Below are 129904 nucleotides of genomic sequence, written 5' to 3'. Positions count from 1 at the left end.
ATTCATGAATTAATTTTATCAAAAAATAAAAACATGTACGGTCAAATACCTATACCTTTTTTGGTTGAATAGTACCTATTCTTTTATGTTAGTTATAATATATAATTAAGAACTTATGACTTCATTATCCATTTGAATGAGTCCTCAAAATTAAATATGGTTAACTTTGATGTTTTGTTAAAAATTTAAACTGAGATTTTTATTCTTTTAAATTTTTTAAAAAATATCAAAAGAATTAAAATAGTAACAAATTCAAAAAAAGACTTAGAAATATGAAAAATTATTCGTAATAGATAAGCTACCTATAATTTGAAGACTTAAAAAAGTACTTCAATATTTATGTATTAAAATATAAAGTTCTCTATATATATTGATTCTTTGGAAGGAAATGAGTGATACATGATTTTAGTTCGATAAAATAATTTTTAGTGATATAGAATTAACATAAAAATAATATATTATTTTTAAAATGCATAATAAAATAAGTAATAAATGAACAATTATAGATGAATGATAAAAGGTTTTATGCTAAGATTAAAAAAAAACTTATATATCTACTAAAAACTTATAATTAGACTCTTGAATTTTTTCTAAATAAAGTAAACATAAAAAAACTTTTCACAAATAATATGAATATTTATAATTATTAACGATAAATAATATTTTCTTATAATTAAAGTGTAGGAGAAAAAGTTGAGTAAATTTTTAGAATCATTATAATGGAGGATGAATGGTTAATAATAAGTATATTTGAAATGATTATCTGTATTAATTTTTTCCTTGAGAAATTTTCTTCTATAATTAATTTTTTTTAAAAAAAAATTATTTCAACTCTATTGTTTAGTCTCCCTTTTTGTTTATTCTTTGCTTATTTAATTCTGTGAAGAAAACACAAACAATTAGCATCGTAATTAAAAGACTGAAGTTTGCTCGTCTTTAGTATTTTTACTAATTTATATATATTTTTTAAGACAGTAACAATTAGCATCAAATCTTAACATAATCAAGTTAGCTTGTCTTAAGCTTTTTATTAATTTAAGCAAAATGTTTAAATGAATTCTCTTAATTAATTTTTATTATACTTTTCATGATTCATATTTTATTTAAAATTTAAAAATAACTTCATAATAATTTTGATTATTTCCCACCGCTAAGCGTATCTACAAATACATTTTAATGTTTTCAATAATTGTTTTTGTCTTACTTCTCGTAATGATCTTGCTCTTATAATTTCATGCAAAAAAAAACAAATCAATTATTCTCTTTTATATATCTTATTTTGTATCATTCTTATTAGAAGTAAAAACAATTATATAAAGAAGTCTTTGTCGATAGATTTTGCATTACAAGATTAAAGTAGAGGACAATTAAGCTAAACATAAATATATTTGGTTAGAAATATTTTTTTGATGTGCTTTTAAGATATCACAAATTTAAATATTAAGTAATTTGGGATTAAGTATAGAGGTTTTGAAAGATGAAGAGGTGTGAGTTTATAATAAAAATTTAATCAAAAATAAATATATAAAAATAAGAAAAAAAAGGTAAAAAAAAAATGTGACATATTTTTTTAATAAACAAAAATATGTTTAAGTAAAATCCTCCATCATTTTTATGATTTATTTTATTATATGACTTTTTTTCTTTTTACCTCATTTTACAAATTTCAAATTATTAAAAGTCTCCAAAGATGCTTCTAATAATATACATTAATTTTAGTAATTACTATTATTTTGAACAATATATACTTTTTTCTCTCATTTTATATTATAGGAGAGATATCCATTAAGAGAAAAATTAATTAAAAATAAATTTAAAAAGGGACATAGAATTAAAAAGTTAATCAAAAGGAATTAGAATTTTTTTTGAAATTATCAAAAAAAACTAATCGTACGAATGTTTTAAAATAAAATTAAAAAATATTTAATTTTTTGTTGATTAAATTCTCAAAATTGTGAAATATTTGGCCTATAAATAATTTCTATATATAAATAATATAAAAAATAATGCAACATTAAAATTATTATTTTTACCATATCATTGTTATGTATTGTGAGATACGAAATTATAAGAGGAATCGATTTATTTGATTCTTAGTTATATAATATTTGTATTTAATATTTAGTATTTTATTTACTTTATATTGAGATGTGATATATTACTTTTTTTATTACTTATATTTATTATATATTTGTATAACATTTTTATAGCTAGTGAGGAGGAAGTTGTTGTTAGACGAAATTAGAAATAAGATATATTGGCGTTTTTTCAACTAACTAACTAATTTGATAAGGAACCAATCAACTCTTATTGCATCAGAGGTTTAACCGGAGAATTATAAAATCCTTACAATAATACCAACAAACATACCTAAAATAATTAACTAATCAAGCAAAAATATTTAAAATATTTAGTTATATATGTTTTGAAGGGGAAAGAAGGATCACGTTCTCAACATAACATAATTATAATCCTTACAATAATAACAACAAAAAGACATAAAATTATAGTTAACTAATCAAGCAAAAATATTTAAATATTTAAGTTATATATGATTTGAAGAGGAAAGAAGGATCATGTTCTCAACATAACATAATTCGATTCTTCAAATTTACAAAGTGAATAAAGATAATCAGTGTCGGTAGAAACTACAAGAATAAGAAAAAAAATCAAAAAACTACAAACAAAAGCAAAAAAAAATAAATTATTTTTTCTATAAAAGAATCATGATTTGTATCATCAACAATCCAACCTAATAATATCAAATCTATATATAATTACAATAGAACAAAAGTGATAATGATAATTAGAAACGTCAAATCATTTTACCTCACAAAATCAAAATATGAAAATATATAACATTTTTCATTATACATCCCTCTCCTGCAAAAATTAGATCAAAAAAGACAAAAAAAATAACAAATCAAAGGAATAAAAAATGAAGAATAAGGAAAATAAAAATAAAATCACCATCATGCAATGTATCAAAGTGGGGTTTTATAGGTGTAATATTTAGGAGTTATAATTTTTATATTAAATATTTTGAAGGTTATGAATATGAAAGGTTAGGAGTTATATTATTAAATTAAAAATTAGATGTTATATATATTATTAAAAGGTTATGAGGTGTAATGCTCTTTAAGTTACTTATTAATAGCATTATATATATACACATAATATTATTGTGTAAAAAGAAATAATCTAAAAAGCCCTATTTTTAAAATATATATATATATATATATATTTTTTTTTTTTTTCTCAACATTGAGGCATGCCACATAGGCGGTTTGAAGATCCTCATTTATACATATATATTGATTATGTTTGCTATGAATGCGACAGTTTGTATATTTTGCTTACGAATATACAAATATGGTAAGTATATACAAATTCTATATCTACACATTTAAGAATTTTTCAAAGCTCCATTTGTTTATTTCGCTTGTCAATATACAACATATGGTAGTTTATTGTAGTGTTTTCATAAAACGTATACAAATAGCTAGAGTAAGCATATACAAAATTATGATTCTACAATCAGGAACCAAATTATTACAAATTTTGGATTTACACAAATCAGGCGAATAACAAGAATTGAAAAAAACTCTAGCCGTGAATACAAATTTTAATAGGCTATAGAGTATTTTGCATAATTTTCCAACCATAAAGAAAACTCATTTAGTTTTATGTTACAAGTGATATTCAGGTCACTCTCTGTTTTAGCCACAATATTTGAGCATTCAAATTTATGATACAGAAGATAGATAGTCTTGATTGCTTTATAATTTCGAGTTTAACATTAATATTCGCTATTTATCCAAAATTAGACGTTACAATCATAACGACGAGTGATAAAACAAATTAATGTTAATTTAGAGATATCAAATATGGTAGCTATAAGTCAAATATTTTTTTTGTATGAGATTTATCAACAATGGATATACATGTCTTTTTCATATGAGGAAACAACGCAAATTCATCAGTTTAGGCTGTAATTATGTCCAAACACATTAGTTTATCCAATTATCATTCATACAACTGTTTATTCACAGATATAGAAACTTTTGATGAATCTGGAACATGTATCAGATACATGTTGGTCAAATTTAGTGTAATTTATTTCAAATACATTGTATATAACTATAATTTACATTGTATACTCAATCCTGTCTCGCTCTCCTCTCTCCTCTCTTGTTTGCCTGTCTCGCTCTACTCTCCTCTCTTTTGCTCACATATTTTCCTTTGTGATTCTACATTTCAAAATGTATCTTAGTTTCATAAATTTTATGCATGTGTATCCGAAACAAATTTTATTTAGTGTATTTGATTTCATCATATGTATCGATATCAATCTCATTAATGTATTTATGCATAGATACATAAATCGGGTATCAAAGTACATATATCTAACGTCAAAAAAATTGCTAGAGGTCCAAGGTCCAAAATTAGTGTAGTGTATTTGTGCGTATATCCTTCTTATTTAGAAGTGAGACTTTGATGAGGACTAACGCAACAACAACAAACTGTACAAAAAACATTCTAAATGGTACTATATAATTGATACCATTTAGAATTAACACAGGGGTTCTCTACCTTCTTATCATTCACCATTTCAAGAGGCGTATTTATTACTATCGAGCAATAATAGTAAGTAATATGTCGTTATGTTGGAGAATTGCTTTTGAACAATTTTTATTTCGTTTCACATTATTTTGATTTTCAATATACATATAGTTAAAATCAAAATATTGTGGCAAATAGAGTACTTTCACTTTGATGGTGCCTTTTTGTTTTAGATATTCTGTATATCAAACATTAAATGTTCAAGAATAAAGGGCACCTGTAATTCATCCAATTGATGATGATTGATGAATATCTTATTAGTGAAAATGAGTAATGTCTCACTCTTTCAAGCCTATAAATTTAAAGACATAAGCATAAAAACATGCAAATAAATAACAAATAGTTTGCGGAAGGAATAGCTTCCTCCTCCCCACTTTCAGTTCAGTAGTATTATTAAGTAGTCCTGTGTTGTCTTATTTTTAATGTATATTACTATTAGTTACTTGCTTGCTTTATCTCTTTCTCATTTGCTGCCATATTTTTTCAAGAGCTCTTCTTTTGAGTCAAGGGTCTAAAGCAAACCACATCTAAACCATCATAAAGATAGGGATAATGTTAGCATACATCCACTTGCGGAATTACAATAACTATGTTGTTATATTTATCACATTTCTTCATGTGTAGACTGCCATCGAATAATGCAACAATAAATCGCCTTTTGACCCATCATATAGCAGACTCCAAAACTCTAACATGGCTTTCTTTCAAAGTGTCATAAAGTAAGGGAAAACAAGAAAAGACAACAGAGAATGGGAGGAAGATAAGTCAATTATCCTTGCAAAAATTTCAAACAAAAAGCAGGATACTCCCCATAATTGGAAAACATGAAGCAGGACAAAGAAGAAAATAAGAAATATATGCATAAGTCGACAATTGGAAAACTGTTACCAAATCATCACATCTACTCAAGGTTTGGAATAGAGAATCAAGCTAAATTACTAGGGAATCATCATATTTTGGCTTGTATATTCAGTATTAGATTGCATGCTAACTTATGTTCTTTAACTATGCAATATTTTTTGTTGTTTTTAACTTCTATCAAATAAGCATTCATATAGCGGGAGACATTTTATAAATATTTCTTTTCACGTGATCCATGTAAAATCCTTAAGATTTTCTTAAACCTCTTTGTTGCATCTAACATTTGTTTGTATTAATTTGTAATGAAGATAACTAGAAAAACTAAACATTTTTTTTTATTAATATCATTCTAATTTTTGTTTTGGAACAAATTTTATTTATATAATGTATATTATCATTTTTCGGTTACAAGCTATTGCTAAAAGAAAACTAAGAAGTTCATATAGATAACATAAAAAGGGGTGCTAAGTATGCATTTTTGTTTGAATTTTAAAACTGTATACTCATTTTCCCTAACTATTTGAATGATCTATTAAATTTCGTTAATTGCAGAAGCTTTCATTATTTGCAGAAGCTAGAAAAGTGTACTCCTTGACACTCCACTCGACAAATGACCTCATCGATTTTAGGTAATATTATGCTCTCCTCTTTTTGATCATGCAATATAATAATTTCTTTCATTTAATAATGTCGTACTTATATTTCTGATCTTGAGTGTCACAATGCCTATATATCTGATCTTGAGTATCACAAGTAAAAACTTATGTTAATATAGTTTTTGGTCCTGGAGGGATAATATCAACCACTTGATGCCCATCCGACGCATCCGTTATGGTTATCCCATATCCCCTTTGTCTTTTTGTATGATAACATAAGTTTTGTCCAACTATTGATGATCGTGACTAATTGATAACTTCCTAAAAACTAAAGTTGAAGCGAATAAGAATAATTTGATCTATGATTAGGCACTGATTGCTCAAAAGGTTCTCAAAAATGAAAGAGTGAAGTTCTTCATGGAGTGTACATCCATAAATATTTTTATTGCAGTGCAGTGGAATCAATACTTCAATCTATTAATCAAGCATGTCCTTCGCAAATAGAAGATACTTTTGATTGTCAGGATAAAAGATGAGTGAATATTTCAATGTTGGTTAAACATATAGAAGAGTTTCATTACGGTAAGAGAACATATGTCTTACTATTTTTGGGTAGATTTGCAAATATATTCATATCTTGCTTATGGTGAAACTTTTTAGGAAAATAAGAAATTTATTCATCCTTATTTCATGTGTCCATCTTCTTAAGATGGACAACCACCTTTAATATAATAGGGATTCAACTACTCAAATACTTTGTATTTTGGAGAATTCAAGTGTTTTTTTTTACTTTTTATGTTTTTCTGGTAGTGCAAAGATGGATTGATGAGTTCCATTTGAAATGATTTCTTTCTTATCGTTTATTAATAAATTTCAGTTAAACAAATGTATGCTCTAAATAAAATCATCCTACTCTTCTGCACTTCCACTTCCTTGTCTGAGGTCACTTATTCTCTCCAAGAGCACTGAAAACACATTCCTAATTTAGGATGAATGAGTAATATCCATTATGGTGTGTGTTCAAGGGGAATAATTAAATCTTACACGCTTTCTCTTAATCATAGTTGAGTCATTAGATCTTCAAGATCTCTCCTTCGTAGCTTAGTTGATTCATAATTCTCCTTTACAAATTCTGAAACTTATCTCTCCTATGAAAGCTTTTAGCATACTGTGATGTAACGACCCGTTTGATCGTTTTGAGCAGTAGAGTTTATTCTGGTAATAACTGTCTGGATCGACGGATCCCACGATGGACCGTCATGGGCACGACGGACCGTCGAGGGGGTCTCGTTCCAAAACACTTAGATTCTGGAAATTTGGGTACTGAGGACAACTCTCTGAACTTCGCGACGACATGGCAGGATGGACCGTCGTAGGCACGACGGACCGTCACAGAGTCTTAAATAAAATCAACTCTCTGAACTTTGTGACGGAAGCAGCAGGACGGACCGTCGCAGGCACGACGGGCCGTCACAGGCTGCGTAACCCTGACTGGGTCAGATTTCCGTTAAATGTTTTAAGGGGCATTTTGGACTATTCCTGCTTATAATTATAAAGTTAGTGGTTGAATGTTAATAATTCAATTACTTGGGGGTTAAAGGAGATAACCTTGAATTAATTAGTGAGTTACTTTGGTAACCTTTTATACTTAATTATATGGTAATTAGGGTAAAAGAAAAAGAGTTTGAAAAAGGAAAATCAGAAAAAGAGAAAGAGAGGGAGAACGATCGAGAGAAGAGAGAAACGAAGAAGAAAGCAAAGGTTTTGGGGGATAGCTTGCTTGATCGCGAATTCTTCGGTGGAGGTAGGTTATGGTTTTTATGCTATTTCATAGTAAACTCCTAATAGCGAATGATATGTATTGGGTAGTATTGTAAAGTCTTCTATATGCTTAATTGTATGCTTGCATGATGTGATTATGTAATTGTAATGGGTCGGAAAGATAAGGCTGTGAAGCTTAAAACTAAAACTCTCTCTGTTATTGATGATGCCTTGGTATAAAAGAAGGCTTGATGAACTAAAGGAATGAGGTTAGGGGATCGGGTGTCACGAACCGACACGTAGTATTAATGGATCGGGTGTCACGAACCGACACGTAGTATTAATGGATCGGGTGTCACGAACCGACACGTAGTATTAGGGGATCGGGTGTCACGAACTGACACGTAGTATTAATGGATCGGGTGTCACGAACCGACACGTAGTATTAGGGGATCGGAGTGTCACGTTCCGACACCAGGATAGTAAAAAGAATGAATCTTGAATTATGTTAATGTACTCAATTTAATGAACTTGTTTCCCAAATGAGTATGGTGTGGAGGCTTGAGTCCTCATAGATGTGCTTGGTTTGTGCCCAATGGTCATGGTACTTGTTGTTGTCACCTTTTAAGTGTTATAGTTGATTTTATGTTATTATTCGATATATATTGTTTTCTATTTTGAGTTGGCCGATGATATCTACTCAGTACTCGTGTTTTGTACTGACCCCTACTTGTATGTTTTCTTTTTGTTAATTGTGGAGTGCAGCAAACGTACCGTCGTCTTCAACTCAACCGCAACTCTAGCCAGTCTTCGTCACGTCAGATTTCAGGGTGAGCTATTGTTTCTAGCTTGGACTGGATCTTCTTCTTCACGTCTTGATGCCTTGAAGTTCTGGCATGGACTATCTGTTTAGTTATTTTAGCTTCTTAGATACTCTTAGACTTAGTAATTTGAGGATAGATGTTCTTGTGATGATGACTTCCAGATTTTGGGGATAATGATAAGTTTTGAGTTTTAGAAATTAATTATTGATTTCGTTAATGAGTTTTAAGTCTTCCGCATTATTTTCTGTTTATTATGTTTAAAATGTTGGGGTTTAGATTGGTTGGTTCGCTCACATAGTATGATAAGTGTGGGTGCCACTCGCGGCTCATTTTGGGTTTTGACATGTGATCATTCTATTTGTTTACTTTCTTCCCAAAGGTAACATAAAGCTCCTACTCGTTGTTTCTAGAATGAAAAAACTGATTGCGTACTATCCATTGCATTACATCTAAAACTCATAGAGAAATATGTATTTAGAGCATCTATATTGCGTGCTTAAAGATATTAAACAATTAATACATATTTTGGGTGCTATATCTATAATGGTTGACTGTAATAATTTGTAGATACAATATTCTTTTATCTAACAAATAATATATGCAAAATTGGCTGATGTGCAAAAAATAAAGTCAATGTATTTTCATTTTGGTAACATGTTGGTACTGTGCCTTTTGGTTATTTCCAACATTTAACAATTCACGATTTCTGATATCTCCACTTCACTGATGTGAAAGATGTTACGTTGACTACATTAAGTTAGTTGACTTATTGTTGAAAGTTGTAATTTGAGATGAATAATACGTATTGTTTTGCAAGAGTAGGTGGTGATTTACCGACTAGCTAGATGTACTATAGTTTGAGACTTGTATTAGTTTTAGAAGGTGTATGTAATTGTTGAACTATTATAAATTTGTGTAATTATTACTAAAGTTGAAGTACTTCAAACACCTATTTATGGATGTTCGAAAAATGGTTTTTCCCTTCTTATTCTTACTTCTCTGTTTTTTTCTTTGTCATGTTCACACATTTTGTAGTCACAATCTATTGGGTACTTTATTTCCAGCTCTTTTATTGTGCATTTTTTTTTGTATTTTTGAGTAGTTTATTGTAGAATTTTACACTTTATGCTCTTAATTTCTTCTTAGTATACTTTTTATACATATCCCTATCTGCTTATTTGTGAGACCAATTATATGCCGGGTAGAGTTTTCTAGCAATTAACTTTATTGAATATGAATGTCTTCATTACAAGTATTTGTCAACAAATTTCTACGTCATTCAACTAAAATTTTTTATTGTTTGTTTATCGCCGGGCATTCACTACTTTAAAATATAAAATGTTGGGCCCGTACGAAGCACGAGCTATATCCCTCTAGTATATTAACAAAGGACTTGTAGTTTGGCACAATCTTGCATACAAACGAGACTTTTCTAAGCTTCATTGTTTTTTTAAAAAAATATGACTAAAATTGAATTCCTAGATTTGATGCACTAAATTGCTTTATTCTGGCTGCAATATTGTATTTGATTTTAGTTACTTGCAGGAGGCTACTTATGTGATGACGAGTCATGGAAAGGGAAAATTGAGCATTTATGGGAGAAAGAGAGATTCTTAGTGTTGAAGTAAAGAGAAATATGGCAGTTGTAGAGGCACATTCTGATTGTTGTGATTCCACTTATGATTCTAAAATTGAGAGCTATAAGTATTCTCAATTCAATCCAAAGATTAGCTCTAGCATAGAGTAAAAACGAAGTGTGACATGAACTTGGTTCTTGATTTATTTGTATACTAGGAAGAGATGGCCCGTGCAAGCGTTTGAAAGATTTTTGCGAGCTAAATAGACATATAGACACCGTTTTGGGCTAATGCACAACACACAAAGGCAATTGTTTGTGGCCTCCTTGTTTACATTGGATATTATATATCCTGTACTATTTACTTAGTGCTGCATTTTTCTGCTTTCAGTAGTAAGCACCTATCAAGAAGTATCAGAAGAGGGAAAAGAATTTAGGTACAAAGTGGAATATTTTTAGTCATACATATATGTATTTGTCTAACTATGTATGCATTTTATGTTATGATTTAATAGTTCTAACAACTAAAAAACTATGGGAGAAGTTTATCATTAAAATGATAATCGATACAATAAAAGTTCATATTTATCATTTCTTTTTTCAATTTTACCACAATTCGACAAAAGTCGCATTTGTATAAAATAATAAGATTGTATAGTTAAGGTGGTAAACATGCGGTTCGATTTAAATAGTTAAAGGGACTAAGCAACTCAAGACATGCTAAGTCTTGACATTTATTCCTCATTGTTTATGGAGTGCAGTGGGCTATACCTACATGCTTAAGTAGAGTTCGCAGAGATGGGAGGGATAAAGTCCTAGTTCATTCTAGACAAAACAAGATACCTTTTTGTGTACTATTCAGATGTCCATTGAAAAATGTACATCTATACAAAAGATAAGCCCATTTAGCAGTACATGTCTACCGTCTAAATAAAAATTTTAAAGTCATCAGCTATACTAAAGAGGAAGCATACGAAGTTAATATTGAATTGGAGCATGCAAGATACAAGTATATTGTAAACATTTTAGGTCATACCTGATGCTGCAGCGAATATGAGCCAACGATTTTTCATAAGTAGGGAACAAAAGTGTACCCCATCAACATGCCAACCATATTCCAAAAACATAGTATAAATTAGCCAAAATAAAGAGAAACAATTGTCAAGTGAAATCCAAAAGAATTTACAAATGGCAATATGGTATAGATACTTATCTACACTCATGATACTGCTCATGTTAGAGAATGTTTAGGAGACGAATGGACCTGTTTTTATCTGCAGAACTCATTTAGTATTGTTTGATATAAAATCAAAGCTTCCCTGTTTAAGAGGATATAACATAGTTGAGGAAGTAGATATCTTTTCATTCACAAGATTCCTTTTAGCATCAGTAGTAAAACATTATATAACAACACCAATTGTTGTCAAATGACATGCAAGGCGAGGGATAAGAAAGTAGTAAACTGGCGACATCAAATAAAATAACTATCACAAAAGTCTAGTTTAGTGCACATGTTTATGCATAATGGTAGAAATACAAGGTGGGTGCTTTGCCAAATTGTCAAACAATAGACAACAGTTTATCAAATTTTATGTATACCGACGAATAGGGATTGATTAAATATGTACCACTGTAGTTTGCATACATAGTAGTTTATAGAAGAGACTGATCATGTCCTACTATATGTCAAAGCACCTACACAACAATACATATGAAGGCCTCCAATCTACAAAGAAAGGTTGGGACAAACATTTTGTAAAAGTTGCATGTCCAAGCACAATTTCAAAACACCATTAAATGAGGAAATATCGTCACAACATTCATAGACCAGATTCAGCTATAGTTTCTTCCACAGAGAAAGATTGATTATCAACCCCAACATGGAACTAATGAGAATGTATAGTTGTTTGAAGAAATTGTTATCACTGAATTCATGCATGAATTATTTTGATTTTCAATCCTACCTTCTATCTCTTCAGTCTTTCATTCTCCTCTTCAAGAAATGAAACCTTGTTCAACTAGTTCATGGGTGTAAGCTTGTCAGTCAGAAGAGTAAAATTTCACTAGCGCATAGATGAAAAACTACATCACAAAAGATGCAAAATAAGCAAAAGGACCTACTTTCTTGCTCGTGACCGAGCTACGGATTCCTTATTTTTAATCATTCTCTTCTGCCTCCTCTGTACACTATTTTCAGCGGCATCACGTGGAGCAACTTGCTTTCTTCCAGATGTTTGTGTGTCTGATAGTGTTCCAATTACATGTGCTGGACATTGTCACTTGAGTTTCAGGATAAGTTGCATCCATAATTGGGTTAGCAACAACAGGTAAAGGTTGTTGTATTGGATGGGCTGGCATAATATGTACACATATTATTTATAGAGTGTTGACAAATATGAACGTAGTTTAACTTGGATTGAAGATAACAATAAGTGTTCTCAATTCAAAAGAACTTAGCAGAAAGAACTCAAAGAGAGATGAGCAATGGATGAGTCAATATCTTCGATTCACACAAGTTATGCTTTTAATAATTAGAGCAAAACCCTAAGAACAAAATAGCTTATTTTAAACAATGAAATCTCAAATAACCAGCAAACTTAGAAATGAAATGAGAAATATAGTATCCTTGATCACACAAGTTATGCTCTTGAAATGTAGAAGAAATTACGTCAACCTAAGTGCAGGAGCAGGTGTTCTTAATGACAAAATAATTAACAACTTAGTATGGAGTGAAGTATTTATTTGTTAAATTAATACAGCTTGAAGAGCTGATATGTTAGATCGTTTGGTAGGAGGTATAAGGTTGGACATCTCATATTTGGTTAATGATATACATTTATATCGAGATTAATTTATACCATCAACCCAATAAGGTATAACAACTTAGCCGTCATAGCATATATCAAGTAAAAATAAATTTTGTATGTTGTTGAAGAAAAAAAGTTGAAAATAGCATAAACTCGAGTAGAGAACCCATGGAATATTGAAAGTAAAAGACCTGTACAGAATACCTTTCAATCCTACTTTGTCACAATCTGTTTGAGCTTGTGTTTGATGCTGTCTGGAGTAGCTGGTACCGTACTCTACCATTTCTCCTCTACATTCGAGCTCAAACAAGTTATCACCTTTTTCATCAAAACCAATAAACCTCTCTCACTACTCCTACTTTCTTGGGTAACTTATACCTTGTTCAATGCACTTAATTCACCTACACTAATATATTCCATAATCAATTATTAATTGAGAATTCATGTCCCAAAAGACCAATATAAAGACCCATAATATAGAACTTGTTTTGATTCAATTAAAAGTTCATCAAATCCACTTTTAAGTCATTTTTTACTTTTGGGAGAGATTTTCAACTTTGTTGACCAGCAAGAAGTTGGTATATGAACTAACTGTTTGAGATGTTAACCTTCCTGAAGGTAGTTCTTTAATTGATGCAATTTTTGTGTTGCTCAAATGACAATTACCAACCATGATAAAAGCATACAATTGCTTGCTCGAGTGCAAAAACATTTGACTTTCTAATAAAAGAAAGTTGATTTTCTTTATTACATTAAAAGCACTACCAATCATCAATATAGCAGCAAAAGTTAGCATTCTAATACTACACACAAGCCCCAAGTAAAGGGAGTGTTAGGTTTTATTTGTCCTAAATTTCTTACCATAAATAGGTTTTCCTTTTAGGAAAAGGTTTTGGATTGACTGATCCTTTTTCTTATAGGAAAAAGTTTAGGACTATAAATAGAGGCATGTTCCTTCTAACTTAATTAGCATTCACAATGTAGTCTTAAAGGGCTTTGAGAGTTTTGGTTAGGGGGAGAATTTTAGGTCACAAGCTTGATACGTTATCACTTGTGTGAACCTCCCATGTATAATTTGGTTGAGGTTGTTTCCCTCTGTATTTTGTACTCTCATATTTATAGTGGATTGCTCATCTCCTTTGTGGACGTAGGTCGATTGACCGAACCATGTTAAATCTTTGTCTTTTGGTATATTTCTCGTGGTCTTTTGAGGTTTGTTTTGCTAGCTTTCGCATTTACACCTGCTTATTTTCGGTCCTAACAAGTGGTATCAGAGCCAGATTCAATGACGGAGTCAGGTTCAGTGGTTCGATAATCGATGAATGAACCAGGTTAGAAAGATGTGTTCATCTTGGCGGTGTAGTTCTAGCAGTAACCTTTTTGACAGTAATGAAGATTTTGTTGGAGAAATTGTTTCAGAGAGGTTCTCTGTGTTGAGACACAAATTTTGCAAAGGAGATTATGGGGAGGAGAAGCAAGTTGTTAAAGATTAAGTAAAGAAGGTGGACAAATTTATTTTGTCAGAAATTCAAGCCAAGGGGAGATTTGTTAGGTTTTATTTGCCCTAAATTTCTTACCATAAATAGGTTTTCCTTTTAGGAAAAGGTTTTGGATTGACTGATCCTTTTTCTTATAGGAAAAAGTTTAGGACTCTATAAATAGAGGAATGTTCCTTCTAACTTAATTAGCATTCACAATGTAGTCTTAAAGGGCTTTGAGAGTTTTGGTTAGGGGAGAATTTGTAGGTCACAAGCTTGATACGTTATCACTTGTGTGAACCTCCCATGTATTCCGAGTGAGTTGGTTAAGGTTGTTTCCTTCTGTATTTTGTACTCTCATATTTATAGTGGATTGCTCATCTCCTTTGTGGATGTAGGTTGATAGACCGAACCACGTTAAATCTTTGTGTCTTTTGGTATATTTCTCGTTGTCTTCTTACTCGTGGTCTTTTGAGGTTTGCTTTGCTAGCTTCGCGTTTACACCTGCTGATTTTCGGTTCTAACAGGGAGAACATCATATCTTTTTTTTCCCCACAAGTGAGAACAATACAGTTTTGAGTTTTCCTCGCATCAAACACCAAATTGCCAAGAACCAATTTTTTTTCCAATTATCACAAAGTGAATAGCAAGTAGAAGTAAAAAATTATAACCCAAACATAAGCATTTTAGCCATCAAGATATTTTTAGCTTTCCTCCCAGGCTTGTATGGGTTTACAAAGATCTTTTACGTGGGAGAATTGTACATGTGTATGTACAAAAACTTAGGTTTCAATCGAATTTAGTTTGATGTCATCTTTCTGTTCAGTATTTACATAAATACAACAACACTATTTACTCAAACAATAGCGATAATTTAAATTCTAAAGGTTAGAAGACTACTCCTAGATCTATTGATAGACCAGTAGGTCAATCCGAGTATAAGTAAATAAAAATCCTTAAACTCCAAGTTAAACCCACAAGAGCCTAGAAAATTGATTCCAGTGAGAAACTCATACATGAACAGAGGAAATTCAAAAGAATTCCGATAAAGAAACCCACAAAGTTAATTTCGATGGGAAAAAGTGTTTGGATCGAATTCACGCACACACACTAGATGAATGAAGAACACAAGAACTTTCAAGAGAAAGAGATGAGAGATCTAGAGAGAGAAAGAGAAAACCCAATATTCGTGGTAACACCCCGTGAGTAAACTTCCACGGCGGAGAGGTATATTTATATTAATAAATCAGAGTATTTTTGGTTACAGAGAATAAATAGGAAAACCTAAAATAAAGAGTAAATAAGAAAACCTAAAATAGAGAATAAATAGGAAAACCTAAAATTAATCAGGCTCCACTACCTAACAATTCTCCCACTTGGAGATTGACTCAGTCATCCAAAAAATACATTCTCAAAAAAAAATCACTTCATCATCAACATCTTTACCGCACCGCAACATCTGTAGCAACAACTATAGAAGACAAATCGAGGTTTTACATAACCTCAGTTTTCCAACATCAACACATTTAGTCAACATGTCTGCCGAGTTCTTTGCACCCTCTATCTTCTCCAAGCACATATCACCATCCTCCACTGCCCTGCGAGTGAAATGGTATCGCCTTCTGATGTGCGTTGTCTTCGAATGATAGACTGAATTTTTCACCAACTGTGTAGCACTCTGGCTATATGAGTAAAGAATCTTCTCGCTCTGTTTCTTGCCCAATTCCTCAAGATAATCTGCCTGCCATATCATCTCTTTCCCAGCTTCAGCTATTGCCACATACTCAGCTTCAGTAGATGAAAGAGAAACACACTTCTGAAGCCTGGACATCCAACTCACTGCTGTTCCACCTATGGTGTAAATGTACCCGGATGTACTCTTGCTTGAGTCAACATCCCCACCAAGATCAGCATCCACAAAACCCTGTGGAGTCACCTTGCCTTTACCAAAACAAAGTGAAGTACTGGATGTACCTCTCAGATATCTCAGAAGCCACTTCACAGCTTCCCAATGCTCTTTCCCAGGGTTCGCCATGTACCTGCTAACAACTCCCACTGCATGTTCTATATCAGGTCTAGTGCAGACCATAGCATACATCAAACTACCAACTGTTGAAGCATATGTAACAAGTGTCATGTGATCACGCTCCTCGACAGTCTTGGGTGACTGCTCCTTTGACAATTTAAAGTGATTTGCCAATGGAGTAGTCCTGGGTTTAACATCATTAACCCTGAATCTGCTCAACACCTTCTCAATGTACAACTCCTGAGATGGATTTAAAGTGCCAGCAGATCTATCCCGAGAAATCTTCATCCCCAAAATCTGTTTTGCTGGACCCAAATCTTTCATCTCAAATGTTGCAGTCAACCATGTCTTCAGATTGTTAATCTCCCTCATACTAGATCCTGCAATCAACATATCATCCACATATAAGAGTAGAAAGACATATGAATCAGTGTATTTCTTGAAGTAACAAAAAAGGTCCTTTTCAGCTTTGCAGAATCCACTCTTGGTTATCAAGGAGTCAAACTTCTTGTACCACTGCCTTGGTGCTTGCTTTAGTCCATAAAAGCTCCTGGTGAGCTTGCACACCATGTGTTCCTTGCTTGGAACCACAAATCCTTCCGGTTGCTGCATATAGATCTCTTTGTCCAGATCTCCATGTAAAAACACTATTTTTACATCCATTTGCTCTAGATGCAAATTCTCCGATGCAACAACACTCAACAGAATTCGAATAGAGGTTAACTTCACAACATGAGAGAATATTTCAGCATAATCTATACCTTTCCTTTGTGAATATCCTTTAACCACTAAACGAGCCTTGAACCTTTTTTTGCCATCTGGTTCAGTCTTGATTCTGAACACCCACTTATTCAGCAAAGCTATCTTCCCGGCAGGTAGCTCAGTCAACACCATGTTTCGTTCTTCTCAAGTGACCTCATCTCATAATCCATGACTTGCTCCCACTTGATCGAATCCTCCACCTGTAGGGCCTCATCAAAAGACTCTGGTTCCCCCTCATCAGTCAACAATAGATAGTGTAATGAAGGTGAATACCTATCTGGTTCCCTGACGGATCTGGATGATCTCCTTAACACCTGCTCAGGTGTAACTTGCTCCACTTCAGATTCTTCAGTAGGAGTTAGTTGAGTATCTGCTTCGACATCTCTGGGGTTACTTTTCTCCAACTTAACCTCAACTCCCACTTGTTTTGTAATCTCTAGAACCTTCTGCTCTCTGTCCTTGTAGAGGACAGACTCATCAAATGTCACGTCACAATATCTCAGGATCTTTCTGTTCTTGTCATCCCAAAACTTGTAACCAAACAAATCAGAACCATATCCTATGAAGTAACACTTCACAGCCTTGGCATCAAGCTTGTCTCTCTTTTCTGGATCAACATGAACATTAGCAGTGAAACCAAAAGTCCTCAAGTGTGAGTACTTGAGTTATTTTCCTGTCCACACCTCCTCTAGAATCTTGAACCCTAAAGGAACTGATGGTCCCCTGTTGATCAAGTATGCAGCTGTGCTCACAGCATCCGCCAAAGTGTTTTGGGCAGCCCACAGTGTATCCTCATACTTCTTGCACGCTCATTCAATATTCTGTTCATCCTTTCAGCAATTCCATTCTGCCTTGCCTTACCAGGAACTATTCTCATCAATCTGATTCCCTCAACTGCACAGAATGCCTTGAACTCTGATTTGTCATACTCTCCTCCATTGTCAGACCTTAGGCATTTGACTTTCAAATCGGTCTGATTCTCAACTTCAGCTTTCCATTTCTTGAAAGTTTCAAACACATCTGACTTATGCTTCAAGGAGTAAACCCATACCTTCCTGCTGAAATCATCAATGAAGGTAACATAGAATCTTGATCCTCCAAGTGATGATACTGGAGATGGTCCCCAAACATCTGTATGGACCATTTCCAACCGCACTTTCTTTGGCTCTCTAGGAGTCTTTGTGAAGCTTACTCTTTTCTGTTTGTCCATAACACAGCTCTCGCAAAGACCCATATCAACAGACTTCAGACCCTCTAATGCTCCCTTTGCAACCAGTATCTTCATTCCCTTAGTACTCATGTGTCCAAGTCTGTTGTGCCATAGACATGAATCGGAAGCACCTTCAGCAACAACGGTCATGTTTATACACCCTGCAGTGGTGTACAAGGTTCTAGATTTGGTGCCATGAGCTACTACCATAGCACCTTTCACGATCTTCCACGAACCTTTCCCAAACTCTGCTGCATATCCCGCGCTATCCAACTGACCAACAGAGATTGGATTTTTCTTGATCCCAGGAATATATCTGACATCCTCCAATGTCCACTGGTTTCCCGAGGTGGTCTTTATGCAAACATCCCCCTTTCCTTCAATCTCTAAAGCTTTATTGTCAGCAAGATATACTTTTCCAAAATTTCCAGATTTGAAGTTTTAGAACAACTCTTTGCTTGGAGACGAATGGAAAGATGCACCAGAATCCAAAATCCATGATTCAACCGGGCTGTTCACACTAAGGATTAGAGCATCCTTAATGTCCTCTGCTGAATTTACAGAATCATTGTCATCTTCAAAATTCTGATTCTTTTTCTTCTTTGGCTTTGTACAGTTCGTCCAAAAGTGCCCTTTTTCTCCACAGTTCCAACAAGTCACGTTTGATCTGTTCAGTGATTTTCCTCGATTCTTTGATTTTTATCGACCATGTTGATTTTGGCCTTTTGTCTTACTTCTCCCCCTTCGATCAACGCTGAGAGCACTGCCCGATGAATCTCCCATTTCTCGTTTGCGAATACTTTTGCTAAGAACAGCATCACGAATTTCATCAAACTTCAGTTTCTCAGATCCACGGGAACTGCTAATCGCAGCAACAACAATATCCCAAGACTCGGGCAGAGATGACATCAAAATCAACGCCTTAATTTCATTTTCGAAATTAATATCCACATAATTGAGTTGACTCACAATCATATTGAACTCGTTTATATGATCAGAAACGGATCCATTCTCAGACATCTGTAAATTGAACAATCTACGCATCAAATATACATTGTTCATAGCCGATGGTTTTTTATACATGTTTGACAGTGCCTTCAACAGACCGGACGTAGTCTTCTTCTTCACGATATTGAACGTCACGTTTCTTGATAAAGTCAACCAGATCAACCCTAGAGCCTGACGATCCTTGAGTTTCCACTTCTCCTCCGTCATGGAATTTCGACTTCACCCCGGTCAACGGTTCGTGAAGATCTTTTTGGTACAGATAATCTTCAATCTGCATCTTCCAGAAATTGAAATCGGATCCATCAAACTTCTCTATTCCAAGCTTCGAACTATCCATCTTCTGTGATCGTGTTGAATCTCCTTAGCTCTGATACCAGTTGTTAGGATCGAATTCATGCACACACACTAGATGAATGAAGAACACAAGAACTTTCAAGAGAAAGAGATGAGAGATCTAGAGAGAGAAAGAGAAAACCCAATATTTCGTGGTAACACCCCGTGAGTAAACTTCCACGGCGGTGAGGTATATCTATATTAATAAATCAGCGTATTTTTGGTTACAGAGAATAAATAGGAAAACCTAAAATAGAGAGTAAATAGGAAAACCTAAAATAGAGAATAAATAGGAAAACCTAAAATTTATCAGGCTCCACTACCTAACAAAAAGACCAAATTAATTACTGCATGTAAGAAAATATAACAAAAATCTGAATCTGAACAATTTTCTGACAATCCAAAGTATAACAGGAAATTGAAAACACAACTGTTGAATTATTGGTACTTCCAAATACAAGGATAATTCAACATCAATAACAAACCCAAATGAAAAAATAAGAAAACATTCACACACCCAGATCAATTTGGAACTTCGACTTTAACGAGAAGGAAAATGGCACAAAAAAACTCAATTGAAATATGAAAGAATCTTACCTGGAGAATGCTGAAGAGAAAGAACTGAACTTGTGCACAGACGGTGGAACATGAATGAAGGTTACAAACAACATAATGTATATATTGATAATATAGGAGAAAGCTAGTAGAGAATTGAAAAGACAAATTGATAGCATGGGAAGAAGACACATAGTCACAGTAGAGAATGAGAAAGACAAAAATACCCTTGAGAGCAATGAAACAAGCATATTAAAACAAACCTTTTCTAATTTAAGAGTAATACATGACAATGAGCTATGTCCAACAAAAATTAGGCTTATTGAAGTATTCAAAGATATTACCATATGTTATTCATTAGAGAGATAAATGTACATACTCTATAACTAACTAAGCTATTTTAACCGATCCATGCAGTTGAAATTGGCTAATAAATAGCTGTCTTAACTTTTGAGTTTAGATTTTGTTTTTTTTTTTGGGTTTTGGGTGGAAGGTGAGCTTGTTGGTTTAAAATTAGAAGATATATTGGGATTTGGAGGAAGGTGAGCTTGCTGGCTTAAAATTTAAAAAGAAAACAATGAGCTCTCAAAAATTGCTCTATTAGCTTTTGAGAAAATTTCTTAAAGGAGAGAGGAAATTACAAATCACCGATAATTTAGCCGTTAAAATGAAACTATGGGAGATCAAGATTCAAATCTATTTATTTTTAAAAAACTAGGCAATCTCTTTTCATGTGTCTAAGCTTTGTTGAGTAGTGTAAACCAATTTAAGAGCCTATTTAGTTTTCTTAACTTATGACTTATGACTTAGTTGTGTTATTTTGGGTTAAAAACAATGGTATAATCTTAAACCAAACTAGCTCCAAGTTTCAAATATTTTATACATCACATTGACATAGTTTTAAGCCAAATTATATTTAAATAGTCTAATCTATGGTAGTATCATTAGTGAACAATAGATATGATGGTGACCATATTTCCTATTCTTCCATGGCCAATTTCAAATCCACTTTTCGTTCCACCATCGTCTACGGGTCTATTGACGGTCTCTATTCCAATGAGAAAAAGGAGAAAAATATGGGTCCCTTTGATTTATCCCCTTTGAATTGACGGTCTCTCTCCCATGAACTATTAAGTCCGTGACACATTACTCCACAACTAAATCTACCCTTTACTCCGTCAATTACACTTGCCAAAAGTTTTGAACTCCGACTTCTTAGTATCGGTGAGAGGTTTAGAGCAAGTTTTAATCAATGTGAAGGTTTGACATTAGTCTTGAAGTTTTAATCTAAGTGGTTAATATATATTCAGGTGGCTTATATTTATCTAGGTGGTAAAATATTTATCTAGGCGTCATGCACGTGTAGACACGGTTGTAGTGATCGGACAAAAAGGATGTACGCGTTGAATGACGTAATTAAAACGAAATAAAATTTAGATGTACACTGAATAAAAAAATTTCAAGTTCGGAGAGTAATAGATACTTTTACCTATAAAGTGGAATATTATAAGTTGTTGCTCTCCAATTCACCATTTTCCAAACAACCAAACATGAAATATCATGTTTTGTCGGACTTTTTTTTTAAACAAGAAATAATTAAGTTTTTTCTCCGCTGAAGTATAGTGAAATAATGAAGAGGGGAGCGATCTTCTATGACCAGTCACAAATTGTACATAAGAAAACAACCTTATAACTATCTCATATGATTAATTTGTTAATCTAGTGTGTTGTATTTTATCAATCCTCATAAAAAAAATTATATAATTAAAAAAAATATATTTATAAGATGTCATATAACAATCACTTCGAGAATCACAAACAAGAGATGTACTCCCTATGTCCCAAAGTAAGTTTCGCTTTAGCAAAAATAAATTTCCCAAAGTAAATGTTCAGGAAATAATGCAAAGAAATTCCTCACGTCTTGAAAAATAAATAACTTTGTTAGTGTTAAAGACAATATATTAACAAAGGCTGTTTACTCACCTTTTTCCTAGGGTATTTGAATGTGGGTCTTAACTTAATTGGCTGGATTTTTTAATTAGTCAGGTAGCTCCTATAATTATGTATAAAAATCAAATAAAATTTTGTAAAACATAATCAGCAAGTCAAAGATTTATTTCTTTGAAGTGATGTTCAAATATTTTTGATATTATTGACTTTGAATATCATTCAAATAAATTGGAGTACACATGAATTAATTTGAGTTAAAATTATTCTATTTTGTTAAAATTATTTAATTAGTTTTAATTCATCTTATTCAATATTTAGCCGGATTCAACATTCATTAATAACTTAATTTGGATTTATTGCTCAAGTTAAATACTCCCTCAAATCCCACGCTACTACTCCTTTCTTGTTCTAGTACTGGTCCAAGCTTGTTTCATTATTTTGGTTGATTATTTTCTCTCTTAAGTTTTCTCCGTGATTCCAACAACTGTTCGTAGCGTATTGATCGAATTAGGATGATTCGAATTTGATCTCTTTATAAAATTTTTATTAATTTATGGAATATTCGAAATGTCTCCTCAAGGGTGTATAAAAAAATTTATTAATTTATGGAATACCCTAGTTATAGGCAAGAGTTAAGGTTTAGGGTAAAGTAGTCTCTAAGAACCCTAACTAAAACAGAACTCCTCCAATAGAGTTTTATAAAATTTTGATGTCCATATGATGTTTGTAATTCCTTAAATTACATAGGTTTGTCATTTTTTGTCGAGCAAAATTGAGTTATATCCTAAAAAGGTTTAGGTCATATTTTCTTTAATTTTTTATCAATCAGGATTCTCACGATAAATAATTATGTCATATTACTTATTTTACGTAATGTGGTGTCAGTACTCGACAAACGAAGAAATAGAATATCATGTTCCTTGGGCAAATCGACTTAGTATTCTTAATGTTAGTTTACCATTTTGTTCCCGTATAACAAATCAAAATCTAGTTAAATAGTAATATTTCAATTACATTCAGGTGAATTAGAAGTTCAATAGTCATACTTTAATGTTTTACACAAAATTGGTGAAAGGCATGGTAGACCACATCGACTTATTTCAGAATCTAAATACATTTCCGATGAAATCTCATCTTTGTACATTTTTGAGCAATTAATAATTCAAACAAATGCTTTTGAAACATGTATATTGTTAAAGATTTTTTTTTAAAAAAAATTAAATAGTGGAGATTGTAGCTTCTTTTATTCATTTCAAATAAATTTTAGGAAAAATTGTATATAATAGCAAACTAATAACCTAAATTTAATGAGAAAATATTTGGCCCAGGAATGACCAACTCCAATATAAAAAATCCTAGAAGATAGGGTTTTCCAAATTTGTTTATTCATCTCTCTTCTCCTTTGTTTCTCCTTATAAATGATCTCCTCTAAATAATAAATGTTATATGTGATAACCATCTATTTCCCCATGTTTGATAGTAATAGTATATTTAAGAGAGTAACTAAATTTTCATGTATGATAATGTATTTATCATTGAAATGATTGGAACTAATATTTCTGTATTTTTTTTGTTTTGTTTTTTGTGATTGGTAAAATACATATTATAATATTTCAGACATGTAATAATTTTTTGAGTTAATTAATTGATCCCAATCCTATATATGATATGGTAAGCATCTTTGATCTAGAATTATATTTATTTTTTTTCTCCTTTTTTGACTTTTTATTGTATTTTTCTAAATTATTTATTATTATTAAATTATTTTGAAAAGTCATCTATATAACTTACATATGTTCATTTTCCTAACTTCTACACTTAATTAGTATTAATACCCCCATAACTATCGAGACTGTTTGTAACAACTCTCACCCTACCCAAAAAAAAAAAATCTAGCGCAATAAATCAACACATTAATAATGAGTGTTAAAATTTTTATAGACATTAATTAAGTGTTATTAGATTCAATGTCGCTAAAATCTTTACAGACATACAAGAGTGCTAATTGTCGCTAAAAATATATATCTAGCTGGAATTGCTAATTAATTGCCGCTAAAACTCATTTTTTTAAATTTTTTTTTTATGTAGTGTCAATTGTTTAATGTGCAATTTTATGACTCCTAATTGAATCATACCAAAATAACTTTGCATTTCTTTCCTTTAAAGCATCTCTAAGATTGTCCAACATGTACTCATTTGTTTTTTATTTTATCTCCCCTTTTTATTACTTGTATATATGAGTGCTTCATTTTTATTTGAATTTCCATCAATAAATATATGCTAAATAATGAAAAAGAAATATATACTGATATATTTGGTTGTCAGTATAAATAATTTAATTATTTATTTCGTTTTGTGACAAATGACGAAGATGGATGGATTTTTAACAACAATGTGTTAGGTAAGCAGAGGTGTGATATGAAACTTGTATTTCCATCATAGCTTTAATAGTACATTCAAATGAGGAAGTGATAGATAAGATTTTTCAAGCTGAAATAGATTCTTACTTACCAAAACCCTTCAAATATGATTTACATTTGAAAGTTAATAGATTTAATTATATAGAAAATAAGAAGGTTTGAACAAGAAACTTGGAAGATGAACCCTAAACTTGGTGTTTCTTGAGCGTAGGAATTTAGAAGTGAATGAGAGGATTTAATCATGAAAATTTGATTTTCTACACTATTACGGTTATTTAGATAACTTCTCAAAAGGCTTTTTAGGACAAAGTTACCCTATTTTTATTTAATTCAATAGGTCCGTGTTCTCTCTGAATCGTGAAGCGATCGCGACATCTGCTAGGTTAAAGTGACTCTAGTAAATCAATCATAACTTTTTACTATGAGGTTGGTTGATGCAAACTTGGCGACATTGGAAAGAGAACTCATAAAACTTTAAGTTGATAAGTTATAGGTCAACCTAACTATTCATATTCAAGAGAGATGGTCGTTTGAAGTCGACCTTACATGGACTCATGTGAAAACTTAGCCGATAAAAATGTTTAGAACTTGGCTTGGTATTAGAGATTTTTTATGACCCTAAACCACATCTGATACACAGTCCTATTGCCCTAAACAATTTATAATGGAATAAATGTTAAAGTGACAATAGCGACCAAAGAAGATGATTTGGACAATACGTTGAAGAAACAAAAAGTTTATCCACATTCAAAGAATCCTTCCCATAACTCCTAATTCCCTTAAATGCTTATTTACTAAGCACCAGAAATTTTGATTGAAAGATATCTGTACTATATATAATTATAAAAATCAAAATTATATTACATTAAGTAGTATTATAACCATAGTAAAGTGAAAAACTTTTGAAAAAATAATTTCTTAACTTTGGTAAGAAAAATATTCCAACAAATCTTAGAATCCATTGATTTCATTTTACATTTCTATATTCAAGTATCAATATCGTACATTATTTGATCACTTCCTGTGCTAGCAAATTTAATCTTGAAATATTATGTTGAAGAAAAAAAAAGAATTAGCATTGATGATAGAAAGCATCTCATAAAAATGGGAAGTACAAAATGCGTTAGAATTACAAATGTGAGTATCCAAAATCAAAATTTTCTTTTTTAAGAAAATAAAAGAAAAAGACAAAATATTTTGTGAGACTACTGTTAGGCTAAACAAATTAAATGTTGTTAAGTTCATGTTCAATCAATTTTAGGGAAAATTACGTAGGACAACAATTATCCCTAAGTAAATAGTTAATAAGTGGGTATAGTTTAATTTATTTACTATCAGTAAATATAGTTTTAATATTTTTGTAATAATTAATGAAACTCACTATCTATTTGTATACGGAATAAAAATAGTCAGATTTTGTATATAATTTTATATAAAATTAAATTTATCTCTCCTATTCTCATTTCATATCTTTCTCCTCAAATGATTCTTTCCTTCTAATTTGAATTTTGAATTGGGAAAATTTTGACCTTCTCCATCCAATTGTACTTTCACTTTTCACACGTAAGTATCAAATTTGTGGTTTTCAATATTTTTTTCTCTTGGTTCCTTCTTCAACAATTGTATATGTAGTAAACTTGTTAGTTTTTCATATATTTTTTTATTACTTATCAGATACAAGTCTTTCAAAATCGTAATGGGTCCTCTCCATCTATGAGAATTACGAGAGGTGTGTCATTGCATGTCAATATTGTTGATAATCCATCTTTGTTTCAATTGGGTTAACTCAAAATTGTTGGGTCAATGTAAAGTCTATGACAAAACATAAACAAGTTCAAGTTGAACAATCTATTGAAGAACTAAGATCCAAGAAAAAAAGATGACCCAATGGCAATTCAAAAAGTCATCAACAATGCAAAATCTAGCGGCATTAAGATTGTTGAAGGTGAAAGTAAGAGAAAATCCATAAACATTACTTCAGAGGAGATTGAATTTGTTTCATCAAAACTAGACAAATTTGAAGAACATCGGGTAGTGTAATTTATATACAAATTACTAAAGTTATGTATATAATGAGTTGTATATTAAGGTAATATATACAAAATATTTTGAGACAATTGTTATTTATATATTCTATTAGTTGTATACCAATTACTCAAGTTATGTATATAGTGAATTTTATATTAAGGTAACTTATACAAAGTCTTATGAGACAATAGGTATTTATATACAAATCTTTAGTTTTGTATAAAAGAACTTTCTTAAAATATCTCTCTCTCTCTCTCTCTCTCTCTCTCTCTATATATATATATATATATATATATATATATATATATATATATATATATTGTATTATAGAAATTCGTCGATACATACAAAAAAAAACATGAACATAAAATATTGTATCGATAAACATTACATACTCAAGTATACAAACAAATTTCAGGCTTACCATATATATAATTGACAAATGAATATTATATAATTAGTGTAATCATTATTTTTTTTTAACTACGAAATTACAGATGCACATATACAAATATAATACGTATATTAAAATTACTGTGCATTATACAAATTCCTAGATATATATTAAAAATAAGAAAATAATAGAATATTGTATACAAACGGAATACACAAAAAAAAAAAAAAAAACAAATACATATTATGATGGTCACATATACAGTTACTAACACATAATCAATTACATTGTATAAAAAATTATATACAATTCTCAAATATATACAATATAATATATATCTAAAAAAAATATTAACGCCTAAGTGTTTCATAGATTTATCTAAAAAAAAAATTGGAAAAATATTTAAATGCTTCAATTGTGTGCTTTAGAATTGATATTGTTTTTCAATTGCTTTAGAATTCTCTTTTAGGAAAATATTTAATTTTGAACGTTTTGCTTAAATCATGAGATTATGTGAATTTATTGTTGCCATCTTTTGTGTTACCGTTACCATTTACTGAAAAAGTAAATTTTTGTATAAATTTAAATAAAAAAATGTTTTATACAAATTTAAAGTCACCTAAATAAACTAAACTATACATGTGGAATGTAATTATGTAAACTATACCAATGAAATGTTATTTCATAAAATTTGTTTGTTATATATGAAATTTTAATATTTATATATATATATATATATATATATATATATATATATATAACGTAAAATTAATGATATAAATATATGGATACCAAAAATTGACAAGAATTAATTATTTTTACTAAATTTAGAGAGAATTTTTTTTCAAAACTTATTCACTTAACTATGGTTATTTAGTAGTTAATGCAATATAATTCTGACCTTTAATAATTAAATAGTACACATATCTCTTATTTAGATTTGTACATGATAAAATGGAGGGAAAGAGTAATAGAGGAGAGCCAAACCAGAATACGAAGAGATAAAAAGGGAAAATTAGCTATTTTGTTTGATTTTTTTTTTATTTAGTTTCAAATTTAGGAAAATTTTAAAAAATATTATTTTTTATATATATTATCGTTGTTAATTATCATCATTATCTCTTTTAGTAAAATTCTATATAATAACAAACTATTAATTCAATTTAAATGTTATAACTATAGTTTAATTTAATTATAGTCCATAGCAAATTTTTGTTATTCCGCTTCTCTCCGGTTAAATCTCCCTCACCACTCTCTCTTTGTACAAACGCAAATGTATACAACTCGTTTTTGTTTGTATAAAATGATTTTTTTAGTTATATACATATATTTTCGTTTCCTTTTTTCCCTCTCCCAGATCTCGCTCTCCACTTTCCCAGATCTCGCTCGCTCATTCGTCTCTCTCACTTTATACAAAAATGCAAATGTATAAAATATATTTGTGTTTGTATAAAACGAGAGAAAATCGCATATATACATATACTTTCTTTCTCTTTTCTCCCCTCTCCTAGATCTCGCTCGCCACTCTCCCAGATCTCGCTCGCTCACTCGCCTCTCTCATTTTATACAAACACAAATGTATACATTGTGTTTGTGTTTGTATAAAGCGAGGGAAAAATGTATATACAAATATAAATGCATATATTTCGTTATATACACTTATGATTATACAAATACGATTTTTTCCTACCCAATTTTTTTTTATCTTCCCCTCTTTCTCGCTTTATACAAACATATATTATACAATTGATCATTTGTATATGTATACTAAAACAGATTATACAACTGATTTCTTTCGTATGTATATAGCGAAATTATATAACTTTTATATATATATATATATATATAGCAGAATGATACAAGGGAAAATTACATGGGATGACAAACTATAATAAATAATTAATTAATAAGGGTATAGTTTAATTTATTTACTCTTAATAATAATAGTTTCATTTTTTTGTCATAATTAATGGTACCCACCACCTATTGTATACCAACTGTAAAAAACTTATTTATGATTTTTATATAATTTTATATAAAATCAATTTTATCTCTCTTATCCCCATTATATCTCTTTCTCATAAAATCACTCATCTACTCTATTTTAAATTTCAAATTTCATAAGATTTCATGTACTTCCCTTCTGTCTTGCTCTCATTTTTCGCATGTAACCCATGAATCTATTTTTAATTTATTTTTCCTTCATCAACAATTGTATATGTATCATGGTTCTTAGTTTTTCATATTTTTTTAAAATCTTTCTTTCTCATCATATTACAAGTTGTTCAAAATCAGAATGAAAGATTCATCTCAATCTGTAAGAATTACCTATTTGAATGTTATGTATATAGTTGTTTGTACAATGAATTATTATATACAAAACTGATCAAGGTATTTTGTATTGTTATATTTGCATTTTAAGTTTTTTGTATATTGAACTAGTTATATATGTATATTAGTAATTTGCTTTTAAAAAATAATACAATTATTTGTATAATAATTTATTTTAATCACAATTTTTTTTTTATGTTTTATGTGATTATAGACAAAACTGCTTGAGGGATTTGTGTATATACAAGTACTATATTCATATACAATTTTTTGTATATTTCTATGTTCATTTTATTTACATCCGTATATAAACTTTGTTTATACATATACAATTTTTTTTTATTCAACTAGATGTATATCCATATAAGTAATTACTTTAAAAAATCTGGTACACTTATTCGTATAATAATTTATTTTAAATCACAATTTTTTTGTATTTTACATTATTATATACAAAACTACTTGAGGAATTTGTATGTATATGTATATAATAATTATTTTACAATTTAGTGCAAATTAAACAATTTACATTCAATTTATTTACATTCAATTTATTTACATTCGTATATAAACTTTATATACATTAAAAAATTTAGTTTCCTAGAAACAAGTTTGTATGAATTTGTAGTCGCAATGATTTTGAATGTTTAGCTTAAATTATTGAATTATGTAAATGTTTGTTACCATATTTAGGGTTATTATTACTATTTAATGGAAAAGTAAAACATAGTACAAATTTTAAAAAAAGAGATTTTACACAAAATAAAAAGCTAACTAACAAATCATATTATACTCATAAAATGTAATTATGTAAACTATACCCATATAATGTTATTTCATAAATTCAGTTTGCCATATATATATAACGAAATATACATATTTATGTTTGTTCTGAAGCGTAACTATAAAAACTATAATTATAACATATAAATATTAACTGGGTATTCCCCTCTTGAGCCCAAATTTACCCGCACTCTGAAGCGTAATTATAAAAACTATAATTATAACATATAAATATGATTTTATGTTTATTATATCCCAAAGTTACTCTTTTATAAAAAAAAATAAAAAAATCAAAACTAAATCAAATTTTGAAAATTATAAAATAAACTAAAAATCAATTTATTTAATCAATTTTGTTACATTTTTCAATCTAAATAGTTTTTATTTAAACCGTGAACCCCTCCCTTTTCCTGTTTCAAAATTTCAAATCTAATATTTTGAAAATATCTCTAAAATCCTCTTTGCAGGACAACTCATTTTTTTTACACGAATAATTTATAAAACTTGAATTATTATTTTTTTCTCAAATGATTTTTTATTTTAAAAAAAACAAATAGAAAGTTGGAAACATATTCTGCAAATAGAAAATGTCGTCTTCTTCTTAGTGAGGGAGAAAAATGAACAGATTACAAGCTCTGAACTGAAAATCTCTCATTAAGCAAATTGAACTGCCGCTAAATACTGTAATATATAACCGCTCCGTCAACCGTTTTTCCCTTCACAAACCCCAAAAATACTCTCTATAAGAAGAACCCATTGAGCTTCCAAGAATTCATCAATGGCGTCCACTGTTAATCTTTTCATCTTCCTCATTTCCATTTTCATCTGTACTGCAAACCCAATGTTCTGTTCAACATCAGAATCTCGTCGTCACCTCCTGCAAACTCCATCTCTATCACCACTTCCGTTGGCCGTCATTCTCTCAAATCTTGGATTCAATGACCTTGCTGATGCTTCTCTCAATTCCTCCATCTCCACCGTTAATTTCCCACTTACCATTTTTGCCCCTACTGATTCCTCCCTCCTCACTTGCCCTTCTTGCTCCATTCCCCTTCTTCTTCAAGAACACTCTGTTCTTGGTCTCTACTCGTTTCACTTCCTCCGGAGTTTAGCATTTGGTACAAAGATTGAAACTTTAGCCCCAACTCGATGTCTCACGATTACCCCATCTCGATTCGGAAATTCTTCAAAGGAAGTGTTCGTTAATGGGGTGGAAATTACTAAACCGGATATGTACAACAATGGGTTCTTCATTGTTCACGGTATACAGGGGTATGTCTCTCATCTTTCTTCAATTTCTTGCAGAATTGAGAGTATGACTACTTTATCCTTCCCGTTTCTTCCGCCGCCTACGGCAGCATTTGCTGCCACGCGCGTGATGTTAAAAGATGTAATGGGTCGTTTGCGTACTGGTGGTTATACTTTGGTGGCACTTGCTATGAGGGTTAAGTACCCTGAACTATCAGATTTGAAATCAATGACTGTTTTTGCAATGGATGATTTGTCTATATTTGGTATTGGAATTGGGCATGAGTATGTTGCAAATCTTGGGTTTCATATTGTGCCTAATAGGCTGTTAATGTCGTCGGAGTTGGCTGAATTGGCTCCTAATACAGAGCTGATGACAATGGACAAAGAGGGGAAATTGGTGGTGACTACTGCAGGTGGCAATGGTCCTTTGGTTCCAATGAGGATCAATTATGTTAAAGTCAAGGATTATGATCTTGTTTACAATAAAAGGATTGTGGTTCATGGACTCTCAACGCCATTTCCGCGTATTCATCATCATGATCCTTCTGCTGATGTATCCATAAGAATTTCAGATGGATCCTTAGGTCAATGAAGAAAGAAATGATGGGGGCATCAATGTAAAGGAGAAATGATCATCCTTACTATTGTTTGAAGCATTTTCTTGTTACTTCTACAGAGGAGGAAACATTATTATATAGATTTTTACAGAAATATAATGCCCAATTTGTCTTCTTGTTGATTGTTCATCCTGATTTCTACTTCTTTTCATTGAAACATGCTGCTTTTATCGTTAGGGAGTGACCAAGCCAAATAATTAGCTTAAGCTTTCGTTAAAGCTTGAAATTTTAAAAAAATGAGCTTTAAAATTGTAAATTTTCCAACTTAACATGTCATAACCTATCCAAAAATGATGGTTCAAGAATTGAGCATACTCGTGTTTATATGGCCTTATAGACACGAGTTGCCTTAGTGGTTAGTTCTAAAGTGGGTTAAAAAATAAGGTTATTGGTATAAATGCCCCTACTTTAAAGTCCTAATAATTTTTCACTCTCATATTTTAAGGTTAAATTTTTTGCAAAATCACATAGTATACTTAATTACTATTATGTACTTGAAGTAATTTGTCCAAATAAAATAGGTCCAAATAATGATTATTATTTCTAAATTGATAAATTGTATTTCAAAATTGGAAGTTATGTTTTCAGGATTATTTTTCAATTTTTGTGAGTGTTTTTAGAGTGAAAAAAGTGAACAATTTTTTCATGCTTTTTTCCAAATTCTAGTCTCTAGAATTCAAACTTCAATTTATTATTTTTTTTTTATCAATGATGATTTTCAAAATTGAGAAAAGACATAAACACACCATCAAAGTTGTCCCATATTTGCATAAAGACACCTAAACTTTCAAAGTATCCTATCACCCCACTAAACAACTATATATCGTTGTAAATGAGTCATTTTTACCCATTCCCTCGTCTAGGTTGTTTACACGCACGTTAGGCGCGTCATGGACCAATTTTCACTTTCATTAACCAGCTTAAAAGTGCCACATGTCATTTCCTTTCTTTATTATTAATTATTTAATCAATTTATGTCATCTTCCCCAATTTAAACCCAAAATAGATGTGATAGCCCTAATATTTTGATTTTCATAGAAAGAACTATGTTGCTTCGGATTTCAAAGATGTGATGCCTGAGTTGTTTGACACTCTTTATGCTATTTTAATTTTTGTTATTCCGAGTGCAAATGATGATTGGAGCCATAATGAGACGGAGATAGTGGAAGTAGTTGCTGGCTGTGGCGCTATTCCTATACGATGGTACAATTAATGAGGGAGAAACTAGAAGAGAGGAAAGGTTTGCTGCAACAGGCTAGGAGAATGCCGCGAAGGCAAGCCAGGGAAGAAATTCATTTCGAAAGGTAATGAACAATGGAATGAGACGACCAATGAATTCGATTTTGAGTTTGCTTTCCATACTTCAAGATGAGAACACAAGCTCTAACCAGAAGATTATTATCGACACAATGGTGAGAACGAGCACCATTATGTTCGATTTAATAGATGAGGCAATAGATATACCTGACAAAGACGAAGGGAGATTCCCAGATTCCCAGTAGAAATGATGCCGTTTCAGTTGCATTCACTTATTAGAGAGGCTTCTTGTCTTATTAAGTGCCTATGTGTTTATAAGAGCTTTGGCTTTTCCATGGATGTTCCCATTTCTTTACCTAATCTGGTGATGGGTGATGAGAAGAGAACATAGACGAATTTTCTTCAAAAGATAAGGGTCGGGTCGGGTATATTCTATCCTAGGGAGTGAACAACACGCGCACGACGTAGACGAGGGAATGAGTAAAATTGACCCATTTACAATGATATATAGTTGTTTAGTGGGGTTATAGGACACTTTTAAAGTTTATGTGTCTTTATGAAAATATGGAACAACTTCGATAGTGTATTTATGTCTTTTCTCTTTCAAAATTAAACTCCAAAAAAAGTAAAATACTATAGGTCAAATGGCCACTAAGTTCTTGCATTATGCTTTTCACTACTATAAAATGTTCAAACTACAATCATTGGTGAAGGGAAGATTTTTCATTGAGGGATTCAAAAAAATTAATTACGTAAATAATATTTAAAATTAAACGGGTCAAATAATATATAAACGAATCGGTTAAAATGATCGAATCAAGAAGAAAAGATTTTTTAATATTTGGCTTTATAATTAGAAATTAAACTAATAAATCCTAAATTCTCAATCAACATTTTAATCCGGATTCAAATACGCGATTTCGCGGGCATCAGAGCGAATTCCTGAACCCCCAACGCCACTAAGCTACACCTTTGTTGTATGTTCAGGGGGTTCAATATTGTATATATACACATAAATTAAAAAATAATTATATATATAAAATTTAATTTTTCGACGAAAACAACCCCTTCGTTTAACATAAACTCGCCCCTGACTACAATAGAAATTGTATCAAAATGATATAGTGAGATCCGTGTTTTTTTTTCTCCAAAAAGCTTAATAGTAATTAATCCTCATATTCAGATATGTATTGGTAAATAAAATTTAAAAATTAATGAATATACATCTTTACCTTATTTCATCACTTCAAGTAGTTAGTTTGATAGATTAATTTATTTTATAAAATATAGGATGCAAATAAGTATTTGAAAGATTTTATAATGACAAAAAAGTAATGGAAGCGCCATAACATGTAAAATTTGGGGGCAAACCCAAATAGTAAAATACACGATTTTGTCGGGAGTTGGATAAAGCTGAGGAAACAAAAAGATGATAGCAACTCAGAGTCTCTCCTCCTCCGTTCTACTGCCGTTGCTTTGCCTTACACCGCCGGTCCACCGCCGCGTCGCTCGTTCTCAACTTTCCGATATTGAGTTCTCGTCGAAACTTCCGTCAATTACTTCCCTTTCTTCTCACAAATTTTGCAAACGTACAAGGACTAGTACAGTTCGTGGAATCAATTCCAATGACCCAAAAGAGTCGGCCTTCTTCAACGAAAACGGAGTGGTTGAAGATATGGATAGCTATCTCAATTATCTTTCCCTAGAGTATGATTCTGTATGGGACACCAAGCCCTCCTGGTAATTCCTTTTTTCCACTTTTTTATGTTTTGCATTTGCCTTTGGTTGTCGATTCACTCATTGTTTGGTATGTTTGTACTACTTGTACTACTGCATTTTGTTGCTATTCATCCATGCTAGTAACCATATTATTGCTTCTGTAGTTGCTTTGTTCTTCAATTTTTATTACTATATGATGTGTTGCATAGTAGCAAGAATTGTACTCGTTGACAGTCGCGCAAATTATTTGTGATATGAATTGTGTGTGTTACTACTAGTGGTGCCAGCTTGGGTCTAGTCCATCATGTGAAATGTTGGATATTGATTTGGGTCATGTATCAGTCATGTGAACTGATCTGATGCGGGCCGTTTGAAAGAGATAATACCAAAGGAGGTTAGGAGAAAGTTACTCAATTTCCTAATGAAAACTACCGCACAAAGATAAAAAAGTGAGTATGTGATGAGTTTTTCTATTGGTAGTTTTTCTAAGACCTCTTTAATATAATATATCTTCTCCAACAGAAGAGCAAAAGAGGTGAATAAGAAAATATTCCTGTTTTGCTAAACACAAACACATTGACAACTAGTTTGCGGAATCAAAGTTTTGTTCACTGAGTTGTACTACAACCATCCACATTGAGTTTTATCCAATAATATCTTCAATGAAACTACTTTCCTATCTTTAAAGGTTTGAGCTTCGTTGGATATTTAATCTGATGGACTCCCAAATTTCAGAGTTAAGAAGAAGAAGAACAAATTCATCATTGATGTCCAGTTACTACTGTGAGCCTTTTTTGGTGATTAGCAATTGGTATATAGTATCCAGCTTACTTAGACGAGTCTCATACCATCGGTAGCTATGATACTCACCAGAATACTCTTTTTTGGTGTACTCAAATGTCTTTAAAGGTTAATTTTATCAATCTTCACAATGTTATTGAGGCTAAGGTTTATGTCCTCCTCCGTGTAATTAAAATTTTGGTAAATATACAGGTTAGGAGTCTCGCCTCATCAGTTAGATGGACCTTTGGAGAAAAAAAAATTATACAAAAAAAATTGCTGTCAAAATGTACATTTCTGAATGTCTAACAATGAATGTGCAACCAATTTTACTTGAGAAAAGCAATTGAAAGCAGTGTCTACGTCATTAGAGTATGCTACCTGATTCAAAAAAAAATAAAATCTACGTCATACACCAATTAAAAGCAATGTCCGTTTTACATGAATAATATATTAATTCAAAGACCTAAGCTAAAAGATTATGAAAATATAAGTTTCATGCTAAAATTTCATACGAATAATTCCCATATGTTAAATACTTAAATTACAGTTGCACTTTTTCAAAAAAATTGACCAAAAAAATTTTAGTCAACTTCAAAAATTCATAGAGGCAACCAAAATGTGAGCAATCAATGCAGAGGCTACAGTAATCTGATTTCTGGAAATAACTCGTTTGGAATTTTTGGCATGAAACTTATTTTTTCATATTCTCCTTGTTTAGGGCTTTCCATGATATATTGTTCATGTAAAATGGATTTAAAATGAGTGAGAATGCTTCAAAAGATACACAAATGAAGTTAAGAATCAATTAGATAGAAGTATTTAAGAACTGATAAAGTTCTTGAATATTTGTCAAAATAGTTTGAAGAATTGTGTACTGAAAAGGGCATTATTATTAGGCAATTAACTATTTCTCATACACCTCAACAAATCGATGTTGTTGAAAGAAGGCACAAGACACTATTGGACATGACAAGGTCCATGATACCATTATCAGATAAATAAGGAGCAAGAACAATGAATTGTGTACCTTAAAATCAGAGTGGAAATAGTTGATCTTGCTACCAAAAGAATCACCCCGATTTTTCTTTGAATCTCTTGCAAACAAAGTTTTGATTCTACAAACTAGATGTTCTAATGTTATTGTGTGTTTCTGTTTAGTAAAGGAGGATTTTTTCTTCTTCACGCTCTTTAGCTCTTTTGATTGAGTAAGATATATATAAGAGAGGACTTAGGGTGTTGGGTCAACTTATTTTTTAGTGGCTTTTGGCTTTCAAGTTATTTTTGGTTTGGGAAGTGTTTGAAGAACACAAAAAAGTGTTTTTAAGCACTTTTTAAAGTTGAAAAGTACAACGACAAGCCAAAAGTCAAAAGTTGGGTGTTCCCAACTTTTGACTTTTAACTTATAAGCCACTTAAAAGATAGCCAATCCAAACACCTCCTTAGAAAAACTATCAATCGAAAAACTTTTAAGTTTCCACTTTTTAATCTCTGTGTTGTAATTATATTTAGGAAATTGAATAACTTCCTGCATAACCTCATTTGGTATTCTCTCTTTCAAATGGGTCGGATCGGATCAATTTACATGGGTGGCCCATGATCCAAATCAATATACAACATGATGTTTCTTGTACTTCCATTATCGTATTATTTTGTTGTAGTTACTGTTCGATATACTTTGTGATGCTTTCACTTCTGTTTATTCTCTCTCTGTACTGTTCTCTTGAGTCGAGGGTCAGAAACAATCTCTCTACCTCTGAGTTAGGGGTAAGATCTGCATAAACTCTAGCCTCCCCAGTCCCTACTTTGTGGAACTACACTGGGTATGTCGTTGTTACTGTTGCTGCTTCCTCTATTGTTGTTGGTGGTGAATTAACTGAGAATCATTTGTACCAACTTAAGTCTCTGCTGGGAACCCCATTTATATAAACTGGTTTTGCCAGCCAAATTGATCCTCAGCTGAACGTGAGTGAGCTGTGATGATAACATTCTACAAGTTTTGCCATTGAAGGAGGCAGATTATAATTTTTACTCAGTGGGAATGCACATCCATCAACTGCATTCCCTCCTCCTCGTGGCTATAGGTCAAATGGAAGGCAGTGAGTAAATAAAGATGAACTGCCATCGTTTACATCAGCTACTACAACAGGATTATCAAAGGTGAAAAGCTACTGCTAAGAAGCACTGAGATAGGTTGCGACTCCAAGCACAAAAAGGCTAAGAAAGTATGTGCTTTGATAAAGGAAGGCGTAAATAAAGAAAAAATAAATTTTTTACATAATATTTACTGAACATATATACATTATGTGTGTATCAGATGTACACATCTTAGGGCCTAAGCACCTGAACTGAACGCTGCCTAAGCAAGACATGGCACTCAACCTTTTGACATCTAGTCTCTGGGTTTTATCGAGCCTTTGACAACAATGCAATTGAACATGGAACCTTTTGTTGTTTGTTACTTCCACTAGGACTAGTTATTATATTTTCTCCCCTTCATCTGCACTTTAACATGTTTAATCCCAATGAATTTGGTGAATGATCATAGTTCTCTGCAGCTACAATGCTTTCTGCAAATTCTAAGTACTCTTTTCATAGTAGGTGTCAACCTTGGACAATAACTCTTACTGGAACAGTGATAATTAGCTTGAGCTGGCTGATTCTGCACTCGGCTGTAGCCACTGCAGTAGTGACGACTACAATTGCAGCATGGTGGTACATATTTCTTTATTCTTACCCTAAGGTAAACCATTTTTAGTTTGTATTATCTAATACCAGATTTGATGCATTTTCTCTAATCATGGTATGACTACATGGTACACAAACTAAATTTGCTAAATGCGCCAAACTAATTGATGTCTTTTCTTTAATCATTGACCTATGCTTGGAGATACTGTGAACGAGAGTTAGTGTTAATTGTCATCTCTGTCGCGCAATTACAGTAGTAACTTAATCCATTAATAATAAAATGAGTCCAACTTCTTTTGGTCTGACTAAGATTCAGTGGACAGTTACCTGGTAAGGTAGAATGCATCACTAGCCAAGATGTACAAGCTGACCTGGAACCATTGTTCTAAAGAAAAAAAGATATTGCTTCTCTTCCTGTGGACTAAAATATGATTCAATATCTGATCCTTCCACATTTCTATACACCTATTTGAAGGATTTTACATTTGTTCGTGATATAATTGGTATTGGATATATGCTGCAAAGGCTGTGCAGCAGCTAATCTTGAATTGCTACCAAAAAGGAAAAGAGATCTGAATATCTAAATGCACCCACTATGAGGTAGCAAGTAAATGGATTTTCATGTTTGTTCAATAGCATACTTCAGCATCCTCTGATGTCTTTCTCAATATCTTTTCCTAGGGGTGAGGGTCAATAAATTTTGAGATGTGCTTGGGCAACAATATACTGTTAAGAGTGGCGTGGGGATTGTTGTTTGCAGCAATGCATGCATATCTTATATCCAATGTTGTTTTGATCTATATGTTTATAATTCAGTTACAGCATGTGATGACAAATTAAGTTTCTTTGAACAAAGTTGCAGTGGATCAATCTTACACTATCCGTGATACTTCTAAGTGGTTACTTTTGAATTTTGGCTTTGTAAGATCACTTATCTGCTTAAGTGGAGAAAGCAGAGATGTCATTTGGTTTTCAATTGCAATAGACGCCTTTGTTATAGCCCTAACCAAGATGTCTATGAAGCCAGCCTGCAGCAGTACAGATTAACTAGTTACTTTGAGCTTCTAAGGAGATGTTTCTACTTAAATGACCAATAGTTTTTAACCTCCAGGAGATTTTTTTCCCCTTGAAAAACTTTACTGGTAACGCTCCTTTATCATGTAAAAATGAAAGCAGTTGCACTGGGTTGATTGTTACTGCTCTGCAGGCATATTCAGACATGATTGCAGAGAGAAGAAAGAGTGTGATAAGCGGTATATTCTATACACCAGTAATGTTACGCCTCTTGGGCAACAATACTCTGTTAGGTGGAGGGTGAGGATGGTTGTTTGTCTTATATCCATGTTGCTTTGATGAGTTTGATGTAAATGTTTATAGTTCAGCCGTGTTTAGCATGTGATTACGAACAAGATTTTCATCGAACAAACTGCAGTGGATCGATGTTGCTATGGACCAATCTTTAGTAGATACAGTAGAGGTGTCATTGTATGCAGTTTTTAATTGTAGTCGAGTACTTTCGATCTATGCCCTAACCAAAGTGCAGCAGACTTTGATCTTCTAAAGATATGATGCTAGTTGTTAAGTGACCCGTAAACTTTAGCCTCTACATTTTTTATTCTCGATAGCATTTTTCAGATAAAGTTGGAAGCACTAGCACCGAATTGATTGTTCACACTCCACAGGCATATTCAGATATGATTGAGGAGAGAAGAAAGAGGGTGACAAACGGTCTAGAAGATACATATGGAGATAGGAAAAGGCAGTAACAGAAGGAGCAGGAACAACACTGCGTGCATACCCCGAGGTGACGTAGATTCATATCACAATGTTTGCATTTTAAAACTGCGAGTCTAAGGACCCAATAGAGTGATCAATGTAGCTCAACTTTCTGCGCTTGCTGTAAATGCCAAACCCCCAGAGAACTCTTCATATGAATGAAAACAACACATTCTATTCATATATTTTAACTTATCTTACATTAATAAATGCTTACCCTCAGTATTCTGGAGGAATGGCACCATCTAGTTTCTCACATATAAAAAAATAAAATACAGTAGCCAGTTTTTTGAAACTTGATAACGCAATATCTCCTGGCATCCATTTCCAGATAACTGCACTATTCGTAAACACACAGGACTCATTGCCATATTTTACGCGCCAAATTACCCAATGTAACTTAATGCAAGCGAACATCCTTGGGCAAAAACCTATAAATTATGTAAACCATGTGAGACAGTTAGAAAAATACTATAGACTTTGACGTATAAATACTCCCCATCTTTTGTGTGAAAATTATTATGCTTACATAGAAAGAAGAATAAGGGTGCAACTGAAAGGATGACTCTTTCCATTACATTCAACTCAATCTACCAGATAAAGGACCACTTTGCTGCCTAAATATTGGGAAAAGCCAAAGTTAACAAGTGAAAAGTATATAAATGACATGTGATTTAAGCACTTCTTGTTACTAAAAACTCACATGTTAATAAAATTTTGATGTTCCAATCTCCAAAGTTAATATCAATCTTAAGAACACAAAGATTGTGTATTTGTAGGATAGAATGAACCTACCACATTTGAGGATATTCTTTAGTCTTGGACCCAGATCCTCACTGTCCTGTCGTTATCTAGTCCAGCTGAGAGAATCATGTTTTCTATGGGGTGGCAACACACTGAAATGACGGTATCAGTATGCCCTTCAAATTTCTGCAGCAAGTTTTTCCCTTGCAAATCCCATACGTAGACACATTGATCTTCTGAGCCACTCACTATATACTTCCCATTTGTGACTGAAAACGTGGAAGTTATGCAGTACACTCTGTTCACATGGCCTGCGTAGCTTTTTATGAATTTTCCAGTAGAATAATTCCATAGCTTCTGTACTCAAGAAAAATCACAAAAAACCCAAGTTACAAGTCAGTCGTGCAGGAGAAGTGATATAATTAAATCAAGTCACGTTTGTCATGCTTAAAAGGAAATGTATCATGACATACTGAATTCTTTGAGTTGTTCAATACTACTAAACCAAGTAACAATGCCATCAATCCCAAACTAGACTTGCTAAACAAAAGCAACATACCCAGTGTAATCACGGGTAATGCATATGCAGACCTAACCCTTAACTTGGGAGATAGACACGTTGTTTCTAATAGACCCTTGATTCAAGTAAAAGCAAAGAAAACAACAAGAGTGAAGAAGCCAAGACAAAATGCTAAAGAAAGCATGGCAAAACATACTAAAAACCAGAACAGACACTACATCAAAACATTACTTCATTCGTATCCATTCTAATACAATACTTGTAATTACTTTGTGTTTTCCTGTTGGGCATGAGATCATCTAAACCTATGAGTTCTCTGAATTTTACGCTTATAATGTAAGTGCAACAAAAGCAACTAAGCCCCAGTCCACATTGAGCTGCTGTTCGATTTTTATCACAAAAAACATTTCCTTTGAGGCCTACATATCAAAATACACATTAGAAATAGTAAATATTTCTGAATACTTACAAGAGTATTATCTAGGGTGGCAACAAGAATAAACTTGCCATTAGGTGAAAACTTGGCAAAGGAAACTGCAGGAACCTTATCATCAATAAGAGTCTTGAGGCAAGCTCCGGAAGCCATATCCCATATCTTACAAGACCCATCATGACTACCCGAAACAATCAAAGATCCATCTTTGTTGAAATGAACCGAAGTAACTGGCATCGAATGTGCCTTAATCGCGTGGATTGGCTTGCCCGTTTTCACATCCCAGACCCGAAAAGTCTCATCAAACGAACCTGAAACTATGAGATTGGACTGAGGATTGAAATTAACGCAGAACACAAACCCAGTATGTCCCCGGAGAGTTTTGACTGACTCAGCTGTGCGTGCATCCCAAATACGAAGCGTGCGATCGTCAGAGGCGGAGCATATGTAACTTGAATCAGACGACCATGATAGGTCGGAGACACCTTCTGAATGGCCGACGAGACGTGAAAGCTGAGTTAGGGTTTGGGTAGACCAGACGATTAGGGTTTTGTCCAAGGAGGCGGAAGCGAAGAGTTGTCCGTTATTGGCGAACTTCACGCAAGAGACGGCGCGTGTGTGTCCGGTCAGAACTTTTCTCTGGCGGTAGGGAAGGTAGGGTGGAGTCGTCGGTTGATTGTTGTTGTTGTTCGCCATCGGAATTTGGACTCCGGCCACGGCGTCACCACTACGCAACGCCTCGGCCTCAACTCTGTTTTTGCACAGATTTGTTATCAGTTTTTGTTACGACTAACGAGTAGGAAAATCCATATACTATATACTAATTTAGTATACGTGTATAGTTTCTCCACGTTAATCAATAAAATTACACGTATAAGAAAAACAAATTTACTAAATATATATATAAAAAGACGAAAATCGTTCGATGGATTTTAACTTTGATACTATAGAATTTTGAAGTCTAAACGATTTACAGGAAAGAGTTAAATCTTTGGGTTTTTTTGGATTCTTTTATTCGCTCAACAATATGCTCGCTTCCGTCCAATTTTTGATTAAAAATTTTCAAGTGAAAGTGAAAATAGGAGAAATTATTAAAAGGGGGCATTGTCAATTGTTAATTTTTAAATAGGATTTACGAGCATGTAATATAGTATTAAGGATTTATTTATTTCATATAATCACTCAAAAATAGCTTAATTATGTTTCATAGCTATAGTTTGTTAATTACGGTTCGTAGCTACATGTTAGATGGAGAGGGAGGACAGAGGCGAGCAGACAGGGTCGAGAGAGGAGAGAAGTTAATTGTATATGTATATCTGTAAAATGATTGTATATACGTAATAAGCATATATATGTATTTGTATATTTGCGAGCAAGAGGAGGGGGGAGGGGGGGAAGGCGAGCAAAATTGGGAGAGAACGAAGAGAGGCGAGCGAGATTGAGAGAAGACGGAGAGAAGCGGAGAGTGGAGAGCGGCGAAAAATGTATATTTATATCTATCAGATAAGAGAGGGAGAAGCGAGGCGAGCGAGATTGGGCCGAGAGTGGTGAGAGGTTATCGTATTTGTAAATGTATAAAATGTATTCATGTATGTATAAGCGACGTAATTATAACTATAATTAAGTCGTGAGCTGTAATTAATTCAAATTGTAGCTATCTTACCTAATTAACTAGTATATGTTTGTTTATTCGCATAATTTTTCATTTATTTATTTAGTTTGTTCAGTTGAGTTTATTTAGTTTTAGGATTCTTTTTCATAATTATATAGAAAAAAGATAATGTAGTTTTTAAGTTAAATTCAAAGTCCCAAGTTAAAAAAAAAGAAGGAAAATTAATAACTTTTAATCTAATAAAACTGAATCTCAAAATAATTGAATGTTTTTCGTGTTGCCCTAGTTTGATATTGGCTAAGGCACTAATAAAATTTCATTTATAATTTGATAAAGAACAATAATGAAAAATATGATTTAAATTGTATTCTTGAAAGTATTTTTAAAAAAAATAAAAAGTATCAGTTAATAGGTTATAGTTATTCTTAAAAAATTCTATGCAGAATCTCTCAATGAGAGTCCAGAACCCAAAGGACCATTTTTTTGTATACTTTTGAGTGGTTTGCTCTTATATTGGTCGCCGCCATTGAGTAATTTTTATTCGAAGATGCACTCATTCCCTGAGATCAGCTTGGCATGAACACATACAAAGCTGAAGAGTTGTAAAAGTTTACATCCATTGATGAAATGAAAGGTACATGAGCATGCCAAATATTAACTGAGGAAGTGAAAGCAAATCTTAGCAGTGCCTTGCAGAGATTGGTTTTCTGAAACACAGGTAACGCTAAGAAAAAGCAAGCACTTAACACGTATCATAATAACTCATCCCAGAACTAAAAGAGAGTTGTCTCTACATAAGATCAAATTCCACAAGATACAAGCCAGGTCATCCAAATTCTTTTCCCCGTCGTGCGTGCAAGGCTTTGCAGGGCAGGGGCAGGCCTTGACTCGGGCCACATCATGGACAAAATCAACATATACAGAATAAAGAGAGTACTAATGGCAAATTAATATATGCTGTGAAGGATTATCCCTTTATGCAGGCATTATTCTAAGCCTTTCCTCTGAGGTTTGAGATCCCCCAGAAGTACCCTCTTCTGCAAGTAGAGACTGCAAGTCACTGCCATTTGCAAGACTATTGAACTCCACAGCCTTCGATGGCATTGCTGGATAACGTCGTTGGCAGAATGTCATCAGTCTTTTAACTGATTGCAGATACTTCCTAGTTGTCTCATCATTCATGATATGAGCAACACTGTTTGTGTAAATCTTCTCACGAGCTGACCGTTCATGAATACCAACCATAGTAACACCAATAGGCCAAGGTGCATTACCGATTGCCATCTTAATATACTGATCCATTGCAGCTAGATAGTCCCTCTTCATACAGCATTCAACAACCACAAGTAGTGCTTGCCTAATGTCATCAGGAAGTAACTGGATACACAAGAAGTAAACCATGACAAAATAAGCTTTTCATGCAGAAGAAGTCATCTCAATAAGAATCTTCAAAGGGAAGATAAAAGAAACATATTGGATAAATGTTTTTCCAAAAAATACGACAAGGGAAAGTAAAGATCTCATCATCAGAATAAGCTACAAGAAATTCCACTTTACTAGCATTTGGCTCAGATACAAACTTCTATGGACTGGGTGATTTTAGTAGATAAACCATCAGAACTGCTACATAAATATTAGATTTCCATGTGCATATCTTATATACCCCCTGTGTTCAGAGTTAGCTCAAGAACCTACCATTAGAAATTAATTCGGTAAATACCATCTTTCTGCTCATAAACTTGGGCTGATGGACAAATAATTACATTGAGATATACATGGATTTACAAAAACTTGTGAATGACTTGTGGATTTTTTTATTGAGTAAAGGGATGGTATGGGAGGTGTTGGTTTAGCATTCACTATAGTAACAACTAAATCCTTTCACTACTACTATTACACCTGAATCCTGAGCAAGTTGGGATTGCCTATATGAATTTTCTAGAACAGTCGCTCTGTTTAACCTGGGAACCAAATCCAACATTTGATCAAAATAGAAAATAACCTTGGCTTAACTCTAAAACTTTAGGCAAGCATTGAGAAGAGTATGTTATGTCCCACCACTCTCTCCAAATGCAAGCATCAAGAAGCATTGTGTCATCAACAACGTAGTGCTCATTTATCTCAATTATCAATGAATGATAGCTCTTCCTAATCCAAGTGTTCACTCCTTCCAAAAAGTGGCTGTTCAATGTACTCTTACCTTTTGCCCATCGCCTAGTCTTCCTTCCCTTCTCAGAAAGGGGTCTGAGCTTAAGATGAGTGAATGTGTGTGGGCTTTTCATTTGTACTTTGTGAAGCTAGCAAATAGTCTATTTCCTTTACGCATATCTAATTGCTTCCATGAAAAATTTAATGCAGAAAATGCAAAAGCTTAGAAGCTCGGGCTTTTCCTTTTTATTGACTAACCCATTCTCATTTATCTTTAATAAGCAAAGTAGGCAAAAACCTATAGGCCCTTACCAACACTGACAATGGAGGAGTCTATAAAAAAAGAAGAAGCAAATCTTTCCATTTTTTCTGATATAATCCATTATCTATTGTATAATCATATGACATAGAATAAGATCCTCTCCTACACTTGAGTTTTGACTAATCATCATACGTAGGGTTATCATTATCACATGATGAAGGATCAGAGATGAGGTCTCATGCACAGTACATATACATCAATTAATTAAGTTAATGTTATGTTTTTTTTAGAGAATTAGCACTGTTTAATTAAGTTAATGTTATTTTTTCAGTAAGTTAATTAACTTAGGGAATACACGCATCGTTCTATATTTATACACAAGAAGAGTGTACAAATCTTTTGATGCATGTGCATATAGGGACCTGTCACTTTGTCTGCAAATTCATTGAATCATTACTCTTCCAGGTCATTATGCCACAGCTACCTCAGAATGTAACATCCTTAGTCACTAGAGGAAGGGCCAGAGGATTCATTATTTTATCCCATCATCTACTCAATCACGGATGACAATGAGACAATTAGACTAGAGATAACACAGGATGAGACTCTGTTTGGGTAAGATCTAACATAGAATCTATAGTAAGAATGTGCACCTATCCTTCATCACTGTCCTATAATGTCCTATTCCACCTCCAACAAGGCATTGGAAGAACAAGAGATCATAAATCTTAAAGATCAATTTCAATCAAACTTCAAAGCAAATCATAAGAAATCGACTACAGTTATGATGAGTTAATGTGTAAAATCAAAATAAACCATCACTAGATGCAAACACGGACTTCTACAAGAGACTATATGATCTTTTATATCAAAGCTAGAACTCCAACAAAGACACCATATTCCATATTGCATTGCCTAGTTCATTCTATCATAATTTGGATCCACCGGAGACTCAATTCATATGAGTTAAGTAAATTTCTAACTAACTTTAATTTCAAGCAATTGTGTCAATGTAGAAAGAAAACTAATATAAAGCTTGCAACTTTGCAGAAACTGAACATAGCATCTAAACACAGCAATTAAAAGGGAAGGCAACAATTACCTTTTTCCTGCAGAACTTGAATAGCGGATGCAAGTACCTAGCACACTGCTTGAAAGTAGCGACCATCGATTTCCCCTTGGCCGTCCGCTTTTCAGAATCAGTCATCTCATCAAGCTCCTGATTCCACTCATTCAACAACTTCTTAAAAAACACCAAAATCTTATCCTCATCACACAACTCAACAAAATTTGTTTTCATCCTCTTCAAATCCTTATCATGATCAACCCCTGAGGAGTTCCCATCTCCACTTAAATCTTCGTCACCACCTCCTCCATCTTTATCCTCACCAGAATCCTCCGTTACCTTCCTCTTCCTTTCACTCATCATCCCCGACTTCTGCCGTTTCTTCAATTCCACAATATCCCTCAAAAAGTCATTGGTTTGCCCCTCAGTCATGTCAGAATCGTCAACTTCAAACGTTCCAGCTTTTAATACAAATTTCAGACGATCAAGCCTGGCCTCGTCATCTTCACCAAATAAAGTCACCGGTTGTTTCAGAAACCTAAGTCGACGAACAACTTCCTGTCGAGGAAGGTTTAATCCATCAATTTTTTGCTCGTCGGTAAGTGCTTTGGATACCGATAAAGATGATGCATCCTGCTTGAGGCATTGAGTATCAGTTGTGGAGTTTGATTTTGATGAGGAATCATCGGTAGACTTCTGGTTCTGTTCAAATTGCTTTTGACGGAGGGCTTTGGCCTCAGCTTCGCGTTTTTCCTCTTCATGAATCCTCTGGAGACGCTTCTGTTCGATCTCCGACCGCTTGAATACTTTCCGGCCGCCGACGTCTTGGGCCAGATTTTTCCGACGTTGCTCCAATTCCTGTTTCAGTATATCCATCGGCCTAGGGTTTCTCTTGCTCCGGAAAAAAAAAAGAAAAAGGGGAAAAGTCGAACGAACAGTCTGTAACTATAATTGAGGATTGGGACCCTGAAGTCCTGCATATATATTTTTCTGCCCCTTGATTTGAGTTTATATCTCAAAAACAGCACCACATTTGCCAATAATATTTATTTGCTAGATTTAACGAGAATTATGAAAAGAAAGAAGATTAGTAGAAACTTATATGTAGAGATCAAATAATAGTATTTGTAAATTTTTCTATATTTAGTATATGATAATTGTAACTATTATAATATTTATTTACCTTTAATTTATAACTTAGGATAACAAATATAATTGTGTTTAAAATTTCCAAGTTGGGCAAGTATTTTCAAATGTTTCTTGTACTGAAACTGTGGGAATTAGTTGAATGTAGAGTAACATTGGCTAAACTCAGAATTTAGGCTTCTAAGAAAACACTAGACCACTGCAATTTCTTCAAATGATATGATTAGTACACAAAGATGGGGACTGTATGGCTTACTGAAATAAATAAACTAAAACATTTGGAATAGGATTAAACTAGATGCAAGTGATGGAGTAATATTATATTTACACAAACCAGTTATATATAATAAAATGTATTGATTGAATGAGTGATATATAAGCAGACAAACACAACTAAAACGTCTTCCAAAAACATGAACAGCCAAATACAAAAGAAGAGCAGTGGAAGTGATATTCTACCATCAGCAAGTACGATTTCATTCCGAATCCTGTAGTTACAAAATCCAGCAGCCTCAAGCAGTGCAAATTATGTCGCTACAAGCAGATTTAACTTCTTTTGGGAGTAAAAATGAAATTCCTAACAAAATTAACAGGGACCATTCCAGTTCCTGACTGATCTTTACAACCGAAAATTAAAGGTAGTTCTTTTTACAAAGGTACGTGACAAGCCTATTGCACCACATAAACCTTCCAAGAAAAGCTTCATTACTGCACAAACTCCATATACACATTGAACACAACTGTTGTCAAACTTTCAGCAGTTCCTGAGATCAAACATAAACATGTTTCAATAAAATCTGACCGACCTTCATTGTGTAAATAAAAGGAAGCAGAAGTGAGTCAAAAGGTGAACCATGGTAAACGAGGTAACAACCAAACCTCGCAATGAAAGAGGGAAAAATTGGAAAAGAAAGTGAACTACCATCATATTATCAATTGGATTAGATTAAAATGGAACAAGGGGAATGGAAGGAAGAAGCAGCTGCATTATAATACTCCATTTCCAGTAGAAGCATTCCTATTAGTTTGGTTAGCAAGTAGAAGATTGCTAGACAACACAAGACTAAAGTTTGAATGGGAAAAAAGAGACAGTAAAAACTCTCTTAGGGGTGTGCATGCATGAAATCAATGATTCCACTTGCAAACGGACTGACTTGTCACAGACACAGCTAGACCCCCATTTCTGTTATTCAGAGCCTAGTCAATGCGCATTAGGAAACACATAAGGTATCTAAAAAGGCCTAGCAACAAAGCACAAAGGTGCAGAGAAACATGATGTGGTGAAGGGAAGGGTAAGGAAATATTATTTTATTTCCCAAATCAGAACTTAACTGTTGATACTCAGTTTCTGCTTGTTTATCTCTAATTAGAAAACAATTCCCAGGGATTGAGTCTACCCATATATTTTTGCATACACGACATTTTATCTCAAAGCACATGATATACTTGATTAACATACCTTCTCCTTCTGCTTGAAGACAATATCAATCTTCTTCATGTATTCATCTGTCACTTTCTGTGTAGAAAAAGGAAGAATGACACAAGTAGAAGACTTCAGATTGCACTATAATGATGATTGTTAGTAACTTGAGCTACCTACAGCAGGTTTTAGAAATTAGAGTAAAAGTTGCATTACGAGAAAATCTGAAATTATTTTTTCTTCCAGTAGAATCCAAATGAAGTATTTAACAGTTTTTAAAGTGTACAATTTATGAGACAATTGTTTAAACATATATGGGTAATCACTTTCTGTTTTGGAACTCTTGTGCCATGAACATCAAACTTTGTTAGTTACCTGTAAATCACTAGATAGGTCCTTCACATTGTCTTCAGAAAGCTTTTTCTCCTGAAAAAAAGTAAAGCTTCCTCAATATCTAGCATCTGAAAGAGATGGGCCAAAAATTGCCTAGAGCTCAAACCTTCTCAAGTTTTTCATAAGCTTTTAAGGCATCTCTTCTTATATTCCTTATAGCTACCTGCAAATATTTTATGAGAAAGAGATAGTAATAGTCCAACAGACATGATCAATAGGCAATATAAGCACAATCAACTACTCCATCCCAAACCAACAGACAGATTCAAAGTAAGAGGCCAAGCTTTCTGACTTTGAATATAAGAAGACAAAAGTTTTTTCCGTTCAGAATAGCAGCGCTGGTTTTTTTCATTACCTAGAAATCCCAGAGGGAAAATGACGAACTGTACTAGATTCAGTGATTATTGGGTCTGCCCCCTCATCCATTCTCCACTTAAATACCAAGCTTTTGTTTACGGCAGGGTTTGAACTTAACCCACACATCACACTTTGTGCTCTTATCATTAAAGCAACGCGCAGGGGCTAGAATAACAGCAGTATAATAAAAACATTTATTAAAATTGACGCATTAGTCGAATTGTTTAGGTAATTTGTGGACAGAAAAGCTTTTTCTTGTTTCAACAATAATTGTGTCACAGTTGGGAGGGAGGGAGAGAGAGTATGAAAAGTTAGCTCAACATCATATGCTGACTGCAATAATAATTCAGTCAATCATGTCAAAATTTGAACACTCTATACAAAGCAAATTAGACATAAAAGATGCATATTTGCAACAAAAAGAAATGAAAAATTGATAACAAAATATAAGAAATTCTCTTCCACACAATCCCAGTTCTAAATGTGTCATTTAGTATCTTTTTGTTGGATGATTGAACCACGCTGTTGTTCATAACATCAAGTTTTACCGCTTAATACAATAAGGAACCTGGAGAGGGTACCTCTACAAGCACCAAGTGAAGGTATAAATATACCACAGCCATGACTACTTGTAAATCTGAAACCTCAGGTGCTCTAAAGGACAAACAGGAGCTATTTCTAATAATAGATCCCACTAGATTAAGAATAACGATTATTTTTTCTTTTGGAAAGCAGAAAATAAACATAGAAAAGAAGTTAGAACCAGCTCTTAGAACAGATAAAACTTACCTTTCCTTCCTCGGCTTGTTTAGAAACAATTTTAGATAATTCCTGGATAAAAAGAAGAGAAATAAAAGTGAAAATTAAAATATACTCAGTGTCGGAAATTGAATATACTGAATTGTTCGCAAATTTACCAACTCATAAACTTTGGGGAAAACCAATTAAGTAGACTTAAGTAGAACTAGATCAAAAGCTGCAAGTACATTTTTCATAAAGGCATGCAATTGTAAGCCATAACTTTTGAAATACTTCATAATAAAAAGGACAAATGTTCTGAACCAAATAACAGAATGGATGCCCATCAATTCGAAAGTGAAGGTTATTTTTGGGAGTGTGCACCTGTCACGTAGCTTGAATAGGAAAACATCACGTGTACTTGAGATAAGAAATCGAGTTTGTCAGTCCTCTAATAAAAACAAGGTCACTCAATCAGTTATTAAACCTATATGTCTAGCCATTTAAGAGAACTGCATAGTGTAGGCAGTGCCCCTAATTTCATCCAAGCAATATAGAGAAGTCATGAAGACTAGATGATGTCAGATACACCAGAAGAACTTCATATTGGTAAACCAATAACGTATTTATCATGAGAAATGACAGCATCAACTTTAAATGAGGGCTGTAAGCAATGAAAGCTTGATTCCAGTATCAATTCAAACATGAAAGTATATTGTCCTTCGAATTAAATGGGCTTTAGTTGCCAAAGCAATTAAATATTACAGCCATGTATGAACTTAAGATCATTGGTTACTATAAAAACACATGAAGTAAACATAAAAACAACAAAAGAAGTATGAATTAGTTTAGGCATTCAATAGTTTAGGCATCCCTCTTTGCATCTGTATTTTTCTTTTTCAAACTACTTTGATATGCGTTACTTGACCCCAAAGTCTTTTGAAACAACCTCTTTACCTCCACGAGGTAGGAGTAAGGTTTGCATACACTGTACCCTCCCATACCCCACATATGGGACTACACTGGATAAGTTGTTGTTTTAGGAGTGAGCGGTAAAGCCAGGTTTTCCCTATAAGCTCCCATAGAGAAACACCAGAAACATTGTGATTTTTTTAACAGATTATCAATGGTATTATACAATTCTTTTCCAATACATCAGTAAATCAATATACTACCACAAGAAGAAGATCATAACGTTATATAACCCCATAAAATATCTATATTCTAGTATGAAGAAGGTTACTTTAGAAGAGTACATTGGTATAAAGGCTAGAAGGCACAGTGACAGGGAAGTTACTATAAGGCAAACACTGCTTATATTTCAAATCTTGTGTTCCTCTATTAAGTGGTGATCTAGGGCAGAAAAGTAAGGAGCAAAAGACATGGGTATTTAGCTTAAAGTCCTTCACAGCCTACATAGTGTACCATGTAGGGACAATACAGTAAAACTTTGGAAAGGTTAAATCACCTACCTCACAAACTGAAATGTTTATGACATCCTATTGGGTCTAATTCCTTAAAAGAGGAAGACAAACTTACTGAATATTAATGACAAAGATACAAGATATTAACACAAAACAGATGTAACTGAAAAGCAAGTACCTAGGGCCTGTTTGGATTGGCTTTTGGGTTATGACATATAAGCCAAAAGCCATAAGCTAGGATTCCTAGCTTATGGCTTTTGGCTTTTAAAATTCTTATAAACACTTGTTAACTTTACCCAAACACTTCAAAATTGCTTAAAAGCTATTTTGGCTTTAAAACACCTAAAATAAGTCAATACAAACGACCAACTAGTTTCTAGTTCTTGACTACAGAATGAGAACATTAATTAGTGATCCAAATTTTCAGGAACAATAGCCAAATATTTTCCAAGATACAGGACAAAGATGATGAGAAAGCATGGCTATCCGGAAACCAGGTAAATAAAACAAAGATCATATCAGTCCAACCTATAGCATGAGTGGCTAAATGACCACAGTGAGATGAACAAACATTCATCCTTGCTTATCAAAAAAGAAATAAAGATTAACATTCAAGCTGAAAGTTGGCATCTAGAAAAAACAAACTTGACTAAGCACTGGAACACTTAATACCTTCCTCCTATCTGATGTCAACTGGGGTACAGCCAATCGTATTACTTCTCCATCATTATTTGGCGTCATACCAACATCGGAGCTGACAATAGCCTTCTCTATAGCCTTTAAACTGAAAATTAAGACAAAGACTAATGCTTAGTGCAGTGCAAAGTGCAAACATATGCAAAGTTGCTACAAAATGGTTCTAACGAATTCCTCACGAGGATGATTATATTAGCCTAACGCCTAAAACTGACAACAAATTCTATGACTTGTAATCATGAAAATTTTACAAGAAAAGCAGTACATAATGGCCAATGAGTCTGATGAAGTAGACGTCCTATTGTTCTGATGCATCTGAATTCCAGAACTCACTCTTTTGCAACCCTACCTCAAATGAATCTAAGAATTTACAAGTAGTATTGATGATATCAAGAAAGTGTGAGATAATGGTCCAGTCCGACCTGATTTTCTTTCTTTTATTCAAATGTTTCAGAAGTTTAACCTGGATTTGTCATACGGCTGCACCAAGATAGAAGTTGCATCAGGAGTGCTAATTTGTGCTATGCTTTTCAAGCTGACTGGAGTGCCATAATAATCAACCTTGTATGAGCAATACAAAATGAAAAAAAGAAAAGCTGGACTTAGATATACTGAATTATAAAAATGAAACAAAGAAATTATGTTTTATCACATGTCTCAGACACCACATCTCCACACCCGGATAATTTGTATGAATAGTGCATGAGAAATATTAAAGGAAATGCTAGGGGCTTGAAGTGAAAATACTGAAAAGACAGAAAAGCCTTCAGGCAAAAACACATAAATCATTCAGAAGTGATAATGCAAGAGCAGCAGGTACGTGGTACAATTGACAAGAGAAAAAAAATGATCTTTTACTTCTGATTGACCTGAAGAGAATTGGAGAGGAAAAAATATCAATGCGGCCTGACTAACAGGACTCTCAATTACTTATAAATTACAAATTTGTTGGTACCATTTAAATGGCTTTGAAAGCTGCCCAGTACTTTCTACTGTATCAGTTGTGATGGTTATAAAGAAAATAGTCATGTTAACAACAAGTGTAAATGGGGGAGGGGATCCTACAGAATGTCTTACCTCAATTTTATCTAGCATTGCTGGGCTAGCTCTTCCTGTCCTTATAGAGTTGAAATTTGACCTAACAGTTTCAACTGTCTTTTCCATCCTTTCTTTCTACAGTAAAATACAAGGTCTGTAAACAAAGAGTTAACATAGCTTTTGATAATGAAAACAAAAATCACCATACTGACCACATCTTTCTCAATCGAAGATTTTTCAGCTTCTATTTCTTCAATTGTTGCACACCTCACAATTCCACTTCTGAATAATCAACCCAAGTTACCATAAATAAATAATGAAATCAACCCAAGTTACGCATATGGAGATCAACAATGAAAATCAATGCAAGCACCACCAAGACAAACGACATCTATCTACTACTGCTACACCTCAATACCAAACTATTTGAGAAAAATCTTAGTAGGTCAGTTTGTTGGCTGCCTGAACTTTCATTTTATTGGTGATTCGATTCCTCACCTATTAATACCATCCCTATTTCCCCCTCTCCTAACCCCAAACACCAAACTATTTGGGGTTGACTATACTCTTGAAAATCCATTCGAGTCAATCCAGATGTTTAATTCCTACATGGGTACTTAACATTTTGTACTGACATACAAAAAGAATGAGCAAACAGCAGAAGAGTACAGAAGTAGCTTGCCTCTTTCCCCAAGACGGTTTAACAAGAGGCTGCAATCTCCTTGCTCCAACCCATAGGCTCGAGTAATTCGCAGACGCCGACCAACATACCACATTACCAGAAGTAGGAAATTTATCTGCAAGATGTTTGATGAAAAGCCACAGAGACGCACACCTTTCAAAACTCAGAAGCTCAAAAGACTTCCAAATAGAGAGAAGAAAGAGAGATACCTTGAAAGCAAAAGAGAACAGGCTTGCGGGTGAGTTGCTGTTGGCATAGCAAACGTACTGGAGTTGCAGGCGACAAAGCTATCGTCATTGTTGAAGGGACTCTGAATTCTGCAAAGATAAAAGCTCTTCTTTTTTTTTTTAGACTTCAGCCTGAACTTTTGGATAAGAAGTTCCCATTTTGTTACTCTTTTCTTCTTTCATTTTTTTTTTAAAAGAAAAATTAGGCAAATATTTTGAAAGAATTATTATTCGCAGTTATAGTTTGGTGTTTTAGAGGTTGTTTGGTGTAGGGCTGTTCAAATTGATTCGAAATTAATAATTTGAATCGATAATTTAGTTGTTGGGTTAATAGTTTGAATTAATGGGTTAATCCTTCAGGTCAGCTTATTGATTTGGATTTTGTTTGGCCATAATTTTAATCGAGTGCCTCGATACTCCGATAAGAAGTTTAATTACATTATACTACTTAAGGCTTCATGTACTTTTAGCCTTTAGGAGTCGTTTGATATTATGAAAAAAGGAACTTAATTCTGGGATAACTTCTAAGTGGTTTTTAATCCGTTGTTTGGTTGCAAAAGCTAGGATAGCTTATCCTGAGATTAACAATTAGTCATGGGATAAGTTATCCTTACATAAGGTGGAATAGTAATCTCAAGATAACTTATCTTGGAATAAAGTAGGTAAAATAACAAAAATAGCACCCCTTTAAACTCTCTTTTACACCACTTTACTTCATGTATATTAACATAATTTTTTACAACATTTATAATAACATTCACAATCTTAATTATTAGTTGTTCTTATGATAATATATTTTTTCATTAAGAAATGATATTTTATAAATACAATTCTTATTTATGAATATATTATAAGTTGAATTTATTTGCCTAATTTTTATATTTATTTTGATTTTGATTTCTCTTAAAATGTTCACTCCTACTAATTAAATGCATATTTTTAATTAAATAGTTTAATAGTCACTTCAAAACTTATATTTTATGATTAACTTTCACATATAGCAAATATAAAAATTATACTTGTATTTTTTTTGCCAAAAACATCATTTTACTATATCCGAAACTTAGACCACAACTTTAAAGTATCATTTCTAGCAGAAAACATCCTTTAACTATACCCCAAACTTAAATTACATCCTTAAAGTATCATTCTTACCATACAACATTCTTCAAGTGTTTTAAAGTGAACAATTTCATCCTTCTACTTGAATTTCTCCTAAAACTACCCGATATATCCACAACAATTAAGTCGTCCTTCCTAATTATTAATCTTAGATATGCCAACAATATTATCGTGAACTTTCTCGTAATTGAGTTAAGAATTATGCAAAACTTTTAATTTGATCGTTTTTTCATTCATTTTTCATGTAATTTTTATTAAAAATATTATCAGTTTAAATATGTTTTTTCTCAATTGAATATGTTAGAAACGACATTTGTTAAAGACTTCTGCTTCTAATAAAGTAGAATGAAACTCAAATACGAGACATAATCAATATTCGGTCACTTCAATATTAGATTGACCTAAAAATCTATTGATTTAATTGGTAAAGAAAAAGATAAAAATAATTAATCTCCAACTTCTTTCCGTTATGAAAAAGACAAATTATGTACGCTCACACCTTCCAAGTTATTTTTAGTTTCCATAAGCAACAATGTCTAAGATTTTTTATATTTTACAAGAACTTCTTGTAGCAAGTAATAAAATTATGCAGAATAACTTTTGTTGGTGGTCACGTTAACTGGAAATATTTTCATAAGATCCATTAGTTTTTTGACAATATCTAACAAAAGGATGAAAGTTGTTTATTTACAAATACTTAAAGGATGTTTTCTGCTAAAAATGATATTTTAAGGATATAGTTTAAATTTAGGGTATAGTTAAAGGATGTTTTCTACTAGAAATGAAAGTATAAGGATGTAATTTGAGTTTGGGGTATAGTTAAAGGATGTTTTTGGACAAAAACTCTTATAGCTTTAGTTTGCATAATTGTGTTTCATAACAAACATAAATATATATATTTCGCTATACATATACAAAAAAACAGTTGTATAATTCGCTATACATAAACAAAGAAAACAATTGTATAATTCTTTATACATATACAAAAGAAAGCAATTGTATACAAAAGATCAATTGTATTATTTTTGTATATATAAAATGAGAGAGAGAAAGACAAAAGAAAACTGGATAGGGGAATATTTGTATTATACAATTCTAAGTGTATAGGACGAAGATATATGAATTTGTATATGTATATATATATTTTCTCTCTTTTTATACAAACAGAAACGCAATTTATACATTTTGTTTCTATTTGTATAAGCGAGAGAGGTGAGGGTGGAGAGTGAGATATACGAGAGTGGCAAGCCAGATCTGGAGAGGGAGAGAACGAAACAAAAATATATGTATATATACAATTTCCTCTTGTTTTATACAAACACAACATTTTATACATTTGTGTTTGTATAAAAGCGAGAGAGACGGGCGAGACTGCCACCAAGCGAGAGTGGCGAGTGAGATTTCACCAGGGAAAGAAAGGGAAAATAGTTTGCTATAGGGTACAATTAAATCAAAGTATATTTATAGCATTTAATTTGAATTAATAGTTTGCTATTATATACAATTTTCCCTTTTGTATATCAATTATAACGTAGATAACTTCAGGGATATAATTTTTATTACTTTAATATATTTAAAATGAAAGTTTTAGTTCTAAGCTAAATAAGATGAATGTTTAATTTTAAACTAAATATGATCGAAGTTTTATTTTAAAGCTAAATTAAATGAAAATTTTATTTTTAAGTTGAATAAGATGAAAGTTTAATTTTAAAATACATGGTACAATCATGAAAATACACACAAAATATTTAAGCTAAATAAGACGGTAATTTTATTTTTTTAAAAAGGAATAACTAACTAAAGCTTGCAAAGTAAATGTAATAAATAAATAAATAAGGTGGAGGGTATTATCATAAACAAACACCTTATTCTTAGAAATTATGCAATGAGTAAAAGTTTGAATGTGACAAACTAAACAAGCAATCAAAACTAATTCCATTATAACTATTCCCAACATAACTTATTTGAGCATAACTTGTATTCAAACTAAACGACCCCTTAGGGTTTGTTTACACTTTAGTATCCAAGACTCTTTACAATTACTTTATAATTGACATTCAAATTTCACAATAATATTTTAAAGTTGCGACATCACTCATTGATTCATTTTCATTGCTCCCCCACCGACAAGTTATATTGAATATCAATCTCTAGGTGTCTAAATTGAAGTTTAAATGGTTGGTTCCCTTACTTTTAAGTCTTTGTTTTATATTCTAATTACAGTGAGGTGAGTTAGTGAGATATGCTTGCAATACTACAATCTGCAATGATTTTCTTTAATTAGTAATGGTCTCATGATCATTAATGATTTTTGTTAGTAGTGTTATAATGGTCTCTCTTTATAGTTCATATCGAAATTGACTTGATTGTTATGAAGAATCCTTTTGAGTTTGCTAGTTTGGACAATATTGACATCTTTGTTCTGGTTAATATGAAATTTTATGAAGTATTTATATGGTAAACTAGCAGGGAAAAGTTCATCAATGACTACTAGCTATTGTATACGGTTAATTAGTGATTAGTAATTCTAAATGAAAATAGTGTGAACTGTTAACGATTGAACCGATAACGATTAATAACTGATTGCCATGGTGGCAAAATTTGGGTGTCATGTTTGGAACAACTTATTCCATCATTTATACCATAGCGATAGGATAACTTATCTCATATATATGGTGCGATAAGTTATCGCAGAATAATTAATCCTAAGATAATTTGGTCTAAACCAAACGATCCCTCTCGTCCTCTCTCTCCGTCTCCTCTTATCCTTTTTTCATCTCTTCCTCACCTCTCTTCTCTTTATAATTCACTCATTTCTCTCGTCTCTTTTTCTGCCATCTCTCCATCACCTCTCTCCTCTCTCTATCTATCTATCTCTATATATAAATCGCTCTTTCGCCCCCTCCTTAATTAAATGATAAGTGTCAATTGTATATCTTCCTTTCAGTAATACAAAATACAAATACAGATGAAACAAAGGAGTACAAATACATGCAAAGTGACAAATACACATACAAATACAAACACACATAACAATAGATGAATACAAATACACATGATAACAACTAATTTCACTCTTTCAGTGATACAAACACACAATTGTTGCCAATCTGTGTTAAGAAAATCAGAAATTACTGGTTGTAATAAATTATTCAGAAACACGAAGTAACTGAGATTTTTAGAACCAGTAAATAAGATGAACAGAAATTTATTTGTAAAAAATAATTTAATCTGTAAAACTTACCAGAATGTTGAATACTCTTTTATTTCTCTTTTTAGAAAGAAAATCAAGTCCACTGAATTCACAGTGTCCCCTTAAGGAAATTATTCCCCTCTAGTATTCGAGGTTTGATTTGGAATATAACCTCCCAGGGTAAAATGATCTTAATCAGTAGAGTATAGATACCAAAAACTCTACTGTCAGCAAATCAATTCCACAGCAGGAAAGTACAAGAAGAAATATATGTTTTTTAAGAAGAAGGAAGATCAAAAAATTCGTTAGGAAATATTCTGAATATTGAATGGTATTTATAGGCAAGAATAATATATTCTGAAAGGTTGCTAACCTTTCAGAATTGACACGACCATTAATGAAAGGTTGCAAACTTTCAAATGGTATTGACTGTTCCTGAAAGTTGCAACCTTTCAGAACAGTCATGGCGAGAAATTTTGAATATAACGGAATTTAAAACGGGTCACTCGCGCGGATCCAAGTCGGGTCGGGTTAACTAAAAAGTTGAAAACATTTCGGTTAAATTCTGTTATCAACTGATTTATTGAAAATAATTTTTGTCCATTTAAATTAATTAATAAATAATTAAAAATAAATTTTATCCAAAAATTATCTCTCGATCGATCATTTGCCAAAGCCAAAGCCAAAGCCGAAGCCGAAGCGAGCGAGCAACGACGACGACGGCGCGAGGGGGGTCCCTCTTTCCAGCCCTTTTAACAATTAATAGGAGTGTTTATTTATTTAAACTCTCCTATTTTCATTTCCATTACCGATGAGGGACTATTGCCTTTTTCAATAAAGCATTAGAGGACTTTTCAAGTTCCCAACCTTTCAAGTTCTAAACTTTTCAAATTCCTCTCCTTCCCTCTATTTCCCATCAATTCTTGCTACATACCCAACAATCCCCCACATTGATGGGGAATAGTTATAACATAGGAATGCATGGACAATTGTGTACTTTACAAGCAAGGATTAATTGCATCTGGATAAGTAGGTTCCCCTTGGACTTTCCGTAGTGAACATATGTCGGATATACTCGGTCAATCGGTAGATGTGATATCTTTGAACCGTCGAACTTTGGTGTATACCTAGACAACCATATGTCACACAATTAACCCTTTACTGTTTATGATTCTTACGGTTGTGTTCGTTTCAGCCATGAACACCTCCTGGTTTCATGAGTGTATAGAGAATAGGCTTTTGACATAAAATTCTCTTTGAAACGGCTTCCACTTCACACTCACATAGGTGATTTCTAACCGTGTCATCTCGTAGATACACTATTTGGTCAAATCTACCAAACTTAGCAAATCATTAAAAACTTTAAGCTTTATTACCTCATTAACAAGGCTTAAAGTTTTAACCTTTTCTTGAACATTGTCTTCATCATGAGAATGGATTGAGTTAATTGACAATGTCGAACCGTCAGCCACAACTTTATTTTTCTCCTTGAATCTAGCTCTTGGGATCTCCAGTCTGCTAGATAGAGTTACCGTCATGCTGACTTGTCCTAAGCCGTAAACCCATTCCCTTAGATGATCTTTCAACTGCCTCTCTCACTAGGCCTTTCGTTAGTGGATCTGACACATTATCACTTGACTTTACATAGTCAATTGTGATAATTACACTAGAGAGCAGTTGTCTTATGGTGTTATGTCTACGTCGTATATGACGAGACTTCCCATTGTACATAACGCTCCTTGCCCTACCTATTGCTGCTTGACTATCGCAATGTATGCAAATTGGTCCAACAGGTTTGGGCCAGAATGGAATATCCTCTAGGAAATTCCGGAGCCATTCCGCTTCTTCACCAGCCTTATCCAAAGCAATGAATTTAGATTTCATTGTGGAGCGAGCAATACATGTCTGTTTCGAAGATTTCCAAGAGACAGCTCCTCCACCAAGTATGAATACATAACCACTCGTGGATTTTACATCATTTGACCCGGTGATCCAATTTGCATCACTATATCCTTCAATCACAGCAGGATATTTATTATAATGCAAAGCATAATGTTGTGTCCATTTTAGATAACCCAACACACGTTTCATAGCCATCCAGTGAGTTTGATTCGGATTACTAGTGTACCGACTCAGTTTACTAATAGCACATGCTATATCTGGACGCGTGCAATTCATAATATACATCAAACTTCCCAACACTCTGGCATATTCCAATTGAGAGTCACTTTGACCTTCATTCTTTTTAAATGTACAACTTAAATCAATTGGAGTTTTGACTACATTGAAATTCAAGTAATTGAACTTATCCAATATTTTTTCAATATAATGAGATTGAGATAATGCTAGTGCCTGGGGAGTTTTGATAATCCTGACCCCTAAGATCAAATCAGCAACTCCTAAGTCTTTCATATCGAACTTGCTCGACAACATGCGCTTAGTAGCATTAATATCGTCAATTTCTTTACTCATTATTAACATGTCATTAACATACAAACAAACAATGACTTCATGATTCATAACGTTTTTAATGTAAACACATTTATCACATTCGTTAATCTTGAATCCATTTGCCAACATTATTTGATCAAATTTAGCATGCCATTGTTTGGGTGCTTGTTTGAGTCCATAAAGTGACTTCACAAGTTTGCACACTTTCTTTTCTTTACCAGGAACTATAAACCCTTCAGGTTGTTCCATGTAAATTTCTTCCTCTAACTCTCCATTTAAGAAGGTTGTCTTTACATCCATTTGGTGGATTTTAAGATCATGCACTGCTGCTAGTGCTATTAACATCCTAATTGATGTTATCCTTGTTACTGGAGAATATGTATCAAAGTAGTCCAGACCTTCCTTTTGTCTGTACCCTTTGACTACCAGTCTAGCCTTATATTTGTCAATAGTCCCATCAGGTTTCATTTTCCTTTTAAAGATCCATTTTGATCCTAAATGTTTATTTCCTGTAGGAAGATCAGTCAATTCCCAAGTGTGATTGCTTAAAATTGATTCAATCTCACTATTGACTGCTTCTTTCCAATAAGTTGACTCTGATGAAGACATAGCTGCTTTAAATGTTTGAGGCTCATTTTCAAGCAATAGTGCTACAAGATCTGGTCCGAAAGAAACAAATTTTCGTTGTCGAGTACTTCGCCTAGGTTCCTCACTAGTTAGAATATTTTCCATTGATTCTTCTCGTGGTCGTTTAGGTCTTTCACTTGTTGACTCACTTTCAGTTTTATACGGATAAATGTTTTCAAAAAACTCTGCATTATCTGATTCAATTATCGTATTAACATGAATCTCAGGATTATCAGATTTGTGAACCAAAAATCGACAGGCTTTACTATTCACAACATACCCAATAAAGACACAATCTATTGTTTTGGGTCCAATTTTAACCCTCTTAGGTAAAGGAACCTCTACCTTGGCTAAACACCCCCACACTTTGAAATATTTCAAGTTGAATTTTCTTCCTTTCCACAACTCATATGGAATTGATTGTGTTTTTTGATGGGGTACTCTATTGAGTATTTTATTAGCTGTAAGGATAGCTTCCCCCCAAAGATTTCGCGGTGAACCAGAATTGATCATTAAGGCATTCATCATTTCCTTTAATGTTCTGTTCTTCCGTTCTGCCAAACCATTTGACTGTGGTGTATAAGGTGCAGTAGTTTGATGAATAATACTATATTCCAAACATATCTCTGCAAAAGGAGATTCATATTCTCCACCCCTATCACTCCGAGTCATTTTTATCTTTAGATTCAATTGGTTTTCCACTTCATTTTTGTATTGCTTAAATGCATCAATTGCTTCATCCTTACTATTAAGCAAATATACATAACAAAATCGAGTGCAATCATCAATAAAAGTTATAAAGTACTTTTTCCCACCACGAGATGGTGTTGACTTCATATCGCATATATCTGTGTGAATTAAGTCTAAAGTTTTAGAATTTCTTTCAACAGACTTGTAAGGATGTTTAACAAACTTACTTTCCACACAAATTTCGCATTTCGACTTATCGCATTTAAAATCAGGCAATACTTCTAGATTAACCAATTTTCGCAAGGCTTTGTAATTTACATGTCCCAAACGGGCATGCCATAAATCACTTAACTCCAATAAGTAAACAGAAGCAGAATTTTTATTAATACTGTCAATAACCATTACATTTAGTTTGAAAAGACCCTCATTGAGGTATCCCTTTCCTATAAACATTTCATTCTTACTTATTACAGCTTTATCACTAACTAGGACACACTTAAACCCGTTCTTAACGAGTAGTGCAGCAGAAACTAAATTCTTCCTAATAGTAGGGACATGCAGAACATTGTTTAAAGTCAACACTTTGCCGGATGTCATTTTCAACATTACTTTCCCAGTTCCTGCAATCCTTGCTGTTGCTGTGTTTCCCATGAATAAATCTTCATCGTACTCAGCAGGAGTGTACGTTGCAAAGGCTTCTTTTGCAAAGCAAATATGTCTAGTAGCACCTGAGTCGAGAAACCACTCCTTGGGATTTCCAACTAAGTTACATTCTGATATCATTGCACACAAGTCATCTGCATCTTCCATCTTTTCCATGATGTTTGCTTGACTTTTGCCTTTGCCTTTGTTTTTGTCCTTTCTTGGAGCATGTCAATCAGAAGATCTATGACCAGCCTTGCCACAATTATAACAGTTGCCTTTGAATTTCTTCTTGGCCTGTTCTGACTTCTGCCCGTTGGACTTCTTTCTCTTTTTGTCTTTGGTAGGAGCTTCTTCAACAATATTAAATCCAATGATTGTTGAACTCTTACGCGACTTCTTTTCGGCATTTCTGTTATCTTCCTCAATCTTGAGACGAATCACAAGATCTTCAAGCTTCATTTCTTTACGCTTATGCTTTAGATAATTTTTGAAATCATTCCACGAAGGAGGCAACTTCTCGATCATTGCAGCCACTTGAAAAACTTCATTTACTACCATATCTTCAGCAATCAGATCATGGAGAATAAGTTGAAGTTCCTGCACTTGTGATCCAACAGTTTTACTATCTACCATTTTATAGTCTAAAAACTTTGCGACCACAAATTTTTTCAAGCATGCATCTTTTTCAAGTCCATTCCACAACTCTTTTGAAGTTGTTATTGCACTATAGACATTATATAAGTCATCCTCTAAAGCACTCAAAATGTAACCTTTACATAGGAAGTCTGACTGTTTCCATGCTTCAACAATCATAAATTTTTCCCTGTCTGGCATATCATCAGCAGGTACTGGAGTATCTTCACTTGTAAATTTCTGCAGACCAAGAGTGGTAAGCCAGAAAAATACTCGTTGCTGCCATCCTTTGAAATTCACCCCTGTGAATTTACCCGGTTTCTCTGCTTATGATACAAAAGTTCGGGTTGGTGCAGCAACAGCCACTGTAACACCAGTGTTTTTCATTTTCTGATAAACAAAATTGATACAATATAAGTAAGCAATAAATTATAATTGCAGACTTAAAGGAGTATAAAATCACAAAGATTTTTGTCTCCACCAGAAACACAGATCTATATATAATTTCCTTAAGATTGTTGCCAATCTGTGTTAAGAAAATCAGAAATTACTGGTTGTAATAAATCATTCAGAAACACGAAGTAACTGAGATTTTTAGAACCAGTAAATAAGATGAACAGAAATTTATTTGTAAAAAATAATTTAATCTGTAAAACTTACCAGAATGTTGAATACTCTTTTATTTCTCTTTTTAGGAAGAAAATCAAGTCTACTGAATTCACAGTGTCCCCTTAAGGAAATTATTCCCCTCTAGTATCTGAGGTTTGATTTGGAATATAACCTCCCAGGGTAAAATGATCTTAATCAGTAGAGTATAGATACCAAAAACTCTACTGTCAGCGAATCAATTCCACAGCAGGAAAGTACACGAAGAAATATATGTTTTTTAAGAAGAAGGAAGATCAAAAAATTCGTTAGGAAATATTCTGAATATTGAATGGTATTTATAGGCAAGAATAATATATTCTGAAAGGTTGCTACCCTTTCAGAATTGACACGACCATTAATGAAAGGTTGCAAACTTTCAAATGGTATTGACTGTTCCTGAAAGTTGCAACCTTTCAGAACAGTCATGGCGGGAAATTTTGAATATAACGGAATTTAAAACGGGTCACTCGCACCGTCATCGTCGTCGCTCGCTCGCTTCGCTTCGGCTTCGGCTTCGGCTTTGGCTTCGGCTTTGGCAAATGATCGAGAGATAATTTTTTGGACAAAATTTATTTTTAATTATTTATTAATTTTCAATAAATCAGTTGATAAAATGAAAATGAGATTATTTGTGAAATTGAAGAAATAGAGCATAAATTTTGATTTTTATCCATTATGTACAATAATAACATAAAGTTGAGATAGTAATAATAATTAAAAAAATATTATCAAAATGACGCTTATTCCCAACATAACTTATTCGAGCATAACTTGTATTCAAACTAAACGATCCCTTAGGGTTTGTTTACACTTTAGTATCCAAGACTCTTTATAGTTACTTTATAATTGACATTCAAATTTCACAATAATATTTCAAAGTTGCGATATTACTCATTGATTCATTGTCATTGCTCCCCCACCGACAAGTTATATTGAATATCATTCTCTAAGTGTCTAAATTGAAGTTTAAATGGTTGGTTTACTTACTTTTGAGTCTTTGTTTTATCTTCTTATTAGAGTGAGGTGAGTTAGTGAGATATGCTTGCAATACTACAATCTCCAATGATTTTTTTTTAATTAGTAATGATCTCATGATCATTAATGATTTTTGTTAGTAATGTTGTAATGGTCTCTCTTTATAGTTTATATCGAAATTGACTTGGTTGTTATGAAGAAACCTTTTGAGTTTGCTAGTTTGGACAATATTGACATATTTGTTCTGGTTAATATGAAATTTTATGAAGTATTTATATAATAAACTAGCAGGGAAAAGTTCATCAATGACTACTAGCTACTGCATACGGCTAATTAGTGATTAGTCATTTAGTAATTCTTAATGAAAATAGTGTGAACTGTTAACAGTTGAACCTATAACGATGAATAACTGATTGCCATGGATAAAATTTGGGTGTCTTGTTTGATTGTCATATTTGGAACAACTTATTTCATCATTTATACCATAGTGATAGGATAACTTATCTCATATATATGGTGTGATAAGTTATCCCAAGATAATTAATCCTAAGATAACTTGGTCTCAAACAAGACACCCAAATTTTGGTTGATTAAATTTGAGTTGTACTTTATAAAGTTATTTACAAAATATAGATAGATACTAGCAGACTTCACATATTATTGTACTCCTATATATGTTACTCTCAAGGTTAAGTTTTACAATATTGAAAAGTTAGTTAGGTACTGAAATTTTGAAATTTTTTACATCAATTATGTTAAAAATGACATGGTTATGAAGAAACATGTCTCGTATGAAGATCAAGTTGTAGCAATTTCAAAGAAATAAAAAATCGATGAAATTAGAAAAAAAAACTACAAATCAAATATAATGTAGAATATGATTCAACTCCAATGCAGAATCGCAATAAAATGAAAATGAGATTATTTGTGAAATTGAAGAAATAGAGCATAAATTTTGATTTTTATCCATTATGTACAATAATAACATAAAGTTGAGATAGTAATAATAATTAAAAAAATATTATCACACTTAATCTGAGTCCAAAGTCTAAAGTATAAAAAATTCAAAGGGGTGCATCAATTTTTTTAAACCCCAAAGGGCAAAAACGCTCTTTCTATAACGATTTTCTTCTGACGCCACTATTTTGTTAGAATCAAATTTCTGACCTACCATAGATTTTGTCCAAAAAAAAAAAAATTTAAAAAGAATTTTGCTATGCCGAGCAGCGTTTCTCGGGAAAAAAGTTTTCAAAAAAATTAAATCGCTGCTATAGCAGCGTATATTTCTGTCAGAAATTATTTAAAAAATAGAAATCGCTTCATGCATAGCGATTTTAGTTCAAAATGTTTTTTTTTTAATAATCGCTACCAATGAGTTATTTTATAATTTTTTTATTGTATACTTTTTAATTGCTAGCACAGATTTGAAGATTGAAAAAAAAAATCTTACTGAAATCGTTGCCTTGGCAGCGATTATTAAAAAAATAATTTTTTAAAACTAAATTGCTACACGTGGTATTATTTTTTGGACAAAATCACTGGTAGATCAGTAATTTTTGCCAGCAATTTTGATCCTAACGAATTAACAGCATCAGAAGAAAATCACTATGTGAAGAGCGTTTTTACCCTTTTGATTAAAAAAAATTGATATATTCTTTTAAAAATTTTGACAATTTCTTTTGCCCTTAAGAATTCGAAATCCACTTATTCTAATCCACACAAGTAAGATAATTCTTATTCAAATCGAATACTTAACAAAATCCACTTATTCTAATCCACCCAGGTAAGATAATTCTTATTCAAATCGAATACTTAACAAAATGCATAATAGAAGCCAAAAAAAAAGAAAAAAGAAAGTGAAGTCTTAAAGTCAAGCTTTTATAGAATATAACAAAAACATGAACATAGTTATAACTCCAAAATATGGTGATATGAGTACGAAACTTTCAGAATAGCATGATTAAGATCCGAAAACATTATAATTATTAAAAAAAAAGTAAAGATATGCGAAACATCCAAGCAACTATCTCCAAAGACTTCGATAAACATTAACTTGAAGCAAGAATCACCTCCTATTCGCTTCAGCTTCGTACCTGCACGATATAGGTGAAAAGATTATTTGAAATTCCAAAAAAAATTATAACTCAAAAGGAAAAATTATAACTCAAAATGAACTCTCAAAGATTATTTGAAATTCCAAAAAAAACTAGATATAAATTGACTATAAAATGCATCTTGAACTTGTTAGAATCATCATATTAATTATCAAAGATGAAACATAAACAAATAATTTTATTTCTTTTTTATCCTCTACGAAGAAAAATGAGAATCACATATCATATTATCATTTACCTATTTTCTAAGTGTTCAATCCAAAGCTCCGTCATAAAGTCCATAAATATACTCGTAAGGCTGCAAACATGTGAAATTAGATGATTATAAGTTACTAATATAAGGTAAGATTTAGCAAATATTTGCAATATTTGTCATAATCTTAGATTACAACTTTTTAACAATGAAATATTGAAATCAAAATTAACTTAAAATTTAAAACTTGATTATTATCACTCCGGAACCTCACAAAATTTATCAATAGTATGATGTATTTTTCATCTTTCACACCTAGATTTTCGTTAGCCTTCATACCGTTGAATATTTTGTAATATATAAAGTTTTCAGTTTTCAATTATTATGAAAAGTCATTTATTCATAAAAAAAACATGACTCTAGTCATCTCTTAAGTTCTATAAATATAAAACATCTCTATAAATAATCAAAGAAAAATTTGCATGTATTAGCAAATAACTTTAACATTGTACCCAGAGGGGATTCGTTTGTATTTTCCTCAATATGTATACATGCAATATCTCTTTAAAGAAAGTGATTTTATACACGTCAAAACTCAAATTTGATAACTACCCCTATTTTTATTTAGAGAGTTGAGGCGAAAAATAAGTTAATGAAATGTTCGCCACGCACCAGCTACATTCACTTGCTTATTGTAGATGCGGTCGAGAAGGAATGAGTGCAAACTACTCCCTCCGTACATTTTTATTTGTCATGTTGCACTTTTTAAAAGCCAATTAGACTAATTTTCAAAGTTAAATTATTTTACATTAATTCGATATTTTAAACGAAAAATTCCAAAAATTCAAAAACGGTATGAAAATTGAAAAAACACATTTTAAAGACTCTAAAAGTAAAAATCATGACAAACAATAGTAGACGATATCCGACTCCACGTGGAACCTACTCTAAGAGTGGTTTTCGAGAAAAAAACTGATCATTTTGTAGATCTGAGATAGAAATCCAATCCTGCAACTCGTTCTCTTGATAGTCTTGAGTAGTTGGTTACATCGTATAAAAAAACACTTCTTTCTTTAATTATATTTCCATTTATTTTTTCTATCCATCACTCTTGCTACAAGCCCAAAATTTACTTCTTAAAATAATTTCCACTTAAATCATCAAAATAAGAATAAATTTATATACCAAAAAGCTATAGTAACTCATTTTGTAAAATTTTTTTCTCTATTCTTTTTAAATTATTCTTAATAACATCATAACTACGAAATTGACATACGAGTATATAACGTATAATCAGTTAAACAAAAGGACAAAGGCTCACGAAATACAAATTTAACTCTCGAAAAACGAAATGATTGAATTTAAATCTTAAAAAATAAAATAATCGAATCACATAAACTAAAATAGATAAATACCCTGTAAAGACGCGATCAAATAATCCTCGAAGTTGAAAGAAGAAAGGCAGAATTGAAGATCCCCAAAGCAAACTTGCCTGTCAATCAAAATTAAGCATCACAAGAGCAAAACTAAAACTAAAATGAAAAAAATTAAGAGAAACATCATAAAAAATTTCTAAAGAAAAAAACATACCTGAATTAGGAACATTTTATTAAAATAAAATATGTGTGACAATGTGATAAAAAAAATTAGTAAATAAAATGAAGTAGTAAGTGAGAGATATAGAGTGAGTTAAAGGAAGAATCTAGAAGAAAAAAAAATTAATACAAGTGTGTATCAATATAAGTACACACGTCTCATATTTATTGTACAAGTGTATTAACTTCTAAAATTTATAAATGTTTGTCTTTTTGCATTTTAGAATATATTAATTAAGAAAATAATTTGATTGACTATTTTACTTCAATTTAAAACTTTTTGGAGATTAACCATAAAAGATCGAAGGGAGTGATATATTTTGTATCATTTTAGCTTTCTTTTTGTTGGTACAATTGTGTCATTTCAGTTGAGCTCCATTAATTACTTTCAAATTCATGAGCACAAGAAATTAAGTTTGTGTTAAATTTTTTATAAAGAGTATATATAAATTTCACTAGTTTAGATCTTAATTATTAAGATTTATGATATTTTTGAATATTACTTTACGAATTATATTTTGTCTTTTGAATACATATATCATTATTCTTCAGATATATGTATCGGGCGATTTAAAAAATCGAGATACATGTTTAATTAGTTCTGAAAATATTAGTCAATCCCTAGATATAATGTGGAAATCAAAGAATGTTTCAATGTTTAATTAATTTCATAATAAATTCATGGGAAGAGGGTATGAAAAATATGTTAATTTTAATCGAAATTGTTATTACGATACCAAACTTTATATAGGATCTTTTACCATCTGCACTATTTAAAGTGTATCTCTAAAGGTATATATGTGTCCGAGTGGACATGTTACTATTTCTAATTAATTATGCAATATTTTATGATGTCCACGCGGTCATGTCCTTTCCAAAGTTTGGTATTGTTCCATCAATTTAGTCAAAGTTCGAATATATTTTAGACCTTTTCCCTTAAATTCAGTAATATTATTAATAAAGACAAAAACATATATATTTTAATTGTGTAATTTCATTAATTCATTTAATTACTCTTAAGACAATAAAATCACTAATTTGATGTATCTATTTTAAATATATTATGTATCCAACAAACTAAATACTAATTAGATATATGAGTGTACAGTATCTAGAAGTAATTTCATGTATTTATTTATATGATCTACCATTAATTTTGGATACTATTTATATGATCTAATATTAATTCCATGTATCTATTTATATGAATCTAGTATTAATTTAATGTATCTACTATATTAATTTGATGTTATATCCAAATTAAAAACATGTATCTCAAATACATGGTAAACAATTATATCTGTGTGTGTATCTAAATATGAAATTAGTGTTTTGAAAGACTTTGTTGAGACTCGCCTGGGGCGGGGCTCTAGCAACATATCTCGAGACTCAAGTGTAGGGCTTAGTTTTGTAAGGCTTACAGCCTAAGCATCCAACTATACACTCTAAACACGCCCAACGCTCGAGACTCGCCAAATGGATCTTACACAAATTATGTGCTAAATTTATTTTAATTAACATTTGTTGACCCTAATAATTCTTGAATAAATTATTGATACTTAATAATTTTTTAATCTATTGAGATAAGAAGATTGAGAGTAACTCAAATAACAAGTTGTAGTATCCTATGTTACTATTTGTAACAAATTGAAGATGATAATTTAGCACGTAACATTGCTTTTTAAAATATGTAGTTTTACTTATCATTAGTATTGTGATTTTGTCATATGACTCAAAATTATCATATTTTGTTTAGCTATTTGAACGTAATTTTATTTTTATCCATGATGGAGTTATGTTCTTATTATGATAGTAGTACGTTTTATTGATTATTTTCTTTTGGAGGGGTGAATCGTATATTATGTTAAAAAATATATTTTTAGAAATAATAATTCTTTTATTATTAAAAAGTTAAGATGCTACATTATTTATACTTGTATAATCATGTTGGAAGTTCTATTTTCTATGAATTTCGTTAATGATGTTTGTTATCATTTAAAATTGTTAATGTATTTTTTATAATTTATATGTTATTATGTTTTTATACTATATTATAAATTAAAAAAATTAAAGATCCATAGTGCTTACACCCCACGTGAGACTTACACTTTATCCTACATTTAATAAAACGCTCCGCCTTTCAAAATACTAATGAAATATAACTAAAACGCATGAATTTAAGAACAAATCAAGACAACAGATATTTATCGATTATTAATCCAAAAAAAAATTTCAAAATTTAAAACTATAGCTAAACATAAAAGTAACTTATGTTAGTAACTTCTGAATATTTAAATTAGGGATAACCATATTGAATTGGACGCAAGCTAAACAGTGCATGAAAATTTTTAACGTTGTATATTGTATGCAATATACGTTTTTCATTTCTTTTATCTTGTAATTTCAGAAAAAGATATTAGTTATTAGTTTATTCTACTACTATCCTTATTAATTAATGGTTGGAGTTTTGCACTATTTTGATTAAACCAAAAAATCAAACCATATTTAATTTGGATAGGTTTTTTGGATTCTTGATTTAATTTGGATTTTTAATTTACTTTGTTTGGCTTTTTGATTTGATTTATATATATATATATATATATATATATATATATATATATATATATATATATATATATATAAAGTTGGAGTTAACCACTTTTTTCCCGTTTTAATTATTTTCATTGTGATTTAGTTTATTTTCTTATGTTTAGACATCTATAACTGATATACTTTTAAGTATTGTACTTTACGTTTTACTTGTAATTTATATTTAAAAAGTATATTTAAGAAATTCAATATATATATATGTATAATTTTTTAAATTGCAAATAATTTTGTTTTGTTTCTAATTATTGACATAATCGATTAACCAAATCGAATAAGCCCAAACCAAAAAGAGAAAAATCAAACCAAATCGAATTTATTTTGGTTTGAATTGGATAACACTTATTCATAATCAAATATCAAAAATTCAAAACGAATAGAAAAAACGAATGCACATCCTTAATTAATTGTGCTTTAGAAATTTAAATTTGAATACCAATTAGTATTAAAAATATTTATTTAGTAAAAAAGTAAAGTTGGAAAAATATGTAATTAATTCTTTCCTGTTTTATAAAAGGAAAATTTTACTTTTCGGGAGTATTCAGTAGGGAGAAAATTCTTTTTTATTTTATTTTTTATGTTTAAATTTTTACAATTTTCTTTTCCTGATAAAACAAAATCCTTAAAAAGAGTAATATGTTATAGAATAAAGACAATGTAGTAAAACTAAGAACAAAGATAGAAGAGAAAAGAACAAATGTACTAGTATTTTTCTTTTTCACTTGTTTTTGCCTTATATACATGGGACCCATGTATATTTTATTGACATCTATTTGACATGTACATACTTGAGCACCAAATTTGTATAGACAACAAGTTTATAACACACATGATATTGTGTATCTATCTATCTTATAAAATATAATGTATATTACATGTATATCCTCTGTACAACATAAAGCATATTGTGTATACACCCATTGTACAATACAAGATATATTACGAGGACATTCTTTTTACAATAAAATATAATTTTTACATTATTTTTTTCACTCACCCGACCTTATAACCCCATTTTCCACCACTATCATCCCTACCTCTGCCTTTAACATTCATAATAAGTATCTAAATTGTATGCGAATACATAATTTTTTGCTTACATAACGAACATAATAAAATAAATAAAAATTATTTATTTTTTAAAAAGAATATTTTTCAATATTTTTTTTTTCTTGTCGAACACATCCTTGTCATTCCTGACTAGTAAAAGAAAGAGAATGATAAATATAATATAATTAATGTAATCAAATCTACCATATAATTTTGAATGGGTATATGAAATCACACTTAAGCATCAACATATATAATATCGCTAACCTGTGGACAAATGCATATATATATATCGCCTCACATGTATAATAAACTCTTAATTATTCACGCATTATTTGTGAGTCCAATTGCTGCACTGACCTAATTTTGGCGTTTTCTTCACTCATTCTACACAATTAACGTTATATATAACAAACACTTGTATAACTCCACCTTTCATTTGAATCCTCTTAGTTAATTACTACTTCTTTTAGACCAACTACTAAAAAAAATCTCTTTGTTGTTATTGAGTACTCATGGGTTTTATGAAAGTGGCTAAGCTTTTTCTCTCGATAACGGTTGTTTTTAGTTTTTTTATGTTCATTCTTGCTAGTGCTGCTGTGTACAAAATTGGTGATGATGCTGGTTGGACGTTCGGCAGCGCCAATGTGAATTATGGTGTATGGGCCGCTACAAAAAAATTTCAGATCGATGACATTCTTGGTAAGTCCGCCTTGTTCATAACACTTTTTTTTTTAATTTTAGATATCAATTTTATGCCGGTATCATTTTAGATTTGCAAGTAATTTTGAGATCCGGTTAAATTCTTGAATAGAGATGAAATCATAATTTGAGGTTTGTGAATTTTGAATTTTATTTATTAATTTCCAAATTGATACTGATTTATATACATTCATTAAATACATAATTTGTAGAAAAAATTACTAAATCCCACCGGTAAAACACCCTTAATTTCGACAAAAATATTGTAAGACAAAATTGTTTGGCTTATTCATGTGATGGAAAAGTAAAAGAAAATATTTCTTAGTTATTATCTTTCACATATACACTATGGTTAATAAGGAGTTGCAAAATCTTAATTGGATGATCAATTTTTTACATTAGATTTTATTGAGATGTTTTCTTGTGATAACTGATTCAATTGTTTCTTTTGATTGAAGGTAGATTTAGATTTAATAAATATGAATGTGCAAACTATGTCTATATCTCATTTCAAATAGTTCATATATATTTTTGACTCTTTTCATATATGACTTATACAAAAATAACACGTTTACTATATAGATTTGTGATATGTAATTTAATAGAAAATAAAATTTTCACTTGCAGTATTTGTGTATGACAAAACACAAAACAATGTCCTTCGAGTGAGCCTCTCTGATTTCCATAATTGTAACGCCGCGAACCCCATCAGAAGTTACTCTTCCGGCAATGACTCCATCACCATCATGGGTCCGGGCCACTATTACTATATCTGCGGTTTTCCGGGCCACTGTCAAACCGGTCAAAAGGTTGATATCAGGGTACCTAAAGTTGTTCAGCCCAGTGATCTTCCAACTGGAAGCCCAAGCCCAGCTCCTGGAACAACCTTATCTACTACTAGTGTCCATGTAACTGCACCAGCACCAGCCAAGAGTAATGCACCTTCATTCTTCATTAATAATGGGCTTGGGCTTGGGCTTGGGCTTACTTTGTTCATGATTGTCATTGGTGCAGATTATGTGTTTTGATTTGTATTAGGGGCTAGCCCAATGTTGTAGGGTATGAAGTTTATGTATTAAAAAAGAATTTTGGGCTTTACCCATTGTTCATTGCTCATGTGTTGGATTTTAACTAGTGCATTGTGATTTTATTTTGGTGGTGATTAAGGGGGTCGTTTGATTGTGAGTAAGTTATCTCTGAATAAGTTAATTTGGGATAAGTTATCCTATTATTTATATGAGATAAGTTATTCATCGCTTTGATATAAATGGTGAGATAAGTTATCTCAAACTTGACAACGAAATAAGACATCAAAATTTTATTCCTAGACTATTTTTTTTACATCAAAACTATTTATTTTTATCGCTCATACCAAACGACCCCCGAAGTTAAGTAGAGAAGCATTCGAGATTTGTGTAGAGGAAATACGGTCAAAAGTCTTAAAAAATATTTTTTAGAACCCATTTTTCGTATTTGGACTATCAAGACCGATTAAATAAGGATATACTGACATGGTAAAAGAATAAATTGACCACACTTTTGATCGAAGAATTTTTACTTTATCTCGTTGTCTTAAAAAATAATTATAAGTAATCTTCTAAAAAAAAAGAACTAATTAATAGCTTGGTAAATAAGGCAAATAACTAGTTATCCAAGTTAAAATACAAGTATATTGAAAAAAATATTTATAATCTGGTATGAGTAAGTAAATTCTATTTTTTACCTTTTATTTTACTGGATATATAATCTAATAATAATATTTTTTGGAGCTTTCAATTTAAAATAGATAATCTAATAATAATATTTTTCATAGGTTAACTAATATTCTTCATACGTTAACTAATAATCTAAAGCAAATTAATAAATTACTTTTATACCATCTGATACATAAAATGATTGGAACACATTAATAACCAGAATTTCAGACTTTGCGTGTTTAGAGCCTGTTTGGCATTGCTGTTCAGAGTCAACAGATACTTATTTTTTTAAAAAAATATTATTATTTTTGAAAAATTAGGTACTTGACAAATTCGTAAAAGTGTTTTTAAATAAAAGCAGAAACAATTTTTCTATTGTTGAAAAGAAGCTAATTTTTTTAATTTTTTTTTAAAAAAAGTAGAAGTAAATAGTTATTTTTTTTCAAGACAAAAATATTTATCCTCACATATTTAATATGTTTAGTTAGTTTCATTTAATGATTTATTTTTAATTTTTATAGAATAAATTTTATATTTTATTTTATGTCCATGTAATATTATTTTATTCATTGTTTTGCATAATTAAAAATAAAGGTAACAATAATATTTTTGCAAGATTAGGAAAAAGAAAAAAAAATAACAAATAGAGATTTCAACCTTCCGAAAAAAAAAGTATAATATTGCCTGAAAATTTGAATACGAATATTTTAATCTAAAAAAATAAAAATAAAATAATTTGTTGTATTAGATTTTTTAAATTAGTTTTTCTTTATAAAATAATCTTAAAAAAAGTATAATATTGCCTGAAAATTTGAATACGAATATTTTAATCTAAAAAAATAAAAATAAAATAATTTGTTGTATTAGATTTTTTAAATTAGTTTTTCTTTATAAAATAATCTTAATATTCGAAGTACATTAATACTTGCTCTTTATTGTAAGTTGACTCTCAAAAATACTATTTTTTTAAAAAAGATTAGTCAAACACAATTATTTATAAAAATACCTTTAAAATGAATTAGTCAAACATAAATTAATTTTTTCTAAAATATTTTTGTGATAAAATATTTTTCAAATATATTTATGAAAATAAATAACTTTTAACAGCAATTTCAAACAAGCTCTAAAATGTTAAAAGGAGTATAAGAAGCAATAAAAAAGAAACATATACTTTTGACTTAAAACTCCTTAATACTGGGTATTTGTGAATTATTATTTTTTAATTATGACGGATATTATTTAAAGGAGGCACCAAAAATAGGACACCTCATAAAAAAAAAATTTACAATTTGAATTTTGAAGTTGAAATCTTACTTTTGAAAAATTTGAATTTGAAATTAAAATTTAAATTTGTGTAGTTTTGATAAACAGAACTGATGTACCAAATTTTATGGCAGGTTGACATGACAGATGTACCAGTAATATATCATATGTGATATTAACTTTAGAAGGGGAAAATAAGGAAAGTAAATCATGGATTAAATAAAAATTAATTGAGCTACCATAAATCCCACCTGCAAAAAATGGAAAATTCTAATAAAATATGTTTTTTTCCAAAACTAAATAATAAAACTGAATGTTATATACAGCTTCTAGACACCCTCATTCACTTACCATCCAAAAAATATTTTTATTATATATTTGTGCCTCCCAATATTTTTTCCCCCACTAATTAGCTATGGTTCTTTCAAAATTAACCATGTTTTTGTCCTTGATGATTTTTGTATCTTGTGGTGTATCAATGGGTGAAGTGTACAAGGTTGGTGACTCTACTGGATGGACAAACAATGGTCACATTGACTACAAATCTTGGTCTTCCAATAAAATTTTTAGTGTTGGAGATTCCATTGGTAAGTAGGTTATATCTGTATACTCTGTCTGTTTTAATTCATGTGACATTATTTAGATTTAAAAAGTTAAATTATTTGATTTTGATCGTGAATTCAGATATGATATCTTTTAAATGTTTGGATTAGAGGGAGTACTAGACTAGAAGGAATTGTAGGGCGCATAAAAGTGTTTGAAATAAAAAAAATAATTTGATTTAGGATCTATATATTTATGTGTACCTTAAAAATGTTTATATATATTTTTTGTTTAGGATATATACAGTTAATAGAAATGGTTGATGTGTTTGTTTTTTTCACCCAAAAAGATTGAGAAAAATAGAAAAATAATTAAAACGTAGGTAGATCTATTTTTTCCCTTTCCTGCTTATATGAACCTTGAATGAAAAAGCAAAATAGGCCAAATATAAAATTCAATGAATTGTCTTTATGAAGTGTTTATGTGTTTGATCCTTTTCAGATCAAATAGTAAAAGTAAGTTTTGTGTTTTTTTTCGACATACAATGTATGATATTTGTTTAATGTTAATTAATTTAGATTTTTGTTGTGTAAGAGTCTCTTGAACTTTAAATTTCCTAGTAAATGGTGGAACAATCCTATTCAAAGTCTATCCTAAGCAATTTTACTAAACTATTATTATTATTATTATTAAGATATGTTTTAACTTTTGATAATGTATTATAGTTATTTATTTTTTAAAACGATGTCTTGTGATATTTTATATGAAAATTTATTGTTAAATTATATATAATTTATCAAGGAAGAAAATAGTATCTTCTTTATTACTCTACTGCTAAACTTTGACCTATTTTCGTTATAACATAAGCTTTTTCCTTACGAAAATATTCCTCTATGAACATTTCTGGATTTCCCCTATAAACCTTAAAATAATATTGTTTCTAAAGGAGTGATTTAACTTATATGTATAATAATGTGGTTTTATTTAAAAGAATAGAAATTAATAGCTCTTATAATAAAGAAACTGAATTTACCTATGATGTATACTTATTCATTACATCGTAAATGCATAAAATCGGAACACTTATAGGTAGTAGTATAGTGTGATCGATTAAAAATAATACTGATGGTATAAGGAAATAGTAATAGAATAACTTTTTTTTTATCTTGTTTAGTTGTCATGTTTGGGATAAATACATGCTAGAACAAGTTATTCCAGGATAACTAACCCTGAAATAACTTATCTTGGAATAAATTGTTCCCAACCAAACGGCCTCTTAACGAATATATTTCTGCCTAAATGATATCAAGATCCTATTGAGTAAGAAATGCTTGGCTGACCGTATATAGCTACGTCACTGATATTAGTAACTACGATATTGAGGTAAGAAATGCTTGGCTGACTTGTATATGGCTACGCCACTGATATTAATAATTACGATATTGAGGTAAGAAAGAGTTGACCGACTATATACATATATGGCTATGCCACTAATATTACTATTTACCATATTTTTGATGTCTTGATTTATACACTTAATTATTATTTTGTACAGTGTTTGAGTACAAGCAGCAGATGGACAACGTGGTACGAGTTACACACAAAAACTTCAACGCATGCAATGCCACAACAACTTATGCCACATACAACACTGGAAATGACACATTTGTTATAAAAAGGCAAGGCCATTTCTACTTCATTAGTAGCTTCCCTGGCCATTGTCAAAATGGCCAGAGAGTTGACATTCGAGTTCCAAAGCCCACACAATTATCACCTTCTCCGTCACCAACACCACCACGAGCACCTTCATCGTCTTCCTCTCCTCCTCCTACGGAGACAATTACTCCGTCATCAACACAAGCACCTGCACCAGCTCCAAGTGGATCCTCAAAGATGTTGTTTTCGATCAATCTATGGTTGTCCTTGTCCATGCTTCTAATAATAGTAGTCGCTATCGTTTGATTGTTTTCTTAATATTTACCCTTTAAAGATGTTTTCATTTTTTGGGTTTTAAGTAGGTATGTTATGATTTTATATTGATCGTTTTTGTGGGATACTAGGCTATTTTAATTTGAAATAATATATTAATGATTGTCTGTGTTTGGTAATATAGGTTCTTACTTAGTAATATGGTGTGTGCATTTTCGTCACGTAATTCTTAATGATATTTATAAGAAAAAAATTATTATGTAGAATAGCAAACATTTATTCTTTATAAGATATTATACTTATATTTTAAGAAAATTGTAATTCACAAGCTATAGTTTTTCCAATTCTCCACATTTGCTTGAATTGTATAATTTGCCTGATTTGTATAATTTGCTTTATTTGTATGCAGAATTTATATAATTCTTTAGCTGATTGTAAAATTATTTTAGTTAATTTGTATTCGACTTATGAAAAATTCATAATAAATAAGTCTATTTGTATATTGTAAAGTGAAATATACAAATGAAGTTCATAAATATATAAATATAGAATTTGTATATGCTAGTATATTCGCAAACAAAATATACAAACAGACATATGCAAACAAACCACCCTCCATAGCAAACAGAAATATAGCTTCGGAATGTAATTATCAAAAATATAGTTATAGGACGTTATTATGTTTGCAATATCACTTATTACTTAAAAATCGTCATTTAGCCAAAATTTCCTTTTTCTTCTTTCTTAATTCTTTTCTGCCTTAAATTTTATGATTCTAGTTGATTTCCTCTCGGAGTTGAAAATTGTTTGTAAATTTTGTATGAAGTAAAAAGTACTGCTACTGTGGACACTAACAATCTGAGGAAAAAGATATATTCGGGTTTAAACTTTAATGAGTTAGAAATGTGAATTATTTCAAGTGAATAAAATCTCAAAAGATTTAAAATATTGATAGGAGCTCATAAATAAACTATGAAATTGTCTAGAGAAGATTTAAGTTGGTCAAGATTAAAAGACTTCACGTTCATCCATCAAAGTTTCTTTAAAGCTCGATTTTAAAATTCAATATACAACAAAAGTGAATTGCTTCGAGCTAATAATAAATGAAAAAATCTGAAATATTGAGAGGAGCTCATATCTAAAACTTTGACATTGTTTAGAGGAGAACTGAGTTTGTCAAAATTGAAAAGAAAAAAAAACAGTTTGCAATGTATAAATATTAATATAAACATATCATGTAGATGTATACATATGTGATACATAATTATACAAATAATATTGATACATTACATTTGGAGGTAATATATCAATATTATTGTTTTGTTCAATAGCATTGTAGAATAATGTGTTCTTTTTATGATAGAATGTTGTTTGTTTCGCCACTAATTAAGCACTATCACTACAACAAAATCAATTTTTAGTGACATTAAATATTGATATTAATAAAGAGTAGTCTTTATCGTCATTAGTTAAGTGTCATTAGAATCAATGTCACTAAAGACTTTAAAAACATATACAGAGTGTCAATTGCCGCTAAAAATATATTTTTAGCGGCAATTAATTATTAATTGCCGCTAATAGTCATTTTATTTTTGTTGTAGTGTATGTTTCGGTTTTTCGAAATGAGCAGATTCCTTTTCTCATTTTCACGAACATGAATTTCGACAAAAATTTATGGTAGATAGATTCCCGTTTAATCGTTCATATTTATGAAAAGAAAAATTAGTAAACTAGTCATAATCAACAACTTAATTAGTAAAAAAACTCACTACTTTAAAAATATTAGTTAAAATGTCAAAACTGTCATTATTTTGAAAAAGAATATGTATCCATATTAAACTCCTATTTTATCTCCTAAAAAATTAATTTATTTACATTTCCATGTACATTCATAGTTCACTTTTCCCAAATTATTTTTATTTTAAAAAAAATTAAAATCTGTAAATTTTCCCCATATCTCTCTCTTTCATATTTATCCTATAAGTAAAAATAAATAAAATTATCTCTCTCAATATTTTCTTGTTCATATTCCTATTCAACCTTCAATCATTTTTCTCTTCAACCCAGATTTTCTTATTATCTTCTACCGAAATGTTATTTTTTTTATCTTCAGAATCTGCATTCACACAAATTCCTCTAATTAATGTATTTTCATCGTTATCTTCTTTTTTTTTTAGATTTATTTATTTTATTGTTGTTTAAATCATTTTTATTTGGTGAAAGTAGGATAATTCTCGTTTAGTACTATAAAACACTCTTCAATAGATGATTCTAAGAGACACTGTTCATCTTAGTAAAATGATTTTCATCATTTAGTCTATGTATTACTCAAGAAATAGCGGATATTGTAGGATCTGCTTCTAAAATGAGGGAAGAGAGACGACAAGAACAAAGTCTTTATCAAATTCAGATTGAAAATGTAACTCGTAGGGATACAAGAAAATGACGGAGAAGACCAAATTGTTGAAGAAGAGGTATTAAAATACTTTTTCATGTTTAGATTTTTGCATGTTGAGTTGAAGTTAAAGAACAATTTGTACAACAATGTGTAGTTGAATATATCTGTAAATTTCTTGTTATGTACACTGTGCAATATTTATTAGTTTGTTTTTTGTATTCAGTTGTTATTTTATTGTTGTATTTTGGGGTCAATTTTTGTTAATTTTGATAATGTATCATTTTCTATTCATTCCTTTATATTTTTTTCACATCCGTAGATATTAAATAATTTATGAATACATTTTCCATGACTATGATATTTCAGATTTTATTAATGAACTTTTGTTGGATTTGTGTTAAATGCTATGGAATTTTTATGTATTTGTTGTATTAGTGTTATATGATTATTGTTAATGAATTCATTTTGGGTGATTTTGGATTCAGATGTGTTTATACTAATTGTACTTTGTGTGAGCCTTGTTTGTATCCGTAAAGTAAATATACACATTGTAGTGTTATTTGTATGTTTCCAAAGTAAATACATATTAGTTGTATTCAGTGTATTCTTATTGTGTTTTGGATTCAGATGTGTTTATTCAGTGTATTCTTATTGTATTCACACTAAAAAAAAACTTTTCAAGTCATTAATAAAGTCAGAAGTAGAGTTGTTAACAAAGTTAGGATTAAGTAACTAATATATATATTCACAACTGTACTTGCATCATGTTATGAACAAAATTTTATTCAAGTAATATCACTTACTGAATACATAACAATCATCATGTTATGAACCAAAATTTTATCATAGTAATGAATATTATATATTCACAATAGTAATTCTTCATATTTCATAAAAATCCCTTAACATATACCTATACAAAGCAAATACTGAAACTGTATCTATTTCAAAACAAACATGTACGACATACATTACATGGTTCATATTTGTTTCGTTAAGGAATACAACTTATTCAAATAGTCATACGTTATCCGTAGTTCATACAATTTACAATCAAAACAAAATACGGACGAAAACATACTACTTATTTACAATTATAGAAACCTGAATACTACGCTTTACAATTATTTTCAATTACATTTTAAATTTTTTTTGTACTATATCAATTTCAAATATACGAAAACAGTACGATGAACAATTATATTTAATATAAACAATTAGAAAAAGAATAAGGAAAAAGCAATTATCTCGTCGAATTTGTATGGAAATCTTAAATAACAAAAGTTGATAGAATTCATCAGATTTTGAGTGTCCACTGATGTTTTGATTTTATTAATTTTTTGTAACTGATGAGAATTTTAAGCAATATTTCCATTTTTAGTTTTTTTCTCTCCCCTTAAATTTCTCCATTCTATTTTAAATATTTGTATTCCTTCAATTTAAACAATTAGAAATAAATTAAAAAGATACATAATAAAAATTGTGACATTTTTACTAAATAATGAAAGTATTGACAATGAATCCTCTTAAATAACAAAATAATAATATTTTTACAGATAGTAAGACTCTTGAGTTATTAGTCGGGTAATGTGCAAAGTTTCACTTTTTGGCCCAATCTAAGCTTGTTTATAAGCCCAAGTCCAGATATGCCCTTACGCTGAAATAAGAAACTTACGTAGATCTTGGTAAAGAGAAACTTATGTAGATCTCACTAGTTTAACCGTTAATTACGATACACTCTAACTTATAATATTAGAGTATCTTACCAAATTTTAGTGCGTCAGACACATGTATTCGTGAATTTGCATGTATATGAGGTACATAATAAATTTTACTCGCCTCTCTCATGTCTCTGCTTGCCACTCTCCTATGCATTTGAGATCTCATATACATGTGAAACACACCAAAATACATGTAGACACCTATAGTTAATGTGTATTTAATGTGATCGCATGAATATGAGATATATTATAAATTCTTACTCGCATCTCTTATTTTAGTGTATATGGTAGAAAAAATGCATGTACCTGAGTAGAAAACTTGTTCTTTTGAGATAATTGGCAATTGATCAGTGAATGAATTTCTTGTGTTTTCCTCAATAACAGGACCGACAAATTTGATTTAATACCCATTACAAATGTAATTCTAGTCATCCAATTTGTCAGAGGTAAATTAAATTTGCTAGAAGTAGATTTAAATTATGTAAATTTAATTTTCCTTACAATTAAGTTATGGTCGACATGAAATCCAATTAATGAAACGTGCAAAAATATCACAAAAAAATAATTAAAAAATCATAGTTAGAACAATCCAATTAATAATTAAGACAAGGACAGAGTATGAAAAAAAACTTGTAAAACTTGATCCTAAACCCTAACTTCTACTTTAAAAAATCACTAATAACGGCTAGTTAACACTAATCAAGATGGAAAAAAAATAATCTGAATTCATACCGAAGTAATGAGTCGTGTAGTGAGCAAAGTTTTAAAGCTAATTGTTGCATTCACCTTCTTTTCAACGCCAACAAGTTTTACTAAATCAACTTTTCGAACTTTTACTTTGTCCAAATTCATTGGGATTGGAATTGTGGCCCTCCCTTTCACTACTTGACCCGTAGAAGTTCCTGGATCGTTATTGCAATTTTCACAAACAATCATCAACTTCAAGTTCTGACCAATAGGATAACTATCAAAATGTATCTCAATCTGCTCATTCCACTTTGGCGTTGGATTTCCTGTTCTACTCCGCGTGCTAAACTCTCTTCCACTCTCATCGCTCACAATCACACGATAAAATAAACTACGATCAAACGAATCGGGAAAGGTTTCGTTCGATAAATGAATATTCGAAGCACTTTCTATTAAAAGCTTCATCACATACACTTCTCTACACTTATTGTTGTAGACGTATTTTTCTGTTAATCTTGAAAAATCCATTAGCCTAGGAAAGAAACGTATTTTAGGTTTTCATTTGGTTGTATACAATATATAGTAGTGCTACTAAAAAAATTATATTCAGAAACAAGTAAAATAGAGACTACTAATTAAAAAAGAAAAAAAAAAGACCTTTTGTAGTTGAACTATACGACTACTAATCAATTCAAGGTAAATCTTCTCTAAATCTTGTCTGTTGTACGAAGAATTAGGATGTTGAAAAATAAAAAAAAAGTAAAATAACACAAGAATTTAACGAGATTTAATTTGTCTAGGTCTAATCTTCTCTAAATCTTGTCTAGCTGTGGCTAGTTTTAACTTTGGTATTGTCCATCGTGTCAATTATAAAAAGTTATACGGAAAGGGGCTTAAAATACCCTTAAAGTATTGGAAATGGTATAAAATTATCCTCCATCCACCTATTGGCTCCGAAATACCCTTCCCACCCACCTATTGGGTCCAAAATACCCCTGTCATCCACCTTTTGGTTCAAAATTGACCACTTATTTAACGGTTTTATATTTAAACTATTTAAATATTTTTTAAAATATGTGGCGCTCAACTATTTGTTATAATTTAACTTATTAGTATAATTTATAAATCAATCCACTACCCACTCATTACAAATTAAATCTCTCTAAATTGATAAACATGTCACATTATTAATGCAAGCTACTGGCAATTGAGTGTTTTTGAAAATTATAGAAGTAAATTATCAAACATTCAAGTGGCTAAATAAAAATCACCGATAAACTTAAAAGTCTGACTATGTTCATCTTAATTATTTTTACGTCTCAATTATGTGATGTTACTTCATAGGTAACTTTTTTTCAAAATAATATATTAAAGGTTTTAAAACAAATCATAAATATTTATAAAATTATATTTAAAAAAAGTGCATGAATCAATTTGGGATATATATACATATTTACCTTTAATCATAAATTTCTAATTCAATTTTGAAAGAAAGTGTCCTCCTAAATAAGCGGCTCAACTTAAATTTAATTGGGGCTTCGATTCGGACTCGAATAATTTTGGATGTCATTTTCAGGAATCTATAATTTCATCGTGTTTTAGTAGTGTTTATGACGATTTTGATATTATAATTAGATTATTAATTGGGTGAGGTTTAGTTAGTAATGAGCGGGTAGTGGATTGGTTTATAAATTATATTAATAAATTAAAATTATAACCAATAGTTGAACGTTAAGTATTTTAAAAAATATTTAAAGAATTTAATTTTAAAACAATTGAAAAGTGGTCAATTTTGAACCCAAAGGTGGATGATAAGGGTATTTTAGAGCCAATAGGTGGATGAAAGGGGCATTTTGTAGCTAATAGGTAGATGAAGGGTAATTTTGTACCATTTTAAATACTTCAAAGGTATTTTACACCCTTTTCCAAAAGTTATATAATATCCCAAATAAATCTTTACTTTCAAAAAAATTAGTGTTAGGCAAATACCTCTTCTATACACGGCCCAAGTCATCTAGTATCCCAAATAAACCTTACTTTCAAGCTATATATATATTATTATATATAAAGTAAATATATGATTTGTAAATTTAGCTCCTCGCCATTTTTTTCTCTCCATTTTTGTTAAGTTGTAGCTTTGATTAGTGACATATGATATAGGTTAGATTTAATGGCTAAAATTTAATTAATTAAAATATATTTCAAATTATGATATAGATAATAAATATATTATTATATCAATTAAGAATAATCCTATTATTTCTTCCCTCCTAGTCCAATTGTGTCTCTCTTTTTCTTCCTATTCCCTCCAAAATTTTATTTGTTGTCATTTTGCAACACTGATCCGTTTACATTTATTTGAGAAATGAAAATTCTAGAATTGATATTTGCATAAAAATACATTAATTTTAACAATATTAGTCCTCAATCTGCTTCTTTTAAATATAGAAATATCTTTCAATGAACAAGATTTTATCATAATCAAATATTTTAAAAAATAAACTTTGTTTTTGTATAAAAGACGTTATCTAATTAAATAAATTTTGCGCAATGCAAATAACAATTAAAATAATTAAAAGAGAATATTAGATCAGTGGCTGAATTGCTAGCAGAAAAAACAATCGGACTCGAAAGAAATAAGGAGAAAAGGGGAGAAATAATAGGACTATTTTTAATTGATATAATAATATATTTATTATTTAAATCATGGTTAAAAATATATTTTAATTAAGTTAATTTTAGTCATTAGTTCTTACTTATGTCATATGTCATTAGTTTAGATTAGAAATTGGGGAAAATGGAAACAAGGAAAATGAAGAGAAACCAAATCGTGATTTTTATCTATACAAATTACTATAATTTAAAATATTATAATTTGCAGCTATATTTAATATTATGTAAAAAAATTGTCTCTCTCCTCTCTCCTCCCACTACCCTCTATCTCGCCGTCTCTCTCTTCTCTTCTCTCCTCTCCTCTCCTCTCCTCTCTCTCTAGCCAATCATTTTACATAACATAACACTTGTATTTTTAATATGTATCATATATATTCGTAATATACATCAATTATATTTTGTTATGTATCAACTGTGTATGTTTCAATATCAATTGTACTATGAGAATTTGTATTTGTCCATACAAATAGTGTTTGTTAATTCAATTGCAATTATATTTTTTATAGTATACAAATCAATTATATTCTGACAATTATATTTGTATTTTGTATCAATTGTATTCGTGATACAATAAATACAACATATATTCATAATCTCTCCTCCCTCTCTCAATTTGACTAGTCTCTCTCCTCTTAATATGTAGCTAAGTACAATAGGTTTTAATATTATTGTATTCATTTTGATATAAATCAATTGTGTCAATTGTGTTCATGATACAATCTGATACAACAAATATAATAAGTATTCAAACCTATCTCCTCTCTCCCCAAATCTAGCTCGCCTCTCACCCCTATCATGTGGCTATAATTCATAATGAAGTATAACTAGCTATAGATCTGTAATTAAGTTCAAGCTATAGTAATTGGTTAAATTTTCCCTTTAAAATTATATTCTTGGACATTCACAATTGATATTAGGAGTATTAGATTAATGAATAAAAGGCCCAATGATTTTTGCATTTATTAACTTAACGATGGTTAATTCCTAGATACTCTCACCTTAGTTTTATCACTTGATTGTTACGATGTTTATTTGATTTTAAGAAGATTATAAAAATTCCTAAAAATTAATTGGGTATATGTAAGTTTTTGCCAACCAGTATATAAAATTAGAGTTGTCAAAAAGGGTCAACCCAGCCCTCGTGAGCCAAGAATTTGATGGGCTAGGAAGGGTCGGACTTTCATTTGAAAGGGTTTGAAAATGCTTAATCCAATCTGATCTAGAAGGGTCCGTTTTTTTTATTTTTTTCTTTTTAAAACTTGAATTTTTATAACATTAAGAAAATGCGAAGATTTTCAAATCAAATATGACAAACAAAAGTGTTGTTTTGGTAACACTAGCAAAGAATCTAGTGTGATTAGCATGTGTCTAGGATACTAGATATACGAGATGCATGTATCTAGTGTGACGTATCATAGATACACGAGCGAGATAAGAGAGTGGCGAGCGAAATGGGAAGGATGCAAGAGAACAAGATTTGTCTATATAACCTAGATACATGCGAATCCAACTGGATACAGTGTATCTAGAACAAATTAACCTTATTTTGAGTCTATGTAGCCCGAGATACATATATCTGGACACTCCTTGGGATTTCCAACTAAGTTACACTCTGATACCATTGCACACAAGTCATCTGCATCTTCCATCTTTTCCACGATGTTTGCTTGAGTTTTGCCTTTGCCTTTGTTTTTATCCTTTCTTGGAGCATGACAATCAGAAGATCTATGACCAGCCTTGCCACAATTATAACAGTTGCCTTTGAATTTCTTCTTGGCCTGTTCTGACTTCTGCCCGTTGGACTTCTTTCTCCTTTTGTCTTTGGTAGGAGCTTCTTCAACAATATTAACTCCAAAAGATTGTTGTCACTGTGTTAAGAAAATCAGAAATTACTGGTTGTAATAAATCATTCAGAAACACGAAGTAACTGAGATTTTTAGAACAAGTAAGTAAGATGAACAAAATTTTATTTGTAAAAAATAATTTAATCTGTAAAACTTACCAGAATCTAGAATACTCTTTCAGAATAATTTAGGAAAAAAATCAAGTCCACTGAATTCACAGTGTCCCCTTAAGGAAATTATTCCCCTCTAGTATCCGATGTTTGATTTGGAATATAACCTCCCATGATAAAATGATCTTAATCAGTAGAGTATAGATACCAAAAACTCTACTATCAGCGAATCAATCCACAACAGGAAAGTACACGAAAAAATATGTGTTTTTTTAAGAAGAAGGAATTAGAAAATTTATTTTTTTAAATATTCTGAAGACTGAATGGTATTTATAGGCAAGAATAATATATTCTGAAAGGTTGCAACCCTCTCAGAATTGACACGACCATTAATGAAAGGTTGCAAACTTTCAAATGGTATTGACTTTTCCTAAAAGTTGCAACCTTTCAGAACAATGGCGGGAATTTTTAAATATAACGGACAAACGGGTCACGCGCGCGGATCTGAGTCGGGTCGGGTTAACTAAAAAATTGAAAATATTTCGGTTAATTTCTGTTATCAACTGATTAATTGAAAATAATTTTTGGCCATTTAATTAATTAAATAAATAATTAAAATAAATTTGTCCAAAAAATTATCTCGCCGAAGACGATGGCACGAGGGGGTCCCTCTTTCCAACCCTTTTAATAATTAATAGGAGTGTTTATTTATTTAAACTCTCCTATTTTCATTTCCATTACCGATGAGGGACTATTGCCTTTTTTATTAAAGTATTAGAGGACTTTTCAAGTTCCCAACCTTTCAAGTTCTAAACTTTTCAAATTCATTTCCTTCCCTCTATTTCCCATCAATTCTTGATACATACCCAACATTATGCAATTAAAGTAAAAAGTTAAATGATGGTTAATAAGTAGTTTGAGCAAAACTATAAATGAAGTTTGCGTACTATCTTTTATCAAATTTTCATCGTGAAACTTTGTCTAATCTTAGGAATCTTTATAAAATATAAACCATAATTTTCGGGAGTAAAAAAGTAATATTTAAAAAATGAAAGCGACTAATTGTTTTATAAACATACTTGATTGTGAAGAAACAACAAAAATTAATGTAATTATTTAGTCCCCTATATGTATTCATCTTAGTAAAATTTGGTCACACGCAATTAGTGATGTCTAAGATTAATGAGATAGCTTTCATATTATCCTTAATAGTTAATTAGTTACATGATGATTAGTGATCACCATTACAATTCAAAATTAACTCTCCTACTAATTATAGCACGCATGAAAGACCAAACATTACCTAACAATGTATGATAAACATCAGCAAATACCTACCTTTTGCTAGACTTCAAAGTCTCTTTTAATTAATTTCATCATTCGAAGTCCGATATTCATATTAGATTTGATTAAATAAAAAATTACGTATCAAAAAATTCATTTCTTATGACGATGCTCTCAATAAACAAAATTTCATTTCTAGAAGCTCAAATATGAGAGATCTGATTAAAAATAGAGGACTGAAGGGCTGTCAATCATCGAACCACAACCATATCATTGACTTCAATGTCTTTTTCCATCAAAGATATAGTTATTCACAAGGAAAATGAGGTGCCAAACAATCAACATGGGTTGTGATGCACTGGTAGGAGTGCTTTATCCTTAACCAGAGATTTCAAGTTCGAGCCCTCACTATAGGAAAAATGTGAATTACATGGGGATTTTTTTAGGAATTAGCATGAAAATCCGTTGAAAAATGCCACCCTCAAATGGACCCGATCCAAATTTAATTAGAGAAAAAAAAAGTGCCAAACAAGGTATCGGTGTCATAAGAGCCACTAATATTTCAACTTGTAGCAGTGAGACTTAACCAAATTTTATGAGACTATAGGCTTCAGAATTTGTGAAACTTGCAATGACTTCTGTGAGTGCTACCTTATGATTGACATTCTAATCCGCCTAAAGTTTTGAATTGATTGGATCAATAAATTTTTATATATATATTGAAAAGGAAAACAAGTGGTATAAGATTTTATGTGTATAAAAATTATTAAAAAAATTACTAAAATACACGTCTTATGTTTTTCTTATTTTTAATAATCATTTCTATTTCTAAAAACCTCTAAAGTTCCTTATTTCTTTAATGTATTCAAGCTACATATTATGTATTCAATTTATTTTATAATGTATTCGAGCTACATATTATGTATTCAATTTATTTTATAATGAATTCGAGTTACATATTATGCATTCGAATAAGTTTTTAACGTATCCAAGCTACATATTATATACCCGATTTATGTTATAATGTATCCGAGATACTCTTTAATGTATTCGAGCTACATATTATATATTCGATTTGTGTTACTTTTTAAGGTACTAATATAATTACAAACTAAAAAGGATTAAATTGTAATTTCATATTAAAACTATGTAATTCCTAAAATTTATCAAAAATTATTCTGATACTGTTTTTAGTTACCAGCCCAAAGTAATGACAAATATAATTGCTTGGGATAAAGGAGATTGTTACGCTAGTAACAACAAAAATTTACTCTTCCCGTCCCAAATAGTCATTGCCATTCACTACTGCATATAAAGATTTTCTCAAACCACGAATTAATGAAAAAAAATGTTTTATAAGATATTTACCCATTTATATCGAATCAGGTCACTGTGATAACGCATGATGAAAAATGAATTTTCTTTGAAATACTAGAAATAAAAATGAAGAATTTCGTCTCACTTATTCAATCAAAATATAGCGGAGAATAATCGCTTAGACTTTTTTAGTTGGAAATTTAGTAGTGAGTTGTATAATTCATTTGCTTTTGAAGAATTAAACTACATGGAAATTCGCAGTTTATAGAATTTTTCGATACTTTTCAAAATATTAAGTTACTGTAATTTTATTTTACTTTGAAAATTAATCAAATTAATATTTGGTACGGAGGAAAATATTTTTTATGGAATATATTTTCTTAGAAAATTAATTGATTTCTAACTTATTTTCTAATGTTGATTACTAGTTGGTTTCTAACTTATTTTTTAATGTTGATTTGTAAGTGAAAAATATTTTCTTACCTAGATATCAATTTCAATAAATCAATCAACATGAGATAATGAAATATCAAATACAGTAAAAAAAAAGAAAAGAAATGTGACAAAGTATTTTTGAGAAGAAAAAATTAAGAATTAGAGAGCAAGAGGCAAGACGGACAATTCTCGTTTTGTTTATTGGCACGCACGTCCTTGTTAGTATAATCTGGTCTAATTAACGCGCTTTATTAAAAAATAACTTATCGCTTTTGTCTTTTTTACTCTTTTAAATATACATAATCAATAACAATTAGTTTTTTTTATAAAAAATTAATAACAGCTCTTTTAAAATATCTGGCAGTCCAAATGCTGAAATAGTCGAATGACATTATTAATCAGTGGCCAAGGAATTACTGTTCAGTTGGTGAAATAGTTCCTAATGTAATAACTTATATTTTTTAATTACTGCTAGCTATTCTCAGCCTCAAATATATGTTAATTGGTATATTGTCATTATTTGAGTTTTCTTTCTTTACTATATGGTAGTAAAACCATATAGCAAAACTTACTGAGTACGTATTTAATTGTACTAGTTGTAGCTAGGGAGAAGGAAAAAAAAGCATAAAAAAGGTCAAACAAATAAACAATATAGAAACAAAATATAAAACAGTAAACAAATAAAAAGACTGTCACTACCCCGGAATCCGATGAAAGCACGTCTCTTGGACGTGCATCCTCCGCGGAAACACGTGACCTTTATTCTTTGTTTAATCAACAAAAATACAAAGGACAAACCCAATATATTCAACTCTCCCCTTAATAATAAATAAATAAACATACATTAATTAATGAAATAGGTAAAATAATTCTTTTATATTGTTAGAATAACTCACTGTGAAATTAGGTCTTAGGCCTAACTCACACCCCAAAAGTTAGCTCAAAGGGGAGAATTGTCCAAGTATTATTAAAGAGTTCACTCATCTTATTAATCACTGATGTGGGACTTTTGTCATTTTTTAACACCCCACTTCACGCCCAGTGCTTAACATCTGGTGCGGACCCTAACATCGGGTGAGACGGACCCTGCTCTGATACTATGTGAAATTAGGTCTTACACCTAACTCACACCCCAAAAGCTAGCTCTGCCCAAGCCTTATAAAGAATTCATCTATCTCATTAATCACCGATGTGAGACTTTTGTCATTCTTTAACACTCACCAAGTAAATTTTAAAAAATTAATAATATACTAAATTATATTTAATCATATATCAAACAATAATTTTATAAAATTATTATTTAAAAAAAATAACATAAATAAACCATTGCGGTTTTTCGTATTAAAAAAAAGAAGCTAGCACTATGAGTCAAAAGCAAACGTGGAAGCAGTAGAAAAAACTTGGAAGTGCTGAACTTGGTTATATATAACGTATAACCAACTATCTTTTAGGTGTGTCCTTTACCATTGATTGTTTTAACTCTCCATCACTCTCTCTCTGTATTTGGCAGACAGTGGGGAGAGCATACTGCACAGATTATATTTCTGTCAGTCACAACAAATTAACTAAATTATAAAAAAAAAAGGAATACTCACAGCAATTTCTCCATCGCAATTAATGCTTCTCCGCAGAAAATCGTGAGCTTTTTTCCTCTTTCACGTTTATCCATCACTTCCAGCATCGATCTGATTTGCTTCTTTGGCTGTTTGTTCAGTGATGGACTTCAGTAAGATATCGCTCGAAATCTTCTCAAAGCTCGAGCAGAAATGGTTGTATCACTACGAAGGGAAGAAAACTCGGGTTCTCAGTATTGATGGTGGTGGAACTACAGGCATTGTTTCCGGGGCTGCATTGATCCATCTAGAAAACCAGATCTGTGCTAAAACGGGTGATCCTCACGTTAGAATTTCTGATTTCTTCGACATTGTTGTGGGTACTGGTATAGGTGCTATCTACGCTGCAATGCTTGTGGTTGATGGAGGTGACGGCCGTCCGTTGTTCACAGCGAAGGATGCCGTGAAGTTTGTGAAGGAAAATCAGTCGAGGCTGTTTAAGGCTAAGAAAGTCGGTGTTCTCCGTCGGAAGAAGAGGTTTTCAGGGAACAGCATGGAGAAGGTGTTGAAGGAAGTGTTTAGAAGAGAAGACGGCAAAGCGTTAACTTTGAGGGACACGTGTAAGCCTTTACTTGTACCGTGCTTTGACCTCAACAGTGCTGCGCCTTTCGTCTTCTCCAGAGCTGATGCTATCGAGTCCTTCAGTTACGACTTTGATCTATGGAAAGTATGCCGTGCCACGTCAGCAAATCCGTCCATGTTCAAGCCGTTTAATCTCAAGTCAGTGGACGGAAAAACCTCTTGCCTCGCCGTTGACGGCGGTCTCGTCATGAACAATCCCGCTGCTGCAGCCGTCACTCACGTTTTGCACAACAAACGAGATTTTCCTTCCGTCACCGGCGTCGATGACCTATTGGTTCTCTCTCTAGGTAACGGTCCGTTAAACTCAACGGCAAACTTAAAAATGAGAAATGATGGCTACTGCTCTCCATTATCCGTCGTCGGAATCGTCTTCGACGGCGTTTCTGAAACCGTTGACCAAATGCTCGGAAACGCCTTCTGCTGGAACCCCAATGACTACGTTAGAGTTCAGGTATTCCAATTTCTCTTTGTATCTAAATTAATCCACATAAAAATGGAAAATATGTAAATCTCGAAATTATCGGTCCAAATTCACTTCAAAATATTACTACATGTTTTTTTCATTATTTCAAAATACTTAATTTATCTTTTCGTTTAAATTTTAAGAAATAAATTGAAATTGTTTATTAAATCACATGTGTTACCTCTCAAATTCAGTAATATTTGAGAAAATATGGGAGACAAATGAAATGAGATTGAAAAGGTTGACGTGTGTCAGCGTTGATAACGGGACTTGTTATGATGTACAGGCGACCGGGTATGCAAGTGGAGGAGTGGGACCAGGAGTTGAGGAGGCGTTAGAAGAAAGAGGAGTGGAGTCATTGCCATTTGGCGGTAAGCGGTTACTAACGGAGACTAACGGACAGAGAATCGGGGGTTTGGTGCAACGCCTTGTTGCTACCGGAAGAAGTAGTGTGCCGCCAAGTCCATGCAAGGATGTTGCCGTTAGTCCTCTAAGAAACGGACGTTAAGTTAAATTCTCCTTTCTTTTTGTTCATTTTGTACTAGTAATACTTATTTGTCAGTTTTACGACTTTTAACTGTCTAGTACTACTACTTGTGGTACCCAATTAATTAATCCATATAAATGTTTACATCTTTAAAATCAAAATGAGTTTGGAGTTTTATTCGGCTGTTTAATTGCCTGAAATCCAGTGTACTAAAATAGGGAGTAAAAAGAAAGCCAAATTTGTTATTAAATGACTTTAAAAGTAATGGAAATAGGTGTCTGTGTGTACCACTTAAAACTTATTGATGGGTGTCACGCGGGAGCTACTGAGAAGCTTCTTTAATTCTTTTAAAATTCCTCTTTAATTGAGTTTCACTTGAACATTGAGCAAAAGTACCACACCAATACTTCATTATATTCTCCTATTAGTTGATTTTTTTTATTAATGTGAATTGTAAGATTAATATAGAAAAAAAAATTACTAGAGACAATATAAAATGATAATATTAGTAGGGACTCTGGGATTATTAGACAAATAAAATGTATTACACGCTAGTATATATATTCTAATCTAATCTATGGCATTATGTGACTATTTATTTTGATAAAAAGTTACTGTTTTGGAAGATGATTGATAGTATATTTCGGATACGTTAGCTACAAAGGAAATTGTCAAAACACACAACTTTAAAATTTGAAATATATTTTTTGCATAGCCAAATGCCTAGTAGATGTTTTGTAAATCAAATTAGATTTAGGAGTATGGCTGGTGAACAACATGTTTCACGAGTTAAACCTAATTGTGTCGAAGACATTTTGAATTTTCTGGTTAACATCGAGACCCTTTTTCCTATTTTATGTACACTTGGCTACTATGACATACTTTTTTTATAGGTTACTTTTTTTTAAAAAAAAATATTATTAAAAAGAAAATAATCTTAAAAAAATCTATTGCTTTTAAGAATTATTTGGTATAAGGATGAGAAAAAAAAATTCCTTCGGGTAGAGACAGAATTTTACTAAAATTGTTCAAAATATAAAGAAGTAAAATATAAATTAATTGAAATAAGGTTATATATATATATATATATATATATATATATATATATTGTAATTTTGCACCAAATGAGGTCTATATGAATCCATAGCTCCAAGTTGGCTCCTACACTGATTATCTCATAGAATAAGTTGTCCCACCATACATATGAGATATTAACTTATTCTGTCGTTATAATATAAATGGTTGAATAAATAATCTCTGGACTAATTAATATCCTTAACTAACTGTAGAATAAAATAATTTTACATTTTATAGTCTAAATTTTATCCTTCATAGCAAACAATCCTCTAATTAAATTATACGCATATAGATGATTAACATTTGTAGTAGACAACGAATTTAAATAAGAAAACATTTTCTTAAATTTTACGTCAAATCAAATCAAATTGCACCATTACATTTGGAACTTAAAGTTTGCAATAATGGTGGAAAATTGTAATGAGAGCGGGTAGGTGATGAGGAGTAAAAATGTGGTGCAGTTGCTTGAGACAATATTAGTGAGGTGTAACGGATACAATCAAAATTGCAGAAGCTATAAATTGTGATGTACCAAAATTAGCTATTAATTCTTTCATGCCAAACGCTCCTGCTATGCTATATACTTTAATTTATTTCCATAAATTTTTTAAAAAAAGGATGTGGAAAATTTTTAACCATAATATTGTCATTCATCTTTATTGTTTTATTTTATAATGAAATTGAGCTATTTATTTATTATTTTAATCATAAACATGACACAAAAATAATTTATTTTGTTATGTTAAATTTTTTAGTGATAAGTTTATATGTGTGATTTTATTGATACAAGTATCTAAGTTGAGTGTTTTTATCGATTACACTTATATTTTATAGATTGTTGATATTTTACTTACTAGGTAATTTTTCCTTTATTATTTTGTTGCTTCTTAATTCTAAAATTGAGCCACCAATTGGAACACATACATTTGGTTAACAATTCCAAAAAAGATTTCAGTTGCATTGCAGTAGCTATATACCAAAAGTACCATCTATCTTCATTACATTACAAAATGTAAAGTTTTTGTACACTTTTTCTATGAAATTCACCACAAGATATGACTAGGATTTTGCATGAAAAAGGAAATGGAATCATATCTTAATCCTATAGAAATCTATGCAACAATATGTACTTTACTTAAGAAAACCAACTCTACGTTACAAGGATACCCATATTCGATTTGATATTGTATTAGACTTTTTAAAATAACTAAATATTCTCTAATCAAATTTTAAATGATAGCAATCGAGTCTTCTAATTAAGGGTGAAGAAACTCTATCTGTGACACGTTATGTCCCTTTGTGGGAAGTATAGGGAGGAATATGGATTTTTGAGTTTTATGATTTCGATGAGTGGCGGCTTTTATAATAAAAGAATTGCTCTAATTAAGTGTACTAATTAATCTACAATACACTTGACGTGAGGGTTTAATTTTGGCTCTAGTTCCATCAATCAAGCTACTGATTTGGACCATTAATATTTATTTAGAGTACAAAATTAAAAGTAGGCATCAATTGGCTTTAATTTAGTATCAATTTCTAGGTTATACAGTATATAAGGGACCCTAAATCAAATTAATTATTGAAGAGGTTTAGCATCGCTTTTCACCTATAGTTTGATAAAAACAAAAGTCAATCAAACTAATCCCTCAAAGAAAATGAAAGATTGTCTTAATAAACACTACGTAAAAAAATGATTCATAATCGGTAATTAATTAATATCAATATTGTTAAATATGTATATTTAGAGATAATTAGCACTTTATGTATATATGTTTTTAAAGTCTATTATAATAATATTGAATACAATGTCTATTAATTAATATCAATAAAAAAATAACACTTTTTAATTAATTATATATATATCTATTACCACTAAATTTATTTTTATTATCGCTAAAAATTATTTTTATTTTTATTTTAGTGAAAATTAAAGAAGGGGTATCATAATACTTTTTGCTAATTTGAGTGGCTCCGTTAATTATTAAACTTTTTAAATATTCCATCTTGTTTGTATCTCCAAAAAATTGCACCTAAAACCAAAAACAAGATTGGGAAGTGGGTCTATCTCTTATTCCAAGGCAGTAACTATTGTTTTCATAATTTTGTTTTGGTTAACTGATCGATGGATATTATATGATAAAAATATGAAACATATAAAACAAAGTTAGAGAGAATATTTGAGGTGGATTATAGTTCAGTATATAGGGCCTCTATTTTAAATATTATTGCATGTTGAGATGTTTCTAATGAATGTAATTTTTACAATATTTTAGCTTAAATAAGTTGCTTATAAATATCGAAGGAACTATAAAAAAAAATTATTTACTTTATTAAATTACTATTAAGTAGGTCTGCCACTTTATTCTGCTCTAGTTAGTTGCTTTTAAGGGATATAATAAGTTATTTTCGGGAGCAAATTTGTTTTAGCCCTGTTAATGGCTGCATACAGTAGGTGAATTCAGTGTTGTCTTATTTTTCTTTTTAGCTTTATTTTTAAAAATATAATTTTTTCTTTAATATTCTGTTTAGATTTAATTTTTTATATGATATATTTAATATCATATAATTGACTCTACATATTTTTTAATTAAAATTATAAAATTCAAAAATCTTTATTATTTTACTAAATTTTATGTCAACTCAAAATAGAAGGAAGAATATCAATGAGAGTTAGGTGCTTCAAAGAAGATAAGTTATGCATTTTACCTTTGTTTGATCCGTTATTTAAAAGAATGGGTAAATGGGAATAGGAGATTTGGAAGAATAAGTCGGATTAATTTAAATGGGGTCGAGTTATTTGATTAAAATAAGAAATTGGATTTTTTTAAAAAAATAATTTGGGTCAATCAGTCTAATGGGGTAAATTTGATGAAATTAGTAAGGGAAGGGGTAAAATTAATTTCATTTTGATGACGAGGATAAATTTAAACAATAAATCAAAATTGGAAGATATTTTTGATCCATTTTCCTAAATTTAATTAGAGGATACTGTACAAATAATATTATATTAAAAAGGCTATATCTATCTAACCTAAAGATAAATCGGGTCACTTCTATAGTTTGGCTACTGATAGGGTTGATTTGAGCCTCCTTTTGATGAAATATATTATTATTATTTATATATGTTTGGAATGATTTTTGCGTATATATAGTATATGTCAAATTTTATTTAATTATTTGATTAGTTTGTGTGTTTATCTTTTTTCAAATTTTAAACTCTTTATTAAAAATGTTTGGGGTTCGTCCAAATCCCTTTTAGTAGAAAATATTTTAATTATACTTGCTTAAAATTATTTTTTATTATATATAATAAATGTCAAAATTCATTTAATTAATTTGTCTTTTTACTTTTTCAAAGGAAAAGGGGTTAAAAATGCCTTAACATATTCTAAATGGTTCTAAAATGCCCTCCTTCCATCTTTTGATTTAAAAATGCCCTCAACGTCTTTTTAAGGTTTAAAATTGTCCTTTTTAATAGCCCAATGACATGGCAAATATGACATGAATTTCTTTACCCATTTCAAAATATATGACCCACTTAGTCTAAAAACCCATTTCCAAAAATTTATCCCGGATCCTTTTTCGGTCTTTTGTTTCTATTAGCTTTAGTTCTCTTCTTTCTTCTCCCTCAATTCATATGTCCTCCATTCTCTAGTTAGTTGCAAGAAGAAAAAGATGGAAGAATTACATCAAGTTGATGTTTTTGTATATGGTTGCACTACAAACCTAAAGGTCGACACAAAAAAAGTCCAACATTAAGCAACCACAACATCATAAAAGACAAACAAAAATTTCAGTTGCAAGATTGTATACCTTTATAATTTCGATTGCAAGAACGACATCTACAACCTTTAATGAGAGAGTTATAGCAGCAGACTTTTCTTCTCTTCCAAACTTTTTCCAGTTCTTTTACCTTATCGATTGCCTACATAATCAATACCAAATTACTCAATAAACATGATGACAAACCATCTGCACCCTACTGTCAAAAGGGGCAAGACAAGAAGGAACAAGCAACCAAATGGTTTGTGTAAACGGGTTTGTGGGTGGGTTTTGAACTTTTAAAGCATAGATGGGTCGGGTCGTTGGACAGGATTTAAAAAAGATAATAGGCCAATAAGATAAAGCTATTTGTCTTATTTAATGACTCAGCATTTGTCATGTCAGCCAGCTATTAAAAAAGGGCAATTTTAAACCTTAAAAAAAATGTTAAGGGCATTTTTAAACAAAAAGGTGGAAGAAAGACATTTTTGAAACATTTGAAATACGTTAAGAACATTTTTAATTCTTTTCCCTTTTTCAAATGATAAACTCAACAAAAATTCTATCTCCGTTACGCTTTAATACTTCTAATTATTGATGAAACTTGTTCTAGGCTAAATGAATATTGACAAAAAGAGCCAGAGTAGGAATAAAGGATCTCTTAAATTCCAAAACTAAAGTCAGACAATAAAGATTGGCCTTTTTCGTTGTTATTTATTTGGGATTTCGACAATATGTATCTGGCCATTAAAAATATATATTATTTCATTTTATACATATAAAAATAATAATTTTTTTTAAAAAAAGAATCAGTATAATTATATAAATATACTCTATTTTATAATATATTGTGATTCTTAATTATTAAATTTTCATGTGTTTAAATACGTTTAGATACATGTATCTCAGAATAAATTAAATTAAAATTAGGTATAGTTTGTTCTGAACACTATATCAAAGTGGATTCGCATATATATTGGATACGTAACAAATCTTGCTCGCGTCCCTCTAATTTATCTAGTATACAAAATACATGTAGATCACACAATATATACACAAATACATGAATCTGGTGTGTATCTAGTATGATTCACATGTATATATGATACATGATTATATATCTCTCTTGCCTCCATATCCCTATTTCACTCACCTCTATTCTTATTTTAGTGTATTTGGGGAAAAAATTACATGTCAGGGTGTATATCTTTTAATATATGATAAAAAACTCTTGATATTAATAAATGATACGATACATAATCATTTGAAAGTGTGTTTGTGTGTGTGTGTGTATATATATATATATATATATATATATATATATATATATATATATATATATATATATATATATATATAAAGTTGAACTTCATCTGTGGAACTCCCAAAAAAAACTTATCACTATTGCTTTCAAAATACGCTGAATAAATTCGCTTCTAATAGCTTGCAAATTATGTAGGATATCTGAAACACAATAGATAAACTAAACCAAATAAAACATTCATAGAGAAAATCAAATTTTGACATCCCTTATGCATCTCCAACTCTATCTTCTATTTTACTCTTCAAATATAAAGCTCTCTATTTTTTCGGACAATCAACTCTAACTCAATTCTCTATTTTACTCTCTAAAAAAGAATTTTTTTTCTCTCCTCAATATTATATTATTATTTCTATTTCATTCTTATTTTCTTATTTTATGATATAAATCTCTTATTTTTTCCCAATAATTACGTCATATAATTTCAAGTGACATAATATTTTATTTTTTCAAAATTTTTATTTAATATAAAATAATATTTTATTCTAAAATTTTGAGTAACATAAATTTCAAGAAAATATACTATAATAACAAATTAATGGACAAATTCTAATAAGATTGAAATATAATTACATAAGCACTCGATTTTTGAAATTATTACATTGCTTCTATAAATGCTCTATTAATGCATACGGAGTTCTAAATGAGCATTATCGTCCTTAATATTTTTTATGTATAGCTAAAAATTGCTCAAATCGGAGATTTTCATCTACCACCATTTCCGTCGTTGGAGCTGGATCCTCTACGACATCATGAATTGGTGCATTAGATCATGTTCACCCTTAATTATCATGTTGTGCAATACAATACATGTATTTATTATTCATGTAGCACTTCATTTCCTAAAAATGTGACGCCCTATAATAATTGCAAAATAGTGTAAAACTCTGAATGCACATTCAACATCTTTTCGGCATGATTCTTGCTTCATTTCGAATTAATTATTATGTTATGTATTGTATTTCATCTTGTATTTAAATTATAATGTTATGTGTTATATAATTATATTATTTTAAATTATCATATTATTTATTTTATTTTTAAATTAAAATTTTCATCTTGTCATTTTAATTGTGGTTATTCTTTATAGTAAAAATTAATAATAAAATCAAATTATATCATTAATGAAAATTAGAAAAAATTAAAATACTATTAGTTCGGAGTGAAAGTACAATATATTAAATAATATATTTTTTTAACATATTATATTACATTCAATCCAAAAAGGATAAAGATCTGGTCAAATATAATTAGGTCAAGTAATGTTCAATGGCCTTATAGATTCATGTCATGTGTACTAGATATAATTTGTGGTTGAGATCTATTTAAATTATATACTCATTATAATAATAAAAACAACAAAGTTGTCAATCTTTTTATTTTTTGAAATTATCAAATAAAGCAATTATGTGTACCTAAACTAATATTTTTAAAAAAATAATTAAGATTGACAGAAATATTTGAACTTACGGATTTTTTTACCTCGAAAACTTCTTCAGATGTAATTTCACACATGCTTTCCCCAAATTATGAAGTAATCTCCAAAAATATATCAAACTTAAAAATATCATTGAGTTCTAAATAATAATTCAACTAAAGAATATGATTGTACAAATATATATATTTTTAAAAGAACTTATTTGGAGGTTCTCAAATAATTATAAATACTTATTCAGATTCTTCAAAAGTGTAAGATTTTTTAAAATTAGTGTTATTTAAGAAATTCAATACAAGTATGAGGTTTGGCAGATAAAAAAGTCGGGAAGTCCACATATTTCCGTCAGTCTTATTTTTTTTTGAAAATATTAGATAGGGTACACTTAATTGTTTTATTTGATAGTTTTAAAAAATAAAATAATTGATAGCTTTGGTGTTTTTATTATTAAGATGAGTATAAAATTTAAATGGATCTCAACCATAAATTATTATATAGTACACATGATATGAATCTAAAAGACTATTGAATATTAGTTGACATAATTATACTTGACTGAAACTTCATTTAAAAAGAATTATGAAGATTAAATATTTAAATTAATGACATTATGTATAAAATAATATATTTAATTAAAAAAATAATAAAAAGAGTAATAAAATATTTAAAAAGTAAAATAGAAAGTGTCTTCATCTCTCTATATTTAAAGAGTAAAAAGTATAGACTAAGGGCCCGTTTGGTCATAAATTTTTCAAATAATATTTGGGAAAAATTTGGCAAATAATGTTTGTCCATACAATTTGTCATTATTTGGCAAATATTTTTGGCAAATATCCCAAATTTCCAAATACTAGTTTTTTCTAGTATTTGGGCCAAATACCATTATTTGGAATATTTTAAAAATTAAAATTTTACCCCAATCTTTTATCTTTTACAAAAACACCCTCTCTAGTATTTGCTTGCGTTGTATTACATCATTTTTTACGTGAACACCAAAATAATGATGAAATATTTAGTGAATATTAAATAATGATATGATTGTTGATGAAAATTATTAAAAATTGGCTTTAGGTAACAATGTCATGTACTTTATCTACTTCACGATGTATGGAATAATTCTTGTTGCACTCACTCCAAATTACTACATTGCTTCAGTGTCATGGACATTATTTGTTATTGTTGTAACTAACATTCAATTGACTTGTAATACAAACTTTTAGTTAGTTTTGATAGTTTTTAAAACTTGTGTGTATAAATTATATTTTTCTAAAAAGGTGAAATATATTTCCCAAATTTTATGGCCAAACACATGGTGAAATTTCACCTAAATTTTCACTCAAATAATATTTGCCAATAATATTTGGAAATCTATGGCCAAACGCTAGCTAAAACAAAAATGGATTGGAAATAGTGCTAGGGCTTATAGTGTAATACCTCCATTTTAATAACTCAAATCATACAAGAAAAGAACTAAATAATTTTAATTGGTCCCCATTTAAAAGCCTTTATCACATATTAACTTTGTAATAGCCAACCAAATATTAATTTCAGTAATTAACGTTAAAGAACTTTGCGCATGCAAATTTAAAACATGTAAAGTCCAACCCAAATTATATTATCTGTTGTATTTCTTTGTACACGTCTTTTCAAAAATATTAATTAAGAAAATTTTTTATTATCTTATCTGTACTTACAGTAATAATGTCTTTTTTTTTTAAATTTACATTTCATCATTTCATTTCATGATTGAAGTGTTTGTAATTTTTAGTAACTAAGTATTATTTAAAGTAAAATGAATGATAGACATCAAATAGTATGCACATTCCTAAGGGTGTTAACATAATGTTTTTATCTTCCTAATTGCTTGGGCGGTTATTATTTAAACCAAAATATATATATATATATAGGAAAATACTCAAATACCCTCTCAACCTATGCCCGAAATCCCAGAGACACACTTATACTATATTAATGTCCTATTACTCCTGAACTTATTTTATATGTAATTTGGAGTAAAATGCCACTCCTAGTTCTTTTTATTATTAACTTCCACAATTCCCTTTTGATGACGTGTTTACATTTAATGAGTATTTGGCTATTTGCAAACCGACCACTACCTAATAAAAGTTGCAGACATGTTTATTGACTCTTTGCTGCTAATGCTTCGTGCACTATCCATGGCTATTGTTCACGAGGTCAACTGGACGGGTTGGAGTAAAATTTAACATATTAAAATTGAGTTGAGTTATAATTCGTTCAAGTTTATTTTAAATTTAAATAAATTGGGTCTTGAATCGTTTAATTTGATCTGTTTAATTTTAATAATTTTAAGATATTGATATTTTAACTTTTATATCTGTAATATGAATTTTAATTCAATTTTTTTTTAAAAAAAAGTTACAAATAAATAAATAAATCTTAAAAGATATAAATAGACTGTATTTAATATCTTTAATATAGGGGAACGTACAATACACCAATGCATATGAAGTCTTAAAACATGTTGAACTTGAAGTTTGAATTGAGCTGATCAATTTAAAAATTCTCTTAAAATAGACTTAAATGAGTTGAAATTGAATCCAACTCAAATTATCTAGAACATAACCCTTAAAATTTTGAATGAATTGAACAAATTAACTATATTTGAATTCATCTTTTACACCTCCAGCTATAATATTACTCTTCATTTTTAAATTAATTGTTCTAATCTTTAAAAATAATTTTTTAATAATTTTTTTCTATTATAATATTTAATTTAACATTTCATGTGTATTTTTAAAAATTTGAGTATACGATAACAATAGATAATAAAGGTAATTTTTTTTAAAAATAAAGTCATAGTTTTGGTCCATTGAAAATGAAAATAATTTTAATTAGTATATATCATATAACGAACATCCCTACATGGCGTATGCATTATTTACTTCCATCCGTATTAACTTAAGTTTTATGGTGTTTCATACTTTTTTTAAAAAAGTAGGTTAGAATATAAATTAAACATAATTTTTTTTATTTTTATTAATTATTATAAAAATAACTAAACATCAATTATAATAATTAATTTCAATACTAACTTAGAGTATTATATTGAAAGATATTTTAAATTAATCTTGAAGATTGAAAACTTAAATTAATTTAAAAAAAATAAACCAAATGCCTAAGTTAATATAGAATAGAGGATGTAATAATTTTTATATCATCATATTAAATAGTATAGTAATAGCTTCTAATCTCCTATAGTGTGTTGTTCAAGTGAAGAAGGGTGGAACAAGTCAAAACCAATAATAATAAATAATAATATGATTAAGAATCTAAGTAAGATCCAAGTTATGCCCCCCATTTCCACCAAACAAATGAGTGATCAACCATAAGTTTAACATAAGAACAAGAAGTTTGCTTAAGCCTAATAAACAAATATTTTAATCAATAGAGTGGTTTTCTTTGAATAACACCAAAATTAAAAGCTACCACTCCCATTTTCTTTTGTCTTACTTAAAGTTGTAGGATTTTGTTTAAAAGTTAAGAGTGAAAGACACTTTTTTGTTAGTAATATACTAATATTAAATAACTTAAGTGCATATTTAGTGACACTAATTGTAAATATACTTTTATTTATGTGCATCGATTGCTCACACCTTGTTTGGATGAGTGTTACCATTGTATTGTTACTTCAAGAGAAAAAAATAAAAAGTCACTATTGAAGTTGTCCCAATTTTTAAAAAGATACCTTAATTTTGCAATCGTCCTATTTTCACTAAATAATTTTGAATATATATAATTACATTATTTTTCGTCAATCTAACACGAGAGTGGTGTGCACTCTCTCAAAGAGAGTGAACACCCTAAAATAATTACTATAATTTTATTTTTACAAGTATTTTGTTAAAAATATATTTTCTTATTTTTTTAACTTTTTTTCTTTTTCTTTTTCCCTTTCTTTCTTCGTTCTTTTCAAAAATTGATTTTCATGTCCATCAACTGAAACTTCTTACTTTCAATGTCATTTTTACCATAACTTCACCTTCTTCTTTTTTACACTATTAGTTTTACTCTCTACTTTTGTCACGACCCAAAACGAGCCGCGAGTGGCACCCACACTGTAACGACCCGTTTAGTCGTTTTGGGCAGCTTATTGCTGGAAAAACTGGCTGAGACGACGGATCCCATGACGGACCGTCGAGGGGGTCTCGTTCCAAAACACTTAGAATTCTGAAATTTGGGTACAGAAATCGACTCTCTGAACTTCGTGACGGAATAGCAGGACGGACCGTCACAAGTGTGACGGGCCGTCACAGACCCTTTAATGGAATGGAGTCTCTGAACTCTGTGACGGAGCAGCAGGACGGACCGTCGCAGGCACGACGGCCCGTCACAGGCTGCGTAATCCCAGGCTGGGTCGGATTTATGTAATTATTTTAAAGGGCGTTTTGGACTATTCCGGCTTATAATTATAAAGTTAGTGGTTTAATATTAATAATCCAATTTCTTGAGGGTTAAAGGGGATAACCTTAAATTAATTAGTGGGTTATTTGGTCATCTTTTATACTTAATTATATGTTAATTAGGGTAATAGAAAGAGGGTTTGAATAAGAAAAGAGCAGAGAGAGAGAGGGAGAAACGATCGAGCGAGAGAAAGAGAAGAACGCAGCTTTGGGAACTTGCTTGCTTGATCACTAATCTTCGGTGGAGGTAGGTTATGGTTTTTACACTATTCGTAGTAAACTCTTAATAGCGAATGATATGTATTGGGTAGTGTTGTAAACCCTTCTATATGCTTAATTGTGTGTTTGCATGTTGTGATTATATAATTGTGATAAAATAAGCATGATGAAGCTATTGAATCCTAAATCTTGAAAAAGAAACCCTAATCTACTTTGTTAATGATGATGCCTTGGTATAAAAGAAGGCTTGATGAACGAAAGTACTGAGATTAGGGGATCGGGTGCCACGTTCCGGTACGAGGATAGTATATGAGGATCGGAGTGTCACGTTCCGACACCAGGATAGAATATGAATCGGGTGCCACGTTCCGGTATCAGGATAGTATATGAGGATCAGAGTGTCACGTTCCGACACCAGGATATAATATGGATCGGGTGCCATGTTCCGCTACCAGGATAGTATATGAGGATCGGGTGCCACGTTCCGGTATCAGGATAGTATATGAGGATCGGGTGCCACGTTCTGGTACCAGGATAGTATATGAGGATCGGAGTGTCACATTCCGACACCAGGATAGTATGATGAGAATCGGAGTGTCACGTTCCGACACCAAGATTAGTAAAGAGAATGAATCTTGAAATATGTTAATATACTCAATTTAATGAACCTAAATCCCAAATGAGTATGATGGGGAGGCGTGAGTCCTCATTGATGAGCTTGGTGTTATGACCAAGGGTTATGGTAATTGTAAATGCCGCATGTTGAGTATTGTAGTTGATTTTATGATATTATCTGATATATACTGTTTTCTATTTTGAGTTGGCCGATGATATCTACTCAGTACCTGTGTTTTGTACTGACCCCTACTTGTATGTTTTCTTTTTGATTATTTGTGGAGTGCAGCAAACATACCGTCGTCTTCAACTCAACCGCAACTCTAGCCAGTCTTCATTACTCCGGATTTCAGGGTGAGCTAATGTTTCTAGCTTGGACTGTATCTTCCTCTTCATGTCTTGATGCCTTGAACTTCCGGCATGGACTAGCTTTTTATGTATTTTAGCTTCTAGATCCTCTTAGCTTTAGTAATTTGAGGATAGATGTTCTTGTGATGATAACTTCCAGATTTTGGGAATAATAATAGTTGTTGAGTTTTCAGAAGTTATTTAATTGATTTTTATTAATGAGTTTAAGTCTTCCGCATTATTTTCTATTATTATTGGTAAACGATTGGGGTTAGATTGGTTGGTTCGCTCACATAAGAGGATAAGTGTGGGTGCCAGTCGCGGCCCGATTTGGGTCGTGACACACACTTATCCTCCTAGGTGGGCGAACCAACAAATCTAAACCACCAACATTTACTAGTATATCAACCCTAAATAGCAAAAATAATGCGGAAAATCCAAAACTCATTAACGAACTCAATTAAATCAACTTCTAAAATTAAATACTTATTATTCCCAAAATCTGGAAGTCATCACACCAAGAACATCTATCCTCAAATTTCTAAATCTAAGAGTATTTAAGAAGCTAAAAATAGTAAAAAGATGGTCCACGTCCGAACTTCAAGACATCAAGACGTGAAGGAGAGAATCCAGCACGATCTAGGAATAATAGCTCACCCTGAATTCTGATATGCTAAAGACTGGCTACATCTGAGGACGAGTCGAAGTCGATGGCACGCTTGCTGCACTCCACAAATAACAAAGAAGAAAATTACAAGTAGGGGTCAGTACAAGGAACACATACTGAGTAGGTATCATCGGCCAACTCAGAATAGAAAGCAATATATACCGAATAATAATATAAAATCAACCATAATACTCAACAGGTGAAAACCAACAAGTATAAGAACCATTGACAACACCACCAAGCACACCTATGAGGAGTCAAGGCTCGACACCATACTCATTTGAGAAATAGGTTCTTTGAATTTGAGTACATTAACATAATTCAAAATTCATTCTCTTTATCATTATCGTGTCAGAACGTGACACCCTGATCCCCAAATACCACCATGTCGGAAGGTGACACTCCGATCCCCTAATACTACCGTGTCGGTACGTGATACCCGATCCCCTAATTCTACCGTGTCGGAACGTGTGGGTGCCAGCTTGGACCGGATCTTCATTACTCTGGATTTCAGGGTGAGCTAATGCTTCTAGCTTGGACCAGATCTTCCTCTTCATGTCTTGATGCCTTGAACTTCCGGCATGGACTAGCTTTTTATGTATTTTAGCTTCTAGATCCTCTTAGCTTTAGTAATTTGAGGATATATGTTCTTGTGATGATGACTTCCAGATTTTGGGAATAATAATAGTTGTTGAGTTTTCAGAAGTTATTTAATTGATTTTTATTAATGAGTTTAAGTCTTCCGCATTATTTTCTGTTATTATTGGTAAACGATTGAGGTTAGATTGGTTGGTTCGCTCACATAAGAGGATAAGTGTGGGTGCCAGTCGCGGCCCGATTTGGGTCGTGACAAACTTGGTATCAGAGTATTAGGTTCGTTGGTCTCATCACACAAGAACGAGTCTAGTAGAGTCTTAAGGAACGGTAGGGGGACGCCTTTACTTTTCTTTGAGAGGCTATAAGACTTTAGGAAAATTCCATTCTTTCTTTCTTTCGTGCTATTACTTGGATCCAATTGGTATCTAGGTGATACAAATTGGTATCTGACCATCTTCACTCTATTTCGCAGATGGTTAGAACTAGAACAACGACTGCGCCAACACCAACATCGGCAAGACAAGAAGCGTCTGAGCCAGCCACTGGGGCTGTAGCTCGAGGAAGAGTAGCGGTAAGAGGCCGTGGTAGAGGTCGTGGGAGGACGTCCTCTAGGGGAAGTGGACAAGTGCCCGTCCCATCTAGTACTAGGGCGGTGACTCCTCCACTGACTGAAGAAGTAGTAAGAGAGGGTGAGGAAGGGGAAACTAAGCAAGTGCAGAATGAGGAACTACCACCCCAACCTACCCTAGAGATGATAAATCAGGTCCTTGTTTATCTTTGTGGGTTATCTGATCAAGGTCAAACACCTCCAGTGTTTTCTGCACCAGCACCTCAGGTTCCGGAAGTACAACAGGCAACTGCTGCGGCTCCCCGCATGGATGTTCCATTGGAAATAGGCACGTTTCCTCGTCTGACTACAGGGCCTATAATGACAAATGATCAGCATGAACTTTTCAGTAAGTTCTTGAAATTGAAACCTCCAGTCTTCAAGGGTGCTGAATCTGAGGATGCTTATGATTTTCTGGTTGACTGCCGTGAGCTACTACACAAGATGGGTATAGTAGAACGGTTTGGTGTTGAGTTTGTGACTTATCAGTTTCAAGGGAACGCCAAAATGTGGTGGCGGTCACATGTTGAGTGTCAACCAACAGAGGCACCACCTATGACTTGGGCATCATTCTCTAGCTTGTTTATGGAGAAGTATATCCCCCGGACTTTGAGGGATAGGAAAAGAGATGAGTTCTTGAGCCTAGAGCAAGGTAGGATGCCGGTTTCTGCCTATGAGGCTAAGTTTCGTGCACTCTCCAGGTATGCCACCCAACTTTGTTTCAGTCCACAAGAGCGGATTCGTCGTTTTATGAAGGGGTTGAGGTCAGAATTGCTGATTTCAGCCTTACAGGTAGCGGCTACGGCAAAATCCTTTCAAGAAGTGGTAGACTTCGTGATAGAGGTGGAAGGAGTGAAGCCAGATGACTTCACCATGGCATCGACATCAAAAAGGTTTTGAAAGGGAGGTGATTTTAATGGTTCTTACTCTAGAGGACAGGGTTCAGGAGGTTACTCAGCCCGACCAATTCAGTCTTCACTACAGACTGTAGTTGGGGGTCCACCTCAGACTGGTCAACACTTCTCTGAGAGACCTATGCTTGAATCAAGAGAATGTTATGGATGTGGGGAAACTGGACACATCAAGAGGTATTGTCCAAAATAGAGTTATAGACCCCCAAAAGCTAGGGGTAGAGGTGGTCATGGTAGAGGCCGTTATTCTTGAGGACGTGGTGGCTGAGGTAATGGTGGTCATCAAAACGATCGGGGTGACGGACAAATGGGAACTACTTCCGCGTAACCGGTTAGAGGCCACGGACAGACTGGTGATAGGGCCCATTGTTACGCTTTCCCTGGGCGGTCGGAAGCGGAGACATCAGATGCTGTTACCACAGGTAATCTTTTGGTTTGTGATTGCATGGCTTCTGTATTGTTTGATCCTGTATCCACATTTTCTTATGTATCTTGCTCATTTGCTAATGATCTTAATTTACATTGTGAATTGCTTGACATGCCTATTCGTGTTTCTACTTCGGTGGGTGAGTCTGTGATAGTTAAAAAAGTGTATAGGTCTTGTTTGGTGACTTTTGTGGGGAGCAACACTTATGTAGACTTGGTTATCTTAGAAATGGTTGATTTTGATGTAATTCTGGGTATGACTTGGCTTTCTCTGAATTTCGCGATCTTGGATTGTAATGCTAAAACTATGACGTTAGCCAAGCCTGGGACAAATCCGTTAGTGTGGGAGGGTGACTACACTTCCAATCCGGTTCGTATCATCTCCATTCTTCGTGCTAAGAAAATGGTTAGTAAGGGTTGTTTAGCTTTCTTGGCACATCTCAGGGATGATACTACCCAAGTACCTCCAATCGAGTCGGTCTCGATAGTTCGTGAGTTTTTAGATGTGTTTCCAACAGACCTTCCGGGTATGCCACCGGATAGAGACATTGACTTCTGCATTGATCTTGAACCGGGTAGTCGCCCCATTTCTATACACCCTTATAAAATGGCTCCCGCGGAGTTAAGAGAGTTAAAGGCACAACTTCAAAAGTTGTTAAGTAAAGGTTTCATTAGACCAAGTGCATCTCCTTGGGGTGCTCCAGTGTTATTTGTGAAGAAGAAGGATGAGAGTTTTCGGATGTGCATAGACTACCGGCAGTTGAACAAGGTAACTATTAAGAAAAAGTATCCCATTCCTCGCATTGATAACTTGTTCGATCAGTTACAAGGTGCTTGTGTCTTCTCTAAGATTGACTTGAGATCCGGTTATCATCAATTGAAAATACGGGCAACAGATGTGCCAAAGACTGCCTTCCTGACCAGGTATAGGCATTACGAATTTGTAGTGATGTATTTTGGTCTTACGAATGCCCCTGCTACTTTCATGAGCTTGATGAACGGGATTTTTAAGCCATATCTAGATCTCTTTGTGATCGTATTTATTGATGATATATTGGTATACTCAAAGAGCAAGAAGGAACATGAGAAGCATTTGAGAATGGTATTGGAAATGTTGAGGGAGAAATAACTTTATGCCAAATTCTCCAAGTGTGAGTTTTGGCTAGATGTAGTGTCCTTCTTGGGGCATGTGGTTTCTAAGGATGGGGTGATGGTGGATCCTTCTAAGATTGAGACAGTGAAGAATTGAGTCAGACCTACTAATGTGTCAGAAATAAGGAGCTTTGTCGGTTTAGCTAGCTACTATCGTCGATTTGTCAAGGGATTCTCTTCCATTGCTTCCCAATTGACGAACTTGACTAAACAGAATGTTCCATTCGTATGGTCGAACGAGTGTGAAGAAAGCTTTCAGAAACTCAAGACTTTGTTGACTACTGCACCAATCCTTACCCTGCCAGTAGAGGGTAAGAACTTCATTGTTTATTGTGATGCATCCTATTCTGGCTTTGGTGCAGTGCTAATGCAAGAGAAGAATGTAATTGCTTATGCTTCAAGGCAATTAAAGGTGCATAAACGTAACTATCCGACCCACGATTTGGAATTGGCCGCAGTAGTATTTGCATTAAAGCAATGGAGGCACTATCTATATGGAGTTAAGTGTGAAGTCTACACGGATCATCGCAGTCTACAGTATGTCTTTACTCAGAAAGATTTGAACTTGAGACAGAGGAGATGGATGGAACTACTGAAGGATTATGATGTTACCATCTTGTATCACCCAGGAAAGGCTAATGTTGTGGCAGACGCCTTAAGTAGAAAGGCAGAGAGCATGGAAAGTCTAGCTCACTTGCAAGTTTCTAGACGTCCATTGGCTAGAGAGGTTCAGACTCTGGCTAATGACTTTATGAGGTTATAAGTAAATGAGAAGGGAGGATTTTTGGCCAGTGTGGAGGCGAGATCTTCTTTTCTTGACAAGATCAAGGGGAAACAGTTTGACGATGAGAAACTAAGCCGAATTCGAGATATGGTGTTGCGAGGAGAGGCTAAAGAAGCAATAATAGATGAGGAAGGTGTTTTGAGAATTAAGGGAAGGGTATGTGTTCCCCGTGTTGATGATTTGATCCACACTATTCTTACAGAAGCTTATAGTTCCGGATATTCTATACATCCTGGTGCAACCAAGATGTACCGTGTAAAGCAACACTTTTGGTGGAGTAGAATGAAGCGCGACATTGTTGATTTTGTTGCCAAATGTCCAAATTGTCAGCAAGTAAAGTATGAACACCAGAGGCCCGGAGGAACACTTCAGAGAATGCCCATTCCTAAATGGAAGTGGGAGAGAATTGCAATGGACTTCGTGGTTGGTCTTCCAAAGACATTGGGGAAGTTTGACTCTATTTGGGTAATTGTGGACAGATTAACTAAGTCTGCGCACTTCATTCCAGTCAAGGTGACCTACAATGCAGAGAAGTTGGCCAAAATCTATATCACAGAAATCGTTCGATTGCACGGAGTTCCACTCTCCATCATATCAGATAGAGGTACGCAGTTTACTTCTAAGTTTTGGAGAAAATTGCATACTGAATTAGGTACTAGGTTGGACCTTAGTACTGCATTTCACCCTCAGACCGATGGTCAGTCTGAGCGAACGATTCAAGTGTTGGAGGATATGCTTCGTGCATGTGTGATAAAATTTGGTGGTCATTGGGATAACTTCTTACCCTTAGCGGAGTTTTCATACAATAATAGCTATCACTCAAGTATTGATATGGCTCCATTTGAAGCATTGTATGGGAGGAGATGTAGGTCTCCCATTGGTTGGTTTGAGGCATTTGAGGTTAGACCTTGGGGTACTGACCTTTTGAGGGACTCATTAGAGAAGGTGAAATCTATTCAAGAAAAGATTTTAGCGGCTCAAAGCAGACAAAAGGAATATGCAGATCGAAAGGTTAGAGACTTGGAGTTCATGGAGGGTGAGCAAGTCTTGCTGAAGGTTTCGCCCATGAAAGGGGTGATGCAGTTTGGAAAAAGAGGTAAGCTAATCCCAAGGTATATTGGACAATTTGAAGTACTTAAGCGAGTAGGGGAGGTGGCTTATGAATTAGCCTTGCCCCCAGGACTGTCAGGAGTGCATCCGGTATTTCATGTGTCTATGTTGAAAAGATACCATGGGGATGGAAACTACATCATTCGTTGTAATTCGGTTCTTCTCGATGAGAATTTGACTTATGAGGAGGAGCCTGTTGCCATTCTAGATAGAGAAATTCGCAAGTTGAGATCAAGGGAGATTGCATCCATCAAAGTTCAATGGAAGAATCGACCAGTCGAAGAAGCCACTTGGGAGAAGGAGGCAGATATGCAAGAAAGATACCCACACCTGTTTACAGATTCAGGTACTCCTTTTCACCCTTGTTTTTCTTCTTATGATCGTTCGAGGATGAACGATGGGTAAATTGGTATCTATTGTAACGACCTGTTTAGTCGTTTTGGTATCATGAGCACGATGGACCGTCGAGGGGGTCTCGTTCTAAAACACTTAGAATTCTGAAATTTGGGTACAGAAATCGACTCTTTGAACTCTGTGACGGAGCAGCAGGATGAACGAAAGTACTGATATTAGGGGATCGGGTGCCACGTTCCGGTACCACGATAGAATATGGATCGGATGCCACGTTCCGGTACCAGGATAGTATATGAGGATTGGAGTGTCACGTTCCGACACCAGGATAGAATATGGATCGGGTGCCATGTTCCGCTACCGGGATAGTATATGAGGATCGGGTGCCACGTTCTGGTATCAGGATAGTATATGAGGATCGGGTGCCACGTTCCGGTACCAGGATAGTATATGAGGATCGGAGTGTCATGTTCCGACACCAGGATAGTATGATGAGGATCGGAGTGTCACGTTCCGACACCAGGATTAGTAAAGAGAATGAATCTTGAAATATGTTAATATACTCAATTTAATGAACCTAAATCCCAAATGAGTATGATGGGGAGGCGTGAGTCCTCATTGATGAGCTTGGTGTTATGACCAAGGGTTATGGTAATTGTAAATGCCGCATGTTTAGTATTATAGTTGATTTTATGATATTATCTGATATATACTGTTTTCTATTTTGAGTTGGCCGATGATATCTACTCAGTACCTGTGTTTTGTACTGACCCCTACTTGTATGTTTTCTTTTTGATTATTTGTGGAGTGCAGCAAACATACCGTCGTCTTCAACTCAACCGCAACTCTAGCCAGTCTTCATTACTTCGGATTTCAGGGTGAGCTAATGCTTCTAGCTTGGACTAGATCTTCCTCTTCATGTCTTGATGCCTTGAACTTCCGGCATGGACTAGCTTTTTATGTATTTTAGCTTCTAGATCCTCTTAGCTTTAGTAATTTGAGGATAGATGTTCTTGTGATGATGACTTCCAAATTTTTGGAATAATAATAGTTGTTGAGTTTTCAGAAGTTATTTAATTGATTTTTATTAATGAGTTTAAGTCTTCCGCATTATTTTCTTTTATTATTGGTAAACGATTGGGGTTAGATTGGTTGGTTAGCTCACATAAGAGGATAAGTGTGGGTGCCAGTCGCGGCCCGATTTGGGTCGTGACACACACTTATCCACCTAGGTGGGCGAACCAACAAATCTAAACCCCAACATTTACTAGTATATCAACCCTAAATAGCAAAAATAATGCGGAAAATCCAAAACTCATTAACGAACTCAATTAAATCAACTTCTAAAATTAAATACTTATTATTCCCAAAATCTGGAAGTCATCACACCAAGAACATCTATCCTCAAATTTCTAAATCTAAGAGTATTTAAGAAGCTAAAAATAGTAAAAAGATGGTCCATGTCCGAACTTCAAGACATCAAGACGTGAAGGAGAGAATCCAACACGATCTAGGAATAATAGCTCACCCTGAATTCTGATATGCTAAAGACTGGCTACATCTGAGGACGAGTCGAAGTCGATGGCACGCTTGCTGCACTCCACAAATAACAAAGAAGAAAATTACAAGTAGGGGTCATTACAAGGAACACATACTGAGTAGGTATCATCGGCCAACTCAGAATAGAAAGCAATATATACCGAATAATAATATAAAATCAACCATAATACTCAACAGGTGAAAACCAACAAGTATAAGAACCATTGACAACAACACCAAGCACACCTATGAGGAGTCAAGCCTCGACACCATACTCATTTGGGAAATAGGTTCTTTGAATTTGAGTACATTAACATAATTCAAGATTCATTCTCTTTATCATTATCGTGTCAGAACGTGACACCCCGATCCCCTAATACCACCGTGTCGGAAGGTGACACTCCGATCCCCTAATACTACCGTGTCGGTACGTGACACCCGATCCCCTAATGCTACCGTGTTGGAACGTGACACCCAATCCATTTATCACATTATTTTTGTTCATCAAGCCTTCTTTATATCAAGGCGTTATCTTAATAGAGAGGATTTAAGATTGAAGATTGAACAGTCTCATCATTCTGACCACCACAATTACAGAATCACAACATATAAACACACAATCAAGCATATAGAAGACTTTACAATACCACCCAATACATATCGATCGCTATTTAGAGTTTATCTATCACATAGAAATAAACCATAACCTACCTCCACCGAAGAATCGTGATCATGCAAGCTACTTTCCAATGCCTTTGCTTTCCTCTTCGTTCTCTCTTTCTCGCTCATTCTCCCTCTCTGCTCTTTTTATTTTTCTTCTCCAGATTCTTTTTCTTTTACCCTAATTATCATATAATCAATTATAAAAGGTGATAAAAGTAACCCACTATTTATTCCCTTATTAACTTCTTTAACCCCCAAGTAAATAAATTATTAAGCTTACCCCACTAATTCCATAATTATAATCATGAATAGTACAAAACACCCCTTTAAAACTTTTAGCAGAAATCCAACCCAGTCGGGGTTACGCTGCTTGTGACGGCCCGTCATATCTGTGACGGTCCGTCCTGCAAGTGGGTCACAAAGTTCAGAGAGTTAAATTCAGTAGTGAAGCTTGTGACGGTCCGTCGTATCTACAACGATCCGTCCTGCAGTTCCGTCGCGTAGTTCAGAGAGTCGCTCCCAGTATCCAAATTTCAGAGTTGAAGTGTTTTGGAACGACGACCCTTGACGGACCGTCGTGCCTATGACGACTCTTCCTACCTGTCGTCGAGGGTAATGAGGAGAGCAACAGAAGAATTTACACAAGTATGGGACGACGGAATCCATCACGGTCCGTCGTGTGATCCGTCGACCCAGTCAGTTTTTATCAAAAATAGTTCTACTGCTCGAACCGATTAAACAGGTCGTTACAACTTTTAAAATTTTATTTAAATATTTTCTTATATTTCGAACAATTCGATAAAATCATTAGATTTGAAGATGATCAGGAAATATCATATAGTTTTTTATTCGATTTTAATTTTCGAGAAATTAATAGATTCTTTTAAAATTATCATTTCTAATTTTGAATGTGTATGAAAATGAGTAGTTGATGATACCTTAAAAATTTTAAATTTTCTTAAAAAATAATTAATTTTATTATCAATAATTCAATAAATTCTAAATAATAGTATGAATTTTATAAAGAATTTGACCAGAGAAGAACAAGAAAGAAAAGAAAAAAAATGAAGTGAGTTTCAATTTGACATGGGGGAATGAGAGGTGAAGAAAAAACAGAAAATGAAGAGATGAAAGTGGGAGGTAGAATATAAAATGAAATTGAAGATATATCAAAATTAATATTAAAAGTAAGAGAGATAGAGAAATAAAGAAAGAAAAAGATAAAGGAAAAAATTTAAATGAAAAAAGAATAACTTTAACAGTCACAAAGTTAAGGTGTTTTTTATGAAAATCCAAAACAATTTTAATGGTGACTTTATGTCTTTTGTTTTACTTTAAATAAAATATTTGTTTCAATTGTTACTTTAAGTTATATTTATCATATAATTTAAATTCATTGTTTGGTAATAATGAAAAGATCCATTTTATGTAACTAACGATTTAATGTGTTTGCATCGTTACCTTAATATTTTTTTCTCATTTTTATCTTTACTTATTATTTAATATTTATATTTTATCATTTACGTTATCTTTTTTATAGTAACTCTATCATGTATGTTAATTTTTTATAAGTTTATCATTTAAATTTTCGATATCTGACATCATGTAATGATGAAGAACAATAAAATCTATCAACACATTATATTCTTTAGAACAGTACAATACAATACACTACAACACTATAATCCTCCTAACAATTCAGAATTGAGTAGACTTTTTAACCCTCAATCACCTGGCCAATTTTTTATTTTTATTTTTCCCCCTAAAGATTTCAATCATACAAGTGGGGACATGTTTAGTTGTATAATTAGTGGTTAGAAAAGTGAAATAATTAAAAGAGGCTTAAGCTAGATCTATCCCCATGATTTTTGGGGGAATTTTTCGTTAAAACAAGTTTATGTTTATTACCCCATCTTTAATTACTTTAAGTCAAACTACAGACAAACACACCTTATTTGAAGGCGCACAGTCTTTCATTCCAAATTAATCTTTAATTTTTGTTGTGTATTTCAAGTTTTTTTTTTTTTTCAAACTAAGTATATATAAGGATATAGGTTTGTGTGAAGCGCATATAAATATATTTTATACCATCGTTGGAATTATAATTTGTAAGAATATAAAGAGTTAGTGTCATTTTTACTAGAGAGTCCGGTATCGAAATGCACATTCTTTTTTCATTAACTATAAAAAAATTGAAATATGTTTCTTATAAAATAAACTTTACTATTTATTATAAAAATAGTAAAATTTATTTTATAAAAGAAAATTCACAATTTTATAAAATAAGGATGCTGACAATGTTAAAAGATAATAGTTATAGTTCGTCAATAAATAAATTAACTGTTCATTTTGGTGTGTGTATTTAGAGAGCGTCTCTTTTGGTGTTTAGGGTTGAAAAAGTATCCTTTTTGATATCGGATACTTTACTTATATTACAAATCGATGTTTTTTTTAAAAAAAAATACTTATACAGTTATAATTATCTAATAATTAATTTGATTATATTTTAAAAAAATATACACTATACACTAAGTACCAATACATTAAGCTTGTTAGGCCTTGTATAGAGAAATTGATATATATAGCTGCTTAACAATTTTTTCTTGCATATTAATGAATGATATACATTAGATACACAAAATAAAATATATATTTATAGATTTTGTTGGCAAATGTAAAATATATATTTATAGATTTTGTTGGCAAATGTGATTTGATCAAATATGTAACTTGCTATAAAAAATTTGTTTGGTAATACTTGTTTGACTTTGTATGGGTCAACAATTTTCACATTATTTTAAGTAAAACTTAGGATTTTAGCAATGGGGATTTTATTAATACATACAAAAAGTACATAGACATAGGGCACGCACGACTCTAATTAATACACAAATCACAATGCATAGCCAAAAAGTGTAATATAATTCATTTGACAACCACCCATGGCGCAACGTGACACATTTATTAAATTCGAAAACACATACTCCAATCTCGTCATGTTACCACCGTCTCCACATTATTATGCCACGTGTAATGATATCGTGACGTAATTAAAATTTTTAGTAAAAAAATTCAATATGTATTATTATATAATTTGATTTCCTCTTTAGAATGTTTCAAATAAAAGTGTATGGAGTGAAGAAGAATAAGTGTAGATTGATAGAACGAGAGACTCAGAGAATTGGCTCCTCGGGAATATACCCTTGTGAAATAGGGATATGACATGTCAAGGATAGGAGAGGAATTGTACTCCAATTACATGGATAGAAAAACAAGAGAGACAAATTGTTAGAAGGATTAGGTGCGTGACCGATCCTATATGTGTAGGAATATTAGCTGATATCACTAACAATATTAGTAGGTGACCCTATATAATTGGTTATAGTAACTTAGGGTTCATATTCTGGAGCTTTTTTGTTGGCTAGAACTATTAGTAGGTTACCTCTTATATTTGTAGTGAGCTTCTGATTTCAAGCAATACAATTCCACTTCAAATTCGTATACAATATTTAGCTAAGACGACAAGACCTCTTGGAATATTTAGAAATTTTTTTGATACAATGTATGTTTAAACCCATGAATACAAGAATGATAAAATGTGTATACATGTTAACAAGTCTCAAATCGGTAGAGGGACGGGAAATTGGTCTCCTTATATGGATTTGGACAAACCTCTCCTTCATGAGCTAACTTTTGGGATTGAGTTAGGTTCATGTGCCATATTTTTACATGGTATCAGAGTCAGACTCATCCCAAGTATTTGTCCACTGATGTTGAGACCTCATTTAGAAGTGTTCACGCCCCAATTGAGGTTTGAGCGTGCGGGGATCTTAAGGAGTACCACATTGGTAGAGAGATTGGAAATTGATCTCCATTATATGGACTTGGACAACCTCTCCTCATGAGTTAGCTTTTACTTTTTGAAGTTGAGTTTGACACGTGTCATATCTTTACAAGACACCATGTGTTATCCCTTGTAGCAGGTAGTCAGGTACAATTCTGTTGATCTCTTGATTCTCTTCTCCTAAGATTCTCTAGTTGAAACTAAACACACCTATTAGAGTCCCAATTCGAATTGAAAACATCTTGTAGAATCCCACAAAATTAGCATTTATGTATATTGTTGATTATATACCTTCATTAATTTTGATTGTTATTTTGTGAATATATCCCTTGTTAATTGTATTGTTGTATTTATTTATATATATATATACTTGTATAGACAACCATCTTGTCATACAAATATGTGTATATTGGGCTGGAAAGATGACTTAGAAGTTGGGGAAGTAAATTAGTACTAGACTACTAGTTCTTGGGCCATACTATTTAAAGGTCCAGTACTCTAGCAGCCAATAAATAGCAGCTTCCAATGCATATTCAGGGGCGCTTGATAACTGATTAGAGTTATCCATGAATTTATAATATAGATATTAGTTATGAATGAATTTATGTATTATTTTATGCGAAGATCATAAGCTAATTTATTATACAATAAGGAGAAGAGTAACAGTACCTCTAATGAGCCCTGTAAAAATTGTACAATCATTACTTTGAAAGTCATTGAATATTGCAATTTCTTTTGTAATTTTATTGCTCGTTTGATTAAACTTATATCACATATACAACTTTGTATTTTCTTGTATCGAGACTTTTTAGACGATTGATCATAGTCTCTACCCAACTTTAAGTTAGAGTAATAAACCAATCAGAAAAAAGCAGATTAAATAATTTTACTTATTGCTTCCTTTGCAAGTTTTTGATCTCTAGTCTACCTAATTAAGAAGCCTAACTATTGTTTAGTCATAAATTTTTGGGAAAATACACAAGTACCCCCTCAATCTATGCTTGAAATCCCAGAGACTCACTTATACTATACTAAGATCCTATTATCCCCGAACTTATTTTATTAGTAATTTTCTATCCCTTTTTAGCCTACGTGGCAGTAGTTTGAAAAAAAAAGTCAACTATTGTTGGGCCCACAAGATAGTGCCACATAGGCTAAAAAGGTAAAAAATTATTAATAAAATAAGTTCTGGGGGTAATAGGATCTTAGTATAGTAGAAGTGTGTTTCTAAGATTTCGGGCATAGGTTGAGGGAGTACTTGGGCATTATCCCTAAATTATTAAATATTTTTAGCAAGTTATTTTTGGATAGAGTTTCAGCATGTGTTTAATCAAAAATTTTGAAAAAAATATTTGATTTTTTAAAAATAATATAATTTATACCCATAAATTCAAAAATTATTAAAAATACTCATAAGTTTGTAATATCATTTTATAATATTAATATTTTGGTGAAAAGTCACGACAACTTAATATGAATTTGGAAAAAAAAAGTGATTGATTTGTATATGAAAAACTATTATTACTACTAGTAATTGAGAGTGACTGGCAAGATTTGATAAAAATTGTATACAGTATATAACGATATAAATTTTGTACAACCACCTAGAAGTGAAATTTAATTCAAAACTACAAATGATGACTGTTTTTATAAAATTGAAATATTTGGGGTAATTTTTAAACTTTAACCTTTGGCCCAAATTCTAATTTTTTTTCTTGAACTTGGAGAACTTGATATGTTTACTAAATATACTTGCCAAGTAATAATAAATTATATGGCTAAACACTGATTCCTAAATTATTCTCAATTATATTTGTGGAGAAACATACTTTTAGTTTTATTTAAAAACAGCCTACAAGTTAGGAAGGCCTATTAATATGTTTAATTAAGAGGTAATACATAATTATTCCTCCGAATTTAAAAACACTCATTATTTAACCAATCAAAATTGCTTAGGAGGATAATAGAAAATCCGTAAATTTTAAGTACCAACTCGGTAATTATCTGGGAATTTAAACTATTAATCTACTATTGCAATAATAGTGTAAAGAGTGTTTGGCATGAAATGAAAGAAAATGTTTTTGAAAGATGTTTTTTAATTTTCTCATGTTTTGTTAGGTTAAATATTTTGAAAAATATTTTTCAAATCAACTTATTTTCCTCAAACTAAATGAAAATGACTTCCCTTCAAAACTTAGAGAAAACATTTCCAAAACTCTCTTCCAACCTCCCCCTATCCACCTCCACCCTACTAGCCCTTCCCTAACCCACCCACCCCTACCAGCCCCCACCCCCACCCACCCCCTACCCCTAAAAATATTTAAATTTATTTTTTAAAAAATATTTTCAACTTCAAAATTTGCATTTCTTCATCCCTATCATCGACCCTCCATCCACCCCCTACCAGCACTCATCCACCAAAAAAATAATTTAAGTTTGATTTTTTACAAAATATTTTCTACATCAAAAGTTCATTTTTTCACCCCCTGCCTTCGGCCCCCCCCCCCCCCCCCCCAAAAAAAAAATAATATTTTAATAGTTATTTTAAACTTTAAAATTTCATGTTTTTACCTCTAGCCTCGACCATCCCCCAACCCCACTAGCCCCTTACCAGTCCCCCCCCCCCCAAAAAAAAAATAAAAATAATCAACTTCAAATTTTAATTTTTTTTCACCCTATCCTCGAACTCCCCCACCCTCATTCCGAAAAAAATTTCAAGTTTGTTTTTTTTTTAAAAAAAATAAACTTCAAAAATTATTTCATACTCTAGTAAAATCAAAATAAAATATCTCAAAAACAATTTTCATTCAAAAAGAAAACACTAAAATATTTTTTCGAAAAATATTTTCTGTTCGCCGACCAAACATAAAAAAGTAAGTCTAATATCTACTTGTTTTCCAGAAAAACATTTTCCTTCATACCAAACACACCCTAAAACAATACTCCTAAATTGTCTTTATGTAATAAACTTTAGTTTCATACTCTCATTTGAATATGAACAACGTAACGTATCTAACTGAGCACGAAGTTTTAAAAAAAGATCAATTTTTTTAAGAGTTGATATTTCATATGGTCATTCAACTTTGAATTGTTCACTTAGGAAGTCATTTTTAAATTGTTAATTTAAAAAGTCACTCAACTAATGGTGTTTCACTTAGAAAGTCATCCAACTATTAATATTTTACTTAGAAAGTCACTCAATCAATTTAAATAATTTTTTCATGAAATTTTATAAGAATAAAAAAAATAATTAAAATATTTTTACAAAACTTAATAATAAGATGCTTATTTAAATTATTTTATTGAAATATTGTTTTTGTTTTTACTTTTTAAAAAAAAAACAGAAAGAGATTGCTATTGTGCGTTTCTTTAAAAATTACTTCCTTCGTTTCAAAAAGAATAGTCTAGTTTGACTTGGAAGGGAGTTTAAGAAAGTAAAGAAGACTTTTTAATTTTGTGGTTCTAAATTAAAGTTATGTTAAATGTATCAAAATGCCCTTTAATCTTGTGATCTTAAACATGTCACGTGGAAAGTTAAAGTTAAAGTGTTGCAAAAAAAAATGTTATTCTTTTTAAAATAAACTACAAAAAAAATAGTGACATTCTTTTTTAAACAAAGGGATACTTCTTATCAATTCCAACCTCATATTATTTCTTTATTTTGATAATTTTCACTCATGCAGTTACTTGAAGGGAAAAGTTTTTTTTTGGGGTCAAATTGTTGTGTTTTTTAGAAAATTATAGTTAAATAATTGGAACGATCAAGACGATAACTAAAATAAATATCTTATTATTTTTTTTTAAAAAATAGTTTAACATAAAATAATGAAAGAATATTTAAACTGATTGAGTGACTTCTTAGGTGAAATATTAATAGTTGAGTAACTTTTTGTCACGATCCAAATCGGGCCGCGAGTGGCACCCACATTTATCCTCCTATGTGAACGAACCAACTGATCTAAACCCCAACATTTCAAACATAATGAATAGAAAAACAATGCGGAAGACTTAAAACTCATTAACAAAATCAATAATCAACTTCTAAAACTCAAACTTATCATTATCCCCAAAATCTGGAAGTCATCATCACAAGAACATCTATCCTCAAATTACTAATTCTAAGAGTATCTAAAAAGCTAGGATAAATAAAAAGCTAGTCCATGCCGGAACTTCAAGGCATCAAGACATGAAGAAGAAGATCCAGTCCAAGCTAGAAGCATTAGCTCACCCTGAAATCCGGTGTAATGAAGACTGACTAGAGTTGCGGTTGAGTTGAAGACGACGGCACGTTTTCTGCACTCCACAATTTAACAAAAAGAAACATATAAGTAGGGGTCAGTACAAAACACGGGTACTGAGTAGATATCATCGGCCAACTCAAAATAGAAAAAGTATATATCAGATAATATCACAAATCAACTACAATACTCAATCTGTAGCAACATCATGTACAAGAATCTTTGATAAATAACGTCGAGTACACTCATGAGGACTCAAGCCTCCATATCATACTCATTTGGGAAATAGGTTTTATTCATTCGAATTTATTACCATAATTTCAAGATTCATTATCTTTATTCCTATAACGACCTGTTTAGTCGTTTTGAGCAGCAGATTTTATTTCTGGAAAAATAGGCTGAGGCGACGGACCCCACGACGGACCGTCGCAGGGTCTCGTTTCAAAACACTTAGAAAATCTGAAAATTGGGTACTGAAATAGACTCTCTGAACTTCGTAACGGAATGGCAGGACGGACCGTCACAGGTATGACGGACCGTCACAGACTCTTCAGAGAAATTGAGCCTCTAAACTCTGTGACGAGCAGCAGGACGGACCGTCGCAGGCACGACGGGCCATCACAAGCTGCGTAATCCCAGTCTGAATCGGATTTCCTTAATTGTTTTAAGGGACGTTTTTGACTATTCCTGCCTTAATTATAAAGTTAGTGGGTTAATGTTAATAAGTCTAATTACTTGGGGGATAAAAGAGGTAACCTTAAGTTAATTAGTGGGTTATTATTGCCATCTTTTATTCTTAATTATATGTTAATTAGGGTAAAAGAAAGAGGGTTTGAATAAGAAAATAGAAAGAACAAGAGAGAGAGGGAGAATCGAACGAGGAAGAGAGAAACAAAGCTTGGGAAATTGCTTGCTTAATCACGAATCTTCGGTGGAGGTAGGTTATGGTTTTTATGCTATTCGTAGTAAACTCTTAATAGCGAATGATATGTATTGGTAGTATTGTAAACCCTTCTATATGCTTAATTGTATGCTTGCATGAATGTGATTATATGATTGTGATAAAATAAGCATGATGAAGCTATTGAATCCTAAATCTTGAAAGATAAACCTAATCTACTTTGTTAATGATGATGCCTTGGTATAAAAGAAGGCTTGATGAACGAAAGTAGTGAGATTAGGGGATCGGGTGCCACGTTCCGGTACCAGGATAGAATATGGATCAGGTGCAACGTTCCGGTACCAAGATAGTATATGAGGATCGGAGTGTCACGTTTCGACACCAGGATAGAATATGGATCGGGTGCCACGTTCCGGTACCAGAATAGTATATGAGGATCGGAGTGTCACATTCCGACACCAGGATAGTATATGAATCGGGTGCCACGTTTCGGTACCAGGATAGAATATGGATCGGGTGTCAAGTTCCGACACCAGGATAGAATATGGATCGGGTGCCACGTTCCGGTACCAGGATAGTATATGAGGATCGGAGTGTCACGTTCCGACACCAGGATAGTATATTGAGGAGCGGGGTGTCACGTACCGACAAGAGGGGAATAAAGATAATGAATCTTGAAAAATATTAATATATTCAATCTAATGAACCGAATTCCCAAATGAGTATGATGAGGAGGCGTGAGTCCTCATTTATGTGCTTGGTGTTGTAACAAAGGGTTATGGTAACTGTAAATGCTGCAAGCTAAGGATATTAGTTGATTTTATGATATTGCTTAATATATACTGTTTTCTATTTTGAGTTGGCCGATGATATCTACTCAGTACCCGTGTTTGTACTGACCCCCTACTTTTATGTTTTCTTCTTTGTTATTTGTGGAGTGCAGCAAACGTGTCGTCGTCTTCAACTCAACAGTAGTTCTAGCCAGTCTTCGTCACACCGGATCTTCAGGGTGAGCTAATGCTTCTAGCTTGGACTGGATCTTCTTCCTCATGTCTTGATGCCTTGAAGTTCCGGCATGGACTAGCTTTTATTTGTTTTAGCTTCTTTGAATACTCTTAGTTTAGTGATTTGATCATAGATGTTCTTGTGGTGATGACTTCCAGATTTTGGGGATAATAATAGTTATTGATTTTATTAATGAGTTAAGTCTTCCGCATTACTTTCTGTTGATATTATATTGAAATGTTAAGGTTTAGATTGGTTGGTTCGCTCACATAGGAGGGTAAGTATGGGTGTCAGTCGCGGCCCGGATTTGGGTCGTGACAATTCCTCTTGTGTCGGCACGTGACACTCCGCTCCCCTAATTCTACGTGTCGGTTCGTGACACCCGATCCCCTAATTCTACGTGTCGGTTCATGACACCCGATCCCATAATTCTACGTGTCGGTTCGTGACACCCGATCCCCTAATTCTACGTGTCGGTTCGTGACACCTGATCCTCTAATTCTACGTGTCGGTTCATGACACCCGATCCCCTAATTCTATGTGTCGGTTCGTGAAACCCGATCCCGTAATTCTACGTGTCGGTTCGTGACACCCGATCCCCTAATTCTACGTGTCAGTTCGTGACACCCGATCCCCTAATTCTACGTGTCGGTTCGTGACACCCGCTCCACTAATCTCATTCTGTTAATTCATCAATCCTTATTTTATACACAGGCATCATCAATCTCATTACTTTAGTTCATCAAGCCTTCTTTTATACTAAGACATCATCATTCTCATTACTTTAGTTCATCAAGCATTCTTTTATACCAAGGCATCATATTTAACAAGAGGTTTTCAAGATTTAGGATTCATTAGCTTCGTCATGCTTATTTCTTCACAATTATATCATAACAACATGCAAACACATAATTAAGCATATAGAAGGGTTTACAACACTACCCAATACATATCATTCGCTATTAAGAGTTTACTACGAATAGTATAAAAACCATAACCTACCTCCACCGAAGAATTGCGATCAAACAAGCTAATTCCCCAAAGCTCTGTTGTCCTCTTCGTTCCTCTCTCGATCGATCGATTCTCTTTCCCTCTCCTTGTTCTTTCTATTTTTCTTATTCAAACCCTCTTTATTTTACCCTAATTAACATATAATTAAGTATAAAAGATGACAAAATAACCCACTAATTAATTTAAGGTTATCTCCTCTAACCCTCAAGAAATTGAATTATTAATATTCAACCACTAACTTTATAATTATAAGCAGAAATAGTTCAAAACGCCCCTTAAAACATTTAAAGAAATCCGACTCAGCCTGGGATTACGCAGTCTGTGACGGGCCGTCGTGCCTGCGACGGTCCGTCCTGCTGAGTCGTCAAAGAGTTTAGAGACTAAATTTCTGTGGAAGATGTGTGACGGTCCGTCGTGCCCACGATGGTCCGTCCTGCCCACAACGGTCCGTCCTGCCATTTTGTTACGAAGTTCAGAAAGTCGATTTCAGTACCCAAATTTCAGAATTCGAAGTGTTTTGAAACGAGACCCCCTCTACGGTCCGTCGTGCCCATGACGGTCCGTCGTGGGATCCGTCGTCCCAGCCAGTTTTTCCAAAAATAAAATCTGATGCTCAGAACGACTAAACAGGTCGTTACAATAGATACTAATTTACCCATCGTTCGTCCCCGAACGATCACAAGAAGAAAAACAAGGGCGAAAAGGAGTACCTGAATCTGTAAACAGGTGTGGGTATCTTTCTCGCATATCAGCCTCCTTCTCCCCCGTGGACTCTTCAACTGGTCGATTCTTCCATTGAACATTGATGATGCAATCTCCCTTGATCTCAACTTGCGAATTTCTCTATCTAGAATGGAAACAGGCTCCTCCTCATAAGTCAAATTCTCATCGAGAAGAACCGAATCCTAACGAATGATGTAGTTTCCATCCCCATGGTATCTTTTCAACATGGACAATGAAATACCGGATGCACTCCTGACAGTCCTAGAGGCAAGACTAATTCATAAGCCACCTCCCCTACTCGCTTAAGTACTTCAAATGGTCCAATATACCTTTGGCTTAGCTTACCTCTTTTTCCAAACCGCATCACCCCTTTCATGGGCGAAACCTTCAGCAAAACTTTCTCACCCTCCATGAACTCCAAGTCTCTAACCTTTCGATCTGCATATTCCTTTCGCTTGCTTTGAGCCGCTAAAAGCTTTTCTTGAATAGATTTCACCTTCTCTAATGAATCCCTCAAAAGATCAGTACCCCAAAGTCTAGCCTCA

At 31.9% G+C, this 129904-nt stretch overlaps 7 protein-coding genes and 2 long non-coding RNA genes across 15 annotated transcripts; 4 read left to right on the top strand and 5 right to left on the bottom strand.

Moving 5' to 3' along the window:
* Positions 1 to 31104: 31104 nt before the first annotated feature.
* LOC101262658 (fasciclin-like arabinogalactan protein 21) lies at positions 31105 to 32169 on the top strand. Its single transcript, XM_004247277.1, has one exon. The coding sequence runs from the start codon at positions 31105 to 31107 to the stop codon at positions 32167 to 32169; it is 1065 nt and encodes a 354-aa protein (XP_004247325.1).
* A 2540-nt stretch (positions 32170 to 34709) lies between these two features.
* Positions 34710 to 37140, bottom strand: LOC138338325 (uncharacterized). Its single transcript, XR_011211780.1, has 2 exons — positions 36981 to 37140; positions 34710 to 36331 (listed from the first exon to the last, which is right to left on the bottom strand). It is a non-coding gene; the product is annotated as an uncharacterized lncRNA (long non-coding RNA).
* On the top strand, positions 34770 to 40597 carry LOC101258483 (uncharacterized). 3 transcript variants are annotated; one of them, XM_004247125.5, is made up of 3 exons: positions 34770 to 35191; positions 38552 to 38693; positions 40321 to 40597. In XM_004247125.5, the coding sequence occupies exons 1-3, from the start codon at positions 34881 to 34883 to the stop codon at positions 40402 to 40404; spliced, it is 537 nt and encodes a 178-aa protein (XP_004247173.1). In that variant the 5' UTR covers positions 34770 to 34880; the 3' UTR covers positions 40405 to 40597. The 3 variants fall into 3 exon arrangements, with proteins under 3 accessions (XP_004247173.1, XP_010326380.1, XP_019071257.1); XM_010328078.4 differs by lacking the exon at positions 40321 to 40597 and adding an exon at positions 39846 to 40222 and having other exon boundaries at positions 34782 to 35191; XM_019215712.3 differs by having other exon boundaries at positions 34784 to 35191; positions 40274 to 40405.
* LOC101258184 (COMPASS-like H3K4 histone methylase component WDR5B) lies at positions 40570 to 43054 on the bottom strand. 3 transcript variants are annotated; one of them, XR_743259.4, is made up of 4 exons: positions 42148 to 43054; positions 41210 to 41515; positions 40944 to 41031; positions 40570 to 40845 (listed from the first exon to the last, which is right to left on the bottom strand). XR_743259.4 is itself a non-coding variant. In XM_004247124.5 (3 exons), exons 1-2 carry the CDS (start codon positions 42805 to 42807, stop codon positions 41228 to 41230), a joined length of 948 nt encoding a protein of 315 aa, XP_004247172.1. In that variant the 5' UTR covers positions 42808 to 43020; the 3' UTR covers positions 40570 to 40845; positions 41210 to 41227. The 3 variants fall into 3 exon arrangements, 1 of the variants encoding a protein (XP_004247172.1); XR_002028586.3 differs by having other exon boundaries at positions 41118 to 41515; positions 42148 to 43045; XM_004247124.5 differs by lacking the exon at positions 40944 to 41031 and having other exon boundaries at positions 42148 to 43020.
* Positions 43055 to 44323: 1269 nt separating this feature from the next.
* Positions 44324 to 48316, bottom strand: LOC101257403 (uncharacterized). The gene is made up of 2 exons (XM_004247121.5): positions 47236 to 48316; positions 44324 to 45100 (listed from the first exon to the last, which is right to left on the bottom strand). Exons 1-2 carry the CDS (start codon positions 48073 to 48075, stop codon positions 44699 to 44701), a joined length of 1242 nt encoding a protein of 413 aa, XP_004247169.1. The 5' UTR covers positions 48076 to 48316; the 3' UTR covers positions 44324 to 44698.
* Positions 48317 to 48798: 482 nt separating this feature from the next.
* LOC101257700 (ribosome-recycling factor, chloroplastic) lies at positions 48799 to 55546 on the bottom strand. Of its 2 annotated transcripts, none has more exons than XR_011211719.1 (11): positions 55303 to 55536; positions 55094 to 55208; positions 54624 to 54693; positions 54451 to 54546; positions 53837 to 53934; positions 53350 to 53461; positions 51305 to 51346; positions 50265 to 50321; positions 50141 to 50191; positions 49805 to 49941; positions 48799 to 49109 (listed from the first exon to the last, which is right to left on the bottom strand). XR_011211719.1 is itself a non-coding variant. In XM_004247122.4 (11 exons), the coding sequence occupies exons 1-11, from the start codon at positions 55388 to 55390 to the stop codon at positions 49092 to 49094; spliced, it is 804 nt and encodes a 267-aa protein (XP_004247170.1). In that variant the 5' UTR covers positions 55391 to 55546; the 3' UTR covers positions 48799 to 49091. The 2 variants fall into 2 exon arrangements, 1 of the variants encoding a protein (XP_004247170.1); XM_004247122.4 differs by having other exon boundaries at positions 49805 to 49861; positions 55303 to 55546.
* A 12615-nt stretch (positions 55547 to 68161) lies between these two features.
* LOC104649261 (uncharacterized) lies at positions 68162 to 70319 on the bottom strand. The gene is made up of 4 exons (XR_743256.3): positions 70202 to 70319; positions 70027 to 70103; positions 68657 to 68716; positions 68162 to 68397 (listed from the first exon to the last, which is right to left on the bottom strand). It is a non-coding gene; the product is annotated as an uncharacterized lncRNA (long non-coding RNA).
* A 3970-nt stretch (positions 70320 to 74289) lies between these two features.
* LOC101262351 (mavicyanin-like) lies at positions 74290 to 75674 on the top strand. Its single transcript, XM_004247276.5, has 2 exons — positions 74290 to 74565; positions 75193 to 75674. The coding sequence occupies exons 1-2, from the start codon at positions 74379 to 74381 to the stop codon at positions 75591 to 75593; spliced, it is 588 nt and encodes a 195-aa protein (XP_004247324.1). The 5' UTR covers positions 74290 to 74378; the 3' UTR covers positions 75594 to 75674.
* An 18241-nt stretch (positions 75675 to 93915) lies between these two features.
* LOC101257105 (probable inactive patatin-like protein 9) lies at positions 93916 to 95772 on the top strand. 2 transcript variants are annotated; one of them, XM_019215794.3, is made up of 3 exons: positions 93916 to 94103; positions 94181 to 95112; positions 95411 to 95772. In XM_019215794.3, exons 2-3 carry the CDS (start codon positions 94183 to 94185, stop codon positions 95630 to 95632), a joined length of 1152 nt encoding a protein of 383 aa, XP_019071339.1. In that variant the 5' UTR covers positions 93916 to 94103; positions 94181 to 94182; the 3' UTR covers positions 95633 to 95772. The 2 variants fall into 2 exon arrangements, with proteins under 2 accessions (XP_019071339.1, XP_004247168.1); XM_004247120.5 differs by having other exon boundaries at positions 93916 to 95112.
* The last annotated feature ends 34132 nt before the right edge of the window (positions 95773 to 129904 follow it).

The sequence above is a fragment of the Solanum lycopersicum genome, chromosome 9, assembly GCF_036512215.1.
Source record: "Solanum lycopersicum chromosome 9, SLM_r2.1".
Classification (NCBI taxonomy): Eukaryota; Viridiplantae; Streptophyta; class Magnoliopsida; order Solanales; family Solanaceae; genus Solanum; species Solanum lycopersicum.
Note: the sequence above shows the minus strand (reverse complement) of the source record. Positions and strands in the feature narration are given on the sequence as shown.

What these genes read in the sequence shown, in the direction of transcription:
- LOC101262658 (XM_004247277.1), top strand. Translation starts at nt 31,105, where the DNA reads ATGGCGTCCACTGTTAATCTTTTCATCTTCCTCATTTCCATTTTCATC.
- LOC101258483 (XM_010328078.4), top strand. Translation starts at nt 34,881, where the DNA reads ATGATAGCAACTCAGAGTCTCTCCTCCTCCGTTCTACTGCCGTTGCTT. An exon ending in TGGGACACCAAGCCCTCCTG is followed by an intron (nt 35,192 to 38,551) that starts GTAATTCCTTTT and finishes TTTTCATAGTAG; the next exon opens with GTGTCAACCTTGGACAATAA. An exon ending in TTCTTTATTCTTACCCTAAG is followed by an intron (nt 38,694 to 39,845) that starts GTAAACCATTTT and finishes ACTGCTCTGCAG; the next exon opens with GCATATTCAGACATGATTGC.
- LOC101258184 (XM_004247124.5), bottom strand. Translation starts at nt 42,807, where the DNA reads ATGGCGAACAACAACAACAATCAACCGACGACTCCACCCTACCTTCCC. An exon ending in CCACCCTAGATAATACTCTT is followed by an intron (nt 41,516 to 42,147) that starts GTAAGTATTCAG and finishes TCTTGAGTACAG; the next exon opens with AAGCTATGGAATTATTCTAC.
- LOC101257403 (XM_004247121.5), bottom strand. Translation starts at nt 48,075, where the DNA reads ATGGATATACTGAAACAGGAATTGGAGCAACGTCGGAAAAATCTGGCC. An exon ending in TCAAGTTCTGCAGGAAAAAG is followed by an intron (nt 45,101 to 47,235) that starts GTAATTGTTGCC and finishes TTGTGTATCCAG; the next exon opens with TTACTTCCTGATGACATTAG.
- LOC101257700 (XM_004247122.4), bottom strand. Translation starts at nt 55,390, where the DNA reads ATGACGATAGCTTTGTCGCCTGCAACTCCAGTACGTTTGCTATGCCAA. An exon ending in TGTTCTCTTTTGCTTTCAAG is followed by an intron (nt 55,209 to 55,302) that starts GTATCTCTCTTT and finishes AACATCTTGCAG; the next exon opens with ATAAATTTCCTACTTCTGGT. An exon ending in CAGCCGTATGACAAATCCAG is followed by an intron (nt 53,462 to 53,836) that starts GTTAAACTTCTG and finishes CTTAATTTTCAG; the next exon opens with TTTAAAGGCTATAGAGAAGG.
- LOC101262351 (XM_004247276.5), top strand. Translation starts at nt 74,379, where the DNA reads ATGGGTTTTATGAAAGTGGCTAAGCTTTTTCTCTCGATAACGGTTGTT. An exon ending in TCAGATCGATGACATTCTTG is followed by an intron (nt 74,566 to 75,192) that starts GTAAGTCCGCCT and finishes TTTCACTTGCAG; the next exon opens with TATTTGTGTATGACAAAACA.
- LOC101257105 (XM_019215794.3), top strand. Translation starts at nt 94,183, where the DNA reads ATGGACTTCAGTAAGATATCGCTCGAAATCTTCTCAAAGCTCGAGCAG. An exon ending in ATGACTACGTTAGAGTTCAG is followed by an intron (nt 95,113 to 95,410) that starts GTATTCCAATTT and finishes TATGATGTACAG; the next exon opens with GCGACCGGGTATGCAAGTGG.